Raw genomic sequence first — 121,896 nt, 5'->3', positions numbered from 1 at the left:
TTAACATTTTGTCTTAAATTTCCTAAATTCATTTTATATTTTCACATTCGCTGTACATTTAATTGTACATGAAATTGGGTTTATGGATTGTATCTGTAGGCAAACCCATGATGGTTGTATTAAAGTTTTCTGATTCTTCTTTTTTCGTCACTTTATCTTTAATCACCTTGCTGATAATGTTTACTAGTGCTCTTTTTATTTTACTTTCGATTTCATTGTCTATTACGACTTTATTTTTACATAGTTTGTAACTTTGGCACCTGGATAAGATATTGCTTATGATATTGATAGAAGAGTAGGCATGTCTTCTTCTTGTCTTCTTTTGAATACTAATACAGAAAAGATGGCGATAGGATATATCAACGGGTTATATGTTGCCAGCAGCATAAGCAAGAAGTTTGCCTTCGTTATCAACTAAAAGTTTTACGTTTGCATTCTCTTTGAGCACTAACATCTCTGGAAATGTTACTCTCGCATATCCACTATCATAAGTTTTGAATATTTTGTATATTCTAAAGGAATTTAACTCCTTACTGTCATGACAATGTACACATACGTTTCCAATAGTGTCACCGCTACTACTTGTTTCAAAGTTCAAATATTTATCTTTGTGTATGTGTGCATGTGTGCATGTGTGCATGTGTGTATGTGTGTACTATTTTCCTATGTTTTGGACATGTTTTTATCATTCTCTAAGAAAACATCTCTAAAGTCTCTAAGAACGACTATTTTTCTATATTTTGATCAAGTTTATATCATTCTCAAAGAAAACATCTCTATAAATTCTCTAGGGAGGACCATATTCCTAAATTTAGAACAAGTTGATATCCTTCTCTAAGAAAACCTTTGAAGAAATTCTTTAACAAGAATTATTTTCCTATGTTTTGAACAAGTTTATATCTTGAAATTACCTCTAAAAATTCTCTAAGAGGGACTATTTCCTATGTTTTGATCAAGTTTATATTATTCTCTTAATAAAATCTTTAAAAATGATTCCCAAATCCAGCTCATCTCTCTTCACTTTGGTAAAAAAAAACAACCTGCTAACCCATTTCAGACTCTAGTAGACACCCTATGAGCCCGGTAGTAGTACCTATTTCTCTGAAATTTCCCTCTCTTACCTCTTTGACTTTTGTACTAATATTCTAAACGTTGGAGTTGTTAGCTGACCCAAAAAATAATGGACACATGAGAAAATAACGAAATAAATTATTTACATTTATTGGAGCGGAATTGGTGGAATCAGAACTGTGGAATCAGGGGGGCAGAAATGGCAGAAGTATAGTTGGATACCATTTTATTAAAAAAAAATCTGGAAAATGTTTTAGGAATGATTATATGTATCATAGGGATGTAGCAGGCCAGCTACATATTGCCACGGCGGCGTGAATTGTCAGGGTATATTACGTTTAGAACGACTTGCAAAAACAGGAACTAATGGACTTAAAAATAATTTTTATCAAGAAAATATCTGGAATGATGGATAAGGAATATACCTTAGGAATGACGATGTATCACGTTGAGGGTGGCTTGCGAAAACACGGTCCAATGGATTTAAAGCAAATTTTTACCAAGAAAATATCCGAAAAACGTCTTTGGAATGAGGAGGGCCAGACGGAGACGTGATCTATCCATAGATTGCGACGGTGACGTGAATCGCCAGGGACCATCAGATTGGGGTAGATTTCTAAAACACAAATCAATGGATTTAAAGCAAATTTTATTCATGAAAATATCTGCAAAAATACCTTTGGAATGATGAAGGGTGTCAGATGGTGCTGTTTGCCATTCATAGTTTGCGGAAGTGGCTTGAATGGCCTTGACTAAAATATTTTACAGCTTAAAGTTAAGGCAGGAAGTGCTAAAAGAATTTTTCGGCATAGAAGGACTGAAATCTAACCCCCAGTCACAAAAAAGGGATATTTCCATTAAAAGCTCTTAAAAATACTTTTTAATGTGGGTTAAATTCACCTCTATAGAAATTATGTGAAATATGAAGAAAAATATTATTCAAATGTGTGCTTTTCATCCAGGAATGTATAGTCTTGGCTCAAAGAAACGAGGCATTTTCATTAAAAGCTCTCAAAAATGTCTCGTAATGTGGGTTAAATTTACGTCTAATAGGGACCGTTCCTTAAAACTGGTTGTTAAGATTCCCACCTTTCTTTAAATCATGCTTGTTTTGCTTATATTTTATCCTTTATAAGCTTTTCGACGTTTTGTCGAAAAACCTTGTATTTACTGTGCTTACTGTGCTGTTGCATTTGTCCTTAAATTTCTTGTACCAGGATAAATCTTCAATACCCAAACATTTACGCAATGAAATGTCTACAACCAATGTTATGTAACATCTCACCGATTCAATAGCTAACTTAACCTGTCTAGGTTACGTCGGAAAATTGACAATGCTGTAACTGGCAAGTTTGTTTATTAAATTAAAAACCAATAGCATTGACGTTCTTGCGCGCTGTCATATGGAAAGGGTTGGAAATATGTATTCCACCTAAATCATTCTAGAGAGCGGGACAGGAGATTATCCGTGCGTGAAATAGGTTATCACGTAGAAGTTTTCCCCGAATAATAATATTAGAAAGGATTTCATAGTTCAGCTGTCTAGCGCTCCATTCTGTTGAGGGGAAATCTCCTTTGAATCCTACTGCTGAAAAAACTTTTCGGTTATGAGATTCTCCTAAAAAACGTATATAAAGAAATCAAATATCTTAAAGTATTGCATGATACTCACGTGTGCATCGTCATCACGTATCACCCCAAGGGTGTCTCCTGCTCAGCTACAGCCGGGGATACCCCATGGACCTTTGAAGAAACAAGTCACATGAGGATGCATCATCCTTAACATAAGTAAATATTCCCTAGTACGTAAGAACCAAAGAAATGTTGAAAAGTCTCCTAAAAAACATCTTGTCGGTGAAATTGGTGGCTAGGGGCCCCGAAGGAATTGGATGCTAGGGCCCCCTTAGAATTGGTTGTTAGGGACCGGTTGAAATGGACTATTAGGGTCCCCGTTGGAATTGGTTGCTAGGGCCTCCTTTGGATTTGTATGCTAGGGTTCCCCGTTAGAATTGGTTGCTAGGGGTCCCCGTCGGAATTGGTTGCTAGGGGTCCCCGTTCGAACCGGATGTTGGGGCTACCGGTGACATTTGATGCAAGGGACCCACTGGAATTGAAGACAATGGGGCCCCTTTGGAATTGGTTGCTAGGGCCCCCCTGTGATATTGGTTGACAGGGGTTCGACGGAATTGCACGCTAGGGCCGTTAGAATTGGTTGTTACGGCCCAGTTGGAATTGGTTGCTAGGGGGCCCTAGTGTAATTGGTTGTTAGGTTGCTAAGGACTTTGTTGGCATTGACTACTAGGATCCCCGTTAGAATTGGTTGCTAGGCCCCCACGGTTGAGTCGGTTGCTAGGGGGTCTGGTGGAAAAGGTTGCTAGGGGTCCGGTGGAATTGCTCGCTAGGGCTCGGCGTCTAGAAGGTTCCCCTCTAGCGGGCCCTGAAGTTTTTCTTCTGCCCCTTATAAGCTTTTTAGTATGAAATTATTGGGTTATAATCAATTTGAACAATTCCCCTGCTTAAGTGAGAACCTGTAGGTTTTTTCCTGCCCCTCGTAGGATTTTTAGTATGAAAATATTACCATGCTATTACCAATAATAACCATGCCCCTACTTGAGGAGAGCCCTGAAGGTTTTTTCCTGGCCCTCGCAGGTTTTATAACAATCACGGTAAAAACACTCTATTTTGTAACAATCAAAGGAAAAATTATTTTGCAGGCCCCTGAAGGTTTTTCCTGGCCTTTTTCGGCTTTTAAGCAATTAACATAACTGACATCTGCATCCTGAAGAAAACATACCCTATTACCGAACATAAAGGTGTACTATACCGTGACTTGAGCCATAGTATTATTTAAGACCTAGGTGCACATAATAATGCCTTGAGGGACTAGTAGCTCCAATAGTATATCCCCTATGAGTCTGCTCGGATTTGTTGAGGGGATACTACTCCTGGCAATAACAAATTAGATTTAACCAAAGCCAACGCTCAGATTACCTTATGCAACTTAAAAATTTAACTTAGAATCAGGTATTTTCATTCTTAAACCGAAATTTGAAAGACTGGAGAAATATTCACTATGTTAACCAATAGTAAAACTTAAAAATCAAAAATGACCAGAAATTAACTTAAAAAAACTTCCCAAAACACAAGCTTTTCAAAGAAAAGTAAAGAGTCACATGAAACTTAAGACAAGAGGAAATACGGTCATGTAATAATTCAAGCTTAAGACGATCAGAAATTACAATCAAAGAATAAACAAAACCCAACGGGACAGAAAACAAAGTAAATAGTCAAATCAAACACGACAGCAGACACTGGTATAAAAAAAAACATCCTTAAACGAGAAAAATTAAGACGAGTGCTCAGGTGAAGCTTAAAACGAAAAACATTACTAAAAACAAGAGATTGGATACTGCCCATCCCCCTTTATCCGTAAAAAGTTCTTAAGCCTTTTGCATCATTTCACTTAACTTAAATCAATTTACATTTAAGAAAGGATATCTTAGACCTCTTGCCCGCAAGTTCTAAGAAATTTCCATCCCTAGTGTAGATTCGATGTGGTGGTCGGGTATTACACTTGCCAAAAATCTTTAAGCTTTTCGTGAGCCATTCGAGATGCTAGAACGAAAATTCAGATTGGTTACTCTAAAATTGTAGCCAATCAAGGGAAATATAATCGTATTGCCATTGGTAAGCTCTATTGTACTTTTTCAGATCATTCTTTTCTTCATCTTTCTGGGCTATACCCTATTTTTAGAAAAGAAAAAAGACTTTGCGTCTTATTTTCGCTTCTGTAAAATTCTTTTTTTATCTTTTTTGCTCTTTGGTTTAGGAATCAAGAGATACTAAACGAGTTCTGTCTTTTGAATACTACTGAGAAACTGACTGATTTAAACGAATAACTTTTAGAAACAGCCTATCGGCATTTGTCGCCTCACCACAGTATGTCCGTCTCTTTCATTAATTCTATAAAATGAAAAGCAAAGTTTAATTCTTAAAGTAGATTAAATAAAAATTAATTCTATTAATTGAAAAAAGTTTTTTTTCAACTGATTGTAAAGAGAAACATAAAAACTTAAAACGAACAGAAATTATTACGTATATAAAAGGGGTTGTCTCCTCATCAACACCTCGCTCTTTACGTTAAAGTTCTTAACGACTTTTGAAAATTAAATTCTGAAATTAAATTTTGAAAATGAAAATTAACTTTATTTCAATTAAACGAACATAGTGTTTCGGAAGTTGTCCTTAAAGAATTGGGACAAAATTCAAACTTTAGCGTAAAGAGCGAGGTTTTGATGAGGAGGCAACCCCCTACATATATGTAATAATTTCTGTTCGTTTTAAGTTTTAAGGTTTCTCTTTACAATCGGTTGAAAAAACTTTTTTTCAATTAATAGAATTGATTATAATTTCTGTTCGTTTTAAGTTATAATGTTGCTCCTTACTTTCAGTTGAAAAAACTTGTTTTATACTTAATTTCTGATTCAAATAATCCCAGAAATCTGCCCCCACCTCCACGGACACATACCTTCCTAACATATATATTCTCTAGACAATTCAATCCCGGTGAGAATTCGCCCAGGCAATTACCCTTAAAAACTCCATGCGTAAAATTGAGACGGAAAAGAAAAAGCAAGAAATATAATACGAATTTTGTATAGGAATTCTAACAAATTCACCCATTGTACAATTTCCTTTGACAAGCTCACCTCAAGGAAACTTTCTCCTGATGGAAAGTTCCCCGTGAAAAACCCCCAGCAGAAAGTTCCGAATAACAAACACTATACGTAAACAATGGGCAATTTTTATAATTTAAAAACCTTTCCCCTGGGGCTGTGTGTGTGGGGGGTCACTTCATACCCAAAGACATAGTTATTGATACTTTTAACAATGATGAAGAGAATGTCTATCTCAAAATCTTAATCGGAAAATTTTGAAGAATAAAGGGGTGGGGAGGCCTAGTTGCCCTTCAATCTTTTTGATCACTTAAAAAGAGCACTAGAACTTTGCATTTCCGTTTGAACGAGCCCTCTCACGACATTCTAGGACCACTGTGTCGATACAATCAGCCCCGGAAAAAAGCAAATCACGCATCCTTGATCTTTCTTCTGGCAAAAAATTCCACATTTTTGCAGATAAAAGCTTGAAACCTCTACAATAGGGTTCTCGTTTATGCTAAACCTGACGGTATGATTTCCATTAAGATTCTATGACTTATAAGGGGGTTTTCCCCCTTTTTTCCAAAATAAGGCAAATTTTCTCAGGTTCGTTACCTTTGATGAGTTAGACTAAACTTAATGAAACTTATATATTTTAAATCAGCATAAAAATCTCATTCTTTTTATATATCTATTGGTATCAAAATACCGTTTTTTAGAATTTTGGTTACTATTGAGCCGGGTCGCTCCTTACTTGTAGTTTTTTCGTGAACTGTTGGATAATTTAATGTAAATTGGTATAAGACCTTTTTTCTCATTTTTCAAGTTTATTATGGCTTTCTATTTTTTTGGAAATTTCTTTTTACAATTTTTTTATTATTAATTACTAAAAAAGAACAATTGGTAAGCTCCAACTTCTTTAGCAAAGAGAAGTTTATTTTAGTTTATGAAACGCAGCATTTTTCCTCTGTCTCAGTGCCGAAGGCAGAAATTTGGACAAAAATCTTGAAGTGTTCCCAAGCGCCGTATTTCTTGGGAGAGCACCCAGTTAATATTCAAATTTTATATCATCAAACGAAAGATTGCTTTTTTGTGAATCAGAATGCATTCTCCTTTTCCCAAAAATGTAAACTTCTATCAGAGAAAAAAAGATAAATAAAACGTGGCATTGCTCCATAGATGCGCCGCATCCTGAGTGATTCCTTTTTTTTAACAATTTAGTAGTTTATGTCTTTGGGTGAGTGAACAAACAGAAAATTAAATTGTTATAGAATAGCCTCTTTTTTCGTTCATGCCTGTAGAAATTATGTTCCTTATGTTTCCTTTGTATGTAAAACTCGTGTACATAATAGTAGCTTTTCAACTGATGCCAAAAACAGCTTGTACCCTGACAATAATTTAGATACACTGTGACTAGCGCAATAAAAATAATACCAAAAAGTGGGGCTGCCGGATGCTTTTCTTGTATTTCCTTACGATGTTCATACGAGCTACTCTTTAAGCCAGAAACTTCAAGAAAAGGAAATTCTATTTTACTGTTTAAATCAGAGCAATTCGTATTTAATTATAAATATAAAACACAGTAATTTCAACTGGAGCAGGTATCACCCTCAATATTCCTTGTAATTTTCACCTTAGTACCTTTAGTCTTAATAGCAGTAGTGGTATGCACACATTGTCTTTTTGGTTAGTTGAAAATCCCCTTCATCATACCCTGAAAGTTTCAACATAATGTTTTAAGTCGTTCATAAAATATTACTGATACGCCCTTTTGACAACCTGTATGCACACAATGGAGCTTGATTTTGCTCATCTTCCCTATTAATAAATAATATTCCATATTAAAATTCACTAAATTTTCATTTTAACACCCTTAGCAGTAGTAGCAGTAGATGTAGTAGTTGTAATAGTAGCAATTGTGGACACAATAGTAGCAGTGGTAGCAGCAGCAGTAGCAGCAGCATGCACATGCTCTCTTTTACACAATGGATCATTCCCCACATCATTATCTGAAAGTTGATAGTATCAACAGTAGTCGCAGTAGTAGTATGCACATGTTGAACTACAGGTTGAACTCCAAATCTGTTTGGAGTTCTATGGGAATGACGAATTTCCAACCCTTACCATGTTACAATCTTGAGTATAGACAAATACTCCACGTGCCCTGGAAGTTTCAAATCAATTCCCTTAATCTTTTCATAAGTAACGCAGATACTCACTTTTGACAAAGTTGGATGCAAATAGAGTATTTTAATTTATTTCAATTTCCCAATCGACATACCCTGACAATTTTGACTTAATACCCTTAGCCGTTTCTGAGGTATCCCAAATAAACGCTTTGGATAGAATTGGATTCACATAATGTCTCTTGATTTAGCTTATCATTCCAAAAAACAAACTCTGAAGTTCCAGCGTAAAACCCTGAATTTCCCCTGAGATATTGACACCCTTTCACCAATCTGAATACCCATATTTTATTTTGGTTTAGTTTTACATGCCCCCCCCCCAGCTTTGCCTCAAAGTTTCGACTTAATACCCTATTCCGATCCTGAGATATTCCATATGTGTTATTTTTACAGCCTGGATGTATTTAAATTATTTTATTTAGTTCTAGCAGCACTACTAGTACTAGAAGTAGTGGTAGTAGCAATAGAAGTAATAGCAGTAGTAGTTACAAGTAGTCACAGTACTAGTCGCAAACAATCCCAGTCACTATGTAAAGCATTCACAATCGCAAGTAGTTGCAGTGGCAGCCGTAAGTAGCTGCCGACGTTAGTAAATGTTGCAGTCACAGTTAGATGTAGTTGGAACCAAAGTTCCGAGCAGTCACAGTTACAGTCACAAGTTGTTGGAATCGCAATCGTAAGTAATCGGAGTCCCGAAGTATTCGCAGCAGTAGGTAGTCACACACGCAAGCGGTCGCAAATAGCCGTAATAGCAGTATTAGTAGCCCTGAAGAGTTCAATTTAATATCCTCATCTGTTCCTAAGATATTTCTGATACACCTCTTTGGTAAACCGCATGAACATAGCGTAAATTAATTTAATTCAACATCCCCCTCTAAACACCCTGAAGGTTTCAACTTAATGCTCTAAGCCACTCTCGAGATATTGCTGATACCCCTATTTGGCAACCTACATGCATAAAGTATTTCGATTTAACTCAGTACTACCGTCACTATTCCCTGAAAGTTTTACCTTAATACCCGTAGCATTAGCGACAGTAGTAGTCATAGTATCAGGAGTAATAGTAAGAGCAGAGAAATTAGTAATAATATTATTAGTAGCACTCACATAGTGCCTTTTTGGTTAGTTCAACATCCCTTAAACACACCCTTATAGTTTCAACTTAAAAAGCCAAAGTTAAATAGCACGCTAAACACGCAAAATAGCGTGTTTATTGCTGATACGCTCTTTTAATATCCTGCATACACATACTGTGTTTCGATTTAGTCCCACATAACCCTCATCGATCCCAAAAAGTTTCACATAAATACGATAAGACTTAATAAAAGTTGTACTAGTAGCAATAGCGGTACTACCAGTAGCAGCAGTAGTAGTACGTACATAATGCACTTTATTGGTTGAATATACCCTCAACATGCCCTGAAAGTTTCAACTCAATATTCTAAGCCGTTCATGAGATACTGATGATACGCCATTTTGACAGCTTGGATACAAAATAGCGTGTTTGAGATACTGATGATACGCCATTTTGACAGCTTGGATACAAAATAGGGTGTTTTGATTTGATTCAACATCTTTATCAGCATTTCATAAAAATTCCGCCTTACTACCATTAGCCTTAGTAGTATTTGCGGTAGTAGTAGACAGTAGTAGTAGCCGTCGTCTTCATGACGTTGCCACCATTCAGAAGACCGTAGTCGACTGTTAGAAGGGAATTTGCAAGCTGATATTCAGGGGATGTACGAATTATAAATATCACTTTGGCAGTGGTGCATCGACCCCCAATGGAACTACTTTGAAGATATTTGAGGTGTTGTTAAAGACTCATGAATAAATCCGTGTTTACTGAATCAGTCTCATTACTTTTTTGACACGTATTGTATTTTAAAGTATCCGTACAGCGTATCTGTATTGGAAATTTGATGTAAATCTACACTATATTGGTCCTATAGTATGCTTTAAACTGTGCACTTTTTATTTTGTAAAGATCGGTTTTAAGTCATTCGCATGATTTTGTGCACTAAATTTATTTTGCAGAACAAAACTCAATTTACTTCGACGTATTCTCCTTTATTGAATTTAGACAGTCTAGGTTAAATCTGAACCATCTTCACTGTTATAAATGTTAAAGGAATTTTCAAAAATTTGCAAGCATAAAAATTCCTTGCTATTAAACAGGTCGTGGTAACGAACTGTAAGCAAGGAGCGACCTGGCTCAATAGTAACTGAAACTTTAAAAAAAGGAATTTTGACAGCGTACGTATAGGTACATTTGTATAGCGTATATGTATAGGAAAGTTGATGTCAATCTACACTATATTGGTCCTATAGTATGCTTTAAACTATGCGCTTTTTACGTTGCAAAGATCGGTTTTAAGTCATTCGCATGATTTTATGCACTAAATTTATTTTGCAGAATAAAACTCAATTTACTTCGACGTATTCTCCTTTATTGAATTTAGAGAGTGTAGGTTAAATCCGAAGCATTTTCACTGTTATAAATGTTAAAGAATTTTTTTGAAAATGTGCAAACATAGAAATTCCTTGCTATCAAACAGGCCGTGGTAACGAACTGTGAGTAAGGAGCGACCTTGCTCAGTAGTAACTGAAACTCTAAAAAACGGAATTTTGATACCAATAGGCATATCAAAAGAATCAGATGTTTATGCTGATTTCAAATTTATAAGTTTCATTAAGTTTAGTCTTACATATTGAAGGTTACGAGCCTGAAAACTTTGCCTTATTTTCGAAAAAAGGAGTAAACAACCCCTAAAAGTTATAGAATCTCAACTAAAATCACAACATTAGATTCAGCGTATCAGGGAGCACAGCTGTTAAGGTTTCAAGCTTCTATCCGCAAAAATGTGGAATTTTGTATTTTTCACCAGAAGAAAGATCACAAATGCGTGTTTTATGTTTTTTTTTGTTTTTTTTTTTAGGGGTGATAGTGCCGACCCAGTGGTCCCAAAACATCGGTAGAGGGTTCATTCGAACGTAAATTAAAAGTTATAGTGCCCTTTTTAAGTGACTGAAAAATTGGAGGGTGACTAGGCCCCCTCCCACGCCCCTTTTTTCTCAAAATTGTCCGATCAAAATTTTGAGATATCTATTTTGTTCAGCAAAGTTGAAAGGCCGAATAACTATACCTTTAGAGATATCATGACTCCCCACAGCCCTTGGAAAAAGGTCTTTAAGTTACAAAATTTGCCCATTGTTTGCGTATAGCAGTTGTTGTTGGGAAGTGTGCATAAATTTTTTGGGTGGAAGGAGGGGGCTGGTGGAATTTCCTACAGGGATAATTTTCCATGGGGAGTGAAGTTTCCAGGGAGTGAGTTATTCAGGTGAAATTTTAGACTGGGGAAATTTTGCCAGAATTCCTATACGATATTCGTCTTACGTCTTGCTTTCTCTTTGTCGACTCAACTCTACGCGTGGAGATGTTAAGGGTAATTGTCCAGGCTAATTTTCACCAGGGTTGAATTGTCTAGAGAATAAATCCTTGGGGAGGAGAGATTTTTCCGTGGGAGGTGTAGCCAGATTTCCTGGCAACATTAAAAAAACGATCAGAAAATTAAATAAAAAAACAAATTTTTTCAACTGAACAACATTAAAACTTAAATTGAACAGAAATTATTACGTATCTGAGGGGGATTGCTCTGCCTCAACGCCACGCTCTTTACGCTAAAATTTGAATTATGTCCTAATTCTTTAAGAACGACTCCTGAGCTACTATGTTCGTTTAATTAGAACAATAACAAGCTTTTTTAAAGGTACTAAAAAACTTTAGCGTAAAGAACGAGGTGTTGATGAAGAGCAACCCCCTCATTAATGTAATAATTCCTGTTTGTTTTAAGTTTTAATAATGCTAATTACTCTCAGCTGAAAAAACTTGTTTTTTTATTTTGTTTGAAAGGTCCAAATTAGCAGATGTTAACAAATAAGCATTTTCTATATATTGACCAAATTACTATTTTAACATCTGAAACATTTTTTTTGCAACACATCAATGCGAAAATATTGAACAATCATAAACAATGCTCAAGTTCAACAAATCTGTAATACTGATGCCCTTAGAAGTCTGGGAGGTGTCAGAATGGTACGTTGTCTCCTCCCCCTCCACTTCTTAAAAAACCAAACATTTAGCATAAAAAATTGCCAAATTTTATAGTGTTCGGGAGTTTTCTTATTTATTTTATATGGCGAAAGACCTATCGCTAGAAGAAAGTATTCGCTAAAGAAAAAGACTTTAAATGCAAGAAAAACATAAACATTATTCTTCCTTTAAGAGCACCGCACCATTAATACAAGATATTCCAAATTGAGCTGCATCCTCAGTCAATTCTTCTGTTAGGCTAACTATTGGAACAGAAGTGGGTAAAAACTGAATAATTTTCACAAGATACAACGCTAGTTTATCTTCCAGCAGAGTAGAAGTTTCAAGTAAGACCAAGGTCTGAACGTTATTTTTATCTGAAAAATATGATAAATGTGAAAATAATGTATTTAAAACTTGATTGAGGAAAAATAAACACAGACAAATATAGGACGTTATGGGAAAATCTTGATATTTGGTGGTATTCCCCTGCTATATTTTCCAATATTTTTATGTCCATGTGTGCTACTGGCAGTGCAGATGATAAAACCCGGACTAAAGACTCCGGGAACTCAAGGAAGAACAAACAGATAAATGTAGGAAAAAATATAAAAAGATAATTTAGGAAGATAATAATGGGAAACTGATAATAATTGATAATAATTGTAATGTGGGGACAAAAAATTATGGAACAACAAGAGAGATAGCAAAATATTTTTGTAAGGAGGGGGGATGAGTACTTTTAACTCACTGATTTAACTCGTTGATGAAAAATAAAGTTTTACGTGTGTCTGTGCGTTGTTTGTTATTTCTTGTAGCCCTTGTGACTTTAGACCATTGAATATCTATCTAAAAATACCTATAGGATGTTATAAGAAAATCTTGATATTTTGGAGTATTCCTGGTCTGTTTTCGACATTTTTCAGTCGATGCGCTACTGACAGTGTAGTGGATAAAGCCTATCCTAAAGACTCTAAGAGCAACGGTTTAAACCTGGCGTTTTAAAGGCGCCCAAGGAGTTGCGAACATCAAAGTAAATATAGCCAAAAAATGGACACAGCTTTGCAGTGCTGGGTTTGCTTTCAGCGGCTTTGTGCAATGACCTATTTTCTTTTTTTTCTCGTTTCTTAAAGTATTTAGAGCTTTCTTATTTTTTCAAAATACATAATTTTACTTTTTCATTACAAGAAAAATTCAATCCATCATTGTCTACTATTACAAACCAAACGTTATTTAAAAACGAAGCTTTTAAAATCAATCCTTTGCCGCTTGACAGTTGAAACTGAATGAAGCTGACAGTTGAAACTGAATGAAATAAGTTTTAAAATTAAGACTTTTATATCGAAATTGTTGATGTGCCGTCAATATAAGTTTTCATTGAGCGTAGTATCTACGGATTTCGAGCTAGCTGGATTTCAAATCTGAAGTCGATCTTCTGAATAAAATTGTAAACTCAAAACCAACACAAACAACGGACCTGTAAAACATTGTTAAAAACCAATCATGCAAAAACCTTCCATATGTGTGAACGGAGAGACCAAACTGCATTTGGGCCCATGTCCTCTTCAGCGCTCTCATCCACAACTTCACTTATATGAAAATTTTACTCTTCTCCCCAAGAACAATCGCTCATAGATTATTCGTGAGTGTTCCTAAATGATTAAATATTAATAAAAGAAAGATCATTTAGGTGGCAGCATAGCTGTCTTGAATAAACGCACAATAACTACGAATTTCATAAATTTTGTTTGATTTCTACACAAAAAAATATTAATAAAGATTTCAAAGCTGGTTGATTACAAATCTGAGCGTAATATTAAAACATAGAAGTCCAAAATTTCTCACGTGAGATGAGACAAGGGGTAAGTTATTTACTATCTCAAATCACTATCACAAGCCCAGAAGGGCCGAATTCGTACTTCGGAGTCAAAAATATCCTAAAGAACACGAAAACAGAAAAACTGGCAAAGAATGTCAAAACGACAACAACAAAAAATTAGAATGAATAATCATTCCTAAGTCATGTTGCTCATCAAGGGTGATATTTAAGGACTTCTGAAGTTGTCGATTACAGACAGAAGGCTAAGATTATAATAAAGTCTTAAATGGTTTTCCGACTACTACCTCGCGTTTATTAATACCAGAACATTAAAAACTTGTCGGCCAATATACTACTATTAATATTAAACAAACAAGGATCAACAATGAGGCCTAACTGAATATGGTACTCATGCATTATACGCTACTCAAGTGCTTCATTTAATTAGAGCCTGTTGTTTTGACGCTCAATCCTAATGAAATATCACAAAATATGATGATATAATGCTTTAGAAACAAATTTGAGTTATATGTTTGCATATTAGGGGGGGGGGAGTAAAGTGGGTCCACATGCAAAATGTGATAGGTACAATTATTCTGCATATTATGTAGTAAGAATTGTTTTGTAGCTTCGAACTATCCAAATACTTAACCACCACCCCCTAATGGGCAAATGTATAGCCCAAATTATATATTTCCCTTCTATTCTATCATTTGTCTTTGTCTTTGTTCTCGTGTTTTACACAGCGTAAATTTGAGTGGCGTATAATGCATAAGTGTTCTACCCTTAATATGATCAAAACTTAATACACACAGTGATTGTGTTGCCTCTTATTTAAAACCCCAAAAGTCTAATCTCAGTTGCCCTTTGCTGAAATCAAAATTTGTTTTGACACTTATTTTTCTTTCATTATAGCATCAAAACATTAAATGTTACTTAAAACTAAAAATACGTCTAAAAAAGACGCTTTTTTACATGGTGATAGTTTAGGATAAGGTAGCAAGAGCATTGTTAGAGTTTTCATAGTTAGACTCAACACTAATCGCAAGCAAAAACTTAAAGTGCACATACCAATAATTTTTACTGATCAGATTTAGAAATAAGAGAATTAAACATGTAGAGTTAATGCAAAAAAAAGGCAGGGGACACGACTACTTACTAATGAAGCGAGGAAGTAAATAATAGACTCTTTCTGGAGTTCCAATGATTACATGTTTAATCACAGCTTTGTTTCTCATCACGGATACTTGATCTAAAATCGGTATCGCTCCAGTACAAAGAATTCCAGTTACACCTTTTGCTTTTGCGATGGGACAAAAAATATCTTTGAAAAAGCGATGGGCCTTATCCGCGTCTGGAATGATGATCACCGTTTGGTGTTCTCTAAAGGCTTCCGTATTTGCTATCGACCCAATTGCAGCAACTTCTGACAGATGATTTGCTTTAAAAAATTAAAATATCTCATCAAAACCTTAAATTTAATAAAAGTTATGAAATTAGAAGCAAGGTCAAGGAAAGGTCAAGATTTACCCAAAATAAAGACGGGACTGTCACCTTTAAAACGTCACTTTTGCAAATGGTTACAGAACAGTTTGAAAGCACACAATTTTTTGAGTGTTAAGATGTAAATATTTCATTGTTCTCCACCCCTCTCTTAGGGAGGTTTTAAAAATATGTATCTTTTTTGTACAATAACTGAAGGCAACGCCTGCAGCAATAAATGTTGGCTTTTCTCAACAACAACAAAAAAAAAAGGCAATCTCTTTCACGAAGTATTTCCCTCTAGTTTCACTAATTACGTTCAAACTACATTTATATTTCACCATGTTATATTCTTCACTGGTCTATCATGCTCATGATACTCGCATGCATAAACATATTACATAAGCTACTTAGAACTTCATTCAAGCCTAAAAGTCTGATACAGCTTACTCAACCCCATTTATATGGACTATTCTGAACACAGCAAAGTATATGGGAGAACATGGCATCTAGAAGCCACTAAAAGGAAGGGGGTATAAAGCCCCCCACCCTAAAGGTCGTGAGAGGGAATTTTTCCAGGCGAAGTCGAGTTCAGAAAATGAAAGCAAACATTTTTATCGAATGGTAGAGAACTCTTTAATCACTTTGAAGGATAGGGCTCTTAATAGAACTAATCATGACCAAAACTAAAATTTCGATACTAACAGACTAAAATTAAGCTTGCAGTATAAATTTGACTGTTTTCAAATACATTAATGGTGCAATTCTACTTTTTGATGCATAACTCAAAACTGAAGGATCCTGAAAAATATCAAACTGCACCGAGAAACAAAGAGCTTATTTATGTGTATATGATTGAAAAAATAAAACACCTCGTTTAAATTGTCTGAAAGCCATCCAGTAGATAAAACACTTGCAGTTTCCAACAGGGAATATTTCAGTATTATGGTCACTTAAGAAAGTTCTTCCTGGTCTAACCATGACAAATATACAGTTTCAGTAGAAGCAAATAGAGCCAAAATAATTGAAATAGATTACCCCTCGACCTTTATATATAGAGAAAAAGCTTCGGAAGAGCAAGCGGGTATAGATAGAGGCTTATTAGACAGTCTGAGGGATTCACCTCAAAGAAAGAACAGAAGTACTGCAACTTAAAATAACAAGGCAACAGTGAATTTGAATTGCGAGTGTCGAGCATGATAATGGGCTCATGAAAGAAAAGCTTCCAGACTCCAAAAGCTGAAACTTTATCAAATTTGGACCCTTTTAGTCCAAAATCGATTCGCAAATAAATAACCCAGGCATGAAGTTTCAAAAACCAATTGTGCTTCGCTAGAAACTGGCAAAACAAGTACTCGTACTCACAGTATAGCATCCAGAAAACCAACTGCTTTGCCTGTTCCCAACCGGACGTGAAAAAAATTCGTCATTTACAGTTGGATCTGAGAATTAGCATAAAATGCATAGCAAAGGTGTCAAGAATAGAACACTCCTCCCTCTTTCTGAATTAAGTGGTCACGAAACTTCTGTATGGCATCTTATTTATTTTGTAGGCACAGAAAAATCGTTCCCCAAACCAAATTTTCAAGGAGAAACTTGAGAGATAATCTAGACAATACCACTACTCTAAGTAAACACGAGCTGGTATATAATAGCAAGAACCACGAAAAGAATTGTGCCAATTTATTTTCTTTCAAATAACAACACTGAAACAGGTCATTGGAGAAGAGGCAGAACGTTGTTAACGTCACAAGTACGTATGTCAGGTCGTAACAAAACTGGTCTAAATAGAATAGTTAGAGAAAAGCTAGTCAAAATCAGAAAAGAAGCTGCTTGTTTGTCATCTTTGCAGAAGGAGCAACCGCTGTCATTCATGAAGAACGTTTGCCTGTTAGTTTGCGGTCCGTTTATTGAGACGGTGCTCCTAAAGTCTCGCTCAAATATTCATACTTATGGCTAGAGGGTGAGCAAAGACGAATTCACTGTCGGAGCTAACCTCCTAGAAGATTTATCAAAGAAAGAGCACTAGCAAAGGGCTACCAATGGCCCTTTCTACATTGTACATCATACAACTAAGAAAGTTTCTGGATTCATAGAATACCAGTGAACAGTAAAAGAAAAAAAGCTGGTCCATCCTGTATTTAACTGTCTGGTAAACCTTAATCCTTCACAGCAACACACCTCTTCTGTGCTCAGCCTCCTTTAACCGAGATAACTGTTCAAGCATTCAAACCTAAAATGCATCTTTTGAAGCGATCTACAAGAATGCTAGAAACATCATCAAATTTGTCAGTCGTTCTCTCTAACATACTAGAGCAGACGTGGGTTGTCTTCAGTTCAAAGAGCATTCGCTTTTGTAAAACTACTCAATTAACAGTGACTGCAAGTCAACACATATTTAGAAAGATGGAAATACTGAGAACTGATGAAGACCAACTATGGGAGATGATCAACATGACTACCTCATCCTCAAGGCGTCAGAAAAGGCATGTTGTAAAAAATAGACCTCAATTTTCATGTAATAGGGGGAAGTTGAAAAACCACAAAAACTTGAAGCTTAACTAAACTTTTATTTATTTAGCTTTTTTTACTCTTATTTTTATCTTTTTTAACTGCAAATATATGACTTGTTTTTCTGTGATATTGGAACATTACAATCACTGATAAAACATGAAGTAGAAGATGTTGCTTGTTGTTTGCACCTGCCAGTGCCATTCCCCTGGCAGGTTCCAAGGACCCCATACCTCAGTGTTGGCATAATCTAAAAATATAAGGCCACGAGAATACTCTTCCGTCTCTCTGCAGCATGGAAATACCGCATAGAACGATCCTTCATGTTGCATGGCAAAAACCTAGCCTTAAATCACATTTGAGACCATAAAACAACTACATAATCAGATTTAGTTAAATGAGTGGCATAAATGTGATTTCCCGGTTTACTGCAACATCTATTGAGGCCCTGAAAACTAATATTCCACAGGACCCCAAAAGATCTACCACCACCACTAGGACCTGCCCAAAGCCAATGACAACCCTGATGGCATCCAATGAGAAGATAAACTAAAAATATTAACATAACTTAATGAGACTTTACTGCAAAATAACAATGTAAATTCCTTTCGTATATTTTAGTAGCTAACTTCTCATTAAATGCACTTTCCACAGAAACAAAACTGTAAATATATCGTTAGGAATAATACAATTGCCAACCGCAGATACACAATGTCCATTGCTCCAGGCGTTAAGAATATCTTTCTGGAAATCTGTAATATCCATAGCCTTGTGCTGTGTTTTGCACCTCTTGCCTGTTCTATGATTCTATGATTCTTTATACAGGTTTCTGCAAAAATAAAGACTGCTTAAAATGGTAAAATAAATCATGAAACCTAACCTGAAAAGGATGCTATAAAGAAATAATCAAATTTATGATAGAAGAAAATAGAGTAAATATTTTGTTGTTCATATTATTGATCTACAAATAAATTGAACTTGCCACTAGATACCATTTTTTATGCTCTTTTGGAATATAATAATTACTTTTCTAGCAAATCCTTTCAGGACTGTTGAAAATAAAAATCTCATTCTATAATTTTTGGATATAAAAAGGAGCTGTAACATTTATTTCAAACTTACTATTTCATTTTAAATCCATTTTGTACAATTTGTATAATTCACAAACATTATTTTGTCAAGATTAAGTTCATTAAAAAAATTGGTAACAAATCCGCCATGTTTTTTTTCTTGTTCAATTAGGCCCCTTAAATGGCTATTTCTCTTATATGTTGAAAAATATCAAAGCCAACAGACAAAACATGGCAGACAGAAAAAATTAAGAAATTGTTTCAAATATCTTATTCAACATAATTATGATAAATCAGTGCTTGTGGATTACATTCATTTATTTATTCATCAAATAGCTTGTAAGCTAAAAGCTTGTAAGCATAACATACAAAATGAAAAAAAAAGGCAACTGCTGGAATATAACTTTAAAAGAGGGATTTATGATCAAATAGTCATTTTGAAATCTGTGGTTTAAGCCTTTTTTATACCCAAAAACTAGAATTTCTTTGGTAATTTTTAAGGGTTAAAAAGGGCTTAAGTTTGAATTTGCAAGAGAAGTAATTATTATATTTGTAAAGAGTGAAAAAAGACATTGAGCAGCATAATCCTCCAGGTGACAAAAAAATATCAAATTGGGTTCCATGTGGCACAGGAATCTGGTAAAAGCTATGCAGACATGTTAAACAAGAAGAGAGAATTCACCAATTCAAGTGGACCCAACCAAATTACTCAAAAAGTTAAAAAATCAACCAAAATAGATGCAATCAAAAAGTGCATAGACATAATGAATATATCATGTATAAGCTTACCAGTTTGTATTTCAAAACTTTGCAAGTTTTTAAGATTGGCCTCAATCAATAAAATATTTCAAATATTTATCTGCTTAATAATATTTCTGTTGATAACTGCTCTGAAAGTATAAATGCTCAAAAATATGGCCTTTACTATAGGCAATGCCATAGAATTGCCTCTGACCAGATAAGTAAAATTAAATAATTAGTTCCATGTCCTTAGACATTAGATCCTCCTGAGCCATCAGTGTCACATAGGGTATTGATAAAGCCTCTCCATTCTTCACAAAGCTGCGCAGTGATATCTTTCCATTGTCTTGATCATACTGCCTCTGCAGTGTGTGCTTTGGTTGGCCTCATCTTTTTCTTCCTTCAGGCTGCCACTGATGCACTCTTGAGGGATGTCTGTCTTTGGGCCTGCGTAGAACATGGCCTAAATATGTACATCTTTATTTCTTCATAATTTTAGTCACTATGGGCTGGTTTGTTGTCAGCCAGATTTCCCTATTAGTAATTTTCTGATGCCAACTGATTTTGAGGATCCTTTGAAGACAAATGTTTTCAAATCCAAGGACACGTTTCTCCAGTTGATGGTTGAGTTTCCAACATTCACTGGTGTACATCAATATAGACAGCACATTGCTGTTGAACAGGCACAATTTTAAATGAAGTGAGTACTTGTTACTTCTCCAAATTGGTGTCAGTCTGTTGAAGGTTCCTGATGCTTGTCCAATCCTGCTTTTGATTTCGAATGTTACATCTCCAGTGTTCTCTATCCAGGTTCCTAAGCATTTAAATTCTTGGACCTGTTCAACAGTTTTATTGGAGCTATGAAGAGCTAGGGGGGAGCCAGATGTGGACATACTTATTAATTTGTTGACATTGATCATCAATCTGGCCTCCCAGGTTTTTTCTAAGATTTCATTGGATAGCAGCTGTAATTGATCTTTGGCATCTTCTAGCAGTACTATATCATCTGCAAAGTCAAGATCTGCAAGTTGCTTGCTGTTGATATTTACTCCATCACCCATAGACTGTCAGAGTACATAGTCCATTACTATTGTGAATAAAAGGGATGATAATACGCATCCTGTTGACACCAGTCATAATTTGGAAGTATCTTGTAACTCCGTTTTCTGTTTGTGCACAGCATTCTGTGCTTTGTACAGGATGATAATCAGTTCTACTATCTTGGGGGGTATTCCATAGTGTTTGAGGATTTTCCATAAGATTTCTCAGTCAACCAAATCAAAGGCCTTTTCTATGTCAATGAAAAGGAGATACAAGTTGTTATTCCAGTCCTTTGAGACTTCAACTAGCATTCTCAGTGTAAAAATTAGGTCTGCACATGATCTTCCAGGTTAGAAGTCATGAAGATATTGGTCAAGTTTCCGCTGTAGGCTCTGTAGTATAATAATTGACATAAGCTTACTAGGTATTGACATTATGTTAATGCATCTAAAGTTGTCATGAAAAAAGTGCGTTGCCTTTTTTGAAGAGCTTAATAATGGTTCCTTTTGTCCAGTCACTGGGCACTTTCTGGTTGCTCCATATCTGAGTTAGCAGCTCAACCCAAACTGTCATGCAGTTGTGGACTGAAGTTTCCAGCATCTCAGATGTAATGCCATCTAGTCCAGGCATTCTTCTGCTCTTCAGCTTTCTGAAGGTGGCTATAATTTCTTCTGGAGACAGTGGCTCTTCATTTACATCAAGAATCATAAATGGAGTGTCTGGAATTATATGTTGGTCATTAATTCCTGGTCTATTTAGTAGGTTCTTTAAGTGGGTTGTCCACCTCTCGTCAATCTTCAAAGGGCCTGTCAAAAGGACTCCATTCTTGTCCTTTACTAGATTAGTCCTGTTAGGCTTGACTCCAATCATCTCATATGCTAATCTATGGGCAGTTTTCAAATCTCCAGGTTTGTTTCCATTTTTCAGGTTTGTTTGGAGATCCATCTTTCTCTATCTTTCTTTTTTTTCTTCTTATAGCCTAATTTCTCCTCTGCAGCTGCTCTGTACATGCTTTTCATTACCACCCACGTGTTTTTGACATCATTATTTGGTTCTAATTCCAATTGCAGGGCTTCAAATCTATTTGAAAGATCTAGCTGGAACATTCACAGTGTTTCCTTGTCATTCAGTTTCTCAACATTGAAGGGTTTGTGGGTTGTCAGTTTATTGTTTTTCTGTGTTTCTTTTAACTTTAGATGGTTCTTGGCAACCATAAGCCTATGGTCTGATTGTATATCAGCCCCTCTATAGCGTTTCACATCAAGTAGACTCTTCTGCAACTTGTGTGAGAAGAGGAGGTGATCAATCTGGTTGCACATACATCCATCTGGTGAGGTCCATATATATTTGTCAATGGTCTTATGTTGAAACAATGTACCTCCTATGACAAGATTGTTGTTCAGGGCATAGTTGACAAGTAGTGCTCCATTTTTGTTCATGTCACCTATTCCATGTTGTCCCATGACTTCAGGACAATAAGTGTGACAAGATTCTACTTTTACATTAAGATCACCTACAACACATGTGATATCATGTCTAGGAATTTCTGCAACAACACTTTGTAGTGTTTCATAAAAGTAGTCTTTCTCTATTTCATCCACTTCTTTAGTTGGTGTGTAGGAGGCAACAATTGAGAATTTTCCATGGACTGACAAGAATCATGTGTAAATAATTCTTTTGTTTACAGGTGTCCATTTTAGCATTTCTTGCCTAGCTGTGGAAAACATCAGTACACCTACACTTGCTTGGCATCTGCTTTCATGTCCACTGTATGCAAGGACATAACCATCTTGTAGGGGTTCTATCCCACTGCCAAGCCATCTAGTATCACTAATAGCTGTTACGTCTATATTGTACTGTATCACTTCTTTCAGTATCTGTTCAGTTTTTGAGATCTGTCTCATTGTCCTCACTTTCCAAAATCCAGGCTTCAGTTGTTGCTTTGTAGTCAAAAATCGGGTCTGGGGGCATGCTGAGGTTGTTAGGGAAGTAGTAGTCATATCTGAGGCTAATATCAACGATCCCGTTGCTGGTTTAATTTTTACTGGGACAGGTAGCAAGCCTATCGCCCAAGCCTCTTCCTTTTGCAACTGGACTTGGGACCAGCTATGGTGGAGTTAAGGCCGTGATTAAGTGAACTTGAAAACATCGAGCTTCAGAATTGAAGTAAGGTTACCCTTCTGTCTTTTAATTCTCTAGAGATCGTCGATTGTCAAAACTTCAAATAGCACCAATTATCAAGTCTTGTCAAAGGTTTTGATTGACAGCTTCCTTTGGTGAGATGCTTCAGCCGAGAAATAATAATATATTTGACAGTGTCTTGCAAAGCTTGGTTACCGACCAAGGGAGATTAGAAAATGAGCAAAAGAGCACTATCATTCTCAAGTACAAAATGCCCATGTATATGCAACTGTGACGGCATGCATAGAATGCATTTTAAAATTTATTGTTTTTTCCACTTTATTTCCTAGGGATAGGCTATTTAAAATACCTCATTTCATTAATTCGAAACTAAACAGCGAACTTAGTTGAAAGCTTTCTTCGAGGATTCTTAGAAAACCAAAGTTTTCTTACAAATTAAATTAAAAAAAAAAAAAAACTGAAAGTAAGGAGTGACATTAAAACTTAAGACGAACAGAAATTACTTCGTATATGAAAGGGACTGCTTCTTCATGAACGCCCCGCTCTTTACGCTGAAGTTTTTTACTGTTTTAAAAAATAGAGTTAAGAGGAAGAGTCAGACTTTAGCGTGAAGACCGGGGCATTGATGAGGAGACAGCCGCTTTCATATATGAAGTAATTTCTGTTCGTTTTATGTTTTAATGTCACTCCTTACTTTCAGTTAAAAACACTTGTTTTTATTTAATTTAATTTCTTAACGTTTTTTAATCAATGCATGTTTTGATTTATGCTCTCCACAGATGAATAATTAAAACGAAATTTGGGTATTTATTTTTTTGGCTAAATGGGTTTCTCATAGTTTTGACCAAACGATTTTGAGAAAAAAATAGGAGCGAGGAAGGAGGTATAGTTGCTCTCCGATTATTTGGTTACCTGAAAAGGCAACTAGAACTTTTAATTTCTTACGAATTTTTTTATTAGTAAAATTATTAGTACAAATAAATTTTACTAGTTAAAGACATACGTAACTTACAAATTAGCTTACGTAAGGAACTTCTGTATTCTCACATTTTTATTACATATATGAGGGGGGCTCACCCCCTCAACAGTACCTCCCTCTTCACACTAGAGCTTAAATTTTGTCCCGATTTCTTAAGAATGACCCCTGAATTACAAAAGCCGTAGAATAAATAGTTGAAATTCTAAAAATACTTTAGCGTAGAGAGCGAGGTATTAGGAGGAGGTGAGCCCCTCATATGCGTAATAATTTCTGTTCCTTTTAAGTTTTAATGCTGCTCCTCACTTTCAGTTGAAAAAACTTTGTCATATTTATTTTTTCATTGTTTTTTTTAATAATAGTAGGAAATCCTGCGCTCCCTTCATGGAAATTTTCTTCCTCCATGAAAAGTTTCCCCAGCATATCCCTCTCTTCTCAACCCTGCCCCAGACCAAATGAAAACGCCCCTGAAGACGTCTGTACACTTATAAGGATTTAGTTATAAGGATTTCCGACTACGCTGAATAAAATGGCTATCTCAGAATTTTGATCCGGTTACTTTGGAAAAATAATTAGCGTGGGACGGGGGCCTAGGTGCCCTCCGAGATTTTGGTCACTTAAAAAGGCACTAGAACTTTTCATTTCCGTTAGAATGAGCCCTTTTGCAGCATTCTAGGGCCACTGGGTTGATACGATCACCCCTGAAAAAAAAAACAACAAATAAACACGCATCTGTGATCTGCCTTCTGACAAAAAATACAAAATTCCACATTTTTGCAGATAGGAGCTTGAAATTTCTACAGTAGTGTTCTATGACTTTTAGGCAGATCACGGATGCGTGTTTATTTGTTTTTTTTTGTTTTGTTTTTTTTTCCAGGGGTGATCGTATCCACCAAATTGTCCTAGAATGTTGCGAGAGGGCTCATTCAAACGGAAATAAAAAGTTCTAGTGCCCTTTTTAAGCGACGAAAAAAATTGGAGGGCACCTAGGCCCCCTCCCACGCTAATTATTTTCCCAAAGTCAACGGATCAAAATTCTGAGATAGCCATTTTATTCAACGTAGTCGAAAAACCTTATAACTATGTCTTTGGAGACGACTTACTCCTCCATAGTCTCCGTGGGAGGGGTTACAAGTTAAAAACTTTGACCAGTGCTTACATATAGTAATGGTTATTGGGAAGTGTACAGGTGTTTTCAGGAGAATTTTTTGGTCGGGGAGAGGGCTCGAAAAGAGGGGGATATACTGGGGGAACTTTCCATCGAGGACTTGGTCATGGGGGAAGAAAATTTCCATGAAGGGAGCGCAGGATTTACTAACATTATTAAAAAAAAAACAATGAAAAAATATATATGAAAAAGTTTTTTTTCAGCTGGAAGTAAGGAGCAGCATCAAAACTTAAAACGAACAGAAATTATTACCCATATGAGGGGCTCACCTCCTCCTAATACCTCGCTCTTTACGCTAAAGTATTTTTAGTAATGTCAACTATTTATTCTACGGCTTTTGTGATTCAGGGGTCATTCTTAATTAATTGGGCCAAAATTTAAGATTTAGTGTAAAGAGAGAGGTACTGACGACGGGGTGAACCCTCTCATATGTGTAATAAAAATATGAGAATAAAAAATTCTTCACGTAAGCTAGTTTATAAGTTACTTATATCTTTTACTTATAAAACCATTCGTAATAAATTAAATTTCTAGTTGCCTTTTTTTATTAACCAAAAAATTGGAGGGCAACTAGGCTTCCTCCCCCGCTCTTTTTTCCCAAAATCATTCGATCAAAATTATGAGTAAGCCATTCAGCAAAAAAAAAAAAAAAATTCAAATTTTGTTTCAATTATTACTCTGCGGAGAGCCAAAATCAAAACATGCATTTATTCAAAAACATTCAGAAATTAAATAAAAAAACAAGTTTTTTCAACTGAAAGTAAGGAGCGACATTAAAACTTAAAACGGACACAAATTACTTCGTATATAAAAGGGGCTGCTTCCTCATCAACGCCCCGCTCTTTACGCTAAAGTTTTTTACTGTTTTAAAAAGAAGAGTTGGGAGAAAGAGTCAAACTTTAGCGTAAGAGCGGGGCGTTGATGAAGAAGCAGCCCCTTTTATATACGAAGTAATTTCTGTTCGTTTTAAGTTTTAATGTCGCTCCTTACTTTCAGTTGAAAAAACTTGTTTTTTTATTTAATATATTTAAAATCAGCATTAAAATGCGATTCTTTTGATGTAGCTATTGGTACCAAAATTCCATTTTTTAGAGTTTCGGTTACTATTGAGCCGGGTCGCTCTTTACTACAGTTCGTTACTACGAACTGTTTGATAAAGTTGGAGGACAAGCAATATAAACAAAGGTATTTTATTTCAAATGACAATACAATTAAGTATGTAACTACAAAGAAGGATAGAATGTAAGGAAAATGAATTTTCCTGTTACCGGTATCTTGTATGGCTCTTGTATTGGAACCCCCTGTGGAACTTTGGGATCAAAGCATCAATGAAGAATCCTTTCAGCTTGGGAAAAATCTTTTCGGTCCAAAAGCCTGGATTGCGGTCTATCTTTTCAATGTAGAAGTCTTTCTGGGTAAAAATCATGAAAAAGCAAGTATATAGCTGAGCACATTCAAGCTGACTGATTGTACTTGGTAAAAGTAGTCGTGGCCTCGTTTGGGGTTGACCAGTCCATTCTTTCCAACTTCCATGCAATAGTCCGCCTTAGACTCTTTTCGGTTCTTTATCCACTAGCCTATCCCCAAATTTCTCGCAGTTTCGCAGTTCCATACCTCGCTTTGATTTAATTTTCCCCATGATTTCGGCTTTGTGTGCATAACTTTCCTGAAGGCTCCTGACTATTTCTCATTTCTATGTTTCTTCATTGCATTGAAATAATTTATGAAAATTTTACACTATTAACAAGCAGCTGATTATTCCAGCTTGTCATTTTCGTCTCTAGGGGTTATTATGGGCGATCTGAAACGATTCTTTATGGCAACCGACTTGTAAAAATTTCAGGTAGCTGAAAATATTCTAGGGGACTGTTAGAAAACAGGAAAATACATCAAAAAATGGTTCCAATCATCTTATAGGTTATTGTCTTCTGCACATGATAGTACCAATTTTGTTCCAAAAGCAATATCCTTCATAGAGTACACTTGTGAAAAATCCCTAGACATTTTCTAAGATTTCTAAGCAATTAGAGGAAATAGAACAAAATCCTTTCAAACATTTTGTAGCATCTTCAAGAAGCTATGGCCTGATATTAAAAGCGGCATCTTCCGCCAATGAATACTTGAGTACTTTTTAAATATAAATTTTCAATTTAACATGGGATTTTCGAGTTCCATCAGTTCACTTAATCACCCCCTTAAAGGTTATTTCCATGTACAACAACAATTCTGCTACAGTTAAGGTAAAAAGTGAGGTTAGCATCTGGTTTGGTGTTGCCTCAGGAGTTAGGCAGTGTTGTGTCCTATCCTTGTTTGTATAGATTATTGTGATGGACTTTATCCTAAGGAACACAGCAAAGGCTCTGGGAGAGCATGAAACCAAATAGGAAGGTAAAATTCTCCTAGAATTATGTTATGCAGATGATTTGAGTGTCCTGTATGAAAATGAATTTATTTTTGGAGGTTTTGAGAGTTCAGGGCTAAGGCTACTGCTACTTCTAATGACTCACTGCAGCACCAAGCTACCTGAGGCCAACACAGCTACCCATGCTCCTCCCCTATCCCAATCTATTCAAAACCTCCTTCTTTACAACCTACTAAGAAGTTCCAATTTTTCTTTAAACATTTCCTTATGACATACTCCCACCCTATTTGGGGGTAACCTGCTTTTTGTTTGGCCCTTGATGGTTGGCTGACAAGGATGATTTTTGGCTATTAGCAATCTGTAGAATGTATCCTTGCCAATCTCAACCTTTCTCTCAATATAGTCTTAGAAAGCAGGACTGAACCCTGTTTTTTGTACAGATTACTGTTTGAAATACAATCAGTCAGAAATGTACCCAAAAACAATCCATAGAGTTTCTCTGAAAAATACCTATTAAGTCCTCCTCTAGCTTTTGGAGTGCCCACGATTTGGCAGCTACTTTACCACTGTAGCTTCCAATATTCTAAATCTTGGTTTGCAGATTTATCTTCCTATGCTTTCAAACTTTTTTCAACTGCAAAAAAACTACCTGGTCCTTGACTAATCTGCTTTTAACATCAGCCTTTGCCCCATCAAAATACTCCATATAAACAGGGATAGTATGTAACCCTGCTCAATTTCTGATTCAATAAAAAACCAGATACTGAGTTCATTCCCTACCTTAACTGCATCAATATCATATTTGAAAATTATTTTTAAGATGATTTAGTTATTTGGACTAGGAATTAATGAAGGTGAGGAAGTGATGTCAGATAACAACAACATTGATCAAGTGGATAGCTTCAGCTACCTGGGTAAGTGAAGACAGTGTCCTTACTCACTACACCCATCATCTTTTTAATAACACCACCTAGGTCGGTGAATATGTCCACTTGATTAAACTTCTTGTTAAACAAAATTGCGTCTTCACCTTCATTTATTCCCAAACTTAGCAACATAGTGTTCTTGACATTCTTTTCTAACTTATTCATGCACCCTGAACTCTCAAAACCTCCAGAAAATGTCATTCATTTTGCTAACATTTTTGTCTAGGATGCTTAAATCATCAACATAATGTAAATCTAGGAGAGTTTTACTTCCCCATTTAATTCTGTGTTTTCCCACAGCCTTTGCCCCATCAAAATACTCCATATAAACAGGGATAGTATGTAACCCTGCTCAACTCCTAATTCAATAAAAAACCAGATACTGAGTTCATTCCCTACCTTACCTGCATCAATGTCATATTTGAAAATTATTTCTAAGAAGACTTAGTTGTTTAGACTAGGAATTAATGAAGGTGAGGAAGTGATGTCAGATAGCGACAACATTGATCAAGTGGATAACTTCAGCTACCTGGGTAAGTGAAGACAGTGTCCTTACTAGTAACGATGGTGGATGAAGGGAAAGTATAAAAAGTAGAATAGCCAAGACCCAGTGTTTTTTAACAGCTGAAAGAAAGTTTGGAAGAATAAAGAGATAAGTCTGCAAACCTAAATCAATATCATAAACTTTGGTAGTGACAGTGGTCAAGTATGGTTCTGAAACTGAATGCACTTAAATACAGAGGAAGATTTGTTAAATGTTTTCCAGAGAAAATGTCTGTGAATAGTCTTAGGTTATCTGTTTTACTGACGGTTTGTCAAGCAACAAGCTGTACAAAAATAGAACGCTCTATCCTACTTTATAGGGTATAATAAAAGAAAAGTTGAGATAGTTAGGACATATTTAATGGATGAAGGATGAGAGATTCCCAAAGATTATGTTCTAAAATGATATCTAAGTTCTATAAGGTAATTTACTAAGGGAGGTTCTTTGTTGCAATGATGATTAACCAAAAAATAAATGAGAATTCTAGCTCCTGCCCCTTTGTTATTGACATTTTGTGATGAGAAAGATAATTAATTAGTTCATATTGAGTCTGGACTTTCATAAGAGATACTAAGTTTAAGTTGTATTGACTTATAAAGTTATAGGCTTCTTCATATTTAGTATCACTGCTATCATATAGATAAGACAATGGTACTTATTTGTCTGTAGTGTAGGTGAAGAAATTCCTTGACGAAAAGTGTTGTAGAAATTCCTAGACACAATATCACATGTGTTGTAGGTAATCTTAATGTGAAAGTAGGATCTTGTCACAGTTACTGTCCTGAAGTCATGGGACAACATGGAATGGGTGACATATTCGAAAATGGAAAAATACTTGTCGACTTTGCCCTGACCAACAACCTTGTCATTGTATGTACATTGTTTCAACCCACGACCATTCATAAATATACATAGACTGCACCAGATGGCTGCACGCGCAACCAGATTGATCACCTCTTCTCACACAAGTGGCAGAAGAGTACTCGATGTGAGAAGTTATAGACGCACTGATATACAATCAGACCGTAGCCTTGTGGTTGCCAAGATCCATCTAAAGTTAAAAGCACCACAGAGAAGCAATAAAGTGACAACAGACAAACCTTTCAATGTTGAGAAACTGAACAACAAGGAAACAACATGAATATTCCATTTATAACTTTCAAATAGATTTGAAGCCCTACAATCGGAATTAGAACAAAATACTGATGTCGAAAGTATGTGGTAGAAACTGAAAATCACGCACAGAGAAGTTGCAGAGGAGAAATTAGGCTATAAGAAGAAAAAGAAAGAAAGATGGATCTCCAAACGAGCCTGGAAACTAGTTGATACAAGAAAATCAGCCAAACTTTCCATTCTGTCGGCCTCAGACGCATCTGGACTAATTGTTCTGCAAGACACATATAGATAAATAGACAAACAAGTAAAGAAGAGTGCCTGGGCCGACAAGAGGCAATTTATTGGAGGAGAAGAGGGGTCCGTTAGATCTGTTTGTAGGAGGAAGAGTTGCATGAAGCCTCAAAAAGGGTAATTTTATGCAAATTCTTCCAATATTTTGTGTGATGTCCTTCAGATTGATATGGAGGATTCATCCTGTATTCAGAAGAAATTATGTTGACTAAGCAGGCGGAATTTATGCTAGCAGGACAAAAGCCCCCCCATCCTCACTCTTATTGCAAGAATATTTAAGTGTGGGACAAAAGATCATGCTCGTTTGCTATAGAAGGTCGGCCATTCCAAGAAGCAATGTTTGTTTAAGGAATTCCCATTAAATTTTTTTGAAATCCTGACTTTAAATATTATTTTGGGAATTTTGCAACCTCTCCCCATAAAATGAAAATCTAAAGGACAAACTGTTTTACATATAATGTATTTTTACTCGAAACTGAAAGACTTTGTCGCTGACGTGGGGAGGGGCTACTATTGGCAATTTTATGATTCAACTTTATAAAATTATCCCTTACTACTTAATGCTGCTTAATTTTCCTGTTTCGTTATTGTTTTCTTAACCTCTTTATTTTTCAATGTTCTTTTGTATAACATTAGTATTGTCTTTTCTTTGTGTAATGTTTGTAAACATCACTTAATAGGTTTTCAATGCAAATATGGTTATTATGCTTTAAAGACAAGAATTGAATAACAAATAAAAGATTTTTTTCAATTGCAAGGTGACAACAGTGACAATAGAGCTTGAAATGGACAAAAATTATTTTTTATGTCAGATAGGGTGTTGCCCTCTAAGCTCCCATTCTTGTGCACTAAATTGTGGCTTATGATTTATTTTGAGTACAGCTAGTACCAAAAATACGTTGAAACATTAAAATCAATACTTTAAGCCCCCCTCATACATTGGATAAAGAGCAATCATCTAAATAAAAACTAAAATTTAAAGTATGATTTTTGATAACAATACATGGATTAAAAAAACTTACTTTTTTCATTGATGCAAAATATGCAAAATTAATTAATTTTGAATTTAACTGTAAAAAGTAATTATCCTTAAGAAACTCTGTCTGATTTTCTAAAAAAAGGGAAAAGACCCCCCCCCCCAAAAAAAAAAAGAAGTGCAATCTTGATGGTACTTAAACTAAGAAATTGAACGTGTTCTGTAACTCCAGAATGGAGATTTCCAGCTCTTACATATATAAATGGGAAATTTTTTGCATTTCCTGACAAACAAGATGAAGAACTCATGTAAGCTTGATATTTTCTTCCCAAGGATCAATGTATCAGGAGCAGTTTATTCCTTAAAAGAATTTTCAAATTCAATTCAATTCACTTTATTCAAAAAACATGCAACAGACAGAGCCGATTATTAGTTTTTGTTGTCATATACACACGAAACACGAAAATCAGTCGACAAGTCAAAATTAACATAAAAAATTTATAATATATATTTTATTATATGTTAATAGATTTTGTTGTTATATACACACGAAAATCAGTCGACAAGTCAAAATTAACATAAAAAAATTATAATATATCTAATTAATAACAATATTCCAGATTAAAAAGTCAACCCGGCATTAAACAACTGAACAAATGGGGGCACATAACTAAGCTCATTACAAGAATGTGACACAGTCACAGGTTTCAGTTGCAGTACAGGCTCTGCAACAGACCTGATTGGCCATACCCGTGCTGGTTGATTTTGGGCAGGACAATATTTCGGTGTATAGGGCTGGACAAAATTTTATTACCAAAGGATAGGAGAAGTTTTAAACAACAGGAGTGAAGGGTTTGAAGTTGAAACTGATTAAGCAGGGATATGTACAGTACTTTTGGGGCTTCTGAGATTACTAGGAGGGTATAGCATTGCTAACTCAACCCGGTCCGACTGTTCCTTAGTCAGCCCAAAATGCTATACAGGGCAACAGTACTCAAGCGTGGAACAAATAAAAGAATAGATGCGTAGGAGGTGTGGTGCAGGGATTCAATGGCGAGCCAAAAACTTCAGAGGCCTGATGGTCAAATTGGCTTTTTTTAACATGCCATCAACATGTTTGTTCCACTTCAGATCCGAAGTGATATGAACACGAAGCAGTTTAATTTTGGTCCCGTGACTGGTGCTGCGAATAAAGTGGGTTAAAAACTGGCATAGATTTTAAACAAGAAATGGTTAAAATTACAGATTTGTCAAAGTTGACAGTCATTTTGTCCACCATTCCCTCTTGGAACATTAGTGAACCTGCTCTGCTTGGGAGGTTTTTTGACAACATTCAATGAGTGACAGATCGTCAACATACTTCCAGCGGTCATCCAGTGTTGTTGCCAAATCATTTATCATGACAAGAAACAAAAGGGGTCCCAATAGGGTACCTTGGAGAACTCCACAAAAAATGGGAAGTGGGTTGAAGTAGGTGGACTTATATTTTGTCCATTGATATCTACCAGACAGAAAACTAGCAATTAAACACACAAGGAATGAGTGCACACCTTGTAAAAGAAGTTTTTTTTTGCCAGAATATTGTGGCAAATTAAATCAAAAGCTTTTCTTAGATCTATTGCAATAAGATTAATCCAAGAATCTGGTTCATTGAGTTTTTGTAAAATACTGTCAATTATGCTTACTAAGTAATGAGATGTAGACGTGTTCGTCATATTTCCAAACTGCTTTGGATCAATTTTCTCCAGAATATGGTCTTTCAGCCATGCTGCAACAAAACTCATACACTTTGCTAAAAATGGGTGTCATGGTGATTGGTCAGACACCCGAAAAATCATTGGGCACATCTTTTTTTGGTATTGGTGTGATGAACCCATTTTTCCAAATTGATGGATACTCACCTGTTTTTGTCACCTGATTAAAAATGAGTGTTAGGGGGGCCACTAAGATAATCTGGAAATGCTTTGACAAGATCAACGGGAATATCCATGTTTCTATTTGGAGAAGTATTTGTTGGGCTTCTTTTTCAGCTTCCTCTGCAGTATCCTGGACAGTCCAAGTCTTATGGTCATCAGCAAAAATACAGCCATTGCATGCATCATCTTTAACAGGAATATCATGTTCAGATATGTTATAATAATCAGGACCAAGGACACTTCCCTGTGGAACTCCTCTTTTAATTTGAACCTTTTTTTTCTGATTTTGACTCTCCAACAAGTACAGCAACTTCTCTGCCAGACATATATTCTATTGAAAAATTCATCAGTGTGCCTTGGATGTTTGCTTTTACAAGTCCATTTAATATTTGTTGGTGAACAATGTTGTCAAATGCACCTTTAACATCTAGAAATATAAGTATCATGACTTTCCTATTATTTAATGCATAGAGTGAATCTCTCAAAATGCTTAGAAGACTGTCAGTTGTGCTTCTCCCTTGCTGGAATCCATTTTGAATATCCTGAAGAATTTGTGTTTTTTCCACTGTGTAACCCAACCTTTTTTAGACCAGTCTTTCATAGATCTTTCCTACCACCAGCAGCAATGTTATAAATTGGTGATTTTCCACTAAATTATTTTTACCAGGTTTTGGTATCATTAAAGCTATGCCTTTTTTCCAACAATCTGGAAATCTTCCCTCTTTCCATAAAATGTTAATTATTTTTAATAGTTCTTGTCTCCATCTAGTTGGAAGATTCTTCAATAATGCTGGGTTGATTCTATCAGGCCCAGGGGCTGTTTCTGGCACTAGTTCTATGTCTGTGAAAGGCAAATTGTATGGTTCATTACTTTCCTCCTCTGCCTTGGTTCATTACTTTCCTATCCTTGAACTTCTCTTTTCCTACCATATAGCCATAGAGCTGAGGGCAAGAGATTATTTTCAAATATACTACAGACTGATAGGCTATCTTCTAATGTTTTGTTTCTCTATTAAATCTTTTCAATCTTTTTACAGATTTCACATTAGCATTAGACTCAGATTCAAGATCACTTTTAATCTCTTCTTTATTGATTTCTTTAGGTATTCCTCTTACTACTCCTTGACATCTGGGTTTAAATTCCTCTGCTTGGACTTCTGTTTTACCTATTTTCTTAATTGTCAATGCTTTTGCTACAGCAGATTCAGTTGGAAGAAATATTGTGACTCTCTTCTATCTTTGCTCAGTGAAATTCAAAGTGCTCAGGTTTCAATGCTTCTTTTAGACTTAGTGGTTTCCCTTTCCATAGGCAAGATTTTTGTTTCAACTTTGCAAGACAAGATTACTCTATTGTCCAATCTGTCAAGAATCTGGATTCCCTTATTTTTTGGGTGGTACTTAGGAGGAGCTGTGTAGTGACTTTTTGCAACTCTATTGTTTCCCTCAATGAGGGTTGGAGATATAGCTCTTTTGGCTCCTTTTCCTAAGTCATGAGATAATCCTGGCTTAGGGAAATTTATGATACCCTCCACTTCTTTAGGGTTTGCACTGCCTAAATTCATGGCTTCATCTGAGGAAAGAGGTGGGTAATTTTCATCTATTGAATTCAAAATTTCAAATAAATTTGATATAGGGACTGTAGCAATGAATCTATTGTGAGAGTGTGGTGAGATATAGATTTGATGCTGATTGTATTGACTATTGTGGGGGGCTAGAGTTGCGACATATGGTGATTGTCTTGCCTGATTAAATCCTGGTGTCTGCTGTATAACCTGACCCTGGTATTGTATAGCTTGAGACATAGGTACAACTTGTGGAATAGCCTAAATGTTGTGGCCCCACCATCACTCCAGGAGAGTGATGTGGATCCCAATTTACCTGCATCCCAGGTAAAACACACCACTATACCCAAAAAATTAACAAAAATATCAAACCCTCAATTCAAAAATAATATACCACGCTGAGCCGTTATTATAACACTTTCCCACACCTTAAAAATAAATGCCTATTAAATCGGCGCTGCCAAATTTGAGACAAGAAAACTAGCTTTCAGACAGCAATTATTCCACAATAGATTATTTGGTGCCATCTAAAAAGTAGGTTTCACTGAAAGCTGGCAGCAGTTTTAGAATGAGGCCCAAACAAAGCTGCTCAAGGTTCTAGCAATTCTATAACCTAAAACAAAACAAAAAATTCTGTACTTTTTCAGCTTAACCTATCGTGACCCGAAACTGCCTGAAGTTTTTTAGCAGATGGATTGTATTAGATTTTGTGAAACTGCTCTCAAAACTGATTATTGGCCTGATTCTTGTTCTTAAAAGTTTTGAATTATGGGTAATAAGGTAGATAAGATAATTCATACTATCTTGTTCAAAATCAAAATTCCCAATAGAGTGGGAGACAAACCGTTTCAGAAAATATTATAAGACAAAAGTGAATAAGACCACAGAACATAAATGATTTAGCGGAGTAATCTAACTGCGGGAATGGTGAAAGAGGCTGACCTATAAGGTGACTACACAAATATATATATATATATATATATATATATATATATATATATATATATATATATATATATATATATATATATATATATATATATATATGTATATTCAAAAATTAGCCACATGGTAAAGATGAATTCTATAATTGTTTAGTTCATTCAGATTTTTTGCAATGTGTTAATATTTGTGATTTGGTAAAATTTATAATATTTAGTTTACCTATTGTTGCTAAAAAGAGGGATATATTAACAGGATAAGCTTGTTTTGGTTTTACTTGGTTGTTTTACATTTGCTGTTTTTTTTTTGTTTTTTTTTCATAGGCATGTATTTTGGGGGTGATACTTGACACGGGGATGCCATGGATATTCTGTGGTAGCCACAACACTGTGCTGGGTAGAGAATTTAAAGTGGCAAACCCTATATAGGCCAGTGTATTCTCCTGATGAGCCCTTATGTTGGGTGTTGCCTCTGAATTATTTGTGTATATTATTTTTTCTATTGTTTGGTAAATGACGACTTATACTTATTGACGACATGACTGCCTCTCCATGGATTATTCAGAGAGAGAGAGAGAGAGAGAGAGAGAGAGAGAGAGAGAGAGAGAGAGAGAGAGAGAGAGAGAGAGAGAGAGAGAGAGAGAGAGAGAGAGAGAGAGAGATCTTTATGGTTGATTGTGTATGGCTATGCTGTTTGACCTATGTGATTGTATGAATGAGTAGGGTTAAGGCCTCATTCAAGTGCTGGTCTATATTAATCACTAATTTAGGAAAACAGTCTTCCTTTTCTCCTTCTGTCTCTCTTTTTTTTGTGTTTGTGCTGTTGCATTGGTGATTTCTCTTTTCATGATATATATATATATATACATATATATATATATATATCACAGCGCAATAGCGCCGCCTAAGTAAAGAACGATGTTGGCACAATGTAATATTTTTTAGGGATTTAGACCAAGGCTCTTCGTGTTGAATGAGTTGTAAAATATGTTAAGTATAGAGAAGAGGCTCTTACAGAATGTGGTTATGTGGTCGATCTGTGGCTACTCAGTGTATTTTTAAGCTACAAAAAAACTTATCGAGGTGTTAATGGCCTCTGTGCAAAGCATTTAAATCAAACATAAAGATGCAGCAAACAATACAACTGCTACTACTACTAACAACTCACTGCAGCACTATGCCACCTGGGGCCAACACAGCTGTTCATGATCCTCCTCTTGAAACGAAGAGAAATTAAAATAGTTGCGATTGGGCATAGGAGATCCACGTAGGAAGATCTTCCCTTGGAGGAATTTGCCACGGTAGAAGAGAAATTCCACGAAGGGGGCGCAGGATTTTCTAGTACTATTTAAAACAAATGAAAAAATAGATATGAAAACTTTTTTCCACTGAAAATAAGGACCAACACTAAGACTTAAAACGATCAGAAATTACTACGCATATTAAGGCTCATCTCTTCCTAAATACATTGCTCTTTACGCTAAAGTATTTTTAGTAATTTCAACTACTTATTCTACAGTCATTGTGATTCAGGAGTCAATCTTAAAGAATTGGGAGAAAATTAAAGCTTTAGTGAAAAGAGCGGGGCATTAACGAGGGGACAAACTCCCTCATATACATAATAAATATATAGGAATATAGAAGTTCGTTACGTAAGTTAATTTGTAAGTTATGTATATTTTTTTACTAATAAAAACATTCGATAAAAATTAAGAATTCTAGTTCCCTTTTTAAGTAACAGAAAAATTGGAGTGCAACTAGGCCTCCTACCCTACCTTTTTTCCTCAAAATCATCTGATCAAAACTAAGAGAAAGCCATTTAGCAAAAAAAAAAAATCAATGCGCAAATTTCGTTATAATTATTCATTTGCAGAGAGCCAAAATCAAACATGCATTAATTCAAAAACGTTCAGAAATTAAATTAAAAAAAAAACAAGTTTTTTTTAACTGAAAGTAAGGAGCAACATTAAAACTTGAAATCAGCAGAAATTACTCTGTGTGTGAAATGGGCTGTTCCCTCCTCAAAGTCTCGCTCGTTACACTAAAGTTGTTTACTGTTTTATAAAGTAGAATTGACAGAAAGAGTCAAACCTTAGCATAAAGAGCGGGACGCTGAAGAGGTAACAGCCCCTTTCATACACGGAGTAATTTCTGTTCGTTTTAAGTTTTAATGTTGCTGCTTACTTTCAGTAAAAAAAACTTGTTTTTTTATTTATGTTCTTTAGGGACGAAGTTACCCTGACCTTAATCCTAGAGACACACCTGAATTGAATCCACAGTTTGTTAATAGAATCTTTTGATGTAATACACTACTTTGTTGCAAATGTTAGCTTGTTTAATTAACTGCATGGCAAGGTCAATTACATTGCCAAGTGACCAGGATGGTTCAACTAGTGGTGTTAGGTCTTGGGAAATCTCCCCCCACCAAGACAGATGTGTTCCTAGGGTAATTGGCACCCAGGGAAAAATTAATTACAGTATCTCTCCCAACTCAAGCATAAGCAAAAAAGCCTGTAAAAGTGAATTATTTGATCAGAGTGAGCAACCCCCTAGTTGCAACGCCCCCCCCCCCATCATTAGCCAAAAGAAGGAATTTTAAAATATTCTACCAGTATTCCAAAATACGGGCAGAATATATGTTGTTCAATACACTGTGTTTCTGAGGGGCAAACTACTATAATAGAATACAATTAAGGTTAACACTGAAGCCACAAAACCCAAAGGCAAATTCATTAGACATTTTGAAGTTGATGAACAAAACAGATATCTCGAAATTTTCATTCAATATTATAGAGTTCTGAGGAAGGCTGGATGGCAGAAAAAGAACCAAGAGGGAGGCAGGTTACCCTCCAGTAGCGTTTGGCCTTTGAAAATGGTACTACAACGTTGAATTTCCATTAAATATGCCCACTTCTATGTTTCTAAGATAGCCCCTTCTATCTTAAGTGGGTTTATTCAAGCATTGATGACATAGCAGACAGAGCCCCTGAGATAAGGGCAATTAATTATACAAACTATCAATTCTCTACAGAGATTTTAGACTGGGAAAAATCAGATCTTACAATCAGAAACTTAGGAGGGGGCACATTTTATTGGAAATTGAAAGTCCCAGTGCCCTTTTTAAAGGCCAAAAGCTATGGAAGGCGATCAACCTCCCTTCTGGTTCTTTTTCTGATATCCAGCCCTCCTCAAACCCCTTTGATACCGAATCATAATTTCGAGATACCACATTTGTTCATAAACTTCAAAATCTCTGATACATTTGCCATTGGGCTTGGTGGCCCTGGTGTTAATCTTTATCTTACCAAGCTATGATAACATGACCCCAAGAAGCACAACATGTTAAACACCACATATTCTGCCTGCATTTTGGAATACTGGTATAATATTACAAAATTCCTTCTTTTCTTCATTATTTTTATTTGTCATACTTTCTCTGTGGCGGCTGAATTTTATATGAGGAAAATTTCCTGGGGACAGAGCTATTTGAAGGGGAACAACCAGGGCAAGACACCACAGGTACCATGACTAGAGGGTGGCACTGTTATTACTTTTTCCCTGTGCACCACCAGCCCTAAGAATAGCTCCGCCCAGGAGTGGAAAGGAGGGTCCAGGGGATATACATAGTAGCAACAGATAAACCATTTTGTTCACCTAACAAAATATTGCCTTTTGATTTACCTTGCCACTTAACTGTGAACTAAGTTCCATATTGGTTTGTTATGCAAAAATATTTAGGCTGACTGTAGACGAAATACCCTTAGCACCACCGAAGCCAAAGGGCACCAATATGATTCGAGAGTAATGATAGGGGGGTATAGACAACACTTTCTCCAGACCAGTTAGTTTGTGTGAATCTGGTCGGTGCTTATGTAAAATGACAAAGAAACCTTTTTGAAAGCCAATAATGTTGTCCTATAGAAGTAAAATGCGTATTAACAACAGACACGAGCAGATTCTTTGATGAATAGATTACTATTGCTTCTTTGAGAATTTCTGAATGAGTAGACCAGATTATTTTTCTTTTTCTTTAGAGTTGGATATAAAAAATTAATTAACGGCGAAACCTCGAATTTCTAAGAGTGGAAATACAACTGTTTTTACAAGAGGTAAAGATTTATAAGGCAGCTCCTTGATTCTGGAGCACCTTAATAATAATTCGTGATTATGTCCTTGCCGGAATCCCCTTTTCCTCTTTTGCCATTTTTTTTGATTTATTGTAATGTTTATGTAATTTAATTGTCAAGTTTACTAATTTGCCCTTTATCTTTGATGATTTTGCCCTTTTAATTATTTTTAATCTTAAGTGTTTGACTTAATGTACTGATTTGAATTTTTTTTCTTAGCTTTAACTGTTATATAAAGCGAATTCAACTCTATAAAGCTTGTGATAGCCTTTTGAAAATAAATATTATCTTATCTTATCTTATCCACTACAAGATTCTAACATTTTCTATAAAGAGACTGAAAACCAACCGCACGCCTGGTTGCTGCAGGTTATCTGAGCAGCACTCGAAATGTGGGGGTCCTGCCTTGTTGCTTTGGCAGCTAGAAAATGTTTTGAAGACGTTCCACGACAAGCAAAGGAATATTTGATTTTTACTTGTGTTAAGGGCTCCTTTTTTCGAGGATTCTTTAATCAGAACCAGAACCAAAACATGGAATGGGTCGTGTCCACCACCGTCAAAGCTGATTTTTTTTCAAAAAGGAAAGTATTTATATTATAATGTTTATTATAAACCCTACCCATACTCTGGCATTGTCTAATATCTAAATATATTTAAAGTTCCTAATTTCTTCGAAAACCACACAAGTCTAATAATGAATGAGAAAAATATAATATATTAGCGTCAATAGATATTTCATATTGAAATTATGTCTTGTACATTATCACAAAGTATTAATATTGTAATGTAAAATAGTTCCATTTTCTACTAGATATACCTTTCTCTTACAATCATACGCCTGTAGAATGCTCATTAATTCATTTGATTTCATGTTCCATTCATCTTACAGCTGGCAGTGTAGTAGCCATTTGAAGTTTTGTTTTTAACAGGTGAATTCTGATGAAATGATATTAATGTAATAGCTTGTACATCTCCCCCTTCTTTATCTGAAACGTAAACTAGAAGGAAGATCAATTTAGCCATCCCTGAAAGTATTTTTTACTCCTGGTTTGAAATGTAAACTACAAAAAAAATCAGTATCTCATAAGGGTGGGGGCTTGAGAGTAAAGGTTATTAGCCCTTAATACTAGCCTTTAATAGCCTTACATTGTATAATATGTAACCAAAAAACTTAATAAATTTCCATAAAAAATACATAGATTTAAAAATACATAGAATTTATAAGAAAATAAATTCTAATCAAATGCTGGAGTTAGATTAGTAGTAACAGGGGCGTCAACGTGAAGGTTCTCCAGCGCCACCCCCGCCCCGCCACCCCCGCACTCCTAACAATAAAACCAACTCCCAACACCTAGCTATTTTTTCTATGGTAATATGAAGCTATGTGATATTCCAAAACACGAATTTAGAAAAACTATTTGTTCTAGGTAATTCGATGGGTGAGTAAGGTTAAGGCCTCATTCAAGTGCTTATCTGTCTTAATTACTAAAGAAGGATTTTTTTTTTTTTTGTAGCAGTAGAGCAGAAAAGAGTTTAGGTATTAGTATTTACATATATATATATATATATATATATATATATATATATATATATATATATATATATATATATATATATATATATATATATATATATATTTAATTTTTTATTTTTTGTGTGTGTATGTGTGTGAGTTTGTATTTGTGCGTGTATTTATGTATTTGTTCTGTGTTTATGTGGGTGTGCTCTTTCTCTAATATTTTTTTTACTATATGTCACTCTTATTCTCTATCTCACCCCCCTCTCTTCTCCCACACATACAAATCAAAGAAATAGATCACCCTCTACTAATCTAGATCATCCTATCTGTACTAATCAATATCATATCATCCCACCTCTACTAATTTATATCATACCATCCCATCTCTACTTTTCTAGATCACCTAAATCACCTTACTAATTTAAATATCATTACTAGTAGTAGTTGTATTCCTTATTTTTTTTCGGACCCGCTTCTCTTCTTGACAGATTTTTCGGTTAGTCTGCAAGTCTTGTGTCTGTAGATCTGGCCCGTATAGTGGGATGAGAAGATTTGTAGCTGGGTTATTCTCCTTTCTTATATCAAATTCAAGGTGAAAAAATTAAACAAAAAGAAAAAAAGGCCATACTAGAGTATCAGATTTATTCTCCAAGCTTTTCTGATCGAAAACGAATTTATTACATCTTCTGTTTTCGGCAGCTCGTTCCTGTATACTTGGATAAACAACAGCGCCTCTAACCTCTCTTCTGACGTTGTGCTTCTGAGTGCAGAACACGTTATGTCGACCTTGGAGAAAATTCTTTCTGCCTCTCATGTTGAAACTGGGAGCGTCGCAAGGATTTTGAGCAATGCAAAGATGTTCGGGAAAATCTGCTCCTGACAGCTGTTGAGAGCCGAAGTAGCCGTTTTCGGCTTCTCCGTTGCTAGGTTCGACCAGTGGCTCTTCCAGATCTGGAATTCCATTTTCAAATCAGTAAATGTGCTACTTAAAGGTCCTTGCACTTCTCGTACCCTTTCTTCTGATCGTCCCAATTCTTGCTATGGACAATTGTTGGAATTAGTGATGAAAGTTTTGCCACATGAGCGAAATGGGAGCTGTATCTTACCGAGAAATCAAGGAAAATGGCATACATGGCTGGGATGAATGCCGCCATTCTGTAGTGGCTTTCTGGATCCAGATTTGGTACTCCCGTTCGGTACACAGAGTGCGAGGCTATGCGTGGTTGGACGACTTTCATGGCAACATCGATGATTTTGTAATGTTCTCGACTTCCGTATAGAGGCACTGGAACTCGGTTTCTGCACGGGCTCGCATTTCCTCTAATCTTGCCTTGACGCTGCTTATGAGTTCTGAAGCTCTCACAAAATCGCCGTCCTTTAATTGAAGTAACTCTGCCGCTGGTTTCATTAGAGATGAAAACAAATTCAAGCAGACCAGTCTGATCAACGTGTCTGGTTTCTCAATGCAAGAACGTAGTAGATGTGCTTTACTTCTGGCCTCTCGGTCAAGCCAGCCTTCCATCTCATCCAGTGTGGAAATAATAGACGACAAATAATCCCAGAACTGACTAATTGCCTCATGCCTCTCTACAAATCCTGTGGTACAAACACCAATCAGGGTCTCAGCTCTACAGTTGTCCGACATTGGATGTTTCTTCAGAAGCCTTGTTCGTTTAGCACTCGAGCTGAAATGTGAGATAGTTTCTCGTACGACATCTCGCGCATTCCGTAGAATTGGGACACAAACTATCTTCGAGCACGAAAGATTAGTGGCATGGCTTACACAATGAAAATAATCTGCAAGTTGGTAACTCCCCTTTATTTTGCCAGCAGCCCCATTTACCAAGCTTGACATGCTAGCGGCTTTGTCATAACCTTGGCCGACGCACTTTGTCATGTCTTAGCCAGATTTGGTGAATACACTTAAAAGTAGCATGCCGAGGCTTTTGCCGTCTAGCCTTTCTTCAAAATTTTGGCTGGTGTTGGTCTCTTCAGTTTCAGAGAGCCCCAATAAGGTTTGAAAAGCGTCAAATATGGCAACAGGATCTTCTCGGATTACATAACCCTTTTATGATTTTTAAACATAACGACACGCGACTACCGTGAGTTCCCTTGTCTGTCTATCGGTGGATTCATCAGCAATGAGACACCAAACTCTGGCTGTGTTCACTTTTCTGACTGCTTCAGACTTTATAAGTTCTTCAATTGTCCCGATTAGTTCAGTTTTGATCTGCTTACTAGTGTATTTTGCGTTTCCAGGTGCAGTATCTACAAGCCTAAGAAGCAGCGAATCGCCCCCCTGAACACAATCCGAAGTAGGTAACAGAAATTACTATCATTTTCTGCCGCGACTACATTAGGGCCCTGATTATAGAGTTTACCGTCGTCCCGGTGACCACGGAGAGGTATATTCTGGCTCTCGCAAAGTTTAATTGTTTCGACTATGCTTGTAAACAGTTCACGGTTTTGATGTATTTGTTTTATTTTTTCAGAGTCCAAGGCATTCCTGATATCTTGATGGTCTTGCTTGAACGAAGCTAAAAGTGCTGCAGCTCTACACTGGTGATTCATATGATACTGTGAATTGGAATGTTTTGTAAGTGTACCTTCTTTTCCAGTCAGATTTGAGTAGTCTCTCAGGAGTACTAAGACGGGCCGGCCCATTTTTGCCCACCACTCCCACCCCCAGACAGAGCTGACCACCCTCCGCCACTATTGGAGATTCTCATTATGACACAAACACTACACCAAAGTCCCTCATGTTCTTGGTGACGGCTCATCGCAAGCCAGTGAAATCGGGCAAGGAGCTCAATGTTAAGTCGACGAGTAAATTCACCCCCCTTTAGTTTTGTATTGAAGTCGGAATTTTGGCTTGGTTCTTTGGCTTCCATATTTCGTTAAGAAAAAACGCAGTATCTCCGGATGTTATTTGGTTTGTTTCTTTTAGTATCACTGCGAAACCGAAGTCAGAGAAAGGTGTGATGCCAGTGTCAAGCGAAGAGGATGTACTGCTGCTTGGGTGTGTCATCTCCATCTGACGCATATCAGCTCTTGTGTCATCTCTCGATCCTTCTGTTAGTTGATCAGAATGTTTCACTTCAATGTCTGTGTCAGAATCGTGGGAAAATGTCGGTAGTGACAGCTTGTTGTCCTTGGTGGAGTAGGTAGACAGTGTCTCTGTACAGTCTGTAGTCGAATCTGTGTGAGAACTAGAGGCAACGGGTAACGGAAAACTTGAAGTTATAGACAGAGTCTTTGTATTTGAGTGAGCATCCTGAACTGAGGGAAACGACAGACTTGAGGCATCTGAAAAAAATTGTATTGTTTTTTTCTTTTTAAAGAAAGCCCTTTAAAAAATACAAGTGAAGGCAGGTGACCAAAAATAAATGATATTTTTCTCAGCACTCGTCGACAGTAAATTGACAGTGTCTAGGTAAAATTAATTTTCTGAGTTAGCTTTTTTCTAAACGAATTTATAAGGTTTCATTAATTCTGAATGATCAGTATATTGACCTCCAGCGCTCAATCAAGTCCTAAATGATCAATTCTGAGTATTCCCCTCATTAGAACCAGTTGGGTCATTTTTTCTTTGTAAAATTCCCCGTTATGCGGTGACAAATAAGAAAAATATTCTCAAAATACACCCTAAGTAGAGATACAGCGTTTTCTTGTGATGGTATTGTTCACTTCAGAAATAAATGGTTTTGGATGTTCTGCCTTATCTCAATTTAGGGCGTTTTGCCGAAACACGGTCAAAATGCTGTTTAAACACCTGCTTGAATAATTTCGAACTTAACCCAGTAGCGTCCAGCGCTCCCGTCTGGGAACACCTTACTTTAAATTTTTATGACAAACACGGTAGCAGCTAGGTCACCTACCTTCACTTGTATTTTTTTAAAGGGCTTTCTTTAACAAGAAAAAAAAACAATACAATTTTTTTTCAGATGCCTCAAGTCTGTCGTTTCCCTCAGTTCCGGATGTTCACTCAAATACAAATACTCTGACTATAACTTCAAGTTTTCCGTTACCCGTTGCCTCTAGTTCTCACACAGATTCGACTACAGACTGCACAGAGACACTGTCTAGCTACTCCACCAAGGACAAAAAGCTGTCACTACCGACATTTTCCCACGATTCCGACACAGACATTGAAGTGAAACATTCTGATCAACTAACAGAACGATCGAGAGATGACACAAGAGCTGAGATGCGTCAGATGGAGATGACACACCCAAGCAGCAGTACATCCTCTTCGCTTGACACTGGCATCACACCTTTCTCTGACTTTGGTTTCGCAGTGATACTAAAAGAAACAAACCAAATAACATCTGGAGATATTGCGTTTTTTCTTAACGAAAGATGGAAGCCAAAGAACCAAGCCAAAATTCCGACTTCAATACAAAACTAAAGGGGGTGAAGTTACTCGTCGACTTAACATTGAGCTCCTTGCCCGATTTCACTGGCTTGCGGTGAGCCGTCACCAAGAACATGAGGGACTTTGGTGTAGTGTTTGTGTCATAATGAGAATCTCCAATAGTGGCGGAAGGTGGTTGGCTCTGTCTGGGGAGTGGTGGGCAAAAATGGGCCGGCCCGTCTTAGTACTCCTGAGAGACTACTCAAATCTGACTGGAAAAGAAGGTACACTTACAAAACATTCCAATTCACAGTATCATATGAATCACCAGTGTAGAGCTGCAGCACTTTTAGCTCCGTTCAAGCAAGACCATCAAGATATCAGGAATGCCTTGGACTCTGAAAAAATAAAACAAATACACCAAAACTGTGAACTGTTTACAAGCATAGTCGAAACAAATAAACTTTGCGATAGTCAGAATATACCTCTCCGTGGTCACCGGGACGACGGTAAACTCTATAATCAGGGCCCTAATGTAGTCGCAGCAGAAAATGATAGTAATTTCTGTCACCTACTTCGGATTGTGTCAGGGGGGCGATTCGCTGCTTCTTAGGCTTGTAGATACTGCACCTGGAAACGCAAAATACACTAGTAAGCAGATCAAAACTGAACTAATCGGGACAATTGAAGAACTTATAAAGTCTGAAGCAGTCAGAAAAGTGAACACAGCAAGAGTTTGGTGTCTCATTGCTGATGAATCCACCGATAGACAGACAAGGGAACTCATGGTAGTAGCGTGTCGTTATGTTTAAAAATCATAAAAGGGTTATGTAATCCGAGAAGATCCTGTTGCCATATTTGACGCTTTTCAAATCTTATTGGGGCTCTCTGAAACTGAAGAGACCAACACCAGCCAAAATTTTGAAGAAAGGCTAGACGGCAAAAGCCGCGGCAGGCTACTTTTAAGTGTATTCACCAAATCTGGCTAAGACATGACAAAGTGCGTCGGCCAAGGTTATGACAAAGCCGCTAGCATGTCAAGCTTGGTAAATGGGGCTGCTGGCAAAATAAAGCGGAGTTACCAACTTGCAGATTATTTTCATTGTGTAAGCCATGCCACTAATCTTTCGTGCTCGAAGATAGTTTGTGTCCCAATTCTACGGAATGCGCGAGATGTCGTACGAGAAACTATCTCACATTTCAGCTCGAGTGCTAAACGAACAAGGCTTCTGAAGAAATATACAATGTCGGACAGGTATTTTCTGGCTAGGGGGGAGACACCCAGACCGGTTTAAAACATAAGCATAATCTAAGTCTAGAAGAGTTTTACATCCTCAGTTGATTCCGTGCTCTCCCATTGCATTTGCCGTGCTCCATAGGCTATAGAACGCGACTCTGCTTAACTTCTGATCACTGGCTTTAGGAAATATTCTTATTTTCTTCGAGGTTTCTTTATCAAAGGCAGAGCACTAGCGCTGCCTAAATAGTGATATGGCTTCCATGAATATTTTTTTTCTTTTAACGAGGCCAGTTCCTACGAAAGGCTTGATCTTAAAAATTTCGATGTGGACTCATTCTACTAGAAATTGAAAAGTAATTGGAAATTATCCAGTCCTATCCCACACCTTTTTAGTCACCAGTATTAATTCCCAAATTCATCTGATCAAAATTATGAAATATCTGTTTTGCTCAAATTAGTCAGAAGTTTCAATAAGTTTGTCTCTGGGAATAACTTAATCCCCCATAGCATATTGGGACAAGGACTTTAAATTATACAAATTGCGAATTTGTAAATATGGCTTTCAAAATAGAAAAGGGGTGATGTTGAACTAGATCAAAAGAAACTATATGCATCAAAATACAAAAGAGGCCTACCTGCAATATCTGATTGTATTAAATTGAAACTTTCAGGGAATCTTGAACTAAATCCAGACACAATGTACAACCAGATTGTCGAAATGGCATATCTGCAATATCTCATCAATGGCTAAGAGTCTTAAGTTGAAGCTTACAGAAAATATTGAAGGGATATTAAACTACATCAAGACACAGTATGTGCATTCTGGATTTCAAGGGCTTTAGATTATTCAAATTTCGATTTTTTATATATAGGTTTCAAAATAGAAAAGGGGGCGTGAAGAGAATCGGGGGATTCTTGAAGAGAACCCCCTGATCATTTCTCCCTAGAAAATTCCCATATATATTTCCAGGGGGATGGTCCCCCTGGAAAATTGTATATATAAGTACTAGGGAAAATCCCAGTATATTTATTTACTTGAAAATCCATACAGAACACCATAGAAAGGACGGAGAGTTAAAGCGAAAAAAAAAGAAACACACACACACACACTCACACAAAACGATCTTCTACACAAACAAAAGAACATCGACACAAAGAACAACAGACCAAACACAGCAAGAGGGGGTAGTAATAAAAGAAAAGCAAACCCCTCAAAAAGAGAAAAATTGGATAATCAGCTCACTGTACAGGGTCTTTTTGGCTTAGACAATCGTGTCTTGTTCGGAACAGCACAACAGTTTTTACGATCAGATCTAATTCTGTCCCATCTGTCAGCAATATACTGAAAAAGTTCAGAGCTGGGCTAAGTATTAACTTTTCAGCCATACCTGTTTCCTTCAAACATAGGTAGGACAATGTAGTTCAGGAGCTATTTTGGTTGTTTTGCCGGTGTTTATTATTAAGCAAATGCTTCGGGGCGATAACTAGCACGGCGATACCATAGGGAGCTTATGGAAGGCACACCACTTTGCTTGGGTAGGGAATTTAAAGCGTCGAAACCCTATAGGCAAGTGTGTATTCTCCTGATGAGCCCTTGTTTTGGGTGGTCGCTTTTGAAATATTTATTTGATTTGAGACATATGTAATTGGATGGGTGAGTAGGGTTAAGGCCTCGTTCAAGTACTTATTTATATTAATCACTTAAGTAGGAAAACAGACTTCCTTTCTCTTTCTGTCTTTCTTTTTTCTTTTTCTTTTTATGTTCGGTTGTGTGTTGTTTGTTTGTTTTTGTGTTTGTGCTTATGCATTGGTGATTTCTCTTTTTTCACTATATGTCAAAATTTAGCTTGTGTCAATATATATATATATATATATATATATATATATATATATATATATATATATATATATATATATATATATATATATGTTCTTTTATATGTTCTTTGTATATATATGTTCTTTAAATATGTTTACGAATATTGTTCAAAATCCCCTTCAGAGGTCTGTGATGGGTGTGCTGCTAAATTGATTTTGTGATAAATTTGTCCAGCTATTCTGAACCTGAAAATATTACGACCATTTTTGGTTCGATCATCGCTTACCCTGAATGAAGCTAAAGCAAAACATAAGTTCCAGGTTCGGATTTGTTTGTGGAACTCTTTAGAGAGCACATGATGTCCTATAGCATACCAAACACACTCCTTTGGAAATTGTTGATGCAGGAATGCAATTCGACCACGCAGGCAGCAGCCCCTAAGTAAATCATCTTCGTTGGCTATATATCCTGTTGGATAATGGTGGACTCCACAGTGATTACACACAGCGTTGAAGGGTCCCAATGACTTGTCAATTACACTTGAGTAGTTTACCGCATCTTTGTAGGTTTTTACTGGGTTTTCTGCCACAATTTGTTGGCGTTGGAGATTGTGATGGCACTATTCTTCTAAAATAATATTTTTTTTTCGGTACTTGCGTACATAATGTCACACATTCGAGAAGTGAAGTTTGGTCAATCCTAATGAATTATATCAAAACATAATGAAAATATATTACTTTAGAAAAAAATTTGGGCTATATACATATTATGAAGTATGAATTGTTTTCTAACCTCACGCTTTACAAATACTTTAACCCACCCCCTAATGTGCAAATGTATAGCCCAAATTATATAAGTCCATTGTATTCAGACACACATTACTTGTTTTCCACTGAGCGTAAGCTAATTGTTTCTTAATACAGACAGATAAAACCGGTTTGTTCTCAAGTGGGTGCCATTATGTACACAAGTACCTTTTTTTCTTCTGTACTTTCATTTTTGACTCGTTCTGATTCTCGCTGCTCTTTAAAAGCACAGTTCTTTGTTCTTCACTGTCATTTTTGACACTCTTGATACTTGCTTTAGCGTCTCTGCTAACTCTACAATTCTTTATTTTTCACTTTCATCTTTGACAAGTTCTGATTCCTGCTGTTGCTTGTAATTCTCGCTGCTAATTATCTTCTAACTGCATACTTCTTTCTTCTCGCAGTCGTATATCTTCTAACCACACATTTATCTGTTCTTCATTTACGTTTTGATCCTCATTGTCGCATATCTTGTAACCTCATATTTATTTTTGTTCTTCACTTTTGTTTTTTAGTATCTACCACTTATATTTTAACTGCATATTTCTATGTTCTTCAATTTCGTTTTTGACTTGTTCTAATTTTCGGTTTCGCTAACATTTTAACTAAATATCTTTTGGTCTTTATTTTCGTTTATCATTGCTTCAGACATTTTTCAGTTCCTTTTGCCTTAGTTTCTTAGAATGGACTTGTCACTTTCGATGGTCTAGGTTGTTCATTATCATCCGTCATAAATTTACATTTCTCAGCTCGTTCTCTTGATTTTGTCTCATTGGATGGTTCAGCTTGTTCATTTTCAGCTTACGGTTTTGTCCTCTTTTACTTTTTTTTGTATTCATTTTGTGCTAACGTCAATTTACGTTTGTGTCCCCTAGATATTGTGAAGCTGCTCAAAATGCCTATCGAAATTTACATTACCGAATATGGGCAAATGAATTTACATATTTCTAAGTTTGTGTTCTGCAAATGCTTCTAAAGCGGTTTTAAAATCTATTTTCTTTGTTTCTTCACTTTCAGTCAACATGATTGCTAAACTATTGAGTTTAACCTGATTTACTGTTGATATCGCATAGTTTTTTGTTGTTGGTTTTAGCCTTGAAAATGATGTCTCTACAGAAGTCACGCTTACTGGAATTGTTAAGAACATTCCACAATTTCGAAATCAATTTTTCATTTAGATGGCGGCACGAGGCCCTTTCAAACTCGGGGCCCGATTAGTACCAATCGTTCCAATCGCCCCCTTTCCGGCCCTGTATACATCCCTTACCCCAGGATCAGTGATGGTCATGTCGACCCCAACGGTTTATTTATTGGACCTTTCGACTATTCTAAACAAGATGACAATCTCAAAATTTTGGGGTCGACAAACTGTCTTTGGGGTCGACTATGGGGGCAGGTTGAACCAGCGCAGATGAGGAGGTCGTTGGCGTTCGGTAACTTTTAACTCTTAAAAGGAAACTAAAACTTACAATTTCCAACTGAAAGAACACCCGCTCAATTTTATGTGACCACCCTTTCTATACAAAGTAACCAAGAAAAAAAATAACGTACCGTAGGCTAAGGAGACGCAGAGGCACCATTTGGAGCAAATCTTGGGGTGGGCATGAACTCCATCTTAGCCCCCCCCCCAACTCACTTCATGTCGTGTAATCATCTAGGAATTGGGCATTTGACAGAACTCGAGGATTTTATTATGTATCTTACATATTTTCAAAGTTTACAAAGCAAATAATGTAATTACCCCAAGAGTCGTCAAGTAATTACGCTCTTTGGATAATAGGCGTGCAGTAATTTCAAATCAATTGGACATAATGTATTATGTTGGACATAATGAATTATTATGGCCGGCAAAGGGCCCTTTGTGGTGGAAGCTTGGGTCCCCCTTGGAAAATCTGGGATGGGCATTTGCCCACCCCTGACCCCCCCAAATGGCGCCTCTGAGGAGACGCCCACTTTTCAGAAATCACACACTCGATGGAGCGCGCCAAGCATGGTGGATGTACATTAGCGTTCTGTGGTGTAGTCCAGGTGGTGAAAAGTTCGCGCCCCTTACTCTAGACTCAAGTTTATTCACTTAGGCATATGCCACTGGACTGCCTATGGTCCTCAACACTTGAAAAATATCATTTTAGGCTTATTAAAGAAAATCCTTTTTAAGCACCTCCAGGTTTTCTAATATATAGTCTCCATTTATTTGATTACTCATCATATAATTATTATTAACACGTGATTATTTTACCCTTCAACCAGGAGACAAGAGATTAAAAAAAAAGTTTGCAACACCTGTCTGTTGCGTACAGCTGCGCAGCGTGCTGATGCAAATGTCTGTGAGAGCGTTTACTGGATCTAATGAATTATCAAAATATTTCTACAGTATTGATTTGCCTTTGTTAGGACAAACATGAAAATTGTAGAGGAATCTAAGAAAGAGAGAAATAGTAACTCAGTGAAACTCGGGATTGTAAGACTCGGTAGAGCCGCTGGGAAGGTAAGGGTCTACGGTAAAATTCTAGTTTAGGGACTTTCTGCCCGGATTAATAAAGGGTAAAGTTTCTTTGTCATGTAAAGAGACACATCTAAGGAAAGGACATAATAAAAGGCATCGAGTGGTAGGCTATGTTCACTTTATTCGCAAATCAATAATATGAACAGCGAAATATTGGTAAATGTTTACTTTCGTTTCAAGTGCTCTAACGTGCGTATTACTGCATATAGTAAGATTCTGACAACCACATACTGTTTCCTTGTCATTATTAGAGAAGCGCTTCCATTTCTGGTTGACCCTCCAACAAGACTTAAAATGCATAAAGTGGGCTTGCATACAGGTAACATTACCTATAGAGCGAAGTGTATTAGTCCATGAGCCCCGCGGTCAGTGGGGTAAGGTCTATTCTATATTTATTCAACAAAGAGTGCTAAAACTAAAAAAAACCGGTAAAATTGGTGCAAACAGTATTACTGGCTTTCATATAAAGTGAATATAGGCTACCACTCGATGCCTTTTTTTATGCTCTTTAATAATATAATAATTGCTTCTACCGCAAATTCAGATTTAAGTACTTTTTGGCCTCTTGACCTCTTAAAAATGACCTATATATGGGGTCATTACAAATCTGGAATAGTTTAGAAACAAATTTGGCTATATATTTGCACATCAGGGGGGTGGGGGTAAAGCATAGCATATATTAAATACGTAAATCATTGCTGTATTTTTTTTTATGTGTTTGTGCACATCGAATTTTGATGAGAAGAGAAATCACCAGTGCAACGGCACTGGGACACATTACTGTGCAATAGTACTTTAGTTTCTGAACATTTTTGAATTAATGCATGTTTTGATTTTGGCTCTCCGCACATGAATAATTAAAACTAAATTTGCATATTCATACGAATTAAATTACGTAACAAACTCCTATATGTTTTTACTACGTATGTGAGTAGCTTCGTCCGCTCGTCAATACCTCGCTCTTTACACAAAAGCTTACATTTTGTCCCAATTCCTTAAGAATGACTCCTGAATCACAAAGGCCGTAGAATAAATAGTTGAAATTACTAAAAATACTTTAGCGTACAGAGCGAGGTATTGGGAGGAGGTGAACCCCTTGCATGCGTAATAATTTCTGTTCGTTTTAAGTTTTAATGCTGCTCCTTACTTTCAGTTGAAAAAACTTTTTCATATTTATTTTTTCATTTTTTTTAAATGCTAGAAAATCCTTCCTTAATGAAAATTCTCTTCCCCCATGACAAATTCCTCTATGGAAAGTTCGCCCCATATTAACCCCTCCCCTAAAAAAAATCCCCCTGCAAACGTCTGTACACTTCTCAATAACCATTACTATATGTAAACACTGGTCAAAGTTTGTGACTTGCAGCCCCTCCCATGGGGACTGTGGGGGAATAAGTCGTCCCCAAATACATATTTATTAGGTTTTTCGACTATGCTGAATAAAATGGCTATCTCAGAATTTTGGTCCGGTGACTTTGGGAAAAAATGAGCGTGGGAGGGGGCCTAAGTGTCCTCCAATTTTTTGGTCACTTAAAAAGGGCACTAGAACTTTTAATTCCCGTCAGAGTGAGCCCTCTCGCGACATTCTAGGACCACTGGGTCGATACGATCACCCATGAAAAAAAAAAAACAACAAAGAAATAAACACGCATCCGTGATATGTCTTGTGGCAAAAAATACAAAATTCCACATTTTTGTAGATAGGAGCTTCAAACTTCTGCTACAGGGTTCTCTGATATGCTGAATCTGATGGTGTGATTTTCGTTAAGATTCTATCACTTTTAAGGGGTTTTTCTCCCTATTTTCTAAAATAAGGCAAATTTTCTCAGCCTCGTTGCTTTTGATGTGCAAGACTTATATATTTAAAATCAGCATTAAAATGTAATTCTTTTGATGTAACTATTGGTATCAAAATTCCGTTTTTCAGAGTTTCGGTTACTATTGAGCTGGGTCGCTCCTTACTACAGTTCGTTACCAAGAACTGTTTTATACAGTTCGTAACAACGAACTGTTTGATGTAAGCCGTATCTAAAAAGAGAGAAAAAGGGACACTTATGTATCATAGCGACCCCACTCAAGAAGCGAAGTCAGGTTATTCCTATTGAAATATACTTAAATATGGCTAAAATGTATTAAAAATATTTTAGTAATAAAATTATGGAAACTACAACAAAAATTATGGAAAGCAGGTAGCACAGAACGCGTTATGTAACCTAACCAAAATACCAACTCTATATACAAAATATTCAATTAAAATGTACCTATATAGTAGTTCATCTCACTCTGCCTAAGATAATTGTCTCCGAATGCAGACAAGCAGGTTCTACGCAGAGAGATCGGATGAAACTTATTGAGTGGGATCGCTATGACCTATAATACATAAGTACCGAAAAAGGTATCATCTTTGAGGGTCCGTAAAGGGCTTGAAATTGAATTTGCAAGTAAAGCCATTACTATATTCGTAAAAAAACATAAAAAAGCCATAGATTGGTGTGTTCATTTAATTCGTAGGTTTTGTATTTGAACCGCTCAATATTTACAGACTTTTCTATATAGCCAAGGACTATATTTTGGTCTCATTAGCGAAAGGGCTGGGACGCAATGGCAACGGCTGTGATTTGCCTATTAAATTTGGAAACAACATTGAGTTGGGGATCGGATGGTATGTTTCATCTTTTTTTTTTAATTTCTATCCTATAAACAATATTGACCAATAAAGCCATGAGTGTAGTAGTTTGAATTCGGCGCAATAAATCACTAACCAGGAACCCTTTTCAATAGCATTCATGATTCCCTTTCCAAGTCTAGTCAATTCTCGTCTTCTCGTGAATATTGGTCTCGCAGCTTTCCGCTAATCGTCAATATCTGACGGAAAGCTAAGAACGCTTTGCCAGCCAGCCTACGAATAACGCACCAAAATTTTTAGCATAACTTTTTTTAGGCAGACTTATCATACACTGGAGGTTCTTGCCTCTTATTATTTCCTTTCTGTTACATATTGTATGAACTCATATAGAAGGGGTATGTTCCCGCCACAGATATAGTGCTGGCCCGGCCCAAGGAAAAGGAAATTACAGATGCCCCAAACATGGGGTCGTGCATTCGTACATCATGTAAAGCAGAGTTAGGATTGATAGTATAGTCTTACTCGGCTCTGCAAAAATCTCAGGATTTTCAGATATTTCAAAACGTCTTAATATTTTTCACGCAATTCGCTGGTTTTGGTTACGTTTGTTTTTATGGCACTTGGTATCTATCAAGTGACATAGCGATCGCAAATTCTGTCGGTCGGTGTGTCTGTCTGTCCTGGTTTTGCTAGTTTAGGCACTTTCAGGTAAGCTAGGACGACAAAATTTGGCGGGCGTATCAGGAACCAGACCAGATTAAACTAGAAATTGTTGTTTCCCCGATTCGACCATCCGAGGGGGAGTGGAGGGACGGTTAAATCGGAAAAACTAGAAAAAAATGAGGTATTTTTAACTTACGAACCGGTGATCGGATCTTAACGAAATTTGATATTTAGAAGGATATTGTGTCCCAGAGCTTTTATTTCAAACCCCGACCAGATCTGGTTACATTGGGGGGGGGGAGGGGAGGAACCTAAAATCTTGGAAAACGAAGTCCTAGATACGTGATTGACGTAACTGGAACGGATCCGCTCTATTTGGGGGAGTTGGGGAGGGTTAATTCTGAAAAATTAGAAAAATGAGGTATTTTTAACTTACAAAGGAGTCTCTTAACTCAGATCTCTTATTTTGAATGCTGACCAGATTCAGCGTCATTGGGGGGGGGGGCGGAAATGTTGGAAAACGCTTAAAACGGAGAGTTCAGGATGGAACTTGGTGGGAAGAATAAGCACAAGTCCAAGATACGTGATTGACATAACCAGACCGGATCCACTCTCTTTGGTGGAGTTGGGGGGGGGGAGTAATTCGGAAAAATTAGAAAAAATGAGGCATTTGTAACTTTCGAACGGGTGATTAGATCTTAATGAAATTTGATATTTAGATGGATCTTGTGCTTTAGAACACTCATTTTAAATCCCAACTAGATCCGGTGACCTTGGGGGGAGTTGGAGGGAGAAACCCGAATTCTTGGAAAACGTGAAAATTCATGTATCTTTATCTTACGACTGGGTGATCTGATCTAGATGAAACTTGATATATAGAAGGATCTTATGCCTCAAATGCTCTATTTTCAATTCGAATTGGATCCGTGGACAGGGGGGGGGGGATAGGAGGGGGAAACAGAAATCTTGGAAAACTCTTAGAGTGGAGAGATCGGGATGAAACTTGATGGGAAGAATAAGCACAGGTTATAGATATGTGATTGATATAATTGGAACGGATTAATTGAGGTATTTTTAACTTTAGAACGGGTGACCGGATCTTAATAAAATTTGATATTTAGAAGGAAATAATGTCTCAGAGCTCTTATTTCAAATCCTGACCAGATCTGTTGACATTGGGGGGAGTTGCAGGGGGAAACTGGAAATCTGTGGACGTGCTAGGACGATGAAAATTGGTAGGTGTATAAGGGAGCTGCACAAATTGACTTGATAAAGTCGTTTTTCCCTACTCGACCATCTGGGAGGCTGAAGGGAGAGAAAAAATTAGAAAAAATGAGGTATTTATAACTTACGAGTGGGTGATCGGATCTTAACGGATTATGATATTTAGAAGGACCTCGTGACTCAGAGCTCTTATTTTAAATCCCGACCGGCATTAAGCCTCTGATTTTCCTTTTAAATCAATCTATTGGTTGTTAGAATTTTGTTAGAGCTCATACCATATGATATGATGTTTCGCTGGGTCGTCTTGGAGCTTTTCAGAACTCTGAAGACTAATATTTCCAAGACGGTATGTTAGGATGCTTTCTACGAGACGAAAGTTTCCTCAATTATTTTGATTGTTCTTTTGCCTTTAAACGCCAAAGTAAACAAAGATAGTAATGGTATAATTGGGTTAACAAATGAGACCCCCCCCCCTTCATCGGCACTTATATGATGAATTTAAGAGATTACTAGTTTGTATGGTGTTGTTTTTCTTTCAATGAAATAAAGTCATATAAGTTACATGCTCTAATCAAGTTATTTTGGCGTAGGAAACAATACCTTTTTTCTTAAAATAAAACAATTATTTGTCAAGAGTTCGTTGTACTAAAATTTTCATAATTAAAATCATGGACGACAGTAGTATCTAAACTACATAAAGATAATAAGTCAATTGTTGCACCCTTAATTCTCAACAACTATAAAATTAATTGCAGTTCCGTTTGAATTGAAGTCATTATGCCATTTTGAGTACAGTTTTACTACTTTTTACTTATTTTACTTTTCACTTTTTACTTTTTAAGCTAATTACAGCTTAATGCTGTAATTTTTTGTTGTTGCAAAAACCTGATTATAATTTTGCTATTATAGTACCGGTTATGTCTAATCACTAGCCGATCGTCAATCTTTAGGTCCGAATACAATCTTGTGACGTTATACAAAGGCCATCGAGAGAGGCCATCTCGAGAACAAAGACCATCGAGATGACGTTATACAAAGGCCAAGCGAGTATTTCTCATCATACAGCGGACAGGTTTCATAAACTGTGTGCCTCTAGGTGAAGGAGGAACCAAGTCCTGATTGAGGAAAGAATACCTCACAAAAGAGTTTACACTGTGGTTTTCTAAGCCTGTCGTTTGACAAACTCTTTGGGTAGTTTTAAATAGAAGAAAAAATTATTTTTCGAATTAAAGTAAAGAGCGACGATAATTGAGGCTGCCCCTCCTCAACCCCCGTTCTTTACGCTCGAAAACCAAGTGCAATACGCTCGAAGTGCATATCAATCTTGGTTCAAGATTGATGTGCTATGGGCTGATTTGGCGTCAATTTACGAAAATTTAGGGTGACAAACGGTATTAAATTATCTCCCTAAAAATATTTTTTGAAATCTCAGGTGGGCGGATATCTAGAACGCACCCCCCCCCCCACAATTGATGCCGCTGTTGCTTTCTGAGGGCAACTACCAGGAAAGGCCAATAAAGCAGACATGCATGCCTATTGTATTTTTATGGGGCTAATGTCTAATAACACCATTAGACAAGAATGCTAGTGGGACCTACCCCCATCCCCAGGATTTTATGAATTTTGTATTTTTGACGATCCTCTCTCCCCTCTCCCCAAGGTATAATCTTGATTTCCTGGATGTTGCTTTTCAAATAATAGTTAGAGAATGCCCTCATTAGATAAAACTAACTGTTTTTTCTCAGTATTTATTTAAGTAGTTCTTGAATGGAAATCAAAACGGTACTTCCACTTCAGAAAATGTGACATACTTATATTATTAAAATTAGTTTTATGAAATGATAAATGTATGAAATGCATCAACTACTTGAAAATTAAATTTTAACAGATGCTAGATATTGAATTCACCGAGCTGTAGTAACTTTTTGCAATCACGCGACAGATGTCTTGGACTCTTAAATATAGGACCGGTTTACTAACTTCCGAGTTTCATAATTGATACTTCTGCCTTTTTCTTCTTTTTTGTCCTACGCATAGGCTATGTTTTGTGCAAGCGAGAAGAAAAAAAAAACGTTCAAATGGGGATAAGTCGATTAGCTAGAGAGTGAAACATTCAAAAGTCTGGATATTTCGACCACATAGTTACAGCCTTTCCTCGTTTGAACGTTTATTTGTTCGCCATAGAAAGGCAGTGTGGCCTTGGGAGAAAATACCTCATTTAAAGCATTACATCGAAAAAGAAAGACTAGACTCAAAACATTTCGAGATGAAGTGTCACCTGAATAGCATTAATATCACTGTTTTTGAGCATAAATTAATTTGGATATATCATTGGAGCCTGTCTTCCATTTCGACAGAGACTATATGGAAGCTTTTTTTTTATAGAAATTCTAGTCAAAGGAACTTCTGAGGGGGCACTTTCGATTGAAAATTGACGGTTCTAGTATACCATTTGAGGACGAAAGTAGTTGGGGGTAACCAGCTTTCCATCCGTGCTTTTGTTTATCCTGGCACTCCAGTATTTCTCTGGCATCGGATCAAAGTTTTCACATAGCAATTTTACTCATAATAAACGAGATGTCTAAAAATGTGCCTTTATGAGGGCGGTAAGGGGCGATTGAAAATGACAAGCGCAGTCCCAAGTGTAAAGACGGGCCAAGTTCTGATTCAGTACAAAGCCTGCCAAACCTGATTCGGCAAGAATTCAAGTCCTGATTCATTGCGACAATGAGAAGATCAAACTTTAGACTGAAGAAAAACGTTGTGCAATGGTTCGCGCGACGCAGGTACCGATTTCCTGATTCTCTGCCTTCAGCCGGGAGTGCTATGTATGGTTGGGGGGAAATCATCCGACACTCCTGTGTTACCTCCCCCTCTCCCATATTTTTCCAGAAACTGAGCTATTTGATGCGAAAGCTAGCAGGTTTTGATTCGGTGGAAAAACAAACTATGTCCACTTGGTGCGAAAGAAGACTTATGTCGGGACTCAGTGCGAACATTGCAAGCTGAATGAATTGACGGGTATCAGAAAAGTGGATATGTTTCACCTTGTTTCTGAAACAATCAAGGGTTTGGAATCTGTAAGATTAGAGAATCAAAGTGGACCAGTAGTTTTCTGAACCCCCTCATCCCAATCTTAGTGTTATTTGCTAGCAGAAAAGCATGGGCGTCCATTCTGCATGTTTGTACAAAAAAACTGAGCCCATGGCCTGTACCCCCGACTCCGATCCATTTCCAAAATTTTGCAGAACGGTATGTATGTCGCCCCTTGTTTGATCCTGAATAATGCAAGGACTTTTAGTAAGTTTTTGTCAAAAGCGGGCTTCTCCCCCCCCCCTACCCCATTTCCATGGACAAATTCTGTTGCGAGGATCCTTATTTCAAAAAAGTTATCTTATTAATAAAATTAATAATATATTAACTTATTTATCTTAAAAATTATTACCCAGATCTTAGACCGATCAGATATTTAAACTGAATAACCATTTGTCTAATAATTAAGTTGCAATTCAGTGCTTTATTTCTTCAGCAGAAAAGCTTAAAAAGGACAACACAATCCTGCAATTAATACAATTGAAAAACGAACAGATTTTAATGTAAAACAAGTTGGTAAAAAGTTTTTTTTTAAATAATTGTAAACAGCCATATTAAAACCTGAAATGAGTAGAAATAAATTCGAATAGCCGGTTAAATTTCAAGGGAATTGAAATCACAATGAATATCTAAAATGAAGCCTTAACGAATAGGAATCTAAATGAATAATCAAGTAAAACTTAAAGCGAACAGATATTACCATGAATGAATAAATAATTAATTGAATAATTAATTAAGAATGAATAACTGAAATAATTCCAATCTGTGCTTTTTTCAGGTTTTATTTCTTCTTTTTTTTAATGAATAAATAAAACCTGAAAAAAGCTTAGATTGAAATGACTGATAAGCCAAACTTAAAGCGAAGAAGAATTGTAGAAAATAAAAGCGGAATAATGTACCCCTATAGCATCTTACTGTCATTTGTGCCTGAAAAAGTTAAATTTTAGGCCCAGGTTTGACGAAGTTCCTGTTAAAGGTCTTTCACATAAACTTTGGAGTTGCCTTCCTGATAAAGGGCAGTGGGTTAATTTAGAACACCTCATATCCATTAAAATTACCTATTCTGATGCTAAAAATGAACAAATGGTCAATAAAAAGTTTTTTTTTTCAAATGAGAGCAGAGAATGGTACTTAAAATAAATTCACAATATCCTATGTATGAGGGGAGCTGTGGCCCGGCTGTTATGGTAAATTTTGTCTTTTTTCCCATTGTTTCAAGAATAAATGTTCCAATGAAATAAATTTATGTTTTTTATTGCAGTGTAAATAAAACATTTGTAATTGTCCACTGGCAATGTTTGTTACTTTCTAAATTGGTTTGGGTAAAGCACAGTGGCGTCAATTCACGAAAATTTAAGGGGGAGCAAACGTATATTCCGAACGTAGGGGGATTTGCCATTTTTTTCAATTTCTTAATAAAATTCCCCCAAAAAGGGGGTTTTACAATGAAAATATTCCCGACTAGTATTTTTTTTTTAAATAAAGGCTTTGAGGGGAAAACAATCCCAGGATCAAGTGCTCCCCCTTCAAGTGATGCGGTTAGTAAAGCATTAGTCAGATTTTAGCAGAAGAAGCAGGGGCTGAGGAACGGCCGTTGAATCACTATATTATTTAGGATCGACTCGTCACTAGTTTTAACATCTTTAATTTCACTTGAAAAAAAAAATTCTTTAGTTTTACTGGACAAACAGAAAATTAACTTTCTTCAAAAAATTATTTTCCAAGCAATTCGATTTTTGTATTTGAAGATTTTTTTTCTTCTTTTACCAAACACAAAACTGTCCATTTTGTCATTCCATTTTTTTAACTATTGCAAGAATTGTTTGATGAATTATTCTATCCTTAAATTCAGAAAGACGTGTTTCTAATCAAGCTAAATTGCTACGCTTAATATAAAATAGATAATACTACACGCGAAATTCAAAGATTTGTGCCCATAATTATTTTTTTTCACAGAAGAAATAAATTTATTTTTCATTTTTTTGTTACCTACATATCCTTGTAAATGTGTAGCATTAAGAGTCAATTAAGCGTTTTGTCAGTAAAACCTTAAAAAATGTTAAAATTGTACTTAATCCGACTGTTTAGTAAGTCAAATTCGTTTTACGTTGTTGAAATGGCTGAAAAAAAAAAGAATGAGCTGTTTCTTTAATTTTCTTCCATTATAGCGGGTGATGCGGGTATTTTGTTAAACGAATAGTCATCGAAAATTAGTATTATCGAGAAGTAAGCTGTCATACTTAATTCTTGGCTGCTTAGAGGCATTTAGTGAAAGGCTGGCGAAAAACAAAATCTGCTCTTTTGGTAAAAGTGTCAAATTAATGGTTATTCAACCTAATAGAAGTAACTAGAGCATATCTAAAGCCAGATTTGCATATATTTTTTGTCATCTGTTTTTCACAATAAGTGCCATTTATAAAGAAACTACAGGTGACTGACAACATTGCCAACAACAAAAAACTAGAAAATGTGTGGCATTATCTCAAGACAAAGTACATTAAAATGATGCGAAATTAGAACTGAAAGCCTATGTGCATTGAATATTAATATATATATTGTTCTGAAAATAAATAGTCGCAATAATTCACTTTTATAATTTTTAGTCGGCAAATTATACAGTAAGACATTCCGTTGACAATTTGAAGAAGAAAGAAGTCAGACCGTAGTTTCGAAGGCTTGGGAGACTTAAAATCCACCCTGGATCTCGATTAAGCCCTCGACCCGGGGTTAAAGTGAAATCATGTTTAGCTATGAATGGAAAGGGTGGCCACGTCATAGACATGCTAATTTACAAAATACTACACATAGCTTATATTCTGAAGAACTTCCTGCACTTTTCTTCCATGCCACCAACAGGGGGTATTTGAAGCAGGCTAAGCCGGTTATTTAGGTTTTCTTTTCTGTCTCCACAACTGATTTCAACTAGCCTATTCTTAATAAATGTCCGGTGTTTACCTGCTTGTGTATGCTTTTTCTATATTATCTTGCAACTCATTCAGGTAATAAATTTATGCCCCTGAAGAGGCGCTAAAAGATCTAATGCTTAATCGAAAGCAAGCTTTAACTCAGATAGTTCTGATTCACTTCTTTCTCTTGTTTAGAAAACAAGTTTGTAATACTGCGATTTACAAGAAGTTCAGTAGGAACGCATACCATACTTGCACTTAGGGGGCAGAGGACTCCTTTCTAGTAGTAATATTAAGGACCCTCCCCCCTTAAGAGTTTCGAAAAATAATATGAAATCGATTTTGTAAACGCCAAATGTAAACGCCAAAATCTCATACCATTACTGCAAGTTAGTCATTATACTAAAGCCAAGTCACTGACGAACACTCCTCCTCCATTCCTTGTTGTTTGAAGCTACCTTATCCAGTAAAAATGCTCAAAAACCTTGTTTCCACCGAAGATGGTCTTATTCCAATAAACCGAGTCTTAATATGGGCCCACGTTCAACCTTCAAAAAAAATTAATAATAATAAAAAAATAATGCGTAACAGGTAAATTATTTGCTGCTGACAGTCCCTTAATCACGATTATTTTCTTTGATACAAGTTTATATTCTTTTAACAATTTGTTTCCCTAGTGGTTTTACAGAACCTGACCATCAATATATGTTTCAGATGATATTGCATGCATATAGAACTAGCAGGTTGGGAAAGGGAGAATCTGGACCTGTCCCTCAAAATTAAACGATTTTTTTTCCATATACTTCTGTATTTTTCATACAATGTATCTTTTATTCTTTTAATGCATATCTCCTATATAGTGAATGTTCAAAAGATCTAGGTACATGTCTTATAAGAAACAACGTTCTAACTGAAAATTGGTCTTGAATAAAACTAAATGGGAAAAATTCAAATTTTCAATATTCTCTGTACAGGGCTTATTCGGTCTATAAACTGATTCTGTACAAACGAATACTGTATAATGTTTGCTAGTCAAAGTGCCTTTCGCACAACAGGCATAAGAAACAAGCAACCGTAATGCATACTCTTTCGTGAAGACCAGATAAACAGCATCCCTACCTTCCTAAAGCACTAAATTACAAGTTCCCTGACCATCTCCCCGTTCTGATAAAAAAAAACTTTCCTGAAAACTTCAACTCAATACTCAAGTTATGAGACAAAAGAGGGCATTCTTGTCAAACTGCGTATAAAATTCGTTTCCTTTGAATGAGACTTATTGACTCGGCAACATATAATAGGAAATACTAGCTTGCCTTTGGGCCTCAGGCATAAAAAGAGAAAAAAGTATACTCTCTTTTGAAGATCGGAAACTAATTGATTCTGGTTGTAACATTAGGCCCACTCAAGGTAGATAGATTTCTTCAAAAGCAACAATAACAAATAAACTAATAATCCAAAAAAGAAGAAGAAGACCACAATGAATTTAAACAGTCAATGACAAATATATCATTTCTACCCGCAAAACATTGCAATCGGGAAAAGGGGATGAGAATGCAGGATGGTTTCACACTTCACAAATCACATCAGAGCTTTACATTTTATTTCTGGGCCTTCAACTATTCGTTGTGTAGGCTCATTTGATTAGCTCGGTGTTATGGACACTTACAAATCATGTAATACTAATTTGTAGGTCAAGTATGCCTTGTTAGACGAAAGTGATATTCAATTGATAGAAAAGTATGCTTTCGAAGCAAGGTTAGAAATTGATAGAAATGGACGTGGAGCCAAAGTATACGCTGTTGCCTACGATGTAACAAGAGGAAGTAGAAGTCAGGGTGAATATCTGCACAACCTCTTATGGTAAGATTATTCTAGTTTAAATTCTCAATTGAACCAGATTTAGTAGTTCTGTCTTCAGATATTAGTAGTAAGAATACTTTTATTCATAAGTTATTATATTATATGCAATAATACTAAAGTATTATTTATTTAAATATTTCTATTCAGTTAAGACTATCTTGCTTCCGACTGCGTTTAGTGGAAAGAATTAAATACGGGTGCGAGCAGGTATTTGAGTGACTGTTGTGAGACTGTTTCTCGAGTCCGTGTCACTTATAGCGTATTCACAAAAAACTGCCTAGTGAAAAAAATGGACATCTGACCCTGACTCAGGAATCGTAACTATTATTTCGATTCGTCTTAAAAGTAAAAGTTTAATACGAAAAAATTTATGGTGATTTGGAAAAAAAGACTGAAGCCCCTCAAAAGTTGCGCATGGTTTAAAACTTTATACAAGGAAATACAGTCCCCCTCCTTAAACAACAAGGGAAATCACGTTTTTGCATCGATAGCACTGATCTTTCTCTCGTTTTTTTTTTTTTTTTTTTTTTTTTTTTTTTTTTTTTTTTTTTTTTTTCAGCAGGCCTAGTGGGCTACCAGAACAACATAGAGGGGTGCTTAATGGCTCATTCAAAAGATATTTCTCATATATACTTATTTTTTTTATAAATTCCGCCATCTGCAAGTGCCATATGGCACTAAAATGACACTTTTTGTGCCATTTCTAAAGGGATGGAGCTAGCGGACTACCAAAACATCGTAGACCGATATTTTGTAGCTCATATAAAAAACATATTGCTCATATCTACGTTTTTCCTATAAAATCCACCATCTACAAGTGCCAAATGGCACTAAAAATGGGACCATTGGTGCCATGTCTCAAGCGGAAAAGCTGGGGCTAGTAGGCATCGAGAACTTAAGAAATATTTTTAATGGCTTATTTGAAAGCTATTGCTCATATCTATGTGCTTTTTATCTGTTCTACCATCTGTAAGTGCAATATAGCACAAAAAATGGCACTTTTAGTGCCACTTCTTAAGTGGTAAAGCTTGGAACTATTAAAACCTTACAATTTTTATATTTATGGCCAAAAACCATTAACTGGAGATTTACAAGAACCCCTACCGTAAAATCCCCCTCCCAGCCCCCTTAGTGAGTCTCATTAATCTGTTGGGAGAATTCACTGTGAACTTTAACACGGTCAGTCAAGGTTGGGGCTTACAAAATGGTTTTAAAAATATGGAATGTTCTTAAGAGGAATAAATTCATAGAATTTCCAAATGACTATTCCTTGAGGTGCCCCCTCCCCTCTCGTTCGAAAGTTGAGCTTCACAAAATATATTTTAATACTTTCACTCTTTATAATCAAAGCTTTTATTAACTCAATGTTTTATAATAGCCAATTACAAATGTATTTGCTGAATTAGGTCCTATAACTATGCTTTCGGTGATGACATAGCTCTCCGTAGTCTTTGGAAAAAGGACTGTAAGTTATACAACTTGGTCCTAAAAGAACCAATAGATTGAATTCGATCATCAGCCGCTTTTATTCTGTTGCTAGTGTGTTAAACTTCGAATCAGAATGGCAAGGGTTCACAGAAATTTTTATTTCAATCATGGTTTTCTGCCTTAAACATGATTATTTTTCTGCTAATTCACTAGTTTTATTAATTTTTTGGTGATTTCTGAAATTTTCCATACACTATTTTTGGAACAAATTACGCCCTGGACCCCGACCGCTTGCTACTTAGGGGTTTATCAGGGGGAAGGGGGAGATGTTTAGTGATCTAAATTAGACATACCAAAATTTTGCTTAGGTTTGAAAAACTTAAAAATCTTCTTTAGAAAAATAGTTACTCTTTCCTAACTGTCGAGGTTGTTCACCTTCAAAGTCGTGTACACCATTTTGTGTAGCATGGATTTCTTGGCATTATTTAAAAAAACGATCTGAAAATGAAATATTTTTTTTTCAACTGAAAGTGAGGAGCGACATTAAAACTTGAAACGAACTTGTATTATTCTGTATATGAGTGTGCTGCCCCCCCCCCTCGAAAAAAATTAAAAAGACGATTGCGATGTTGCTTCTGCATTAAATTTAAATTGAAAACGGACAAAGATTAATTTAAAAAAAAAAAGTTTTTTGAGGGAAGTAAAGGGCGAAATTGAAACATAAAACGAACAAAAATTATTGCTTCACAGTCTATCTAACATATATCAATGAAGCTAGTACAAATAAACCAAATAATCGTATTTCCCTATGTTTTTAGACTTATAGAAAACTAGCGCTTTACTGAAAACACAAAACAATATAGGAGTTTTGATACAGTAAATGTAAGCCGATTAAGGCCACTTTTTACAGTATACAAATAAAGTATTTTTTTTTTGTAATGCTAAAGTGTATTTCTTACAATTTAAGTTTGTTTATTATTCGCAATTATTATTATAGCCTGGTGAGACCAAAATGATAACTGATAAATCAATCCAATATTTCTGTATGCTCTTCAGTGACTTTTTGGTTATTAAAAAAGTATTTATTTTTATGCTTATGTTTTAAGATTTTTTTAATTGTATACTGAAAGTTACTGGTATCACTGCTGGTGCAAGACTATGAAAAGCTTTTTAGATTAGTTTGTTGTTGTCAGGCTACGTACTCACCTTTAACTAATAAATCAACATTCTTGTTTTTTATTCTTGGCTTCTGTGTTTTCAGTAAAGTTCTATTTTTCTATAATCCTACAAACATAGGGAACTATGATTATTTGGTTTATCTGCACTAGCTTTATTGATATATATTAGATAGACTGTGAGGCAATAATTTTTGTTCGTTTTAAGTTTCAACTTCGCTCTTTACTTCCCTCGAAAAACTTTGTTTTTTAAAATTAATTGTACTAATACCGAAATATAGCTCGTTCGGAAACCTGTTATTAACTGTTGCTAGTTATTAGATTTCACCATTCTCAATGGGTAATTTAAATACTGAAATTAACTGGTACCGTAATTATCCCATGTATTTGGCCTTATCCGAGATTTCATATAGTCCTTGATTTTCTTGTCATACAAATTTTCTTAGCTCTGATGAGTTCCTCCCAATATTTCACTCCTTTTTTATTCCACTTTTCCATTTATTTTCTGTTTTTGTTTGCAGTCGTTTCTTTATCTGAATAAGTTTTCAGTTTTACCCAATCAAAAAGTTCTAAAAAAAATCTGATTGGTTCGGCCTTAACAAGTTCAAATAATTCAAATTTTTTTCGCTCGATCCAATTCTGGACGTTAGCTAAATCTTTTTTGTAAAAAGGGTTTGGTTTCAATGGATTCACGAAATTAGCGCTAGCTACATATCGGTATTAGTAAAATCCCATTGTGAATGGGATTTTACTTTTGCCATTGTGTAAAATTTCACTGTAATCGTAGACACTCCACTTCGTTCTGATTATGCATTCCCTAAGAGACAAAAAAAAAAAAAAAAACAAGGCTAAATTGTCACTAGTTTGTGTCTATTTCATTCCATGCTTCTGCTACAGAACTTATAGTCTAAAATTGAATCCCCTCTATATCTGTCTCTCTTTCTCGAGATGCATGTCAGCCGTTAGATAGGTATGCGTTTTAACTATGGCCACCGTTTCGCTGCTTTGAGGATCTTTATCCAGCTAGGTCGAAGGTTTGTGAAATTTCCAATTTGAAGCATGAAGACCATCACACCGGTTTTCACACCGCTAGGTTTTTTTCTGAACTTGCTGCTATGCTTTCCCCCTAACCATAAATAGTATTGTATAATGTTGTTATCTTCACTCTACTTTCCAATGGAACAGTCTAAATAGTCTGGAAACTCTATTTGCGTGGGCGACTGGCGAACCGTAACATTTTACCGTCATAGACTCTTCAAATCTTAAACGTATGTTAGAAATTCCCTCTATTCGTATCTTGGTCGCTATCTGCTCGGAAAAAGATCTGGAAGCCAGACCTCTACCACAGGGATTTTTAGACTCGGCAGTTCTCTCCAAATACTAACATTTATTCTACATTTCCTTATATATGTTGTAAAATTCAACTGTTCTGATTTTTTGCGAACTCGTTACAACCAAAAGGTAAGCCCCTCTTTGCCCCCGGAATAAATATGTCTCATGGGAAAGGTTCTAGACACCTAAAATTTTGAAAAAAGGAAAAGAAAAACGGTTCTTCAACTACTAGTTCAACAGAACTATTTCAATAAGATGTCGATCTTAAACTTTACGATTCAATTTATTAAATGATTATTCCTTCTGTGCTGGTATCACCAGGCTGAGTTTTTCCTTGTGATAACTATCTAGTCTTCAATCTGATAACCTTATGGCACCCCAAGGCAAATTCACTGGCTACTGGGAATGTTAAAGCATTCAATACAAAGCTACTATAATTAGTACAGGAGTCGAATGAAAGTTCAAAGTAATTTGAAAAATTAGACTCAAAAGTGTGGGTTTTTGGCTTCTGTCTTTAATAAGTTTCAGTTGAGCAATCAAGATAGAAAAAAAAAACCACGAAAGTCATTGTCCTGAGTCTATTTTTCTGATAATTAAACCGCAAACTATTGTCCGATAAGATATTGTTAGGTCCCGTTATAGTTCCTTTCTTAAATTTTAAGCGATAAAATTTTATCAATTTGTGTGTCAAAGAGCGGACTGCAAATATTTGGTCTTTTAAAGTTATTCAGGGCAAGATAAAACAAACAGTTCTTTCAATTCTGCCGACTTCAAGAGTTATCGTCCGCAAGCGTAGCTAGTCTTTTCTCCTAGAAGTGGGAGGTAAGGGAGAGTCAGGCTATTTTTTGTCTAGATGAGGCGTTCTAGGCACTGTCAAACCTGTATAAATCCAATTTTGGGGAAATTCTTCTGTTTTGACACTTGTCTGAACTATTCTGTGACGGAAAATTCAGCGCTTTGTGGCAGAAATATGTAAAAATCATGAAATCCAGGTATAGGAGCCGGTGAATCGATTTCTTGGCTAGTTGCCTCCATTAATTGAAAAGCGCGAATTGCCCTTCTGTGAAATCTGTCGTGAAAATAAGTTCAGACTTTACCTGGTATTTTAACAACATGGCTATGACACGGGTACGGTATCACCCCACCTTTATTGTCTGAACGTCCTCCATCCACCAAGATAAGTTACTTCGTGTTGTTTGTTCATTGCACAGATTAAAAAGCGTCTAATAAGTATTTGAGATTTATCTCGGGGGAGGGGGATAAAAATATTGGAAAAGTCTAAAAATTGGCATAGCTGAATGAGAAACATTTGCCATTAGAGAACAAAATATTTTGAGATCTCAGAGAGTAAGGGCCCAAATTCGCACCTCTTTGTACCCACCAGGTATCCCTGTGATCTCATCACCAAAACATTGATTCTCTCAGGCTGCAAGGTTTTACAAATAAGCTCTTTCGCTGTTATTGCGAGTGTTTTCAATAACACAATTTGGGGTAATGAACCATAAGCAAAGGGCGAAAAGTGGCAATGGTAGCCGAAGCTTAAAAAAAATGTATTACAGCATATATATGAACAAATTTTCTTTTCGTGGTGATTCCAATATTGAATGCTCAAGTTCAGTATCTGGGTAGCGTACTTAAAAATTTTCGAATCCCTATCCACACAATAGCATATTTACACAGTTAACTCACTATTTGACGTAGTAAAGAGTGATGTGCCTCCCACGTATTGCTCATCATTCGATCGGATTGTAAGTTCTAGTGAATTTTTAAGGACCGATATGATTGGAGGGCCCCCATCCCCTCTCCAATTTTCACACGGGTGAGGTCGTCCCCTCCCCGTGTGTACATGCCTGGTAGCACTGATTTGTCTCCTTTTTTCCAAATAGTGGTCGGGCTCATTTGAACGGAAAACAAAAAGTCTAGTACCCTGTTTAGGTCACGAAAGAAATCACGCCGCTGAAAACTAGTATTTCCTGCCATAAAGCACCAATTTTAGTCTAAGGAGGTAGTAGGCCTTTAAGGCCCGAGCCTCGACTCAGAATGTATGGGCCTGCCCCGCCGTAAAATTAAAATTTTGGCCCAACTTTAAAATGTATATTTGTGTTGTTGCTATACCTTTTTTTTGTTCAATGGACTTACATAAATGTAAATGAAAACTGCACAAAAATGAATAGCTTTTGCACCGGGGGAGGGGTGATATCGCACCTCCATTTGTACCTTTGGTAAATAGACTGTGGTAAATTGGTGAGTAGCCTACCCAAATGGGTACATTATTGATAATAATTTTTGTAATTATTTAACATTTATAAATTATTTAACATAATGCGTTCTCTGCAGCCTGCTTTCCATAATTTTTTTCTGTATTTTCCATAATTTTGCTAATAAAGTATTATATTTTCATCAAATTGTGGAATATTTCATCAGGACTAACTTAACTTCACTTCTCGGATGGGGTCAGGATAATAAGTAAGTACCCTCAAAGGGTCAGATTTTAGCATATAATGGAATGGTTTGTTTGATTTATTCTACCACGTAATTTGAATTTCCTGTACAGTCAAAAATTAATTACCCGTCCGCCGGAAATCCTTTCGTCTACTGAAGTCTAGCTTCTGGTATTATTTTGGTATAATTACCCGTGGAAGTGGTTTTCTTTTATGCATGTGTTCCCGTTACCTAAGAGTGTTGATGATCAGTGTTTATGCTAACGAGGTGTAAACAAAGGAGGGGGGGGGGTAAGGTATTTTGGCTCACCACCCTGAAATTCAACGTTTTCCCCGTAATTTATTATTTTTAGCAGTTTTTCTGTAATTTTAGTTTGGACCCAGTGGCGTCAAGGAGGTGTTTACCTCCCTAGATTTCGAAAATAGATTTTGATCCCTTGTCTGAGAGGACGCGGGTTCGAATCCCAGTGTACCCAATTCTTCAGTTTGGGACGGGGTTTAATGGCGTGACTCTGTAAGCTTAGCCAGAGTCGACTCAGCTCTAAATGGGTACCTGGAGAAATCTGGGGAAGGTAAACAGGAAGGGTGTGCAAAAGCACAGGATGGCTGGCCCCCAACCCCCCATTGCACTTCCTGGCTGAAGGGCCAAGAAACGGAGATCAGCACCGCCGGTAAGGACTGTAAAGTCTAATGCCGTGTCCTTTACCTTTTTTTTTAGATTTCGAAAAATACTGTTCTTTTTGGGAGGGGGAGGGGGTACTTTTATTGAAAATTTTATCCTAGTATTTTCATTGAGAAATTGACGAAACGACAAAATTGTTCCGCGATTAGATTTTGAAAATGCATTTTACCTCTCAAAATTTTTGTGATTTGGCACTACTATTTGGAAGACTGAAATAAATTCTTGTGGACATACCTGACTCCAGTGGTTGTCATTTTCTGAAGCGAGCCCTTTACTCTCTGGGGATATGGAGTCAAATCACATAACTTACTTTTTCTGGCACCTCAACAAATTTGCACCCCTTCCCGAGATAGGTTTCTGAGTTCCTGCTTGTACGGGGTCGGGGGGGGGGGTCTTGTAAAATTGCGTATTTTCCCGTAAGGGATGCCCATGTACGTACACAGGAATTCATACGTGTGGGGGGGGGGCAAGTTCATCTAAACCCAAAGAGTAGGTGCATTGTACGAAAAATGTAAGGAAAATCCTTTAGACCCGATAGCTTCCCTCCCACATGCGTTTCTGCTTCAGGACTCCTGGCACAGATGCCAGTATATTTGCTGGAATATTTATGATCTCTGTAGAAATTGTTATCATTTATAGCGACTTACAGAGGCTTTTATTTTGTCGGATGATTTTTATATATAGCGAAAGCCAATCATGCAGATTGAGTAATATTAATGATGGACTGCAGCTCGATTACGTCCACCTTTGAAGGCTTCAACGGGAGAGGGGAAAGGGGGATTTTGCCCTATAACTTTTCTTCGGTATTTTCGTTAAAGTATGGCGTTTTTGGTACTTTCAGTGAAAAAAAAATTGTCCTTAGAATTTGAAACATGAATTCCCCCCCCCAATTTCTGTGAAAAGACGCCACAATCTCCCTTTTATCTTGAAAAGGGATGAAATGAGGATGTGGTTCATTATTGTATAGAAACAGTTATAGTTAGCTCAAACATTAGGTAGCCTACAGTCATATAAGAAAAAGATAAGACGTGAAATGGTGGTGAGAATAAGTCTGGATAAAAGATTTAAAAGAAATTTGGAACTTCATGGGAGGCCGTAACAAGTAATGAACAACTGAATAGTAGGCCGTAACAACTGAATAGTGTGGAGTAAAGGAGAAGCACATGCAGTTGTGTCAGCCTCAGTTAGGCTGGTGCTGGTTGAGTTCCTAGTAGCAATACCATTACATAGGGCCGTATTCAGTCTATTTGTTCTGAGGTATTTACCAAAATATTTTTTTTTTTTGGGGGGGGGGGTTACCTGCGTTTCAACACCACTTTACGCGTTGGCGAATTTTTTTATAGCTTTTTAGGATAAATATTTTTGGGGAGGGGGCCGAGCCTGTTAACCAACCCCCTAGATATGGCTCCCCTGAACGAGCTCGAAATTTTTATTATTAGGTAAGCTTGCTCTTTGACCAAACTTTGAGAAATTCCTTATTAATCGCAGAAACCTCTGGGCAAGAGATCCAAGATCGTAGTCATAACCCCTTACATTAGGCCTAACAATCTTAAAAAAAGAAATTAAATATAAAATTTTTTAACTGAAAGTAAGGAGCGACATTAAAACTTAAAACTAACAGAAATTACTCCGTATATGAAAGGGGCTTTTCCTCCTCAACGCCCCGCTCTTTACGCTAAAGTTTGACTCTTTCTCTTAACTCTACTTTTTAAAACAGCAAAAAACTTTAGCGTAAAGAGCGGGGTCTTAAGGAGGAAAGGCCCCTTTCATGTACGGACTAATTTCTGTTCGCTTAAAGTTTTAATGTCGCTCCTTACTTTCAGTTAAATTTTTTTTATTTAATTTCTGAACGTTTTTGAATTAATGCCTGTTTTGATTTAGAACGAAATTTGCATATTTTTTTTTTAGCTAAATTGGTTTTTCTTAGTTTTGACCGGACGATTTTGAGAAAAAAGGACTGGGGGAGGAGGCTTAGTTGCCCTTCAATCTTTTGGTTTCTTAAAAAGGCAACTAGAAATTTTAATTTCTTACGAACGTTTTTATTATTAAAAAATATACGTAACTTCCGAATTAACTTTCGTAACAAACTTCTATATTCGTATATTTTTATTAAGTATATGAGGGGGATTGTCCCCTCTTTAATACCTTGCTCTTTACACTAAAGCTTAAATTTTCTCCCAATTCTTTAAGAATGACCCCTGAATTACGAAGGCCGTAGAGGAAATAGTATAAATTACTAAAAACGATTTAGTATAAAGAGCAGGTATTTAGGAGGAGATGAACCTCTCATATGTGTAATAATTTCTGTTCGTTTTATTTTAATGCTGCTCCTTACTTTCAATTGAAAAAACTTTCATATTTATCTTTTCATTGTTTTTTTGTTTTAAATAATGTTAGAAAATCCTGTGCCCCCTTCACGGAAATTCTCTCCTCTCATGACAAATTCCTCCATGGAAAGATCCTCCCATGTAACCCCCTCCCCTCAACCCCCTGTCTATCCAAGAAAAAGTTCCCCTGAAAATGTCTGTACACTTCCCAATAACCATTACTATGTGTAAACACTGGTCAAAGTTTGTAACTTGTAGCCCCTCCCCAGGGGACTGTGAGGGAGTAAGTTGTCCCCTAAGACATAGTTATTAGGTTTTTCGACTATGTTGAACAAAATGGCTATCTCAGAATTTTGACCCGTTGACTTTGGGAAAAATGAGCGTGGGAGGGTGTTTAGGTGCCCTCCAATATTCTTGGTCACTTAAAAAGGACACTAGAACTTTTAATTTCCAGTAGAATGAGCCTTCCCGCAACATTCTAGGACCACTGGGTTGATACGATCACCCCTGGAAAAAAAACAACAAAAAACAAACAAATAAACACGCACCCTTGATCGCTCTTCTGGCAAAAAAATACGAAATTCCGCATTTGGAGCTTCAAAATTCGACAGTATGGTTCTCTGCGATGATGTGATTTTCGTTAAGATTCTATCACTTCTAGGGGGAGTTTCTCCCTATTTTCCAAAATAGGGCAAATTTTCTCAGGCTCGTAATTTTTGATGAGTAAGACTAAATTTGATGAAACTTAAATATTTTGAATCAGCATAAAAATCCGATTCTTTTGATGTATCTATTAGTATCAAAATTCCAGTTTTTAAAGATTCTTTTACTATTGACCCGGATCGCTCCTTACTATACAGTTCGTGGTAACGACATGCATGTCTGACATGTTCGTGGTAACGACATGCACGTCTGACATGCACGAAGAAGTGGTGCTTTTTTGGGTACCATCATGATTGCCACTCGGCTAATTTTCTTTTTGCTATGGATAAAAAAAAGGTAAAGGATACGGCATTAGACTTTACAGTCCGTACCGGCGGTGCTGATCTCCGTTTCTTGGCCCTTCAGCAAGGAAGTGCAATGGGGGGCTGGGGGCCAGCCATCCTGTGCTTTGGGATGCATTCTTTTTTTTGCTATGGGACGAAAAGAAGTAAAAGCTATTTTCTTTGGGGGGGGGGGGGGCTAGCGCAGATGTTCTTCTCTTTTTACAAAGAATTACGTTCTTATATTGACCAAAGATCATTAATTTCTAGGCCTTAAAAGCTTGTGAATTCTTCTTTAATAACCTCTTTAAAAAAAATCTTTTTCGAATGTTCTAGGTTTGAAAAATCCCGAGGTCTGAGCATCTACTAACAGGAGGGGAAGGTACGGGCTCAAAATACCCCCTCTAGATTTCAAAGTTTTATTACATTTCAATTGTAATTCGTCCATTTTTTATGTTGCCCCCGCCCCTGCAAAAAATCCTTTTTACAAGCTATGGCCATGAAACTTCGCCATAATTTTCGGAACAGCAGCCATAAATTGTAGGGATATCGGATATATAGGGATATATATGTATATATGTCATGAAAAGAGAAATCACCAATGCAACAGCACAAACGCATGAGACAGAAGGAGAAAAGGAAGACTGTTTTCCTAAATTAGTGATTAATATAGACCAGCACTTGAATGAGGCCTTAACCCTACTCGTCCATACAATCACATAGGTCAAACAGCATAGCCAAACACAATCAACCATAAAGAATGATCCATGGACAGGCAGTCATGTCGTCAATAAGTATAAGTCGTCATTTACCAAACAATAGAAAAAATAATAAAGACAAATAATTCAGAAGCAACAACCCAACACAAGGGCTCATCAGGAGAATACACTGGCCTATAGGGTTTCGCCACTTTAAATTCTCTACCCAAATATGTTTCTTATTAGGGAAAATGAGCTCACTTTGCGATTTTTCTTATTACTAGCACTTCAAAAAGTTCTAAGATTAGCACTAAAGTGTTCTCTGGCGCAGCCATAGTCATATTATGTTATCCGACTATTCTATAATCTTCCCACCACCTTTATTTGCGCTCAAAGCGGAAACATTAATCAGCTGACTTTTTGGCAATAATATACATTGGTTGGAGGCAGACATACGTGCAGAATTTGCTTAGAGAGAGGAGGGGGGTGAAAATCACGGTACATTATATGATTGTTGTTATTCAATGTTTTAAAGAATGATGGTTAACACATTGTAATGCAAATACTGAACTAACTATATTGATGACTAATACACTGCTTTTGTAAGCTAAAACCTATGCGGAAAAGGGATGTGATCAAGATACCGATAAATTGATCGTCTTTGATCGATCCTTCATTTCTTCTCACGATCTTCTGATATCCTATATTTAAATCTTAATTCAAATTCTAATCGTGATCTAGTTCAATTGAAGTTCAACTGATGAGAAAAGATTGTGCATTCTCTTGAGCATTATTCTTGTATTCAAAGTATGCTTCATTAGAATTTTGACCATCAATTTCTTTATCCTATTTTTATGAGTTTCCGGTTAACGATATGTAAATATCGCTTGAAACTCGCATATTATTGTTTAAATATGCGTGTTTGGACGCATCAAAGGCCATTCCGCTTTCAAAAATCAAGGTGGCGCGTGCCATACGATGTGGAATTGTGCCACTCTTCACACGAGGAGGCAGGAAAGGTAGAACTGTGCCTACTAGTATTGCTATGATATGTATATCATGTAGCCTATGGAACTGACATGGTATTATATAAAGCAAAAAGTAAGATTTCTTTTTCCCATCCTTCTGTCACTTACGTAAGAGTCTATTTTTAGAGAATACAAATGACTCAAAATATACTAATCGTAACCGGGAAGACCCAGGCCCCATCCCCCCTCTGAGATTTTTCTGGCGCCCTCATTCCGTTTTGTTTTCGTTAAAAAAATATTTGTCAATTTGGATTAGGCTAAGATTGCAAAAGAATAAATACATTAATAACATCAATACTAATAATAATACTAAAAATCACCAGATTGTGATAGAGGTAGACTTTTGAAACCTGCTCACTCATTTCTGTAATTGATAAAGTAGTAAAAGTTGGTCCTTGGGCAGTGTTTTCAATCAGTCTTCATTCTTTCAAATATCCCAGGATCCTCCAAAAGCTTAGTTGTGTGAACTTATGGTTATGCGTGCCTACGGTGTCATAGATATTGTGATTTGCCTTATTTCTTTCCATTGGACTTGCCTATTTTTGGTACTCTAATGTGATACTGCACCCCTTCCCCCAAGTTCCAATTCCTGTGTATTTGCTTGTCACATTGAAATATGAAGAAAATCCTTACCTCCTGATGAGGAAAGTTCTCATGTTTCTCACCTGGAATATCAAAATTTACGGGTTTTAATTGAACCAACTCCCTCCCGCCATATAAGCTGTCGTGTCTATGCCTGCAGTTAGCCCTCTCCGAGAGCATCTATTTTAATTTTTGAAAGCTTTATGTAGGATTAACGATTCCTATGATAGCACATAAAATGTACTGAAAAGCGTTGTTCCCTCCAAGGAAAGCCATATGCCCCTCCCCGGGTACTTTAATCTCCTTAAAGTGCTGAACTACATTACCAGCTAATTACTATTATTCAACATTCTTCTACAAGTAGGCTATGATGTTTTCTAAAAAACGATTCCTTTAGCATCTTTGAAAGGGTTCTTAGATTACGTATTTGTAAGCAGAATAATGGATCTCATTTATGCACTTTGAAATTGTGTCTCTGAATTGCAGTTTCACTTATTCATTTTCTACTACAACCAACTCCAGTCCCAAGTGAAAAAAAATGATTATAAGTGCAAAGCCTTTGACACCAAAATGGCTTTAGTCAACGGCGTACCTTTTCTGTTTGGTAAATGCGTATTTTCATGGAAATCTCTTGAATTATAGCCAAGCATGATTTAATAGAGGTCTAAATTTATATAATATCAGCCATAGTACAAAAAATCGTTTCTTGGAGGGCAGTGCTGTTTTTAGAAAACGTGGGATTTTCACAAACTCAGACCATTCTTGTCAAATCCGCTTTTTTGAGACTAGTTCCAGAGCCTGTCGGATAGCCTATTTAGCTAGTGTCAAATAAAACAGACTTATTTATTTCAATTACTTTGATTAATAAATTCTGATTTAAATTAATTTTGATTAAGTTATTATTATTTTTCTTGCCAAGTCCGTTTTATTTGAGACGACTCTTTGGCTATTCTCAAATAAAATGGACTTCTTAATTTACATTAGTTAAATTAATTTGATGGTCAATTAATTAATTTGATTGGTTAATTAATTGATTTGAATAATTTATTCTGACTTAATTACTAAATGAATTCTTGTCGAGTCTGTTTTATTTGAGACTAGCCAAAGAGTCTGTCGTCCGACAGGCACAAAGAAGAATAAAGAAAACTGCAGCATGCAATTTTTTTTATGAGGCCCGTAAAAATATTTTCACCCTCCCCAAGCACAATCTAAGACCCCTTATCCTCACCTCCCCCAAAAATACTTCCTGAAAGTGTCAACTCAATCCCCCAATCGTGAAACAAAGCAGGACTTGCTTACTAGAACTACATATAAAATCGTAACCGGGAGGACCCCAGCCCCCTTCCCCACCAAGATTTTTCTGGCACCATCATTCCGTTTTCTTTTTGTTAAAAAAATACTTGTCAATTTGGTCACTTATTGGTACCCTTTTCACATTGACCCCCCCCCCTGGATTTTGCCCTAGATCCACATTTAGTGTAATAAGAACTTAATACAATGGGCCTCTAATTCATGCCAAATATTGAGCTTTCTGATCTTAAGTACTTTCTTTCCTTTTTTATATTTGATTTTTTTTATATAGTTTAACAAAATTCCCGTAAGACCCGTTCCTTAATTTCATTTGAAGAAATGAGTTTGGCCATAAAGTATTCCAATTACCACTAGCTTGTTAGGGTAGATGTTTTTCTTTATTCAAGCCTTTTGGCTTATGTGGTTAAAAAGGGTGTGCTCGTTTTTCAGCAGGATTGGAGCAACACACCGCCAATGCCAATATGTTTATACTCTCCCCAGTATTCCTCATTGTAATATCGACCGAAACAATTGATTTCTATTCTTACATGCAACAAAACACGGAATTCTACATTAAACATGGAGGTATTGATCTATTCCGGAAGAGATCTCTCTAAAGAGGAAATAAACAATTTCCCCACTCACTTTTTCTGGATGGCTACTAATTCACTAATACACAAAGGACTTTAAAAGTTGATTGCTATTGCTGTATTCTAATGACAGTTTTAATTATTCATCCTTTTTCTGAAGGATAAAAGTTGGAATTTCTCATAAAACATGAACTCGAGAGGAGAAGAAATTCCAAGAATTTATGTCATTAAATTGCATTGTCAGAATTTAGCCCAAATCGGGGGTTGGGTTCTGGGTTCTCCCCCCCCCCACCGAAATGTTTGTCCAACTCATAAAAACATCACAAAAATAATAAATAATTCTGTTACCTTGTTTTAATTTTTTGTGTACCCCCCTTCCCCTTTCTCTAAACGTCCAGGCATATTTTACATATATTTCTAGGTTCACACAAAAAAAGAAAAAAAAAATGCTGTTCAGTACTAAATATTTTTCTGAAACCAATTATAGAAACATAATTCTAAAATATACTTAAAAACATTCGCGAACAAATAACATTGCTGTCACGCCAAAAGGTCGCGTTTAACACTTAAACACTTCCAAGAAATGTCAGATACGAGCTTTAGGCATGACGATAAGTAAATACCACTAAATCGTAAATTTTTTGCCACCAGATAATGGGTGTGTGAAAATCAGAACCTTATTTTTTTTTATTTCTCGTTGTCTAATGAATTTCGTTCAGTCCAAGTTTAAATTCCTAAGTTTTTTCAAAATCTAATGATTGAAACAGTATCTGCACTTACTTACCGATATGTCACAGTTTCCTAAATAAAGATGATCACCTAGCATATTGCGAGGAAAGTGATTGTTTCATGCGCTATGATTGGATACCGATTTTATAGACAGATGCTGGCCTGCGCGAATGGTGGGTTACCTGTTTGTTATCTATAAATGATTTTCTTGAGTTTTCTATCAAACCTGCAATCTAATTGAATCAGTTCACAGGCTTCACAGGAATCCGTTTTCGTTAAAATTCAGATATTTTTTTTATGTCACTTGGTATTAACAAAGTGACATATAGCAATCGAAAATTCTGTCGGTCTGTCTGTTGGTCCCGGTTTTGCTACTTTGGGCACTTCCAGGTAAGCTAGGACGATGAAATTTGGCAATCGTATCAGGGACCGGATCAGATTAAATTATAAATAGTTGTTTTCCTGATTTGACCGTCTGGGGGGGGGGAGTGGGGGGCCCGTTAATTCGCAAAAATAGAAAAATTGAAGTATTTTTAACTTATGAACGGTTGATCAGGTCTTAATGAAATTTGATGTTTGAAGGATATTGTGTCTCAGAGCTGTTATTTTAAATCCCGACCGGATCTGGTGACATTGGGGGGGGGAGTTGGGAGGGGGAAACCTAAAATCTTGGAAAACACTTAGAGTGGAGGGTCGGGATGAAACTTGGTGGGAAAAATAAACACAAGTCCTAGATACAGGATTGACATAACCGGAACGGATCCACTCTCTTTGGGGTAGTTGGGGGGGGGGGTTAACTATGGAAAATTAGAAAAAATGAGGTATTTTTAACTTACGAACGGATGATCGGATCTCAATGAAACTTCATATTTAGAAGGACCTCGTATCTCAGATCTCTTATTTTAAATCTCAATCGGATCCAGTGTCATTGGGGGGCAGTTGGGGGACCGTGAATCTTAGAAAATACTTAAAGCGGAGAGATCAGGATGAAACTGGATGGGAAGAATAATAACCTGTCTAAGATACGTGACTGACATAACCGGACCGGATCTGCTCTCTTTGGTGGAGTTTGGGGGGGGGGTTAATTTTGAAAATGGAGGTATTTGTAACTTACGAAAGGGTGACCAGATCTTAATGAAATTTGATATTTAGAAGGATCTTGTGCTTTAAAGCTCTAATTTTAAATTCCGACCAGATCCTCTGACATTGGGGGGAGCTGGAGGGGGAAACCAGAATTCTTGGAAAACGTGAAAATTGGGGTATTTTTATCTTACGAACAGGTGATGGGATCTTAATGAAATTTGATATTTAGAAGGAATTAATGTCTCAGAGCTCTTATTTCAAATCTCGACCAGATCTTTTGACATTGGGGGATTTGGAGGGGAAATCTTGGAAAACCTTGGAGTGGAGGAATCCGGATGAAGCTTGGTGGATAGAACAAGCAAATGTCCTTGACGCGTGATTGACGGAACCGTACTGGATTCGCTCTCTTTGGGGGAGTTGGGGGGAGGGGTTCAGTGGTTTGGCGAGTTTGTTACTTCTGGACGTGCTAGGAAGATGAAAATTGGTAGGCGTGTCAGGGAGCTGCACAAATTGACTTGATAAAGTCGTTTTCCCAGATTCGACCATCTGGGGGGCTAAAGGAAGAGGAAAAATTGGAAAAATTGAGGTATTTATAACTTACGAGAAGGTGATCGGATCTTAATGAATTTTGATATTTAGAAGGACATCGTGACTCAGAGCTCTTATTTTAAATCCTGACCGGCATTAAGCCTCTGATTTTCCTTTTAAATCAATCTATTGGTTCTTAGAATTTTGTTAGAGCTCATACCATATGAGCTCTTGGCTCTTAGCTCTTCTTGCCTCGTCACAAGTGCCATATGAGCTCTTAGCTCTTGTTTTGGGGAGGAGGTAATAATAAAACCACTAATTTTATTTTATAATTTGAGAAAAAGGGGCCTGGACATTTGGGGATATTCTCGATTTCGGGGACTGGGGCTCGGGCTACAAGGCCCATCCTTGTTGCCCAATATATATATATATATATATATATATATATATATATATATATATATATATATATATATATATATATATATATATATATATATATATATATATATATATATATATATATATATATATATATATATATATATATATATATATATATACTATCTTTATAAACGAGTAATAATTGTATATATATATTTATATTTATTTATGTATGTGTTTTTCTCAAATACGGCTCCATATTTTTTCGGAAAATTGGTATCCTGGAACTTTCTCGGATAAAAAAAAAAGAAAAAGATCTAGATAAGTCAGAAGTCTGACGAAATTCGTTAGGAGCCATACTTTTTTTTTTGCAAATGACCTCATGTACTATGTTAGTACGTCATATAAGCATTCTTATGACATCAGATAAGAATTTCCTTAGATGATTTTATGTATAGCATAAATAACATTGTTGGTTTTCCAACGCATCAGTTATTTGTAAAATGTAATGTCTGTTAGAAAGCCCAGAAAACAGAAATTTGCATAATTAATTGTGACAACACCAATACGGGCAGTCAAATCAAAGGCCGTTGCTAAATTGTCTGAAGTAATCAAAACCCTAAAACATATCAAAAATGAGAATGAAGAGCAGACACACTCGGTTAGAAGACATGTGACACCCGAGCATGTGAGCGAGTAAATAATGAAGAGCAAAGACAAACGCAATTAGAAGAAAAGCAGTGGTGTGTCAAAAATGAAAATGAAGAGCAGACACAATCGCGGTCAGAAGACATGTGACACAATATATATGAGCGACTCAAAAATGAAAATTAAGAATGAATACGCACGTGGTTAGAAGAACATCGATGGCGCGTCAAAAACGAAAATAAACAGCAAAGACGCACGAGATTATAAGACACGTGACACTGATCATGTGAGCGATTCAATGAAAATCAACCTTAACAGTGAGAATCAAAATTTGTCAAAATTGGAAATGATAGCGTATATGGTTGGGTTTGGGATTTTGACATGGATCAGGTCATTAATGCCTACCATACCTTTGAAAATCAAAAATCAAGACTAGATAAGTCGTTGGAAGAAAAAGAAGTTTTTGTCCCACCACTTGAACAATTAAAAGAAACAAAGGTTCGGTGATATGTCTTCCATAACGACAAAAGACAAGCTAAAGCAAAAGTTAAAGGCCCAATAAAAAACGCAATTTTACAAAGGCACTTCGATACTTATGTATTATGCGAGGAACACTCTAGAATTTGGATCGCGAACATGAGACCGTTTTTCATGGTGTTATTACGAGACAATTAGCTTTGGCTCGCTGGGAAAACACATTGTAGCTATATTTTAGTTAAACATTTAGTTGGTATTTTGGTTAGGTTAGGTTACGTATTTAATATAATGCGCTCTGGGCAGCCCCCGTCCATAATTCTTTGTTGTAGTTTTCACAGTTTTGTTAATAAAATACTGCATTTCCATCATATTTTGTTTTATTTCATTAGCATTGACCAAACTTTGCTTCTCGAGAGTTTTTTTTTCACTTCTTAATATCCTCTTTGTGTATTTACCTTTTACCATTTTCTATTAGAACTTCTAAGAATCGTCGTACGTACTTATATAAATAAAATTTGTTCAAATTCCCGTTGAAATTTTCCTTTTCTATCAGCGCTCAAATTAAGGTCTCATTTTCTTCCTTCTATGGGATAAGCCGTTTTTTTCGCACTAAAGCAATTCGGTTGATTCAAAGCGCTTATTTTATTTTTAGGGAGAAGCACTATGGTGGCATTGCCAGTGGCTTTAAAGTCATCCAGAAGAACGGCATCACCGTAGATTGTAGACTGTCTAATTTGGTATTATGCCCAGATTCAAGTGGAGCCTCACATTCAAACCTCAAGAGGAGGCTTCGGGAAGGTTATGCAATTCAAAGTGTATACAGAGGTAGTTCCATTTCGCGATTTTTTTTTTAAAACAATCAAATATTGTATTCTGCCTGACTAAGAAATAGTTTCGTATGCTGGCACGTACTCTGGCATGTTTTTTGGGAGTGAGGGTGAAACTTCGAAAAGACAAATAATAAGTAAAATATAAGAAATTATTAGGGGAATATCGCGATTTTAATGGCTTTTAGTTAGCGTCCTAGAAGGCAAGGGGGTAGGTTTGAAACAAACTGTACTGAATGACAACCTGGCTAAGCGAGGACTGGATTTCTCAGTCATTCATTCTCTCCGAGAAATGCAATCTTGACTATGTTTTTGTCTGAAACTACCTCCGGATAAAAAAATACCCCCGGTCAGTGACGATTCTAGGCCTGTGCAGGGGGCACCTACCCCCAGTTTTTCTGTAGTTGAATTCCTTTTATTTTTTACTCTAATTTGGGACACCTGCCCCCCTCCCGTAAGACTATAAGGTCTAAAACCGCGATTGCCCCTGGTTCAACAAAGGGAATTCATTCCTGTTCCAAAAGGTGCATGCCAAGGAACAGTTTCTTCTTCTAATCTCTTGAATAGCTGTGTGGTTTTAGACGTTTACCACCTCCCCTCTCGTAGTGAATATTTTCATCCTAGCTGAAATGAATTTATTCCCAAAAATTTACTCCCTATCATGTTACCCCAGACAATCCCCTCCACCTGCATGAAGTTCCCCCGCGTAAAATGTGCGTATGTTTCCCAGTAACAAATACTATCTAAACAATGGACAAATTACAAAACTTAAAAATGCACTTAAACTTCTACAATGGGTTCTCCGATTATTTTGTAGTTTGGGAGGGAGGGAGATACCTTAGAGTGTGCATTTTAATGCAAAAAAAAGACAGCCCTCATTGAGCCCTCTGATAAATATAAAATTACTTCTAAGGGAGAGACGAGGGAAGGATGGAGGTAAAAATTGATCTATGATCTCCAGGGCCGTAATCTATTTTTGTTGTTGAGGGGGTTTCGGGAATGATGGGTACAAACGAAAATTAAAAAAAAGCAAAAAATGTGAAATCGATATCTACTTCCTTGTGATTTCTGGGAATATTCCTGGTCCACGCTGTTATTGTGAAAGTAAAGAGCAACATTAAACCCCGAAATGAGCAGAACTTATTCCGTATAGGAGGGGGACTGCCCCTTCCTCATCCACACCTCCACTTCATGACCGCCGAAACTTTGGAGGGTGCTCATTAGATCAGAAATTGAGAGTTGGTCTTTTTTTTATAAGCCGAAAGTGACTGGAGAACAACGAGCAACGGGTGGGGGAGTATTTTTCGAGGGAAGATTTTCAGTGTTTTTTTTTACAGAAAAGTATTTTCAGTGGGCGGGGGGGGGGGGGGTATTTTCCGGTGGGTAAACACCAGGCACCAGCTGTGTGTTGAATGCTCAAAACCAGTGTTCCACGTTTCTGATTCTATCTTCATTGGGTCTGTCTCTATTATGTTCGTGTAGATGACGTTTCAAATCTCAGCCATATCCTCCAAACAATGAGTGATAATTTCCATATAATTCAAATGGGGCACCTAAAATTTGGCTTTCATTTAATTTCTGATAAGTCTGAAATAGTTCTTGAAAAGTGAGCCACCGTACTATATAGCATTTGGTAATACCACTGTTTGAACCTTTGACCACATCGTTTATCTGGGTCATCTCATTGGTTCCTCGCAGGGCGTCTTTGGGGGGGGGGGGTGTCAGTTGCCCCCCCCCCAATAATGTGGAGAGAAAATTATTATGTATCCCATGCCCTTTGATTATCCGAATATGGACCCCTCTTGCCCCCCCCCCCCGGAAAATGCCGAATATTTGGCCCCGGTTCCTTGCTACGCCACGTCCGATCCCTGCTCTTAGATCATCTCACACGAGGTATACCCAATTTTTATGCAGCGATCGTCGTAGCGAAATTTCGATTCAACCACTTACTGTTAGCCACCAGTGTCGTAGCCCTTTCTCAGTTCTTGTATATTGCTCTTTGTTTTCTTTTAGTTCGCTAAATATTTGCGTCGGTTGCCACCTCGGCATTGGAATTCTCCGTCGATTAGTAAATTTAAACTCGAAGACCGCAATCTTCTAGTTTTTAAACTAATGACCAAGCATAAGCGAAAATTCAGTTCTTCACAGAATAATTGGTACCATGTTATAATTCAGCAATGTTTAGTATTTTGTATATCTTCGTCATGACCATATTTAATGTATTATTATTTAAATTTGTTTCCTATTTATGTTTTATTTTTATCGTTGTGTGTCGTCGTTATGACCATACTTGGTGTATTAATTGGTTTCCTATTCATGTGGTATTTTTTCTTCTTTTCCCTTTACTCCGTCTTATCATACCATGCGAATGATGGGTGTCCAAAAAACAAATAAAATCATTGTACAATCTATCTGCAAATATTCAATTGCCAGTTTTCAATCCCTTAAAACTTGTTAATTATTTGAAATAAATATAAGACTATGATTTCGAAATTACAATGAGGTAACAACTTATGCATGCTGTTAAAAAATTCAATGTCCTTGTATTTTCTCACGAGTTGAATGGTCTTCAATCTACCTTATTATTTTTTTTGTTCTCATAAGCTTGACAAGAAAATTTCCTTTGGGTATGAAGTTGACAATTGAAGTCATGTTTTTCAAATCCACAATGAAATGACTATTACCAATTAAGTGAGTATGATTCGAATTGTCACTGGATCACCAGAATATTTTTAAAGGAGGGGCTATTCACTCTGCCCCCTGGTGAATATTTCGGGGAATCAGGTGTTTCAAATTTCCGCCGCACTGTATCTCTTCGTATCATGCATGGTACCCCTTGTGTCCAATGTGGTAGCCTTTGTGCCATACATGTCACCCCTTCATGCCACATAGGGTGTCCTTTGTGCCACTCTGGTACCCTATGTGTCACATTTGGCATACTTTAGCTATGCGCGGAATACCTCACCTGGTGCACTCGCTTTTAAAATTGGGTAACATCTAGTTTTGAATTGGAGGGTTGGGTACTTCCGGATTCTTCAAGGTAAGTGAGACGAGGGATAGAGGGAGGTTAATTGGCCTGCTTCTTGAGGAGAAAAGACTGCAGAGAAAAACCTGTTGACGTAAAAGTTTAGAAATGTTTCAGTTCTCTACACATATATTCTACACATTCTTAGCTTTTTAGGATCGCTGACCCCCAACCTGTATTCATGGTATATTTTTTAAAATCAGTAAAATAATATCTCTAGTCCGAAGCAGCTATTTCTTCAATTTCTATCATGATGCTTTAGTAGATTTTATTTTCCGTGTATCGCGTGTTTCCGTGTATTCCAGTCATTTGACTACTTTATTTACATCACTGAGAATTGCAGACAATTCGAATCTTAGAGTGCCACTTGTTCTACCACAGATGGTATACTCCGTGCCACTTTTCCCATGTGTGGCACGTGCTATATTATTCACACGATTTTGAATTTGAGATACGATTTTGAGATATCTATTATACAACATTGGAAGTGCTTATTAAACCAGGTAAGCCCCCCCCCCCTAGAATTCAGCGTATTGTCGCCCATGGCTTTGCTGCTTGGTTTCCTGTGGTGTTAATTCACGGAAGTTAAGAGGGAGGCAAACCCATTTTTTAAAAATTTAGAGTGGCAATTTTTTTTCAATTTTTAAATTGAAACACCAAAAAAAATTTCGCTGAAAATACAAAAAAAAGTATTTTCACAATCTAAAGAGGGAGGGGGGCACGCGTCACTCATTTATTTCATTAACCTTCACCAGCCTTGCTGCTGTAACACTTATTTTAATCTGGTCTTTATTTTTTTTTTTTCAGTGGAGAGTCACAACGATGTGGTAGCGAATGACCCACTAACGCACCAAATACGCGAAAAAGATTCAGAGACACCAAAAGAGACAAGCTTATATTGGACTGCTATACAACAAATACCTCCAGAGAGTGCTGAGGAGGTATAAACTAAGATTAATTATTTGATTTCTTAAAACGAAACTAGATTTTTGTTGTACCTATTCTAGGCAGACATATACGGTAGGATAGTAGATTCTGTACCCCCCCCCCCTTTCGGTTTCGTTATCGTTCTTTTCTAAAATGATTCAATAAACTTATATAATATTCAAGCACTTCATATGTTACAATTTTTCCACTTTTCCTGTTGAGCCGAATCCCCCCTCGTTAAAGATCATTTTTCCCTTTCAAAAATATATCCCTTATCTGGTTCTAGGGCATATTTGTGAGAATAAAATGATTAACTTGTTTGTTATTTCAAATGTATTCGTAGTTAAAACAACTGTCTTTTTTAGTTTTTAAAGACGTATTGATTTTGGCACACTTCGCAGAGAAGAGCTAAAAAGTAGGGACATGAATCTGAACAACGGATGACAGATAAACACTTACCCTAAAACAAAGAAAATCAATATGGATACCAAAAAAACAGGATTGCCATTAAGGTGTGAAGATAATCAAAATTAATATGGCTAGATTTGCAAGAATATGAAATATCTATTGGGAAATTTCATGGGCGTAAAAATAAGGTTCAATTGGGAAAAAAACCCTGGTTCTGGATTCTGAACAAGTTACCCGTAATGTCTATATATATATATATATATATATATATATATATATATATATATATATATATATATATATATATATATATATATATATATATATATATATATATATATATATATATATATATATATATATATATATATATATATATATATATATATATATATATATATATACATATATATATATATATATATATATATATATATATATATATATATATATATATATACATATATATATATATATATATATATATATATATATATATATATATATATATATATATATATATATATATACATATATATATATATATATATATATATATATATATATATATATATAATATATATATATATATATATATATATATAAATAAGTTGCCTGTGTGTGTGTGTGTCGAGTGACGTCATGTTTGTGTGTCGACTGACGTCATGTTTGTCGACTGACGAAATTACAGACCGGGACATCGGGACACAAATGACGACCGGGACATAGGGAATATAAAATGACGACTGGGACACCGGGACACAGGGAATATAAATGACGACCGCGACACTCAAAGAGAAATTACAGACTGGGACACCGGGACACAAATGACGACCGGGACAAAGGGAAACAACAACAACAGGGACGCCGGGGGGCACAGGGGGATATATAAATGACGACGGGGACACAGGGAACGTTCGATTAGCAATCACCATCAACAAAGCACCGGGACACAAATGACGACCGGGACACAGGGAAACAACAACAACGGGGACGCTGGGGGCACAGGGGGATATATAAATGACGACGGGGACACAGGGAAGGTTCGACTAGCAATCACCATCAACAAAGCAAGGGCAATCATTAGAATGAGGTATAGATCTGAATACAGATTGTTTTTCCCATGGACAATTATATGTTGCATGTTCAAGAGTCGGTAAACCTGACAATTTATTTATATGCACAGACAATGGGACAGCCAAGAATGTTGTATATTCGCAAGTTTTACGTAGTAAATATATATATATATATATATATATATATATATATATATATATATATATATATATATATATATATATATATATATATAAATATAGATATATATATATATATATATATATATATATATATATATATATATAGATATATATAGATATATATATATATATATATATATTTATATATATATATATAGATATATATATATATATATATATATATATATATATATATATATATATATATATATATATATATATATATATATATATATATATATATATATATTCACAGGTGGGACACAGGGACACAACTACAATGGCGCGTAACGACTTACGCGCGCGGGGGGGCCTGGGGGGGGGGCGCAAAGCGCCCCCATCAACTAGGTGTTGGGGTGGCGCGAAGCTAGGTACACTAGGATAATACAAAACTTATAAAATATCACACGACAAAGAACGCTTCAAACGCAACAAAATTCGACATTATTATTTTTGCAACGCTCGTGTTAAGATTCTCAGATCCTACACCTCGAAATCGTAATTTCACAAAGCTAAAATAAGGTTATATCGATAAAGAAAGTTAATCATTTATTGACAACAGAGCGCTGATTCATTTTCTTCTTTTCTTTCAGAACGGAGACTTCAAATCCACCTTACATTTTTACACTTTTAATGGGGAGCGACTTCAAGAAGAAACGGATTATTTTCGCTACTACGAGTGTCGTTACCCTCCATGCTCTTTAATAGAACAAGAACCAAGAGAATTTTCTATTTGTGGCAGATGCCAAGTAAGTGGTCGTTGTTTTTTTTTTGTTATCTTGGACCCCATTATAAATCTAAAACTTTTCAAATAATGTAAACAAGCAGAGATTTTATCTGAGGGTGGGGGAGGGGGCTTTTGCATAAGGCAACGAAGGCTGGAGAAATTTTAATTGAATATCCTACTAAGCTTTTAGGTGAATGTATTGCAAGGGCTATGTCTTTAATTTATCTACGGCTACAATTGAACTTTCTAAAGGTGATGGAATAAAGAAGGAAATGTATTAAAATACTTTTTATGTGCAAGAACACTTTTTATTTATAAGTAGGCTATTCAAAAACACCTTTTACTCATCAAAAGACATCCTGCTAAAATGTTTAAGGGTACGGGGTTTCAACTTTTTAATTCGTTTATGCTACTGCAACTACTAACAACTCAATGTAGCAACTAGTCACTTAAGGCCAACACAGCCGAGCTTCTCCACCTCTCAATCTTCCCTCTTTACTCGTAATTTTGTCAATTAGAGGAGGGAGGATCCCCCTCCAAGATTTAAAAAAATGTCCTTTTTTGGGAATTTTTATTGAAATTGCCTTTTTATCTCTTTTTTATGGAAAAACTGAAGAATAATAATCTTTCATCCCCTAAATGTTGAAATTACCCCCCCCCATTTTCGTGCATTAACACCACTGTTTACCCCCTTCCATAAAGTTCCAGTTTCCTTTAAGTTGCTCCTTATGGCATCTTCGCTTCATCTGTAAAAAAACATGGCCTAGAAATCTTTTTTTTTTTTTAGTAGTAGAAAGTGGAGTCGAACAAAATTTTTTGCATAGCGGGTAAGCCAAACGGGTATATAAGGCTATCCTTAGACAAATCTTCTGGAAATCATTTTTAAAATTTTCCTCAGTCTTTCGAAGCGCCAACATTTAAGAGTCGTGCTTGACGTAGCTTCCAATATTCTAATTTTGATCCGTAGGCTTATCATCCTATTTTTCCTGACTTGATAGATTTGTGAATAAGAAGCAAAGTTCCATTTTCAAAAGTTTATTTCAATTCCGAGTCTAAAAAATGAAAATGGTCTTTAATAACTTTTTATTCTACTGAACAGAAAGTAAAAATTCAAAGGCATCTGTGCCGTTAAAACTTTAAGAAAATTGTCAGATATCCTGAATTCGACAAATTTCCATGTAATTGAACAAATAGGAACATTTGCCAATAAAACCTTAATTCAGAGAAAAAGAACTATTTAGCACTTGAATACTTGAATGTCTAGCGTATTTATTGGTTTTTTTTCCGGTTTTGTATTTGTGTTATGGCCCTTTGGCTTTGAATAAACTAATTTGTCTATTTAAACAGCCCAAAATATAATTGCAAGAGAGCGCAAGGGGAATGTTGCATGCAGTTTCTCATTTTGAATACACGGAGCCCCTGTTGTGACTTCTCACATTCATGTACCGTAAAAAAATAGGTGTTAGAGAGGAGGGGAGGATAAGCCTGTTCCTGGGGCCCTGCCTTCGCTCTCGATGGCCCTGTGGGGATTGAACTCCCTCTCCAGTACTAAGCATGGTCTCAAAATGTTTTATTCTCCTTAGACTACTTGATTTCAGATATTTTAGAATGCTTTATGAACCGGCTACTACCACTCTTACTAACAACTCACTGCAGTACCAAGCCGCCAGAGGCCAACAAAGCTACGTACGCTCCTCCTCCATCCCAATATACTCAAAGACACACACCTAGGAAGTGCTCATTTCCCTTTAATGTTTGCTTACTACATCCTCCCACTCCGACCATGGAAGACCTGCTGTTAGTTTAGCCATAGACGGTTGGTGGAATAAAAAAAACAATCTTTTCCAATCTGTCATTCTTCATCCGTAGAAATTGTCCTAGCCATCTCAACCTTTCTCTCATTATAGCCCTAGCAAGCAGGATTGAACCATACTTTTCGTACAGCTTTCTGTTTGAAATGCGGTCAGCTAGCTGGGTACTCAAAATAGCTCGTAGGCAATTTTTCTGGAAAACATCTAACAAATCATCCTCCGTTTTTCGGAGCACCCATGCGTTAGAACCATACTTGACCGCTGTCATCACTGAAGCTTCCAATATTCTAATCTTTGTTCGCAGAAGTATCTGCCTATTCTTATAAATAACTCTACCCCCATTTGTGAAGATCCATGCACTTATTCCCATATAAGACAAACTTTACCCCCCTTTCCCGCCCCGCCTCCTTTCAATCATTCATTTTTATGCGCCTTTCTATCTGTCAGTATGTTTAGACTATTTTCGACACATATTGGAAAATGGTTCAGATTTCACAACTCACTGAGCCACTAGAAATTTTATTTTTCTCTTGTTTGGGTGACCTATTCTGAAAGTAACATGAATCCTTCGAAATATAATCCATCTTTATTGCTCGTTAAGAATGAGCTTGGAACAAAAGCATCACATAGCAACTAAGAAAACTAACAATCCTTGCTTTACTCTTTCATGTTTCTCTCTTCAACTGTCTCTAATTTCCTCATCTTGTTTTTACCAACCCCTTCGTCTCTATTAAAAAGGCATTCTCAAATTGTGTTTGGTCACCAAAACCACAGGCCAAATTTCTGTCAAATTTATGCTATTATTTAAATTACGCAATTATTTTATTATTCGTTATTTTAATTTAATTAATTGAATGATTATTATTGAATTGTTTTTAATCTTAATTTATTTTATTAATTAATAAATAATTTATTAATTAATAAATAATTTATTAATTGATTTTTTTAACTGCGACCTCTGCTTTATATATAAAAAAAAATCAAAAATAATAAAATGATTACAACCGTTAAATTATTTATTTGAAATTTTGCGCCTCTAGAATTTCTGCGCTCGGGGCAAGTACTCCTTTGTCCCCATAAAACTTGCTCTGAGCCCCTCACCTCCGGCCAACAAAAAATGACCCATGTGCTTTGTCTATTTCTCTGATTTTATAATAAATTAAGTGCTTACTAAGGTATTTAATACTAAAGTTTGGCTAGAGTTTTTTTATGAATTTTTTTTGGATAACATGATGAACTATAGAAAACATCTTGAGATTTCAGCGGAGATCACGAGCTCGAATCTTTCATATCTCCCAGCGTAAATACCTGATTAATGACCTCTTTACGTAGTGAAAGGCGAGGGATGTATTTGGTTCAAAGGGTTCACTTAAAAAAGGACCCTGGAAGACTAAAAAGGTCCTATCGAAATTTTCGAGTAAATTCAGCAAAAAAAAAAGATTAAGAAGACAGCACACTTTCTCCAACTTGTGTAATATTTTTTCAATTGGCTTAAAGAAGTACATTTGCCAAATTTTACTATTTTATACATTAAATTTGTCAATGCAAAACTTAGTTATCAAGGTTGAAGCAGTAGCCGCAGCCTGATAAAGAACGACCGTCGGCCCATAGTAACTAAAAATTAGAAAACGTCTTTAAAAAACTATATTTGAAATGACGTCGCGTATTTCTCTTATGCACCAGAGTCCTCAAGAATTTGATTTGTGTTGAAGAATTTGTATTGAAAAATTCTCGAAATTCGGAATTTTCTTTAGTGATTGAAAATCTGACATTTATATTATTTTAGTTTGCTAGTTTACGTACGTAGATACTGTGAAGTCTTTTTACTGAAAACTAACTTAAGAAATAGCAGTGTTTTCAGATCATGAAGCACTTATTGTTTAGACCCTAGATAAGACAATCTGTCCTACTCATGAACCTCATAATAGTTCAGCTTAAGTTCTACGGCCTAGGGCTCGTGGTCTATGGTCTACAGGGACGGGCTTTGGTGAAAGATAAAATACAGTCGTTGACCTTGCTCTTGTTCCAGTTCAAAACCTCTATCAATTTGGATTTTTCGTGTATTGTCATTTTGCTTTATCTTTCATTCTACTTTGTGTTTTATTTTGTCATTCTACTTTTTATCTTTCTACTTTATATCTCTGCTTTTCTAATTTTTATCTTCTTTAAATTTAATACCTATAGTAATTTGGATTTTTTTGTGTATTAACATTTTACTTTTTTTTACTTTAGCGTTCTACTTTGTCTTTCATTCTACTTTGTGTTTTATTTTGTCGTTCAACTTTTATCTTTCTACTTGCTTTCTTTCTGCTTTTTTATTATTATTTAATCTGGACCTCTAGTAATTTGGTTTTTCATGTATTGTCATTCTGCTTTTTATTTATAGGAAGCTCGATATTGTGGTATAGAGTGTCAGCAACATGATTGGCCAATTCATAAAAAGTTTTGTCGTGAGCGTCGTCGAACAATGCCGCAAATAGAGCGCCTTCCTGAAAGATAATTTGAAAGTATGTGAATGGGAACGTGAGGCATTTCTGTGTTTAAATCATCTTCCTATTAATTTTGATAGTGCCTACGCAATTGTTTAGAGTGAAAATTGTATTTCTAATTTTTCGTAAACTTTCACCATTTCAATCTTAGACATTTGAAGAAAGCGACGCAAATCTTTAGCAGGAATTTTTTACGGGACTTAGAAATGATACAAATTACTTTAAAATAAGATGAATCATATGGATTTGATTTTTTTTTTACGTATATCTTTTAAACATATCTCGGCTGTAGATGAAATTTATGATAGCAAAAGTTTTTTATGTAAAAATTTTTTGATGTGTTTTCTAGTATTAACTTGTGCTGTGTGTAAGGTTCATAGGTATCAATTTTTTTTTTAGAAACCATAGTTTTAGTACTAATAAATTTGTGAGTTTAACATATAGGGTTAAGACGTACAGCAGAACGGAGGGAGGGGGGGGGGGGTATGATACTATATTTTGTCTTATCTAACAACATTGTATTACTGCGATCAGTTTTATCTATTCTTCTTTTATTGATTGCCAAGATGTGAAGTCGAACATAGGCTCTGTGTATACTTACTATCTCTAAGGTTAGATAATATGGTCTCAAGTCCATTGTTCCAATTTTTCAAATGAGAAAAAAAATACCCAACCCTCCTGCTGCAAGGCAGTAGCTATCTGAGCTACGTTAAAAGGTGCTGATACAAAAAGAGTTTGGGAACCTCGGTCTTGAATGTTCCTAGTTTTTCTAATTGACTTCATTATTAAACAACAGTTTTGTAATTCTATTCAAGCACCTTGAGAATATTTAACGAAGTAAAAGTCGCCATTAAAAAAATGATTTCAAACATGTCATTGTATCGAAAATTAAATATTTAAAAACAGTTTTCTGTACCTGTAGGACACAGCTTAGATATAAAATACAGTTATGAAAACTCCTATCTTGCCCATGTGAAGCTTTTGGTACAGAGCTCTGAATTTGCGCCTCCTAGATCGTACTACAACACCATAGACGGGAACGCAATTTTGTTTGTCCAATTGCTCCGATCTTTTAGATTCAGACTGCCAGTTTCCTGTCTCCAGCCACTAGTATCGCTACCACGCACTGTGTCCCAAAAACAAATCGAGTTTTCATTACTGTATTGTATATCTAAGCTGTGCTGTAGGATGTAGACGTTATGTTCGTCTGATAAAGCGTGAAGATGCATCCAACATTATTTGTTGTTGTAAGATACTAAACTATGTTTTGGAATTGAGTTTGCCTTCTATGACAGCATTATGCCTTTTTGCTCCTGTAGTCCAATGAAATTGTCCAATGGCTCCTGTAGTCAATAATACTTGTAGTCCAATGAAGTCCAAAAAGTCCAATAATTTTTGCAAAAATATGCATTATTATGTAAATTTTAGAATCACTGACGCTGCACACAAGGAATCAGTTGGGGGGGGGGGGGGTGATGGGGAATTTTTGTTGTTCAAAAAGTTTCTTAAATGCTGATTCGCATTGAAATTTTATTAATACCGATATTTAGCTGTTGTCAGATTTTTCATGAAACTATCTTATTAGCTGAAAAATTCTAACTGGCTCATAACATCACGAGCTATTTGGCATTAGTAAAATCTCATTATGAATGGGCCTTACCATAGAATGACAGGAATGATCCACGAATAATTGAATGGTAGAGAATATACAAAATTCGAGTCAACTCTACAAATGTTGCTGGATGTCTAAGCCATCGCTTCCCAACCTCAGGGTTGTGATCCCATAGACACGGGGTCACAATCGATAAGAAAGAGTGAAATACAAATACAAGATAACCTTTTATTGATTAATTAGTATATTTGAATGAAATATACATTAGATATGCTAAAATGATAACTTACGTAAAGGAATTATCTTGTATCAATCAATAGCTAACGAAATAACTGGATACTACTAGCGAAACAAATGATAAGACTCGAATTACTTTTACTATTCGGGTGTTGTGAGATTACTGAGTTTATATTAGATCTGTTTAGAATGTAGTAACCTCAGAAATTTTGAGAAAGGATGATCTAAAGGACTTCATCACTTACCTGGGAAACTGGAATCATATTCTAGTAACGGACTTATTCGTTTAAAAACATTTAGAAAACCATGGGGGGGAGGAGAGGAGAAAACGCCTCAAAACAGCATGATAATCTGAGGCGGCATTTTATTTTTGGTACACAATATTAAAGTTTTTCCGCTCTTTCGTAAAATTTATGTAGTGTTAATTTATAAGATAATATAAAATTTGCATTTGAAAGTTACTATCCCAGGAAAAAAAAATGCCGAACTAGCTTTTTGCCAAAACTACAAAATATCAATGAAACTACAATCATTTTAAAACTATCAATCAGACGTACAATTCGTGCGTATAAATATCAGAAGTTGAGTAAAAATCAGGGGGAGGGGGCTAACAATACGTGATACTTCTCTGTGTCGGTGCTAATAAGGGAATGAGCTGGCATTTTGACAGAAACAAATGCTTGGAAATTCTAGGAACTGAAATTCAAACCTGTCTTTGCCACCCTCGATGTAGGAACAGACAAGAAACTGACGTAACTTCAGTGGTGTCAATTCACGAAAATTAAGAGAGGAGGGGGAATGTATGTTTTCAAAATCTATGGGAAACGATTTTTTTTTTTTAAATCTTATAAGGAAGGATATTTTGAATATCGAGGGGAGAGGCAAAAAATCCATGGAGGCACATGCCCCCCTGCCCCGATTGACGCCACTGCACACTTGCGCGGCAGTGCCTCAGGTAGCCGTGTGTCACGATGAGTTGTTATCTTATTCCTTTTTTTAAATTAAGGGGGCCCGGATTGAATTTGATCACCGCTGAAATGGGGTTACCGAAGCTCCAGAAGGGTCATCCATTCTTTAACAAACTGTTTTCTGTAGCAGAGGGGAAACTAGGCACCCATATTATTCCAATTGAGTCAATCAAACAAAGAAATACGTGTTCAAATTTTTGCTAAAAATTATGTTCTTATTTGGACTATTCTCCCGAAAAGAGAGCCAATGAAACAATTTTTTTGTCTGGACTTGGGGGGCTTTGGATAAGATGTAGATAATACATAGAAAATATCACCTTTAGATTAGCAATCTGAATTCATTTCAATTACGTGCTTTGTTTGTGAGAGCGCTCTACTTACTCAATACATTCCAGGTTTCTAAATTGTGCGTGTCCCACGTAAGTGCAGAATTTCTAAAGACCAAAGATAGTGTTAGAGTTTATGGGTGATTAACCCTAGCCTGTGTCGTGTTTTTAAACTCCTTGACTGACATGAATGATCAGCAACATTTCAAATACCTGTCACTGGTAATATTTGAGCATACCAATAAGTTGATTTTTAATGCATTAATTACTGCTATAAAATTTTGTTACCAAGTATTTTTAAAACTATATTTATTCATGAATATACAAAGTTGTATCTACGTAGGGGGTTTAACCCCCTCCCCCCCCCCGAAATGTTTGCCCTACTCGTAAACAAAAACTCGTAAACGCAACAAAATTGCATCTAAACAAAGTTTTGGTGTTTTTTTTAAGTTTTTTTTTGTACCCTCTTACCATCAAAAAAATCCTCGATATGGCCCAGTGAATCTACTTTTCCCAATTAAATTCTCTAAAAAAACCTGTTTTTAGAATAACAAATGTCCAGAATCCTTAAAAACAACTTTCAGGAAATCTTACAATCGATAGCGAGGGATTGTACGATAATGTTAGCTAGAAAGTCTTCGAAAATCCTGTACCCGAATGAAAAGCTGATTAAACAAGAACCCCTCCCCCTAAAATTACAGAGTTGTACCAGCCAGTAAGTAGATCTATATCGCAGCTGCAGTTTGCCGTGTGCAGATATTACATCAACCCCTTTTCTAAGGGATTTAGTTATTCTTATTTTTTTAAGTCTAAAACAAATATTAACAAATTTTTACTCAGGATTTTGAAGAATAGCAACACTAATATGTCACCTACTCCCCAACTCTTGAAATAAAAGTGATTCGGAGCAAGCAGAAACTACTAGTATGTGAAATATTGCATACAACTCCTCCTCCCATCCCCACCCACCCATGAGCGTACATAAATAATTCTCTCTAGCTGACTTTTATGTCAGTCATCAATGTACTTTTTACCTATTTTAAATTTTTAGTGCATTGAAACTATATTTGATATATTTCTACTCAGTGCTATAAAGTGTTTTGCTATCTCGATTTATATATTTAAACGACGTGGACTGCTTCTTTATATAAACTTATAATATATTTATATGCAACGTAACCTGCGTTCAATTTTAAATTAATATATGCTTGGATTTTAATGATTTCCTTTCAGTGTACTTTGATAGGGTAGGATTTAGGAACATCCTAGGGCACAGGAGGGTTCAGAAATAATGTTTGGGGGGACTGATAAAAATTTGGATCCCAATTGGTATTTTTGCCCCTCCACCCCTGTAATTAGTACAACTTTTGTTGGAGACAAGATCCCCTAAAACCACCCATTGAATCCGGCCATGCGCTGGGTTTACGGTAATCAAGGCCAGGGTACAGGGGCTAAAGTCGTGAGGCAGAATAACCAGAACAATATCCAGAAAAATCTGAATCGAGATTCGAGTTGAACCAAAGCCTGTCAGCAGTTAAGGTTAAAGGTAGATGGGGAACGGTGAGTATAAAAAAAAAGAAACATAGAAAGTTAATTTCCGTGAAGTTATACTATCAATTAATTTCATTGAAAAAAAAAATATCCGAGAAGACTTTGTTTAAAATCCATTAAAGATGGCTTTCAGAATAGTTGCATTATGCTTAGCATTATATTGCTTAGTTGCATTTTTTAAGTAACCAAAAATTGTAGGGTAACTAGGCCTCCTCCCCCACCCCTTCTCTTATCAAAATCGTCCGATCAAAACTATGAGAAAGCCATTTAGTAAAAAAAAAAAATAACGTACAAATTTTGTTTTAATTATTCATGTGCAGAGAGCCAAGATCAAAACATGCATTAATTCAAAAACCTTCAGAAATTAAATAAAAAAATCAAGTTTTTTTAACAGCTAGCAAGGAGTGACATTAAAACTTAAAACGAACAGAAATTATTCCATACATGAAAGGGGCTGTCCGCTCCTCAACGCTTCGCTCTTTACGCTAAAGTTCTTTTTATTTTTGTTGTGACAAAAGATTGTGTCTTTATTAGAGTTGTGACAAAGAGTCAAACTTTAGGGTAATAGGATGGTGAAAATAATATTGTGTCAATGCTGGAAAAGTTTCTGGTTCTCTCTATATGAAGAGTAGCTAGCGTTAAGCATTGAAAACTGTTAAGCATTGAAAAGCATTGACCGAACTATTGGTACAGCTGAACGCAATTGAACGCAGATGTTTGGCTTTATAACTTAAATATTGCATCAAAATTTAAGAGATATTCTGTCTTCCTATGGCTTTGTTATGTTATAAATAACTTTTCTGAAAAAAGAATGACTAGAAAAATGATAAAATTTTTCACATATATATCTTAGAATCACGAGTCTAATTTCTCTTTTGGCACTCATGAATTAGAATGACGTCATTTTAAGTCTTATTTTTAGCCATGAAGCCATTTTAAGTTGTTTATGCATCATATCACTACAAAGAGTATAACGTCACTCTTGGTCTAAATATCATGGTAGTACGACAAGCTTGACGTCATTTTCACAATATATATGGTGATTTTTATAGATTTCTATTAGTTATTCACAAGGAACTATAAAATGAGTTGGTTTAAAATAATTTCCTTCGGGGTCATTGGGACCACCACTGCATTCATTGGAATACTCGTGAAGTGGAGGATTGAAAGTTACAGAAAATATGAAATGGGTATAAGTTTGCGTGGGGTGAAGTCGACAGAATATATTAAAGGGCTCACCTATCATCCTAGGAAGAATAGTGAAATCAATCCGCTCAATGAGGCTCAGAACGCTGATGCTCCAACCTCAAAGAAGCATATTGAAATTAAAAAAGAAACTGAAGCTGATGTTTGCATTGTGACAGACAAAAACGAAGATAATGACACATTTAGCAAGAACTGTGGAAGCATATTTCCTGCGGAAGAAGAAACCATTGAAGCTGAGGACTGTTGTGACGTAAGACTGTCATCTGCAAATGTTGACAGTGACAAACAAGAAGTATTCATAAATTGTATTGAAAAAACCATAATAGTTGAAGTAGAGTCTAATGCCAGTATTGACAATGTCAAATCGAAAATAGAACTTAAGTTGGGAATACCCAAGGATGATATACTTCTAGTTCTTGATGGCAAACAGCTTGATAATGATGAAAAAATATCGGATTCTAATTGCCGAGATATTCTTTTGATCGATACGACATGCTTTCATACTCCATACTATGATATATTATGCTATAATTATTTTGATGACATTATTACGTCGTACAAGAATAATAAGCAACTATGGCACAGGCATATGAAAATAGCAGCTTCGACTAAAGCTGACTGTATAATCACTGAACACGGTGAAGTTTTTCTAAGAAAAGGAGACCTGATTGAGTTTGACCACTACTGGAATTATTCTGAGTGGGTCATTTATATTGGAAACATGCAAGTGGTTTATGTTAACTCAAGCAAGAATGACACAGTAATGATAGGAAATGTACAAGAAGTGAGAGGAAACAGAAGATGGAGGATAAATAATTCTTTGGATGATGTTTTTCCTGCCTTTCATGAGGATCAAATTGTTACAAGAGCTAAGAAAAAGCTGGATGTCAAAAATCCAAATTTACGATCGTTTAATTCATTGGAATTAAGTAATCCCTTGATGACGATCTTGACTTTTCTTGACCTTGACGATTTCAATACTTCAAGGTACTCAGAAAGCGAGTTATTCTGCCACTTGATAAGAAATGGTCAGCCTATTAGTTCTCAAGTACTAATTTTTTACAGAAAATTGAACGTATTAGCCTATGGAAGTATAGCATTTTCCTTAATTGTTTATGATATTGTCAACACAAATCTAATATTTTCTATATTTCATAACATTTGCCGCAGCTTGGTTTTGGCTTATTACTCTTATGCGTAAATACAAAACAAACTATGCAAACACATTTATTGATATTTCTGTGTTAGTGAGCATATTCGTAGTGTTCTCTTGTTTAGACCTAAATTAATTACATAAAAAATAATATCTGGGGAGCATCCATGGTGAAGATATACACCAGCATACTATAATCGACTCAAGCTGGCTGCACAAGTACTCCAAATGGTAAAGCTTTCTAAAAAAAAAAGGAGACCTGATTGAGTTTGATTCTATGTATATTATTTTCCGTGGATCATTAGCCTGGGATATTTGCAAGTGGCCTATGTTTAACCAGACAAGAATAGCGCAGTGATGATAGGGAATCTATATGAAGTGTAAAGGGAAACAGAAAATGGATGGTAAATAAATATCACCATGAGGTTTATTCTGCCTTTCATGAGGATTCAATTGTTCAAAGAGCTATGGAAGAGTTGGAAAAAAAAAATGAAAATTCATATTTGGGGTGTATCCACCGTTTAATCGCACTTAATCTTGAAAAGGACACTTATTTCGTCTTTGATAAGGATTCAATTGTTCAAGAGTTCTGGAAGAGTTGGGAAATTTTTTTTAGAAAATTCATGTTTGAGGTGTATCCACCGTTTGATCACAATTAAACTTGAAAAGGACATTTATTTTGCCTTTCATGAGGATTCAATTGTTCAAAGAGCTATGGAAGAGTTGGAAAAAAATTGAAAATTCATGTTTGGGGTGTATCCACCGTTTAATCGCACTTAATCGTGACAAGGACACTTATTTTGTCTTTGATAAGGATTCAATTGTTCAAGAGCTCTGGAAGAGTTGGGAAATTTTTTTTTTGAAAATTCATGTTTGAGGTGTATCCACCGTTTGATCACAATTAAACTTGAAAAGGACATTTATTTTGCCTTTCCTGAGGATTCAATTGTTCAAAGAGCTCTGGAAGACATGGGTAAAAAAAATCCAAAATTCATGTTTGGGTTGTATCCACCGATCAATCACTCTTAATCTTGAAAAGGACACTTTGGGGTGCATCCACCGTTTGACCAGTCTTAATTTTGAAAAAGACAATTATTCTGACTTTCATGAGGATTCAATTGTTCAAAGAGCTCTGGAAGAGTTGGGTAAAAAAATCCAATTAAATGGGGGAAAAGCCAACTAAATGGGGGCGAGGTAATTACTTTATTTTAGTAAATACTGAAATAATTTTGTTATCTTCTTTATACCTTGAGGTCGAATAATAAGAGTTCCAAGGGTCAAAACCTGCTCAAGTGTGTCAAACAATGATGTTTGCGACCACCGTAAAAACATGTTTGAATTACATTGAATAAACAGTCTCATATTCAAATTCTGAATAAAGAGGCCCTTATAATACCATCTTGACATCCTTCAAAAATTTTACCCCATGTCTAATAACTTAACGTTAAGGTAATCTAACTAAATATACAAAAATATTATGAAAATGTAATACTTTAATTACAAAATTATGGAATTTACAACAGAAAATTATAGATAGCACGCCGCCATAGGGGAAGAGGTCTTAGCTCTTCCCCCTTGACCTCCCCCCCAATGTCATCGGAAACGGTCGGTATTCAAAATAAAAGCTCTGAGACATGATATCCGTCTAAATATCAAATTTCATTAAGATAATTATCCGTTTGTAAATTAACCCAACACCTAGTTTAGTAGATATATATAAAAATAAGTTGTCTGTGGATCTGTGGATCGTGGATCAGGTGACGTCATGTTTCGGCTGTGGATCTGTGGATCAGGTGACGATCCACAAAAAAGGTAAAAAACTAAAAACTAAAAAAAAAAACTGAAAAAACTAAAAAAAGGCAAAAACTACAAAAAAAACTAAAAACTAATAAAAAAAATAAAAAAGCTAAAAAACTAAAAAAACTAAAAAAACTAAAAAAACTAAAAACTAAAAAAAAAACTTAAAAAAAGGAAAAAACTGAAAAATAGAAGAGAAAAAGAAAACTAATAAAATTAAGAATAAAATAAAAAAAAATAAAAAAGATAAAAACTAAAAAAAAAAGTAAAAAGAACAAACGAAAAAAACTAAAAAAGCTAAAAAAAAAGGTAAAAACCAATAAAAAACTAAAAAGAAAAAAAGGAAAAAAAAACTAAAAAAACTAAAAACTAAAAAAAAAACTTAAAAAAAGGAAAAAACTGAAAAATAGAAGAGAAAAAGAAAACTAATAAAATTAAGAATAAAAATAAAAAAAAATAAAAAAGATAAAAACTAAAAAAAAAAGTAAAAAGAAAAAACGAAAAAAACTAAAAAAGCTAAAAAAAAGGTAAAAACCAATAAAAAACTAAAAAGAAAAAAAGGAAAAAAACTAAAAAAAATTTTCATCTAAAAAACTAAAAAAAACTAAAAAAGGTAAAAACTAAAAGAACTAAAAAAGAAAAAAAACTAAAAAAAGGAAAAAAACTGAAAAATAAAGGAGAAACAATCTAAATAAATGACGACACTCAAAGAGAAAGCGACCGGGACAAAAGGAATGTTCGATTAGCAATCAACAAAGCACCGGGACACAGGGAGTATAAATGACGACGACCGGGACACAGGGACATAACTACAAAGGGGACGCCGGGGTGCACAGGGGGATATATAAATGACGATGGCGACTCAGGGAATGGTCGATTCACAGGTGGGACATAGGGACACAACTACAATGGCGCGTAACGACTTACGCGCGCGGGGGGGCTTGGGGGGGGGGGCGCGAAGCGCCCCCACCAACTAGGTGTTGGGGTGGCGCGAAGCGCCACCCCAACAGCTAGTATAGATATATAAATAAGTTGCCTGTGTGTGTGTGTGTGTCGAGTGACGTCATGTTTGTGTGTCGACTGACGTCATGTTTGTCGACTGACGAAATTACAGACCGGGACATCGGGACACAAATGACGACCGGGACATAGGGAATATAAAATGACGACTGGGACACAGGGAATATAAATGACGACCGCGACACTCAAAGAGAAATTACAGAGTGGGACACCGGGACACAAATGACGACCGGGACAAAGGGAAACAACAACAACAGGGACGCCGGGGGGCACAGGGGGATATATAAATGACGACGGGGACACAGGGAACGTTCGATTAGCAATCACCATCAACAAAGCACCGGGACACAAATGACGACCGGGACACAGGGAAACAACAGCAACGGGGACGCCGGGGGCACAGGGGGATATATAAATGACGACGGGGACACAGGGAAGGTTCGATTAGCAATCACCATCAACAAAGCAAGGGCAATCATTAGAATGAGGTATAGATCTGAATACAGATTGTTTTTCCCATGGACAATTATATGTTGCATGTTCAAGAGTCGGTAAACCTGACAATTTATTTATATGCACAGACAATGGGACAGCCAAGAATGTTGTATATTCGCAAGTTTTACGTAGTAAAATATATATATATATATATATATATATATATATATATATATATATATATATATATATATATATATATATATCTAGATATATATAGATGTATATAGATGTATATAGATATATATATATATATATATATATACATAGATATATATATATATATATAGATATATATATATATATATATATATATATATATATATATATATATATATATATATATATATATATATATATATATATATATATATAGATATATATATATATATATATAGATATATATATATATATATATATATATATATATATATATAATATATATATATATATATATATATATATATATATATATATATATATATATATATATATATATATATATATATATATATATATATATATATATATATATATATATATATATATATATATATATATATATATATATATATATATATATATATATATATCTATATATATATATATATATATATATATCTATCTATATTCACAGGTGGGACACAGGGACACAACTACAATGGCGCGTAACGACTTACGCGCGCGGGGGGGCCTGGGAGTTGGCCCCCACCAACTAGGTGTTGGGGTGGCGCGAAGCTAGGTACACTAGGATAATACAAAACTTATAAAATATCACACGACAAAGAACGCTTCAAACGCAACAAAATTCGACATTATTATTTTTGCAACGCTCGTGTTAAGATTCTCAGATCCTACACCTCGAAATCGTAATTTCACAAAGCTAAAAAATAAGGTTATATCGATAAAGAAAGTTAATCATTTATTGACAACAGAGCGCTGATTCATTTTCTTCTTTTCTTTCAGAACGGAGACTTCAAATCCACCTTACATTTTTACACTTTTAATGGGGAGCGACTTCAAGAAGAAACGGATTATTTTCGCTACTACGAGTGTCGTTACCCTCCATGCTCTTTAATAGAACAAGAACCAAGAGAATTTTCTATTTGTGGCAGATGCCAAGTAAGTGGTCGTTGTTTTTTTTTTTTTTATCTTGGACCCCATTATAAATCTAAAACTTTTCAAATAATGTAAACAAGCAGAGATTTTATCTGAGGGTGGGGGAGGGGGCTTTTGCATAAGGCAACGAAGGCTGGAAAAATTTTAATTGAATATCCTACTAAGCTTTTAGGTGAATGTATCGCAAGGGCTATGTCTTTAATTTATCTACGGCTACAATTAAACTTTCTAAAGGTGATGGAATAAAGAAGGAAATGTATTAAAATACTTTTTATGTGCAAGAACACTTTTTATCTATAAGTAGGCTATTCAAAAACACCTTTTACTCATCAAAAGACATCCTGCTAAAATGTTTATGGGCACGGGGTTTCAACTTTTTAATTCGTTTATGCTACTGCAACTACTAACAACTCAGTGTAGCAACTAGTCACTTAAGGCCAACACAGCCGAGCTTCTCCACCTCTCAATCTTCCCTCTTTACTCGTAATTTTGTCAATTAGAGGAGGGAGGATCCCCCTCCAAGATTTAAAAAAATGTCCTTTTTTGGGAATTTTTATTGAAATTGCCTTTTTATCTCTTTTTTATGGAAAAACTGAAGAATAATAATCTTTCATCCCCTAAATGTTGAAATTACCCCCCCCCCCATTTTCGTGCATTAACACCGCTGTTTACCCTCTTCCATAAAGTTCCAGTTTCCTTTAAGTTGCTCCTTATGGCATCTTCGCTTCATCTGAAAAAAAACATGGCCTAGAAATCTTTTTTTTTTTTAGTTGTAGAAAGTGGAGTCGAACAAAATTTTTTGCATAGCGGGTAAGCCAAACGGGTACATAAGGCTATCCTTAGACAAATCTTCTGGAAATCATTTTTAAAATTTTCCTCAGTCTTTCGAAGCGCCAACATTTAAGAGTCGTGCTTGACGTAGCTTCCAATATTCTAATTTTGATCCGTAGGCTTATCATCCTATTTTTCCTGACTTGATAGATTTGTGAATAAGAAGCAAAGTTCCATTTTCAAAAGTTTATTTCAATTCCGAGTCTAAAAAATGAAAATGGTCTTTAATAACTTTTTATTCTACTGAACAGAAAGTAAAAATTCAAAGGCATCTGTGCCGTTAAAACTTTAAGAAAATTGTCAGATATCCTGAATTCGACAAATTTCCATGTAATTGAACAAATAGGAACATTTGCCAATAAAACCTTAATTCAGAGAAAAAGAACTATTTAGCACTTGAATACTTGAATGTCTAGCGTATTTATTGTTTTTTTTTCCGGTTTTGTATTTGTGTTATGGCCCTTTGGCTTTGAATAAACTAATTTGTCTATTTAAACAGCCCAAAATATAATTGCAAGAGAGCGCAAGGGGAATGTTGCATGCAGTTTCTCATTTTGAATACACGGAGCCCCTGTTGTGACTTCTCACATTCATGTACCGTATTGTAAAAAATAGGTGTTAGAGAGGAGGGGAGGATAAGCCTGTTCCTGGGGCCCTGCCTTCGCTCTCGATGGCCCTGTGGGGATTGAACTCCCTCTCCAGTACTAAGCATGGTCTCAAAATGTTTTATTCTCCTTAGACTACTTGATTTCAGATATTTTAGAATGCTTTATGAACCGGCTACTACCACTCTTACTAACAACTCACTGCAGTACCAAGCCGCCAGAGGCCAACAAAGCTACGTACGCTCCTCCTCCATCCCAATATACTCAAAGACACACACCTAGGAAGTGCTCATTTCCCTTTAATGTTTGCTTACTACATCCTCCCACTCCGACCATGGAAGACCTGCTGTTAGTTTAGCCATAGACGGTTGGTGGAATAAAAAAAACAATCTTTTCCAATCTGTCATTCTTCATCCGTAGAAATTGTCCTAGCCATCTCAACCTTTCTCTCATTATAGCCCTAGCAAGCAGGATTGAACCATACTTTTCGTACAGCTTTCTGTTTGAAATGCGGTCAGCTAGTTGGGTACTCAAAATAGCTCGTAGGCAATTTTTCTGGAAAACATCTAACAAATCATCCTCCGTTTTTCGGAGCACCCATGCGTTAGAACCATACTTGACCGCTGTCATCACTGAAGCTTCCAATATTCTAATCTTTGTTCGCAGAAGTATCTGCCTATTCTTATAAATAACTCTACCCCCATTTGTGAAGATCCATGCACTTATTCCCATATAAGACAAACTTTACCCCCCTTTCCCGCCCCGCCTCCTTTCAATCATTCATTTTTATGCGCCTTTCTATCTGTCAGTATGTTTAGACTATTTTCGACACATATTGGAAAATGGTTCAGATTTCACAACTCACTGAGCCACTAGAAATTTTATTTTTCTCTTGTTTGGGTGACCTATTCTGAAAGTAACATGAATCCTTCGAAATATAATCCATCTTTATTGCTCGTTAAGAATGAGCTTGGAACAAAAGCATCACATAGCAACTAAGAAAACTAACAATCCTTGCTTTACTCTTTCATGTTTCTCTCTTCAACTGTCTCTAATTTCCTCATCTTGTTTTTACCAACCCCTTCGTCTCTATTAAAAAGGCATTCTCAAATTGTGTTTGGTCACCAAAACCACAGGCCAAATTTCTGTCAAATTTATGCTATTATTTAAATTACGCAATTATTTTATTATTCGTTATTTTAATTTAATTAATTGAATGATTATTATTGAATTGTTTTTAATCTTAATTTATTTTATTAATTAATAAATAATTTATTAATTAATAAATGATTTATTAATTGATTTTTTTAACTGCGACCTCTGCTTTATATATAAAAAAAATCAAAAATAATAAAATGATTACAACCGTTAAATTATTTATTTGAAATTTTGCGCCTCTAGAATTTCTGCGCTCGGGGCAAGTACTCCTTTGTCCCCATAAAACTTGCTCTGAGCCCCTCACCTCCGGCCAACAAAAAATGACCCATGTGCTTTGTCTATTTCTCTGATTTTATAATAAATTAAGTGCTTACTAAGGTATTTAATACTAAAGTTTGGCTAGAGTTTTTATGAATTTTTTTTGGATAACATGATGAACTATAGAAAACATCTTGAGATTTCAGCGGAGATCACGAGCTCGAATCTTTCATATCTCCCAGCGTAAATACCTGATTAATGACCTCTTTACGTAGTGAAAGGCGAGGGATGTATTTGGTTCAAAGGGTTCACTTAAAAAAGGACCCTGGAAGACTAAAAAGGTCCTATCGAAATTTTCGAGTAAATTCAGCAAAAAAAAAGATTAAGAAGACAGCACACTTTCTCCAACTTGTGTAATATTTTTTCAATTGGCTTAAAGAAGTACATTTGCCAAATTTTACTATTTTATACATTAAATTTGTCAATGCAAAACTTAGTTATCAAGGTTGAAGCAGTAGCCGCAGCCTGATAAAGAACGACCGTCGGCCCATAGTAACTAAAAATTAGAAAACGTCTTTAAAAAACTATATTTGAAATGACGTCGCGTATTTCTCTTATGCACCAGAGTCCTCAAGAATTTGATTTGTGTTGAAGAATTTGTATTGAAAAATTCTCGAAATTCGGAATTTTCTTTAGTGATTGAAAATCTGACATTTATATTATTTTAGTTTGCTAGTTTACGTACGTAGATACTGTGAAGTCTTTTTACTGAAAACTAACTTAAGAAATAGCAGTGTTTTCAGATCATGAAGCACTTATTGTTTAGACCCTAGATAAGACAATCTGTCCTACTCATGAACCTCATAATAGTTCAGCTTAAGTTCTACGGCCTAGGGCTCGTGGTCTATGGTCTACAGGGACGGGCTTTGGTGAAAGATAAAATACAGTCGTTGACCTTGCTCTTGTTCCAGTTCAAAACCTCTATCAATTTGGATTTTTCGTGTATTGTTATTTTGCTTTATCTTTCATTCTACTTTGTGTTTTATTTTGTCATTCTACTTTTTATCTTTCTACTTTATATCTCTGCTTTTCTAATTTTTATCTTCTTTAAATTTAATACCTATAGTAATTTAGATTTTTTTGTGTATTAACATTTTACTTTTTTTTACTTTAGTGTTCTACTTTGTCTTTCATTCTACTTTGTGTTTTATTTTGTCGTTCAACTTTTATCTTTCTACTTGCTTTCTTTCTGCTTTTTTATTATTATTTAATCTGGACCTCTAGTAATTTGGTTTTTCATGTATTGTCATTCTGCTTTTTATTTATAGGAAGCTCGATATTGTGGTATAGAGTGTCAGCAACATGATTGGCCAATTCATAAAAAGTTTTGTCGTGAGCGTCGTCGAACAATGCCGCAAATAGAGCGCCTTCCTGAAAGATAATTTGAAAGTATGTGAATGGGAACGTGAGGCATTTCTGTGTTTAAATCATCTTCCTATTAATTTTGATAGTGCCTAAGCAATTGTTTAGAGTGAAAATTGTATTTCTAATTTTTCGTAAACTTTCACCATTTCAATCTTAGACATTTGAAGAAAGCGACGCAAATCTTTAGCAGGAATTTTTTACGGGACTTAGAAATGATACAAATTACTTTAAAATAAGATGAATCATATGGATTTGATTTTTTTTTACGTATATCTTTTAAACATATCTCGGCTGTAGATGAAATTTATGATAGCAAAAGTTTTTTATGTAAAAATTTTTGGATGTGTTTTCTAGTATTAACTTGTGCTGTGTGTAAGGTTCATAGGTATCAATTTTTTTTTTAGAAACCATAGTTTTAGTACTAATAAATTTGTGAGTTTAACATATAGGGTTAAGACGTACAGCAGAACGGAGGGAGGGGGGGGGTATGATACTATATTTTGTCTTATCTAACAACATTGTATTACTGCGATCAGTTTTATCTATTCTTCTTTTATTGATTGCCAAGATGTGAAGTCGAACATAGGCTCTGTGTATACTTACTATCTCTAAGGTTAGATAATATGGTCTCAAGTCCATTGTTCCAATTTTTCAAATGAGAAAAAAAATACCCAACCCTCCTGCTGCAAGGCAGTAGCTATCTGAGCTACGTTAAAAGGTGCTGATACAAAAAGAGTTTGGGAACCTCGGTCTTGAATGTTCCTAGTTTTTCTAATTGACTTCATTATTAAACAACAGTTTTGTAATTCTATTCAAGCACCTTGAGAATATTTAACGAAGTAAAAGTCGCCATTAAAAAAATGATTTCAAACATGTCATTGTATCGAAAATTAAATATTTAAAAACAGTTTTCTGTACCTGTAGGACACAGCTTAGATATAAAATACAGTTATGAAAACTCCTATCTTGCCCATGTGAAGCTTTTGGTACAGAGCTCTGAATTTGGCGCCTCCTAGATCGTACTACAACACCATAGACGGGAACGCAATTTTGTTTGTCCAATTGCTCCGATCTTTTAGATTCAGACTGCCAGTTTCCTGTCTCCAGCCACTAGTATCGCTACCACGCACTGTGTCCCAAAAACAAATCGAGTTTTCATTACTGTATTGTATATCTAAGCTGTGCTGTAGGATGTAGACGTTATGTTCGTCTGATAAAGCGTGAAGATGCATCCAACATTATTTGTTGTTGTAAGATACTAAACTATGTTTTGGAATTGAGTTTGCCTTCTATGACAGCATTATGCCTTTTTGCTCCTGTAGTCCAATGAAATTGTCCAATGGCTCCTGTAGTCAATAATACTTGTAGTCCAATGAAGTCCAAAAAGTCCAATAATTTTTGCAAAAATATGCATTATTATGTAAATTTTAGAATCACTGACGCTGCACACAAGGAATCAGTTGGGGGGGGGGGGGGTGATGGGGAATTTTTGTTGTTCAAAAAGTTTCTTAAATGCTGATTCGCATTGAAATTTTATTAATACCGATATTTAGCTGTTGTCAGATTTTTCATGAAACTATCTTATTAGCTGAAAAATTCTAACTGGCTCATAACATCACGAGCTATTTGGCATTAGTAAAATCTCATTATGAATGGGCCTTACCATAGAATGACAGGAATGATCCACGAATAATTGAATGGTAGAGAATATACAAAATTCGAGTCAACTCTACAAATGTTGCTGGATGTCTAAGCCATCGCTTCCCAACCTCAGGGTTGTGATCCCATAGACACGGGGTCACAATCGATAAGAAAGAGTGAAATACAAATACAAGATAACCTTTTATTGATTAATTAGTATATTTGAATGAAATATACATTAGATATGCTAAAATGATAACTTACGTAAAGGAATTATCTTGTATCAATCAATAGCTAACGAAATAACTGGATACTACTAGCGAAACAAATGATAAGACTCGAATTACTTTTACTATTCGGGTGTTGTGAGATTACTGAGTTTATATTAGATCTGTTTAGAATGTAGTAACCTCAGAAATTTTGAGAAAGGATGATCTAAAGGACTTCATCACTTACCTGGGAAACTGGAATCATATTCTAGTAACGGACTTATTCGTTTAAAAACATTTAGAAAACCATGGGGGGGAGGAGAGGAGAAAACGCCTCAAAACAGCATGATAATCTGAGGCGGCATTTTATTTTTGGTACACAATATTAAAGTTTTTCCGCTCTTTCGTAAAATTTATGTAGTGTTAATTTATAAGATAATATAAAATTTGCATTTGAAAGTTACTATCCCAGGAAAAAAAAATGCCGAACTAGCTTTTTGCCAAAACTACAAAATATCAATGAAACTACAATCATTTTAAAACTATCAATCAGACGTACAATTCGTGCGTATAAATATCAGAAGTTGAGTAAAAATCAGGGGGAGTGGGCTAACAATACGTGATACTTCTCTGTGTCGGTGCTAATAAGGGAATGAGCTGGCATTTTGACAGAAACAAATGCTTGGAAATTCTAGGAACTGAAATTCAAACCTGTCTTTGCCACCCTCGATGTAGGAACAGACAAGAAACTGACGTAACTTCAGTGGTGTCAATTCACGAAAATTAAGAGAGGAGGGGGAATGTATGTTTTCAAAATCTATGGGAAACGATTTTTTTTTTTTTAATCTTATAAGGAAGGATATTTTGAATATCGAGGGGAGAGGCAACAAATCCATGGAGGCACATGCCCCCCTGCCCCGATTGACGCCACTGCACACTTGCGCGGCAGTGCCTCAGGTAGCCGTGTGTCACGATGAGTTGTTATCTTATTCCTTTTTTTAAATTAAGGGGGCCCGGATTGAATTTGATCACCGCTGAAATGGGGTTACCGAAGCTCCAGAAGGGTCATCCATTCTTTTACAAACTGTTTTCTGTAGCAGAGGGGAAACTAGGCACCCATATTATTCCAATTGAGTCAATCAAACAAAGAAATACGTGTTCAAATTTTTGCTAAAAATTATGTTCTTATTTGGACTATTCTCCCGAAAAGAGAGCCAATGAAACAATTTTTTTGTCTGGACTTGGGGGGCTTTGGATAAGATGTAGATAATACATAGAAAATATCACCTTTAGATTAGCAATCTGAATTCATTTCAATTACGTGCTTTGTTTGTGAGAGCGCTCTACTTACTCAATACATTCCAGGTTTCTAAATTGTGCGTGTCCCACGTAAGTGCAGAATTTCTAAAGACCAAAGATAGTGTTAGAGTTTATGGGTGATTAACCCTAGCCTGTGTCGTGTTTTTAAACTCCTTGACTGACATGAATGATCAGCAACATTTCAAATACCTGTCACTGGTAATATTTGAGCATACCAATAAGTTGATTTTTAATGCATTAATTACTGCTATAAAATTTTGTTACCAAGTATTTTTAAAACTATATTTATTCATGAATATACAAAGTTGTATCTACGTAGGGGGTTTAACCCCCTCCCCCCCCCGAAATGTTTGCCCTACTCGTAAACAAAAACTCGTAAACGCAACAAAATTGCATCTAAACAAAGTTTTGGTGTTTTTTTTTAAGTTTTTTTTTGTACCCTCTTACCATAAAAAAATCCTCGTTTTCCCAATTAAATTCTCTAAAAAAACCTGTTTTTAGAATAACAAATGTCCAGAATCCTTAAAAACAACTTTCAGGAAATCTTACAATCGATAGCGAGGGATTGTACGATAATGTTAGCTAGAAAGTCTTCGAAAATCCTGTACCCGAATGAAAAGCTCATTAAACAAGACCCCCTCCCCCTAGAATTACAGAGTTGTACCAGCCAGTAAGTAGATCTATATCGCAGTTGCAGTTTGCCGTGTGCAGATATTACATCAACCCCTTTTCTAAGGGATTTAGTTATTCTTATTTTTTTAAGTCTAAAACAAATATTAACAAATTTTTACTCAGGATTTTGAAGAATAGCAACACTAATATGTCACCTACTCCCCAACTCTTGAAATAAAAGCGATTCGGAGCAAGCAGAAACTACTAGTATGTGAAATATTGCATACAACCCCTCCTCCCATCCCCACCCACCCATGAGCGTACATAAATAATTCTCTCTAGCTGACTTTTATGTCAGTCATCAATGTACTTTTTACCTATTTTAAATTTTTAGTGTATTGAAACTATATTTGATATATTTCTACTCAGTGCTATAAAGTGTTTTGCTATCTCAATTTACATATTTAAACGACGTGGACTGCTTCTTTATATAAACTTATAATATATTTATATGCAACGTAACCTGCGTTCAATTTTAAATTAATATATGCTTGGTTTTTAATGATTTCCTTTCAGTGTACTTTGATAGGGTAGGATTTAGGAACATCCTAGGGCACAGGAGGGTTCAGAAATAATGTTTGGGGGGCTGATAAAAATTTGGATCCCAATTGGTATTTTTGCCCCTCCACCCCTGTAATCAGTACAACTTTTGTTGGAGACAAGATCCCCTAAAACCACCCATTGAATCCGCCCATGCGCTGGGTTTACGGTAATCAAGGCCAGGGTACAGGGGCTAAAGTCGTGAGGCAGAATAACCAGAACAATATCCAGAAAAATCTGAATCGAGATTCGAGTTGAACCAAAGCCTGTCAACAGTTAAGGTTAAAGGTAGATGGGGAACGGTAAGGATAAAAAATAAAAGAAACATAGAAAGTTAATTTCCGTGAAGTTATACTATCAATTAATTTCATTGAAAAAAAAAATATCCGAGAAGACTTTGTTTAAAATCCATTAAAGATGGCTTTCAGAATAGTCAAGTGATTTCAACCTTAGCAGTTTTTCAGTAATTTTTACACTTCTCTGTTTTTTGTGAGAAGATAGGTGGGGTGGAGTAAATGAAAACTTGGCAAAGGAAGATAACATTTGGGCATTTGTATCTTAATTTTAAATTTTTCCCGATTTGTTATTGGAGCGTCAAAGAAAATTCAATAAATAAAATGAAAGGAGAAAACTGGCTCAAACTGGCATTTTTTTATTCTGAGAACTTTAATATCTACTAATTAAATTTATAAAAAAGAAATTTCGTCGGAAAATCTTTAAACTTAACTTCCAGAAGCAAGTATTTCAGCATTTTTCATGTAATTTTGATACTCATGTGCATTTTCGGGGAAAGGGGGGAATAAATGAAAAACTTTGTACAGAAAGCGAAAATCTCCGGAGCTGATATTTACCAATGCTAAGACTGTCAAAAAGGCTTTTTAGTAGCCAATTCACACAAGTCCACAAGAAAATTGCCGAGTCGGGTCAGCTTTTTATAATTTTTCGATAATTTTAGGAATATAATTGGGGTTATTAAATAAGAGTGGGGACCCTAGTAGCTCTGAAGACATTCTATGTCTCTCGTTTTTTACTAAAAGAAGCAACTAGACTCAACATGGATCATTACTGCTTGTTTATAAAATTTAGCTTTTGGGTAAAGACCTTAACTCCTTGCAAGACCTTTGAGACAGACTACTCGAAATTGCTCTAAAAAGGTTTTCACGTGGCAGCTACCTCACTATTCTACAAGCATACGCTTCACTCTGGAAAAATTTGCATCATGATCACTGCCAGAGTCTAGGCGTCCAGAGAAGTTCGTCAATCCTTCATACCAATCGCCTTATTCAGGGGTTTGTACGGCAGAATTATTAATAGAAACCTTATCCTGTGGCCAATTGCCTCCTGAAACGAACTCCTGGTAGGAGTGACGCCCAAAATATCATTAGTAAATTCCTTGAGGGGCGTTCCACACGGTTCAGGCAGTAAAAAACAAGTTCGTTAGTAAGCCTGGTGATCATTACTACTGGCGTTTACTATGACATTATTACGGCCTAAAATACTACTAATGGTAAAAGTAGTAAAGGTAAATTACTAATTGGAAAAACTAGTGATCATTACTACTGGCGTATACTTTGGAATTATTACGGCCTAAAATACTACTAATGAATTCCTAAAGGTTAAGGAAATTCCCATACGGTTGATGCAATAGAAAATAAAGGTAGTTGGTAAAACTAGTGATCATTACTACTGGTGTTTACTCAGTAAAAAAGGTGGTTAGTAAGACTAGTGACATGTCATCACTACTACTGGTAGCGCAAATTTGACTTTAAAAATGTTGCCAGTTCTCCGATTTCAATTGTCAACATATCTAATTTTTATCAAAAAGCAGATATCCATAAGCATGTATTGGTATATACAGTATATACTTTAAATCCCTGAATATTTGGATTGTTGCAAAAAGTATGAAACACACTCTGTCGGATTATTTTTTTTTTTAGAAATGTTCCAGGTAAGAGCATAATCAGCTATGAGATGCAGAGTGAAATAGAGGCTTGTTAAACCCATTTACAAGGTTCAAATCTCGCTAACTTCTGATAGAAGCACAAGCTCCATTTTCGCGTAAAATTCTTAAAACTGCACAGATTACCATTTACAGAAAAAACAAATAGCTTATGCTTATTACAAATTCGTACTTTCATCAAGACAATTCGGTCTTCACGACGCAAGGGTCTTCACACTCCTTTACAATTTGAACCTTTCTACGATTTTTGTATCGTAGACAAACGATACAACGATACGAATTGTATCGTGTAACAAATTCCTATGTAAATAGAAAACCTCTGAACGCACAATGAAAGATTGTCAGCTACTAAAAACCACCAGTACCGCAAATCTATTTAGATCTCACCTAAGGCGGTAGCCGAAAAAGCATTTGTCCTGGAGAGAACATTTAAAACACAAAATCCACATTTTCAAGTGACACTTTTTCCGAGAGTTCGATCCTACAGAGGTATTTAATGGGAGTGGAATGTCCCTATGTGCAGCTCTGAATTTCCCAACAGGCTTGCAATTTATCTTATTATAATTTCTTATAACCCTTCTAGTGTTATTTCTTGAGACGAGTGGTTCTTTTAGACAACCCTTGTGCTCTTTTTTAACAAAAAATTCTAGTCACATGCCTTTGCAGCCTCACAATGTTAACCTGCATAGAACACATGTCTTCTCCGAAAAAAAAAACAAAATTATTTAAGATACTCGAATACCATTTTTTATCAATAATGCAAACTTAAAAAACAACAACATGACTCCACCAAACTCAAAAATTACACAGAAAATATACAAAACTCCCTAATCAAGTCTAACGTGTTAAAACTCGTTGTAGAGTAACTTCCACAAAATATAGTAATAGTTTAGCTTATAGAAGATATGGCGAATAATATATAAAAAAAACCTCACGTTGATTGTAGAGCAGTGTTTCAAGTTACTCCTAAAACCAGTAGAAACGCAGCAAAGCCAAGTTCTGACAGAAGGTAGCAAATTCTGTTAAGTTAAAACAGCAGGAGACGTATCGCTGCAAATTTCTTGTAACTGATTAAATCCGAAATTTTTGAAAATTCCCCATGTAATGTTTCACAAGAAAAAAGTTACTTTGAATACCTCTTCAATCATGAATTTTAACAACCACTGCTTATAATTGAAGCTTTCACCTAGCTCAAAACGTAATCTTACCATCCAGAAAAAATTTTTTTGGGACTTGACCAGAAACGGAAGCGAACCGAACATTTACCCATACGAAGACAATTTGCATAGTAAGAACGACGTGAAATTCGCCTGAAGCAACCCTAAATTCTACTCAAATGAATACACGTTGCATCGGATGAACGATGTGAAACTCCACTCAAGCAAACCGAATATTCGCCCACATGAAGATACTCTCTGCATCAGACGAGCGACGCGAAATTCGACTGAAGCAAACCAAAAGTTAGCCCAGATGAAGATACTCTTTTCAGTGAATGACGAAAATTTGACTATTGTCAGAACTTAGCTTAATTTCATAAAATTACACTTATTCTAGACATAACAAAAAGAAGATGATTATATGTAATGAAAGCTTTTTAATCAAGACTGAAGCGATGCCGAAAACAAAAATGAATCCACGCTACATTTAGGAATAATAAAAAGCGAACAAAAATTTCACAATTAGACGATCATCAGCCAAACAAAGCAATTTTGAAGGAGCTAGGTATGATTCGGTTCACTTGATAACAATCAGGTACTGCATCCTTAATTTCCTTTTATTGAAACTCAGCCAAAAAAAAAAGGTAGATGTACGAGCTAGAGACCAGCTAAAAAAAATTTGACCTATTTATGGACAACAAATAATTAACTAGTGAAATAAATTTAAAAATTACAGCTTTACTTAAGGGATAAACTTCAACATTTAATGTAGGATCAACTAACCGACCTTACCCTATTTTTCTGCCATTATTTTAAATTGAAGGCCCTTGTGTAAGATATGGATATGTCAACTTGAAACGAAACTTATTGTTTTTTGGTTTGAAAGGTACTCTTTTTAACAGTTCAAACACCATTCTAGTCAAAAGGTTATCAGGCCTGAGAAATCGACTAATGCCACCCGGGAAATAAAATTTACAACCTTTTTCATTTATCCTTTCCTGAAACACAGTACTTGTCACTATGCAACCAAGTAACTTCAAGTTACACTTGCTTAGAACTGACCTTCTACAGGGTATGAGTTTGAGTAATATCTGTATCCTCTTTCCAGTCCTTGGGGGGAGCGGAGATTAGATGATATTTACAGGAAAAGTCTTTACATGGTCCGAAGCCTGTGAAGACAGATTAAGCATTTATGGATGATAATATTAAATTATTCTCAATTAAATTAGCTCAACTTGACTATGTGCTCTAGAGTAAATATATATATATATATATATATATATATATATATATATATATATATATATATATATATATATATATATATATATATATATATATATATATATATATATATATATATATATATATATATATATATATATATATATATATATATATATATATATATATATATATATATATATATATATATATATATATATATATATATATATATATACATATATGTATATATATATATATATATATATATATATATATATATATATATATATATATATATATATATATGTATATATGTATATATATATATATGTATAGATATGTATATACATATATACATATCTTCAGTTGGGACAGGGGTCAGTGGCGTGACTCTGTAAGCTTAGCCAGAGTCGACCCAGCTCTAAATGGGTACCTGGAGAAATCTGGGGAAGGTAAACAGGAAGGGTGTGTGAAAGCACAGGATGGCTGGCCCCCAACCCCCCATTGCACTTCCTGGCTGAAGGGCCAAGAAACGGAGATCAGCACCGCCGGTAGGGACTGTAAAGTCTAATGCCGTATCCTTTACCTTTTATATATATATATATATATATATATATATATATATATATATATATATATATATATATATATATATATATATATATATATATATATATATATATATATATATATATATATATATATATATATATATATATATATATATATATATATATATATATATATATATATATATATATATATATATATATATATATATATATATATATATATATATGAAGAATTATATTACTGAAGAATTATAATATTTCAACTGGAAGTAATGAGCAGCATTAAAACTTAAAAACGAACATAAAATATTACGTATATAAGGGTTTTCTCCTCCACAATAACTTACTCTTTACGCTAAAGTATTTTTATTAATTTCAACTATTTATTCTACGGCCTTTGTGATTCAGTGGTTATTCTTAAAGATTTGGGACAAAATTCAAGCTTTATTGTAAAGAGAGAGGTATTGACGAAGAGGCGAACCCCTTCATAGATGTAAAAAATACACTAATATAGAAGTTCGTTACGCAAGTTAATTCGTATGGTACTTATGTTTATTACTAACAAAAACGCTCTAACAACAAAAAGCCTAGTTGCATTTTTTAAGTAACCAAAAATTGTAGGGTAAATAGGCCTCCTCCCCCACCCCTTCTCTTATCAAAATCGTCCGATCAAAACTATGAGAAATCCATTTAGTAAAAAAAAATAACGTACAAATTTTGTTTTAATTATTCATGTGCAGAGAGCCAAGATCAAAACATGCATTAATTCAAAAACCTTCAGAAATTAAATAAGAAAATCAAGTTTTTTTAACTGCTAGCAAGGAGTGACATTAAAACTTAAAACGAACAGAAATTATTCCATACATGAAAGGGGCTGTCCGCTCCTCAACGCTTCGCTCTTTACGCTAAAGTTCTTTTTATTTTTGTTGTGACAAAAGATTGTGTCTTTATTAGAGTTGTGACAAAGAGTCAAACTTTAGGGTAATAGGATGGTGAAAATAATATTGTGTCAATGCTGGAAAAGTTTCTGGTTCTCTCTATATGAAGAGTAGCTTGCGTTAAGCATTGAAAGCTGTTAAGCATTGAAAAGCATTGACCAAACTATTGGTACAGCTGAACGCAACTGAACGCAGATGTTTGGCTTTATAACTTATATATTGCATCAAAATTTAAGAGATATTTTGTCTTCCTATGGCTTTGTTATGTTATAAATAACTTTTCTGAAAAAAGAATGACTAGAAAAATGGTGAAATTTTTCACATATATATCTTAGAATCACGAGTCTAATTTCTCTTTTGGCACTCATGAATTAGGATGACGTCATGTTAAGTCTTATTTTTAGCCATGAAGCCATTTTAAGTTGTTTATGCATCATATCACTACAAAGAGTATGACGTCACTCTTGGTCTAAATATTATGGTAGTACAGGCTACACACCCTGTCTCTTAGTCCAAAAGTGATCAGTTAGATCAAGGATTTTCTGAGGGACAGAACACAGCAAGTGAAAGTGACCACAGGAGCAAATAGTCACACACTCTCTGATGAAGTCAAAGTCACCAGCAGGGCCCCCAGAGCAGCATCCTGGGCCCTACCCTGTTCAATATATATATATGTAAACTAGCTGTTGGGGTGGCGCTTCGCACCACCCCAACACCTAGTTGGTGAGGCGCTTCGTGCCCCCCCACGCGCGTAAGTCGTTACGCGCCATTGTAGTTCTGTCCCTGTTTCCCACCTTTGAGTAGAGATAGATATATATATATACATATGTTTTTAACTACGTAAAACATGCGAATATACAACATTCGTCGCTGTCCCATTGTCTGTGCATATAAATAGATTGTCAGGTTTACTGACTCTTGAACATGCATCATTTGTGTCCCTATATCCCAGTTTGTAATTTCTCTTTGAGTGTCCCGGTCCTCATTTACATTCCCTGTGTCCCGGTGTCCCGGTCGTCATTTGTGTCCCGGTCTGTAATTTCTATTCGAACAATCCCTCTGTCCCGGTCGTCATTTATATATCCCGCCTGTGCCCCCGGCGTCCCCGTTGTAGTTGTGTCCCTATGTCCCGGTCCTCATTTACATTCCCTGTGTCCCGGTCGTCATTTGTGTCCCGGTCTGTAATTTCTATTCGAACAATCCCTCTGTCCCGGTCGTCATTTATATATCCCGCCTGTGCCCCCGGCGTCCCCGTTGTAGTTGTGTCCCTATGTCCCGGTCGTCATTTATATTCCCTGTGTCCCGGTCGTGATTTGTGTCCGGTCATTTATATTCCCTGTGTCCCGGTCGTCATTTGTGTCCCGGTGTCCCGGTATGTAATTCCATCAGTTGACAAACATGACGTCAGTCGACAAACAACTTCATGACGCATACAGCTCAATCCTTATAATGACGTCAGTCGACAAACATGACGTCAGTCGACACACAAACATGACGTCACTCGACAGACACACACACACACACACACACAGACAACTTATTTTTATATATATACTAGCTGTTGGGGTGGCGCTTCGCGCCACCCCAGCACCTAGTTGGTGGGGGCGCTTCGCGCCCCCCCCAAGCCCCCCCGCGCGCGTAAGTCGTTACGCGCCATAATAGTTACGCGCCATTGTAGTTGTGTCC

General features: G+C 35.8%; 2 protein-coding genes across 6 annotated transcripts; one reads left to right on the top strand and one right to left on the bottom strand.

The window, feature by feature from the left end:
* Positions 1-12,166: 12,166 nt before the first annotated feature.
* Positions 12,167-62,876, bottom strand: LOC136037229 (uncharacterized). Of its 3 annotated transcripts, none has more exons than XM_065719835.1 (4): positions 62,854-62,876; positions 18,510-18,649; positions 14,987-15,268; positions 12,167-12,385 (listed from the first exon to the last, which is right to left on the bottom strand). In XM_065719835.1, the coding sequence occupies exons 2-4, from the start codon at positions 18,583-18,585 to the stop codon at positions 12,186-12,188; spliced, it is 558 nt and encodes a 185-aa protein (XP_065575907.1). In that variant the 5' UTR covers positions 18,586-18,649; positions 62,854-62,876; the 3' UTR covers positions 12,167-12,185. The 3 variants fall into 3 exon arrangements, with proteins under 3 accessions (XP_065575907.1, XP_065575905.1, XP_065575906.1); XM_065719833.1 differs by lacking the exon at positions 62,854-62,876 and adding an exon at positions 35,046-35,123; XM_065719834.1 differs by lacking the exon at positions 62,854-62,876 and adding an exon at positions 35,024-35,102.
* On the top strand, positions 51,828-112,003 carry LOC136037227 (zinc finger MYND domain-containing protein 19-like). Of its 3 annotated transcripts, XR_010619893.1 has the most exons (8): positions 51,828-51,945; positions 64,166-64,335; positions 83,393-83,565; positions 87,400-87,533; positions 89,780-89,935; positions 94,111-94,231; positions 105,545-105,700; positions 109,878-112,003. XR_010619893.1 is itself a non-coding variant. In XM_065719832.1 (7 exons), the coding sequence occupies exons 1-6, from the start codon at positions 51,859-51,861 to the stop codon at positions 94,222-94,224; spliced, it is 834 nt and encodes a 277-aa protein (XP_065575904.1). In that variant the 5' UTR covers positions 51,828-51,858; the 3' UTR covers positions 94,225-94,231; positions 109,878-112,003. The 3 variants fall into 3 exon arrangements, 2 of the variants coding, with proteins under 2 accessions (XP_065575904.1, XP_065575903.1); XM_065719832.1 differs by lacking the exon at positions 105,545-105,700; XM_065719831.1 differs by lacking the exons at positions 105,545-105,700; positions 109,878-112,003 and having other exon boundaries at positions 94,111-98,575.
* The last annotated feature ends 9,893 nt before the right edge of the window (positions 112,004-121,896 follow it).

Source organism: Artemia franciscana, chromosome 16 (assembly GCF_032884065.1).
Source record: "Artemia franciscana chromosome 16, ASM3288406v1, whole genome shotgun sequence".
NCBI lineage: Eukaryota > Metazoa > Arthropoda > Branchiopoda > Anostraca > Artemiidae > Artemia > Artemia franciscana.
Note: the sequence above shows the minus strand (reverse complement) of the source record. Positions and strands in the feature narration are given on the sequence as shown.

Coding starts and splice junctions, on each gene's coding strand:
- LOC136037227 (XM_065719832.1), top strand. CDS start 51,859: ATGAAAATTGTAGAGGAATCTAAGAAAGAGAGAAATAGTAACTCAGTG. Junction 83,566..87,399: donor AATTCAAAGTGTATACAGAG/GTAGTTCCATTT, acceptor TTTTTTTTTCAG/TGGAGAGTCACAACGATGTG. Junction 87,534..89,779: donor CTCCAGAGAGTGCTGAGGAG/GTATAAACTAAG, acceptor CTTTTCTTTCAG/AACGGAGACTTCAAATCCAC.
- LOC136037229 (XM_065719835.1), bottom strand. CDS start 18,585: ATGGATATTACAGATTTCCAGAAAGATATTCTTAACGCCTGGAGCAAT. Junction 15,269..18,509: donor TGTATCTGCGGTTGGCAATT/GTATTATTCCTA, acceptor AATTTTTTAAAG/CAAATCATCTGTCAGAAGTT. Junction 12,386..14,986: donor TTTACTTCCTCGCTTCATTA/GTAAGTAGTCGT, acceptor CATATTTTTCAG/ATAAAAATAACGTTCAGACC.